At 35.8% G+C, this 139549-nt stretch overlaps 15 protein-coding genes, 2 long non-coding RNA genes and 1 pseudogene across 31 annotated transcripts in view; 13 read left to right on the forward strand and 5 right to left on the reverse strand.

Annotated features, from left to right (window-relative positions):
• The first annotated feature begins 6952 nt into the window (after positions 1-6952).
• LOC133879282 (UPF0496 protein 4-like) lies at positions 6953-7888 on the forward strand. Its single transcript, XM_062317810.1, has one exon. The coding sequence runs from the start codon at positions 6953-6955 to the stop codon at positions 7886-7888; it is 936 nt and encodes a 311-aa protein (XP_062173794.1).
• Positions 7889-8554: 666 nt separating this feature from the next.
• LOC133879527 (agamous-like MADS-box protein AGL15) lies at positions 8555-15696 on the reverse strand. Its single transcript, XM_062318101.1, has 8 exons — positions 15404-15696; positions 13189-13264; positions 11815-11879; positions 11609-11708; positions 11426-11467; positions 10048-10089; positions 9785-9960; positions 8555-8989 (listed from the first exon to the last, which is right to left on the reverse strand). The coding sequence occupies exons 1-8, from the start codon at positions 15583-15585 to the stop codon at positions 8902-8904; spliced, it is 771 nt and encodes a 256-aa protein (XP_062174085.1). The 5' UTR covers positions 15586-15696; the 3' UTR covers positions 8555-8901.
• Positions 15697-22969: 7273 nt separating this feature from the next.
• Positions 22970-33417, reverse strand: LOC133880195 (uncharacterized). Of its 4 annotated transcripts, XM_062319092.1 has the most exons (9): positions 33025-33416; positions 30291-30404; positions 30112-30180; positions 29964-29983; positions 29825-29877; positions 29628-29658; positions 29451-29532; positions 28288-28413; positions 22970-23501 (listed from the first exon to the last, which is right to left on the reverse strand). In XM_062319092.1, the coding sequence occupies exons 1-9, from the start codon at positions 33206-33208 to the stop codon at positions 23299-23301; spliced, it is 882 nt and encodes a 293-aa protein (XP_062175076.1). In that variant the 5' UTR covers positions 33209-33416; the 3' UTR covers positions 22970-23298. The 4 variants fall into 4 exon arrangements, with proteins under 4 accessions (XP_062175076.1, XP_062175077.1, XP_062175079.1 ...); XM_062319093.1 differs by lacking the exon at positions 29628-29658 and having other exon boundaries at positions 29833-29877; positions 33025-33417; XM_062319095.1 differs by lacking the exon at positions 28288-28413 and having other exon boundaries at positions 33025-33414.
• Positions 33418-34632: 1215 nt separating this feature from the next.
• Positions 34633-36045, forward strand: LOC133879893 (serine/threonine-protein kinase ZRK1-like). Its single transcript, XM_062318704.1, has one exon. It carries the CDS (start codon positions 34795-34797, stop codon positions 35851-35853), a length of 1059 nt encoding a protein of 352 aa, XP_062174688.1. The 5' UTR covers positions 34633-34794; the 3' UTR covers positions 35854-36045.
• Positions 36046-37332: 1287 nt separating this feature from the next.
• LOC133879283 (ubiquinone biosynthesis O-methyltransferase, mitochondrial-like) lies at positions 37333-38164 on the reverse strand. Its single transcript, XM_062317811.1, has 4 exons — positions 38054-38164; positions 37801-37950; positions 37567-37647; positions 37333-37440 (listed from the first exon to the last, which is right to left on the reverse strand). The coding sequence occupies exons 1-4, from the start codon at positions 38162-38164 to the stop codon at positions 37333-37335; spliced, it is 450 nt and encodes a 149-aa protein (XP_062173795.1).
• A 3419-nt stretch (positions 38165-41583) lies between these two features.
• On the forward strand, positions 41584-46287 carry LOC133879946 (serine/threonine-protein kinase ZRK3-like). The gene is made up of 3 exons (XM_062318772.1): positions 41584-42782; positions 45639-45701; positions 45980-46287. The coding sequence occupies exons 1-2, from the start codon at positions 41743-41745 to the stop codon at positions 45649-45651; spliced, it is 1053 nt and encodes a 350-aa protein (XP_062174756.1). The 5' UTR covers positions 41584-41742; the 3' UTR covers positions 45652-45701; positions 45980-46287.
• Positions 46288-47577: 1290 nt separating this feature from the next.
• LOC133879948 (ubiquinone biosynthesis O-methyltransferase, mitochondrial) lies at positions 47578-71248 on the reverse strand. 3 transcript variants are annotated; one of them, XR_009902164.1, is made up of 10 exons: positions 70487-71248; positions 70240-70329; positions 68989-69067; positions 67443-67520; positions 51016-51064; positions 50715-50764; positions 48848-48997; positions 48051-48131; positions 47728-47924; positions 47578-47644 (listed from the first exon to the last, which is right to left on the reverse strand). XR_009902164.1 is itself a non-coding variant. In XM_062318776.1 (9 exons), the coding sequence occupies exons 1-9, from the start codon at positions 70756-70758 to the stop codon at positions 47817-47819; spliced, it is 957 nt and encodes a 318-aa protein (XP_062174760.1). In that variant the 5' UTR covers positions 70759-71248; the 3' UTR covers positions 47578-47816. The 3 variants fall into 3 exon arrangements, 2 of the variants coding, with proteins under 2 accessions (XP_062174760.1, XP_062174759.1); XM_062318776.1 differs by having other exon boundaries at positions 47578-47924; XM_062318775.1 differs by lacking the exons at positions 47578-47644; positions 47728-47924; positions 48051-48131; ... (1 more) ...; positions 50715-50764; positions 51016-51064 and adding exons at positions 62457-62719; positions 62846-62926; positions 63625-63774; positions 65480-65529; positions 65780-65828 and having other exon boundaries at positions 70487-71239.
• Positions 51566-61481, forward strand: LOC133879947 (non-functional pseudokinase ZED1-like). 2 transcript variants are annotated; one of them, XM_062318773.1, is made up of 3 exons: positions 51566-52691; positions 60831-60893; positions 61170-61481. In XM_062318773.1, the coding sequence occupies exons 1-2, from the start codon at positions 51667-51669 to the stop codon at positions 60841-60843; spliced, it is 1038 nt and encodes a 345-aa protein (XP_062174757.1). In that variant the 5' UTR covers positions 51566-51666; the 3' UTR covers positions 60844-60893; positions 61170-61481. The 2 variants fall into 2 exon arrangements, with proteins under 2 accessions (XP_062174757.1, XP_062174758.1); XM_062318774.1 differs by lacking the exons at positions 60831-60893; positions 61170-61481 and adding exons at positions 55478-55540; positions 56150-56350.
• On the forward strand, positions 58510-60572 carry LOC133879945 (non-functional pseudokinase ZED1-like; annotated as a pseudogene).
• A 3424-nt stretch (positions 71249-74672) lies between the features above and the next one.
• On the forward strand, positions 74673-80985 carry LOC133879564 (phenylacetaldehyde reductase-like). Of its 3 annotated transcripts, none has more exons than XM_062318178.1 (7): positions 74673-74834; positions 74987-75154; positions 77046-77215; positions 77683-77874; positions 78137-78299; positions 79770-79956; positions 80588-80985. In XM_062318178.1, the coding sequence occupies exons 2-7, from the start codon at positions 75037-75039 to the stop codon at positions 80730-80732; spliced, it is 975 nt and encodes a 324-aa protein (XP_062174162.1). In that variant the 5' UTR covers positions 74673-74834; positions 74987-75036; the 3' UTR covers positions 80733-80985. The 3 variants fall into 3 exon arrangements, with proteins under 3 accessions (XP_062174162.1, XP_062174161.1, XP_062174163.1); XM_062318177.1 differs by having other exon boundaries at positions 74990-75154; XM_062318179.1 differs by lacking the exons at positions 74673-74834; positions 74987-75154 and adding an exon at positions 75953-76121.
• Positions 80986-88851: 7866 nt separating this feature from the next.
• On the forward strand, positions 88852-93241 carry LOC133879563 (probable RNA-dependent RNA polymerase 1). The gene is made up of 4 exons (XM_062318176.1): positions 88852-89140; positions 89574-91417; positions 91634-91784; positions 92208-93241. Exons 1-4 carry the CDS (start codon positions 88913-88915, stop codon positions 93027-93029), a joined length of 3045 nt encoding a protein of 1014 aa, XP_062174160.1. The 5' UTR covers positions 88852-88912; the 3' UTR covers positions 93030-93241.
• Positions 93242-94403: 1162 nt separating this feature from the next.
• On the forward strand, positions 94404-96366 carry LOC133879565 (uncharacterized). Its single transcript, XR_009902114.1, has 3 exons — positions 94404-94613; positions 95439-95530; positions 96185-96366. It is a non-coding gene; the product is annotated as an uncharacterized LOC133879565 (long non-coding RNA).
• Positions 96367-97768: 1402 nt separating this feature from the next.
• LOC133879623 (phenylacetaldehyde reductase-like) lies at positions 97769-101796 on the forward strand. 4 transcript variants are annotated; one of them, XM_062318258.1, is made up of 6 exons: positions 97769-97979; positions 98228-98397; positions 98927-99118; positions 99577-99739; positions 100217-100406; positions 101491-101796. In XM_062318258.1, exons 1-6 carry the CDS (start codon positions 97886-97888, stop codon positions 101633-101635), a joined length of 954 nt encoding a protein of 317 aa, XP_062174242.1. In that variant the 5' UTR covers positions 97769-97885; the 3' UTR covers positions 101636-101796. The 4 variants fall into 4 exon arrangements, with proteins under 4 accessions (XP_062174242.1, XP_062174241.1, XP_062174243.1 ...); XM_062318257.1 differs by having other exon boundaries at positions 97769-97947; XM_062318259.1 differs by having other exon boundaries at positions 97769-97947; positions 99577-99709.
• A 94-nt stretch (positions 101797-101890) lies between these two features.
• Positions 101891-132345, reverse strand: LOC133879626 (DNA polymerase zeta processivity subunit). 4 transcript variants are annotated; one of them, XM_062318265.1, is made up of 6 exons: positions 132226-132345; positions 132067-132147; positions 131834-131946; positions 131422-131611; positions 130917-131165; positions 101891-102499 (listed from the first exon to the last, which is right to left on the reverse strand). In XM_062318265.1, exons 1-5 carry the CDS (start codon positions 132254-132256, stop codon positions 130966-130968), a joined length of 615 nt encoding a protein of 204 aa, XP_062174249.1. In that variant the 5' UTR covers positions 132257-132345; the 3' UTR covers positions 101891-102499; positions 130917-130965. The 4 variants fall into 4 exon arrangements, with proteins under 4 accessions (XP_062174249.1, XP_062174247.1, XP_062174250.1 ...); XM_062318263.1 differs by lacking the exon at positions 101891-102499 and adding an exon at positions 128857-129698; XM_062318266.1 differs by lacking the exon at positions 101891-102499 and adding an exon at positions 128859-129437 and having other exon boundaries at positions 132067-132138; positions 132226-132287.
• Positions 107453-112655, forward strand: LOC133879621 (probable RNA-dependent RNA polymerase 1). Its single transcript, XM_062318255.1, has 4 exons — positions 107453-107749; positions 109016-110859; positions 111076-111226; positions 111647-112655. Exons 1-4 carry the CDS (start codon positions 107522-107524, stop codon positions 112466-112468), a joined length of 3045 nt encoding a protein of 1014 aa, XP_062174239.1. The 5' UTR covers positions 107453-107521; the 3' UTR covers positions 112469-112655.
• On the forward strand, positions 112812-115806 carry LOC133879627 (uncharacterized). Its single transcript, XR_009902127.1, has 4 exons — positions 112812-112879; positions 113861-114052; positions 114878-114969; positions 115626-115806. It is a non-coding gene; the product is annotated as an uncharacterized LOC133879627 (long non-coding RNA).
• On the forward strand, positions 118425-128645 carry LOC133879622 (phenylacetaldehyde reductase-like). Its single transcript, XM_062318256.1, has 6 exons — positions 118425-118634; positions 125177-125346; positions 125877-126068; positions 126524-126686; positions 127167-127371; positions 128445-128645. Exons 1-6 carry the CDS (start codon positions 118517-118519, stop codon positions 128587-128589), a joined length of 993 nt encoding a protein of 330 aa, XP_062174240.1. The 5' UTR covers positions 118425-118516; the 3' UTR covers positions 128590-128645.
• A 702-nt stretch (positions 132346-133047) lies between the features above and the next one.
• LOC133879625 (phenylacetaldehyde reductase-like) overlaps positions 133048-139549 on the forward strand; it is an 8494-nt gene continuing 1992 nt past the window's right edge. The window contains exons 1-5 of the mRNA XM_062318261.1: positions 133048-133298; positions 133759-133928; positions 136275-136466; positions 136786-136948; positions 137698-137884. Of these exons, the coding sequence (XP_062174245.1) occupies positions 133181-133298; positions 133759-133928; positions 136275-136466; positions 136786-136948; positions 137698-137884 (830 nt within the window). The 5' untranslated portion in view covers positions 133048-133180. The remainder of the gene's footprint in view (positions 133299-133758; positions 133929-136274; positions 136467-136785; positions 136949-137697; positions 137885-139549) is intronic.

Here is a 139549-nt window from a genome sequence, read left to right on the forward strand (position 1 = left end):
CCGGTCAGAGATAGGCTGGCAAATGTCAGCTAAGGAGCCCTGCAACTCAGAAGCCTCCCTACGAGCCGGAGAAGAAGGAGGGTTGAGAGTTGAAACTTGAATTGGGCCCGCCAGTTAGTTATCAAATTAGGTAACCCGAGATCCGAAAATGCTCCAGATTGGGTAACCCGTTTTCTTCGCCGTCTGATGAAAATGCTTTTTAGAATCGCTGAATAAGATATATAAAAGCAGCATGGGCATCATTTGAATATCATGACAAAATTAATTTGAGATGACTTCAAATTTTTGCTCCAAAACTTTCTAAAGAATATCAGTGAACAAGTCCGTTCGACAATCGGTTCGTATAAACTCGACTTGAATTCGTTTGTTTAATAAATTAGTTAATCGTGAATATAAAATTAGGCTCGATTATTAAATGGGCTATAATCGTATAACTAACCTCTTATAAACTCGTATATTATTATTATTATTATTATTATTTTGTAGTATTATTTTAATTTTGTAATTAGAACATCTTAAGTAAATGAACTCGATCTCTTCCTAATATAATAGATATAGCTTGAATTATTATTATTTTGAATCTTGATATAAATATATGTGTGCTTGTGTATAATAGTTGTGTGTGTATGTATGAATATGTGTATGTGTGCGTAATGAATTTATATAAAACATACATATAAACTCTAGATTGAATTATTTAAGATTCAAGTTAATTTGTTTAATTAACTCAAATGATAAATCTTTAACAATAATTAATTAGTATGGATTTACAAAAAAAACAATTATAATATTTACTTTATATAAGAAATGAGTAAGTTATCTGATCAGCTCGAATTCATTTGAAAAATAAATGAGTCAAGTTTGAACAAATTATATAACTCGATGATAAGTTCAAGCTTGACTTATATTTCAAATAAACTTAAAATGAACAGAATTTGAATATTTAATATTCGGCTTAATTACAACCATAGTTACAAAGTACGAAAACAGAGAAATGAGAGAGTTTTGACTTTGATTTTTGGACTTTGATGCAAATGATTGAGATGTGGGGGCATGCATGATGCATGATGCATGATGCATGAGGGGATGGTTTGTGACTTTGTTTTAACAGAATCTGGAAGACTCGAAGACGCCAGGCCAAATTTGAGTTGTTTTGGTGTTTGATTTATGCGGGATGGGCTTGAATAAATTAAGGAACAAAAAGGAGAATGGAGAAAATGAGGGTGAGACAAAGGAAGAACTACAAGGAGAGTAACGTCAGAGATTATATTTTTATTCTGAAATTATCATATAATATTAACATCGTAGTCCGGGCTCCCGATTAACAATTGTAGGATAAAATATTACACCATCATCCTACCCCCATCGCATTGGGGCAGAAATTTCGTACAAACCGGTTTGTAGAAAATTTTATACAACTCACATATAAGAGAAACATGTGCTTCTTACATGTCAAAGAATATATGTCAATCTTATATATGGATGGTATGAAATTTCTTACAAGTCGGTTTGTAGAAAATTTTTGTCCATCACATTAGGCTAATGTGGCGGCCGGTATTGCCAATCAGCCATTGGATTTTTTATTTTTTATTTGTTTTATTTTTATTTTTTTAACAATGGTTGTTAGGCACATCAACCCAATATGATAAGGATGCAGTATATATCATTTCTCTTATGTATTATATTGGTAGTTATGGATAATTGAATGCAAGTGTTCAAGGGTATACAAAAATACCCCTGATTAAAAAAAAAAAAAAAAAAAAAAAAAAAACTGATTTCTTTGTCTTTTTTTAAAAAAAAAATAAAAAAAATAAAATTATAAGAGGTATTTTTGTTACATTTTGTGCAAAAGTGAGGACATTGTAATCCCAATAGTAAATTAAGAAGGGCATTGAACAAATTAAAAATTTAGAAGGACATTACAAATAACTTAGTGGTTAGAGGGGCCTAGAGGTAAAGTGGAAAAAGGAGTTGCAAAGGTAGGTCTTTTCCATAGTTGATCCTAACCAAAGAAATAAAAATACAAGACATGAGAATACTTTTAAAAAACAAGGTTGAAAACGACCCATTTAATAAGCTAATGTACTCTAAAGTTAACAAGGGAAGGTCTTTCTTGTTGTAAACATATGGATTTTCCATAGTTGATTCTAATCAAAGACATAAAAAGACAAGTTATGAGAATACTTTAAAGAATTCGGTTGAAAGCGACCCCTTTAATAAGATGTGCTCTAAAGTTAATACTAGGGAAGGTCTTTCTTGTTGTAAACCGATATATGATCTTTTGCCACCTCAAGACACAACTCTTAACCACCTTACCAATGTGATAAGGTGATCTCCTAGCTAGCTTTAAGGTTTTTTTTTTTTTTTTTTACTAAAAACAAAATAATAAGAAAAAAAGAATAGAAAAAGAAAGTAAAAATTGCAATGTGAATAAAGGTGATAAAAAATTGTCTCTTAAAATGACAATATATCATATTTCTTGTAAACCTATGGAGTTGCAAGTGGATATCTAATTATCTATGAAGATTGGTGCAAAGGATCCTTCGAGAGTTCGAGTTGAAGAGAAGTTAGAAATGATTGGGGTGGGAATGGGTTGTCCAGGGACTGGATTCAAGCCTATACCCAATTACTAGGACAAGGTATTAAGAAGTATAGTATATAAGACCTTTGCAAGCCCATTTCTATGAGGGTCCAAGAAGCTTAATCAACATTGGGTCATTCTGTCCAATTAGATTATGATAAGCAATTTTTAGCCCGGCCCATCTAATTACAGTGTTCTAATATTATTTAGTTTGCAATAGCAGTCAATGCATGACTTATGGTTGCAAATAGAAGATTGGGATTGGGTGGAAAAAGATGCTCGTATTACATGCAATACGGGCAGTTCATTGTAGCCGATCCAAATCCAAATCGACACGTCGTTTTGTGCCTCCTTATTTTAAACTCTAAGAACCTTTGAAGGAAGCCATACTAAACGCAATCCAAGAATTTGTTTGTTTGTTTTTTTAGACAGCAGACACATAAACACAGGCGCGTGTTGGATTGGAATTCCTTACAATTGACAACTCGAATTGTAGCTAATTTAGGTAGCCAATTAAGAGGCAATTCTAATGGGGTCTGCCTATCTAAATAGGCCTCAAGTTGTCTCGACAGGTAGATTCTATTGGAACCCTCCCTCGTTAGGGGATCAAACAAACAAATTGCAATTCATTAAACAAATTGCTGCCCATTCTAATCCTGTTTGTGCTTACGCTTTCAAATATGGAAAGAGAATAACATCTATAAATAGGTTGACAAAAAAGTCAATTTAAACGTGGCTCCAATACTGCGGTTTTATTGTCAACTAATTGATTAATTCTATTCAAAGTTCTTTTTTTTCTCCCTTTCCTCCTAATTAAATAAAAAAGTAGGAAAAAAGAAACTGTCAAAAGTATGCTATTTCTTTCAACCCTTTGTCAAGCTAATTTGGTTCACCAAAAGCACAAACTTTTATTCATAATTATATTAAAAAATTACGTGTTTCTCATATGTTAATATAAGCCTTTGAAGCAATTGAAAATGGGAGATACCGGCCCAAAGTGGTCATCCATCAAAAATTGATTTAACAATACCCAAACACAGGCAATTTATTTATTTATAATTATAAAAAAAAAGGCAGCAAACACACAAACACATACGTGTGTTGGATTGAAATTCTTTACAATTGACTGCTCGAATTGTAGCTAATTTAGGTAGCCAATTAAGAGGCAATTCCAATAGGGTTTACCTATTTGAATAGGCCTCAAGTTGTCCAGACAGGCAGGTTTCATTGGAACCCTCCCTCATTAGGGAATCAAATAAACAAACTGAAATTAATTAAACAAATTACTGCCAATTCCAATCACGTTTGTGCTTGCACTTTCAAATATGGAAAGAGAAAAACTTCTACAAATAGGTTGACAGAAAAGTCAATTTAAACGTGGCTCAAACACTGTGGTTTTGTTGTCAATTAATTGATTAATCCTATACAAATTTATTTTTTTCCCCTTTCCCCCTAATTAAATAAAAAAATAGGAAAAAAGAAACTGTCAAAAGTATGCTATTTCTTTCACCCCTTTGCAGTGGCGGACCTAGGCTTTTAAAAATGGAGGGGCCAAATTGAAAAGAAAAAAAAATAAAAGGGGCAAAATTAAAAAAATTAAAAAATTAAGGGGTAAAATTTTAAATTTTTTTTTTTTTTTTTTTGGAAAAAAAAAATTTTTTAGGGGAAAATTTTGGGACTTGGGGGGCCAGGGCCCCCCCTAGCCTCCATGTAGGACCGCCCTTGCCCCTTTGTCAAGCTAATTTGGTTCACCAAAAACACAAACTTTTATTCATAATTATATTAAAAAATTATGTGTTTCTCATATGTTAATATAAGCCTTTGAAGCAATTGAAAATGGGAGATACCGGCCCAAAGTGGTCATCTATCAAAAATTGATTTAACAATGAGAAATGATCCGTACACTCATTTCTCACAACACTACCAAAACAAGCTGACGTGGCGGGTAATATTTTATTATTTTTTTTGTTTTGTTTTGTTTTCTTTTTGTAAAAATATAATAAAATATTACCAGCCACGTCAGCTTGTTGTGGGGCTGTTGTGAGAAATGAGTGTAGGAATCATTTCTCTTTAACAATATCCAAATTTGTAAACGACGGTGCCCAAACACAAGCAAATTTTTTTTTTTTTTTTTTTTTTTTAATTTTAATTTTCTATTGTATTCTTTATTATTATTATGGATAATTGCACCATTGGTCTCTGTGATATGCCATAATTATTTTTCACTTTCTATAGTTTAAAAAGTTCATGGGAGGTCCTTGGGGTAAGCAATAATTACAAATCGATCCCTGGCGTCAAATTTTGTTAAAATTTTTGACAGATTCTGTTAAATGCCACGTTAGCACCACTTCAGACCAATAAAAATGCGACACATATCAATCTTAATAAAAAAATTATTAAAAAATAAATAAATATACTTATTTTTTTAAAATGCTAACGTGACATTTAACAGAACCTGTCAAAAATTTTTACGAACTTTTTGACGCTAGGGATCGATTTGTAATTATTGCTTACCCCAAGAACTCCTCCCATGAACTTTTTAAACTATAAGAAGTGAAAAATAATTATGACATACTACATGGACTAATGATGTGATTATTTATTATTATTATTATTATTATTCCTATTAGACCAAACACACGCAACTATGCAGAAAAACAGGCATTGGAAGGACCAAAAAGTTTGATAATGGCGTGGGCCAGCACAAGGCCATCAATGTAGCCATCAACAAGTTGCAACCGGGTGTTCCTTGGAGAACACGGTCCCTCACAGGCTCCAAACCCTTGATGTACTTGCTGTTAATTACGTGTCCAATTTGATCATAATCATTGTTAGATAAAATTTTCTTCCAAATTGAATTGAGAAAAGAAAAATCTTTCGGTCAGGTCTTTTAAACAGCCATATATTTTGATATATATATATATAAAAGAAAAAAAAAAACTGTCTCCCATAGTAATTAAAAGAATTATATTGAAAATTGACTTGGACAGTTGGACTAGAATTTGGTTTCTATTTAAAGTGTATATTTATAGGAAAAATTAATTCATATATATATATATATACTACTGCAATTCCATTATCAATGTCAAGGTTGAAACTAATTGCTGTTTTGGTCAAAAACATATCTTAACTAACAAGTTTTTGTACCTAGCTTTAGAGATAGTGACCTTAAAACATTCATATATATATATATATATATATATATATATATGGGTTTAGACAAAAGTATATCTTATCTAACAAGTTATTGTACCTAGCTCTAGAGGTATTGTCCTTAAAACATTCATATACATATATATATATATATATATATATATATATATATATATATATATATATATATATATATATATGGCTTTAGTCAATAGTATATCTTATCTAACAAGTTATTTTACCTAGCTTATAGGTATTGTTCTTAAATATTCAAATTTGAGATATAGTTATATCGTGATTATAAAGTAATGAGAAATGCTACTTAATTTTCTTTCATCATTTTTTAAACATTCTCAGTTGAGTTGGCATGCTCCGTCCACTATTGATATCTTCTTCTTTCTTTTTTATTTATTTATTTTAATTAAGGGTGGATGGAGCATGTCAACTTGGCTCAAAATGCTAGGAGAATGCTAAATAACATTTCTTTAAAAGAATTTACCAATTGATATATGAATTGATAATAATTAAATAAATGTCATGGTAATAGTGGGTTCGGCTTGGGTCCAGCCTTCAACTAGAATTGGGTTCGATGGAATTGAGACACATGTCCTAATCCCGTCGAATCCATTTTCAATTGAAACTGGACCAAACCCAAATCGAGTAACTTAGTGATTATTTTAGAGCACACATCCTAGACCTTAAAAATCCTTTATAATGATGCAGGCCATTGACCAAATCTGTGGGTTGTAGTCTACCAGAAACTTGTGTTTTGTCTAAAGCAAATGGCAAGCTGCAGCATTCAGTAACACGCTGTTCACTGCTCTTGGGCCAAAGTTACGCAAAAGCACCTTTTATGAAGCATTATCCAAAAGCATACTGTAACGGCGGTTAATTTTTGACACAACTCGCATATTTGATATGAATTGCCACCCCGAATATGCTATGGATCCTTCCTTTGTCAATTCAATTCAGCCAACACGGCCCAAGTGGCCGAGTTGATAAGCACGTTTGACCAGCCACCAATGTCCACAGATTTTGAATTTTCAAAGGGCTACAGTGTGTCAAACAAGCAACTGGTTTTGCCAGTCTTTACTGCTGTGCGTTACGTGAAAGCAATACAGGCTTACAAAGCCGAACTTCTATATAAAACTACCGTTCAACAAAGCTGCCCACAAACCAAACTTTCAACGATAATTTCTGCAGCACTCTTGTCTGTCAATGGTTCTCTTGTTAGAAAGAATTAGCAAGCTCTACTCCAAGCTGGAGAATCATCACCACCACCACGCCGCCGACCCCCGCCAATCCAAAGCCTTGTCGGCTTCTCTGCAGGCCTTCCAATCCGATGTCTCCTGCTGCTTAAATCGGTTGCGGTTGAATTCGAAACCCGGATCAGAATTACTGTCCCTGACATGGGTTCGACAGTGTTTCGGCCTCATTCCGGTCATCAACAGAGCTTTTGCAAAGCTGGTTGTGGATATAGACTACCCCATTAGTAAATGGGAAGTTGCTTCTGTGGAAGAATATCTAAACTACAGCTTGATTTTGCTGGAGCTTTTCAACTCTATTAGCTCCTCTCTTGCATACCACGGACAAGCCAGGCTCTCTCTGGCTCATGCTTTGAGCCTTGTGGAGGATTCCCCTTCTTCAGCAATAGAGCGTCTGAAAGCAGTGGAGCCAAGAAGTGTCAGCAAGGATTTAAGGGAAGGTACTGAAGAAGCTACAGAAAGGATTTGCTCTGACGAGGAAGGGGTTATGCGTGAAGCTTTAACAGTCATGAGGAGTATCGGATTCTGGGTATGTGGGATTGTGTTGTCTTGTTTATGCAGTGATGGTAAACCATATTTGGAGATGAGAAAATGGGTTGGTGGGCTGGAAAATTCTTCTTTTGTTGAATTGGATTCCAGTATACGTGAGATTGTTATGGAGAAAGGAAGTGTTCTAAAGGAGGTAAAAGAGCTGAATGATGCAGTTTCTTGCTTAGTTGCTGCCTTAGTCAGCGGGAAATACAGCGAAGCAGCCAAAGAAATGGAAGGAAAATTGGAGGTCTATGAGAAACTAGTGGACGGTTTGAAGGATGAGGTTGATCATCTCTTCTCTGAGGTTTTGGCTGCCAGAAATAAATTGGTTGATTGCCTTCGACACCCAAAGGAATAGCAACATATGTATTCTTTTCTTTTTATTTGTTTTCTTTTTTCTTTTTCTTTTTTTTTTTTGTTGTGGAACCCCTTCAAGGCAGGATCAATTTGTTATCCATCCCTGTCGGGTAAATACCAGATACATGACTCCGCCCGTAAGAATTGTGTATTGATTAACCAAACGGGTCAACCTGACCCGTGCGGGCAACATATGTATTATTTTCTTTGTATAGAGTTTGTTTGTTTGTTTGTGAATTCTGTAATTCTCATTGAAACTATGTATATAGTCATGATTTGTATTTTGAACAAACGCTTTGTATCTACCAAAATAAACGAACAAGTTACCATAAGATAAAAGGAATTATCACAATGGAAATTGATCAACATAGATCACCTACTGTTATACTTTCTTTAAGCAGAAAAAATGGATTTTGTTATACTTCATGCATCTTACTTGGGATGTTAATATGTCTTTGGAACAGAGGAAAAACATTTTGGAACTTCATGAAATTAGACTTTTAACTCCTAAGAACTATGGCACAACATTGGTTTATAAAGAAAAATAAAAATTGTTGGAAATGAAGGGAAAAAAAAAAAGAAAAGAAAAAGAAAAAAAAGTTGGAATCTAAAGCAATCATTCAACCCTAGCTTCCAAGTGCACATGGGAGGAAATGGAGACAGAATATTGACCAGAAGAGAGTAGATAAATTTGCAACAGAAAATACAAGACTACAAACCCCTTCTAAGGTACACTAAAAATAGAAAGCTACTACTATAATGTGTATCTCCATTGCTTCAAATGCGGGTAAAACTAACTATACTTTTTGCATCTCCATTACCCAAACCTCCTAAAAGGAAAATCTATATATCCACTTTGATGACTTTGGGTCACCTAAGGATCCTACCATTCTTTTTTTCTTTTATATTGCTTAAATGAGGCATCCACAACTAAACTAGACTCAACTGTATCAAGTTCATTTCAGTGCTGTCATTTCTAATGCAAGCAAAAGAAGATGGCCAGGAATAAAGAGATCAGAAGAGGCCCATTTGACTCCCTGAATCATTGGAAAGGGTTTCTCTCTCAGGTTTCTTTGTCTTGCGATAAACATCAATTGGCAACCTGGTAGCATGAAGAGTAAATGTGAGACTTTGAAGTATAGCAGAAGTTGCATAATGAGAATTTAATAGAAGAAACACATTTCAAATCATGTCTTCCAAGAATATCCTAGCATAAGTCGACCAAAAATGAGAAAAGGACTGATCAGGAAAATAATATGAGAAATGAATGTAAATATCATCTAATCCCTTGCCTTCCTTCTTCCTTGTTTTTTTTCCCTTCTTCTTCCATGTCATACTTAGAACCCTACCTTTTACATGAATACATAATTGCAGGCCTAGGAGGGAAGGAGGTTGCATTAGGTAGACAACAAGGGAAAAACCATTAACCAATCCTTTGCAAACAGCCTATTCTGTGATCTTAAGCTAGCACGTTCCTTTCCCAGTGGTATTACATTTAAGATAGAACTAGATAGGGGCTGGCCTGGCAAAAAGGAATTATGTAGCCAAATAAGGCTTTATGAATTTAAGGATGATAGGAAACAAAGCTAACAAAATATGCCAACCAAGACACTGTATGGAATCATCATATCATTGTATGATTTCCAAGATCCATCTATGTCAATATTCAAGTTTTATACGTGAGGAAATGCAACTGGAGGTGTGGAACTTAAACTTGATTATTACGCCGGGTAAGTAGTTCCAATAACCAAAATTAGATAACACCATTCCAAAATCATTATCTGGATGGACTCTTAAACAACGTACATGCATTAGTCTAGAGGTCTAGAGAGGCAGCAGCATATTGCAATTTAGTTAAGGCCGAAGGGTTAAGTTTAAAGTAAAAAAAGACCAGTACCCCAACTGCAAGATAGTGTCTGAATCCTCTTTCGCAATTTGATAATTGCTTGGCACATCAGGACTTGCAACACTATGATTGGCAAGGGTATTATTCTTCCTTTCTACAGGGTAATATTCGCGATAAGATGGGACTGGGTGGTCAGCTGGTGGAAAAAAACCTCGAAGCTCCTCAACCTACAATACATAGCAGACAAAAATAATCGCTGAAAGACAAGTTAAAATCAGAAACTCAGATGTGCATCAACAAGAATATTGTATTGCCTGTCTGCGCAAAGTTTCATTCTCCAGCATAGCACGTTGCTCCTGAAAACAGAATTGAACAAAGTAATCATTCAAAAAAGAGCTCTAGATTTCTTTTCTTCATGAGCAGAAATAAAAGATTATTTTATTATTATTATTATTATTATTACTCTTTTTTTTTGCACCATTTTTTTTCATCGTAAAATATTTTCTAAGCCAAAAACATTTTCAAAGAAAATGAGCTATTGTTTTGCTGTTTGCTAGCATGCCTGAAAATGAGTCTGGAAAATGTTTGGAGGAAATAAGCATTTCCTCAAACACTTGGTAGGCAACAACTTGATTTGTCAGCAGAGGCCGAAGAAATAAGTAATTTGGCCAACAAGCTCAAATACAAAATGAGAAACAATCAAATTATCAACTGGCTTGTCTGGCCAAAACTAATTCGTAGAGAGAGATCAGAAAACCACACAAAGTTGACATGAATCAGACTTCACCTAAGGCTGCACCCATCCCATCCGACAAATCGCAGCCGTCCGCCTCACCATCATTGGACAAGGCTTCGTTGGTATCGATAGTGGCGGCGGTGGGGGACCCAGAGGTGGGGCTGGGGCGGGGCCCAAGAGATCGTGACAGTGGAGCGGCGCAGCTAGTTCTCCTTCGCGTGCAAGTGGATGGTCCATAATTTTTAGAAAGTCAAGGCTACGGCTTTCTGAAGCAAGTGCTTTGAGGTAGGTGGCTACGATTGCCGCCTCCTCGTGTACCCCAAAGGCCAATCGTAGCCGCTGCCCAACTACATCTCCGTCTACCTCCAAATCATGGACCCTCACGGCACATCGCCATCCAAATGGGACTACTCCGCCAGCTACTGCCTCGCCATTACCAACCATTTCGACGATTCCAAGACCATCCACCGAGAGTCCTAGACCTAGCACATCATCGTCCGAACTTGAGAGAGAGAGAGAGAGAGAGCAGGTGTATATTTGTACGGTGAGGGAGAGATCGTGCGAGAATTAGAGATGCGCGGCAAGGGAGAAGGGGGCGGAAAATGGTTTACGAAAATGAAAAGCGAAGACCATTTTATGCTCCATTTAGCTTATTTTCCGTGGCCAACCGAAAATGTTTTTGGTTTGACTTAATTTTCAGCTGCCCCAAACACCTGAAAACGTAGAAAATACTTTCTGGAAACGATTTTACACCTAATATGACACCTCTCCTCTCATATGCTAGCAGAATCTAGAACAGGCTCAAGTCTGCTGTTCAACAAAGGTATGGTTGTTTCTTTTATTTCACAAAAAATTGTTACTTGAGAATAAGCATAAATGGTTGTTTCTCAGCCGCTAAAGAGTATGGCTTTCAGATCAAATGAAGACTTGCAATTTGTGTAAGGGCTCCAATATACCTGCATTCTTGATTCCTCCAGCTGCTCCATCAGTAATTGCTCCTGAAATGAAAGAAAAATATTAAAGGCCTTACACCTCAAATAATTTAATATTAGTTACAACCACAGAATCCGAGATTTGGGAAAAATTAAGAAAATAAAATCTTTGAGAAAAAACCAAAGACAAATATAAATTCACAGAACCTTTCTCTCCTTCACAGACAATAACCCTTCGCTTAACTGCTGTTCAAGGTGCTGCAATTCTTTTAAGCACAAGCCAGTCAGGTCCTTACCCATCAGCCGTCTACATAATCAAAATAACAAAAAAATCATACACAATAGGACTTTCATTATTCAAGAAATCTAAATAATTAGAAGCCCAAATAATTTAAAGATTACTGATTACATACAACTGTTTCCTCTGTAGCTTTGCAATTTCATCTTTTAGGAAATCCAACTCCTTTGAATCTTGCTTCTGAAGAGAAAAGTATAGTCCAATGCATCAATCCACACATGACTTCAGAGGATATTTATCCAAGAGAGTGGACAAAAGGGTACACGAAATGGATATTTTCATATATATATAAACCAGATAAAAGTACAATTAAACTGATAAATATCAAAAGCAGATATCCAGGGACCCTATACGAAGACATAACCATGTGTGGGTTCAATGTAAAGAGCATAAAATCTTTTCAGCAGCTCACTTTTTCAATAAGTAGATATGTAACTATTATCTAGCTTAAAATTTTAGTACATTGTTAGAAATAAATGTCACTTCAGAATATAGTGAATTATCGCACTATATTATATTGTCAACTAAACTAGCTTGCTTGAGTAGAAGCTCCAGCCAGGATTCTCAAGAAGTTTCTTGTCACTATTGTTGTCCAACAAAACTGAAAGCAAATATGTAATGCCATGAAACAGTCTTCAAATGGCTCGTCCATCAGCTTAGGATCCTTCCATCTGAGTTATAGTGATCATATGGATTATGATTTGGAAACAAACCACTCTCATTTCCTCTTCAATCATGAATATAATAGAGTTTAATTGAAAGAATAAAAGAGAGAACATGCATAATCCCATAAATAAATTGGTTTATTACTACCACCATGGCCATCACCATCACCATCGCCATCGCCATCATCATCATCACCCATGAAGCATGGGACTGGAAAAAAAGACTAGACAGAGAAGAAGAATGAAGCTGAAAATGAAAGATCTAAGCCATGTCCTTTTCTTTTAGTTTGAAGTGTTGATAAGAATATTGAGTTAAATGCATATGATATTTTCCCTCTTTTTAATGATAATTAGTTTTGAAATCCTTTTATTGGGTGCAAGAATTGGAAAAAATTTACAAGAAACTGAAAATTAAAATTTAGATTTTACATGAACACACTTTACCTTTCATCCGTGCTTAATAAACAAATTAGTATACATTCAATAAAAGAAGACATACCTAGCTATCAAACACAAGATATCCCCTAGAATGTGACATACCTATATATGATAACACTTTTTTCCACTTAATATATCTACTTGTTTTTGTCAAAAGCACACTTTTAGAGTTTCTCAGGAAAGGAAATGATTTGGACCAATGAAATAGATGTTTTAAATTTTATTCTCTTTGTTGAAGTCTATAGTAAACAAGAGCCTCACTAACATGGGGAAGGTTATCAAGACAAGAGCTAAAAGACAACAAATTAACAAACTTGTCCATCTACAATTAAATTCCACAAGAAAAAAAACAGATGTCAAAACTCTAAATACGTACGACGGAGTACCTCTGCCCTGTATTCTACTATAGCAGCCTCAGGAGACTCTAGACACTTGTTGTATCTTGAAAGTGTTCCCTTCATACTGCAAAAAATAAGAGTAAATGAACATAACTAATAATTAGACTATATTATAAGAAACAAGGCATCTCTTCTTCCTACTCCATGTGCCTAATTCATTCGTGTAATGTACATAGTCATCATGGCAAAGAAAAATGGCTAAAATGCTTTCTTTAAATCCATATCAATATTTACTCAAACCTTCCTAAATTTCTCATACCAATGATTTTAGCACTTCCTCATTAATGTAAAGTTCTTCGATACTCTGTCATCAACAACTTCATTGTTAACTAACACTAGGATCTCTAAATCTTTTGCATTCTTATTCAGCGTTTTCCCTCTCTCCCCTCCGAGGGCGACCACAAGGCAACTTTAATTTCTTCCAAAGAATAGACAGGTTTGCTCTCTCTCTCTCTCTCTCTCTCTCTCTCTCTCTCTCTCTTAAGAGGGACTACTGCAACTTGTAAGGAAGGAAAAGGGCATACAGAAGGAGGGATCTTAAATAATGGGAAAGGCGGGTCAACAACTTATGAAGGAGGCCCATTAGGCCTTCTGTAGGCAATTGATTGGCAGGAAGCTTGAAACTGGAATACTAGACTGCAGGCCTAAAGCAACCATATGCAGCAAGCACTGTCAAATACAGATTGGATGCTTGCCTCTGCAAGGTCAATAAGTCAATGCGGATCATAGCATAATTCGTAATGAGCTGCACCTATTTAGTATTTAAGTCATCTAGTCTCTTGCACAGGCTAGTTTCTGGTACTTAGTCAGGGCTCTCAGGCCATTTCATAGCAAACTATATGGCACTGTTTCCTGCTACTAGCAAGAGAAAAGCTCATCTGAAGCTTTCAACATCTACTACTGGCCAACATCCAACTATTTGAGAGGCTTAGAGGCACAACCACCCCACATCAAGCCAAGTAGAATCTCTTATAGGGAAAAAGGCATATCAAATAAATTATGGTAAAAATCCATGTCAAATCAAATATGGGGAACACAGCAAATAAAGAGGCATGGTTTAAACTGAATGTAGAGTTTCTACAAAGTGGATAAGTTAAGTAGGCAATGAGGAGGAAAAGGAGCAGAGGACGGTAAGAGTCCAGTTCTGGACTTCTGATTACAACTCAATATCTCTGTTGAGCATGTTGGAACAAGCCTATTTCAACTTGAATGTTTGTGCCTTAATCAATAAATAACATTACACATGGAGGCACGCAAGTATATCTGCATTCCTTAAAGTCGGGTAGAGAAGAACAATTCAAGCAACTGACATTTCTGAAAAATAATATCCAAACAACAACTTATTTTCTAGTAAATTCCAAAAAATTTCTTGAGAGATAAAACTTAGCATTATTTGAAAAGCAGAATAGTCCAAAATTCCAACTCCCCTTTATTTATTTAATTTCTTTTTTCTTTTTTTTTTTGAGATCAGTAATAGAACAATTCGATATCTCGACATCGATAAAAAGCAGTCAGAATATCCCAAAAATAAAATTCCAATATTTGGTTTTCACAACAATAGAATAAGAAAGGTACAGATCAACAAATATAACTACAAATACCTACAAGTAAATCGAAATATAACTAACCCCCCAAAAAAATAAAAAAGATTATAAAAAATAGATAAAACATTCCCTTCACAAGTCAAGTAGAGTTCACTAGAATCTGACTGGACATTAAGGGTGGGGGGGGGGGGGGGGGGGGGGGGGGGGAGGGGTGGTGAGATATAGATCACTTCAAACACCATAAGAACAGAGACAGCAGATATAATAAACAAACACATGCAAGCAAGTGCAAAATTCAAAATTTCTACATAAGTCTAATAAACTTCAGCAAAATCTACTGAAAGACCAAATAAAAAATTAGAAAACAAAAATGCAACAGTGTGGGGGGACATATTCATGAAACCTATATTATTATATTAAAGCTCATAAAAACGTGACCTTGAAGACCATTTAAGATATCAAAATTTTTGTTCAAAATTTAGGAAAAAAGAAATACAAAAAGAATCAAACTGAATACACCAATCCAAACATAAAAAATCTTCAAAAAAACAGAGCACATACAAACAAACATAACAAGAAAGAAAAAAACACATGCAAACATCTAAAAAGAAATTTTTTTAAGTAGATCAGAAATATTAAGAACAAAATCCGATACTTACCCAGAACTGGAAAACTCAAAGAGCTTGCCAGTATTGGAGAAGATAATAACGGCAACCTCAGCATCACAGAGAATAGCGAGCTCCTGAGCCTTCTTGAGCAGGCCAGCACGTCTCTTTGAGAATGTGACTTGCCTGCTATTGGCATTCTCGATTCTCTTTATCTCAATCTTCCCTCGACCCATTTCTCAGAGCTTCAAACCCCACAAACCCAATTGATCAAAACCTCTACAAACCCAGAGAACCCAAACTAATTTCTATCAATTATAGAATCTCTGCTTATTTCTCTGAAAAAGGAGCTTCCTTTGGCTTTTTGGGTTCCCTGCTAAACTTGGGAAAGGTGGAGAGGGTTGCCAAATTTAGAGGGAGGAGAAGATAGAGAGGCGTGAGCGAAAGAAAGAGAAATAAAGAGAGAGAAAGAGAGCGTTTTTATCCCAAATGGCGAGAGCCTGGAAACGGCAACCTTGCATGGCTCTGTATTCTATTTAGAGTGTATTGCATGACTCTGTTTGCCACATTTGGAGCAGTCTTCTGGTGTCATTGGGTCTCTTTTGGGCCCCACTCAATACTTTATTTGTTTTTTATGGAATACAATATCTCTTTGGGTCCCACTATTTCTTTTTTGTTTTCAAATTTTTTTTTTTTTTTTTTTTTTCAATTTTTTTTTTTATTTGATACATTTATGGTAGTTTATTACTGCTTCCACATATAGCAAATCCCCTGCCAAATTTAGAGACTTGGGTAGTGGGTTTTCTGTGCACTTTGCTGTTTTAGGAGGAGTCCTTGGTTCCCTTGCCACTTTTAGAGTGTTTTGGTGTAATGGTGGTCTTTGGGGCCCACTCTGGTTTGAACTTTTGGTTCTCTATTTGCCTCATTTATTGGTATTTCTATTTTTTCTTCCCTATTTTTGCTACATTTGGTAAAGTCACTGCCAAATTTAGAGGCCAGTGGCATTTGGCTTTCAGATTTGTTTTTCCATATCTAGGGTTTTGGCTACATATAGCATCACTCCACCAAAATTAGAGAAGAAAAAGTTACTAGCTGTAAATTTATGCAGATTTATGCAGATAGTATTGCAGAAGGTAATTCTTTCAAACTGTTTATTAAATTAGCGTATATCTTTAGAGCGCGTGATTTAAAAACACTGATTTTCAAGCATTTTGGATAGGATTAACATATTATGAACATTCTCAGGTGCATTCTTATTAAAAATTATATATGAGAATCACACGCTTTAAAAATATGTGTAAATTTAATAAATCGGGTCGAAAGAAATTGCTCAATACAAAGTGTAGATTTAGAAGAAAATTGTGCATAAACCTTTATTGAAGTAGAACTGTCCCATTTAGGATGGAAAGAAGTAATGACTCTTTTGGTGTTTTATTTGGGTTTTAATGATTTTCGCCAGATTAGGTTGAGCTCTGGCATAATTTTACAGTCGGGTGGCCATATTTACTTTATTTAGATGGCTAGTTGTAATGGCCAATTTGTATTTTCTCAAGAGCATTATTCTTGGATAACCTCTTTTGTGTGCATATAAATTCCCTTCAGTGCTATACTACTTTTAGCATTCATTTATTGCTCTACCAACCTCTATTCAATGTATAAGGAACCCGAATTTGAGAGAATTTTGACAGGTAATTATGAAAGATCATTTATAGGATATGACTCACCTAACCGGATATGTAGTTGGACAACCTAATTTTTATTTGGTCAGTGAGTCTTATAAGTGGTCTTTCACAGTTACTAGTCCAAATTCTCTCAAATTCAGGCAGATAATTTGAGAGGATCATAATCCCTAATTAATTGATTTTTTTTTTCTTCTTTATAAAAAGTAATGATAATATATACCACCTAAGCATCTTACAAATATCCTATAAAGTTGATGGGGCAAGGTCAAGTAATTCTTAGATAAACTATTGTTTAATGTGTATATATATATATATATACTAAACATTATCATATCATATTTTATGAGATATTTGTGTGGTATGTAGCATTACTCTTTTTTAAAAACAAGTTTACAAAAATATTAATTGGAATATGCTATAAGTTGAGCTCAAATTTTTGTGATCAATCTAATAATGCTCCATCCACCTAACCCAAAAATCTCCTAATATTAGTATTGATATACCGGATATTTACTCGGCCAACCTAGGTTGAGAATGCAAACTTGGGGACACATGATTTGGGCCAATATGATAAAGCCCAAGCTACAGGCCAACCCACAAAAGTGAGCATGCTAACACGGTCGCTACTTAAACGATGGTAAAAGTGTGACAAAGAGAATGACTACCATTGATTTCATCATAACTATTAGTGAGTGTGAAATTCAACGCATTGTCATATCACAAACATAACTTACTACTAAGTCGTAATGCAACGTCACACTTAACGTCGTAATTCGGCGTTACACCTAGTCAAGACCATGCGATCAACTGCATCATCAAGTATCGTCATTTTACTTTATAAATGATAATTAATTTTTACTTCTTAAATAATTGTCTTAAATATTAATGACATTCCAATTCAATTTCACTCAATCTCTTGATTGGACCACTAAATCTTTAATCTTTTTACCTTTTTAATTCTCCGGACTTTCTAGCCTTCTAGGTTTTAAAGACCATGCTTTTTTTCTTAGTAATTCCTACTACTAGACTACTATTTTGGGATTTCTTTGTTGGTAAGATAATTTCCTTTCCTTCTATCTATGGACCTTTTGTTCTTCTTTTGAGGAACCACCTTGGACTCATTCAAGCCCGTGTTGACCTTTGTTTCCGTTTTCCCTAAGGAAGTGGTATATATTATCATTACTTTTTATAAAGAAGAAAAAAAAAAAAAAAAAAACCAATTAATTAGGGATTATGATCCTCTCAAATTATCTGTCTGAATTTGAGAAAATTTTGACAGGTGATTATAAAAGACCATTTATAGGATAGAACTCACCTAACCGGATATGTAGTTGGACAACCTAATTTTTATTTGGTTAGTTGGTCTTATAAGTGGTATTTCACAATTACCAGTCCAAATTCTTTCAAATTCAGGCAGATAATTTGAGAGGATCATAATCCATAATTAATTGGTTTTTTTTTTCTTTATAAAAAGTAATGATAATATATACCACCTAAGCATCTTACAAATATCCTATAAAGTTGATGGGGCAAGGTCAAGTAATACTTAGATAAACTATTGTTTAATATATATATACTAAACATTACCATATCATATTTTATGAGATATTTGTGTGGTATGTAGCATTACTTTTTTTTAAAAACAAGTTTATACAAATATTAATTGGAATATGCTATATAAGTTGAGCTCAAATTTTTGTGATCAATCTAATAATGCTCCATCCACCTAACCCAAAAATCTCCTAATATTAGTATTGATATACCGGATATTTACTCGGCCAAACTAGGTTGAGAATGCAAACTTGGGGACACATGATTTGGGCCAATATGATAAAGCCCAAGCTACAGGCCAACCCACAAAAGCGAGCATGCTAACACGGTCGCTACTTAAACGATGGTAAAAGTGTGACAAAGAGAATGACTACCATTGATTTCATCATAACTATTAGTGAGTGTGAAATTCAACGCATTGTCATATCACAAACATAACTTACTACTAAGTTGTAATGCAACGTCACACTTAACGTTGTAATTCGGCGTTACACCTAGTCAAGACCATGCGATCAACTGCATCATCAAGTATCGTCATTTTACTTTATAAATGATAATTAATTTTTACTTCTTAAATAATTGTCTTAAATATTAATGACATTCCAATTCAATTTCACTCAATCTCTTGATTGGACCACTAAATCTTTAATCCTTTTACTTTTTTTATTCTCCGGACTTTCTAGCCTTCTAGGTTTTAAAGACCATGCTTTTTTCTTAGTAATTCCTACTACTAGACTACTATTTTGGGATTTCTTTGTTGGTAAGATAATTTCCTTTCCTTCTATCTATGGACCTTTTGTTCTTCCTTTTGAGGAACCACCTTGGACTCACTCAAGCCCGTGTTGACCTTTGTTTCCGTTTTCCCTAAGGAAGTGGATTCTCCTCCGTTTGGCAACGCTTTTTAAAAGTAATTTTCAATGGGTAAATAAACAAAATCGTTTGAAAGTGTCTTTCATGAAAATATTTTTAACCATAAAAAATATATCAAAGAGTGGCCGACCACCCTTAAGTTTGACAAAGGTAGTCCAACCTCCTAAATAATTTTTAGACAGTTTTTTTTTTTTAGTGAAAAAAAGTACATATACTCCTCTTAAACTACCACTCAATTGTCAATGCCCCTCTCAAATTATTAATTATGTCAATGCCTCCCTTCAAACTATCAAAACATGTCAATGTCCCTCCCAAGATCAACAAAAAGACAAAAATGACCCTAATTTTTTTCAGTAAGACAAAAATGTCCTTATAAATTTTTTTTTTTAAAAAAACTAAAAATTAAAAGAACGAATTTTTTTTAAAAAAAATTAACGAAAAAGTAACTGAAAATTATAAAAATAAATAAAAAAAAACAAATGAAGAAAAAAAGATAATCCCTTTTTTTTTGTATAACTTTTTGTTATTTTAGATTTTTTTAATAATTTTTTTTTTAATTTTAATTATTTTATGAAGGGTATTTTTGTCATTAGGGAAACATTGACATTTTTTTGTAGTTTTAGGTGTGAAGATTGACACAATTGGTAATTTGGAAGGACATTGACAATAAAGATAGTTTGAAGGGGTTATGTGTTTTTTTTTATTTTTTTTTTGAATAAAAATTTGTGGGACAATTTTTCCTAAAATAGTTTTTCATCAAAACATCCAAAGGCATTTTCAGTTTTTCAAAAAAAAAAAAAAAAGTTTTCAACGGAAAATAAGAAAAACTATTTTTCTAAGTCAGAAAACACTTTTTGAAGACAAATCACACATGTTACTTTTTGAAAGCTTATCCAAAGGAGATTTATTAACTATTAAATTTCCCCACTTCAGTGCCTAAATGACTATCTATAATGGGTTTTTGCTGGATTTATCAAATTCATTCTGAATCACATGATAACTGTGTGTGAATTGACATTTCCTAGGCTCACATTGCTATGTAGATCACAACTAGCCTTACTATGCCTAATTGAATAAGAGCAACATGTAACTTTGCCGTATTTTATAACTTACACCGACACAATGATAAATTAGGTGGCCTTGTTTTATGGTTTAAAGTTTGATAGTCCAAAAATCATGATACGGTGTAATCACGTGAAAGCATTCAAACTTCACTTTGTTCAGACAAGTGTTCGGACAGGTGTTCTGACAGTCCGAACAGGTGTTCGAGCTTCTGTTTAAACAGAATGAAACTCGAATGCCCTTTCTCATATGAACTGTTCATTGCACATACAATAAATTGCTCTCGTTTCACCCCATTTGAATTCAATAGCGTAAAGGAAAGTGCAAGACTATCCCAATTATATTAATATAGTTCGAATATTAAATTAACTTTCAACCGAGCAAAGAACTTTTTTGCAACCGAGAAAGGAAATAACATGTAAGCTTGGGATTGAAAAATGGGGACTTTTTAGCAAATTAATTAAGAAAGGCTGCATTAATGCAAAGTCTCCTCTGTTCAAGGTATATTTCCAAACATCAAAGTTCAAACCATAAAAACCAAAAACATGTCCTTAGGTCGCATGAAGTTAACAAATTTAAAGATTTAATTTATTATTATTATTATTATTAGTTGTATTTTTGTGGAGGGGGTTGGAGGGGGCTATAGCTTTCTCTAGCCTCCCTTTCGGCTGTCTCTGTATGTGAAAATTACATACTTTAAGAACACGTGAGAACATTCATTACACGTTGTTAGTAGCTGGGTATATTTTACTTTTCTGTAATGGTCACGGTGCCTAGATCATCAACAAGCTTAAAAGATGTTTGTGAAAAGCAGGAGAAATTATATAAGCATGTAAGATAATCTTTTTAATCTTTAGTATAGAGTACACTGACTTGCCTTTCTTGTCTCTTTTCTTGTTTTTTCCTAAGCAATAAAGGAAATGGGGGATTACAAATGGATCTTTTCTATTGTTGATTCCGATCTAAGATAAGGAGAGGAACTGAGAATGTTTTTTCTTAAAAAAAATAAACCATTAGAATCAGTTCACTTTGCAACCTGATGTGTTCAGTGATTAGCATTCTAAAAAACTTTTGAGGCAGTCCATCTCTGGAGAAGGTGGAGCTGCTAATGGATGTCTTCTGTGATAGGAGCAAACGTCCGATCAGAAAGAAGTCTAGCTTTGTTGATGGCTAGAGAGATGGTGAGATTGTCCCCTTAAAGAATGAAGAAACTGTATATTTTACTACTAAAAGAGAAACATGTGCTTCTCCAGCATTGGCATCCAGAGGAGGAAGTCTACTTGTAACAGCCGAAATAATATGACCATTAGAACACTAAGGACAGCTCCTGCTACCCCAAAACTGTGCCTCACAACAATGTCAAGGCTTGCTTTAAGGAAACATTGGTCCATATGTTCTTCCAAGCCAAAGAGTGAGTTGTAACCATTTGGGAAGAAATTTGCGTTTCTTGTCTTTGTAAATCACTAAAAAGGGTTATATGATTACCAACTCATAGTTATGAATAAAGTGCCCTAGCTTTTATTTGATGCTTTTGGATTTGGCAAAGGTGCTTAAAAAAAACCTATAAATGATCTCTTACAATTTTTTTGACGGTTCGAATTTAATTATACTCTCTTTTTCATGAAAATGTTGAAATAGATCTTCTATAACTTCTTTTATACATCACTTGAGCAAAATTATGAGTCTTTTACCTAAACGACAGGGTGACACATGAGATTCACAAACAAAAGTTTTCTTCGAAACTGAATTATAAAAAATCCCTCAACCTAAGTTATTAAATTGATATTTGTGTCCTTAAAACAGTGATTCTTACAACCATTTTTAAAATGCATGTAAAAATTACAAGCTCTAAACACTAAAAGTTTAATAGACCGAGTTGGAAGAATTTCCTTCAACCTATATTGAAGGAAGCCCAATTTGAAGGAAAAATTGTCCTTTTGAGATAACATTCTACATGACTTTCTTCCGTTTGAGATAAATGAAAATGACATTTTTTCTTTTGGTAGAAGTCATCAAGGCATACAGGATACAACCTACAAGAAGCCAAGCCACAACAACAGATGAGCCATTTTGGGTTAATAACTTCCGCCTTGTCAGCTTTTATTTCTAATAAACAAGAGAAAACGCTCAATTTTATTTTTTTAGGACGTGAAACCTTACAAAGGCAGGGCCCTTCGGACCCACCCTCAGGGAGTAGACCCCTGATACATGATTCCACCCGTCAAAACCGAATGGAACTCCTAGTGCGGAATCGAACCCAAAATGTCCATCCGAGTCTACGGCTCATCCCAAGCCCACCCTTTGACCACTAGGATGTCCGGGTCTATTACCCTTCATTTTTGTTCTAATTCAGGTTGAAACTAAACATTTACCCACTTTAAGTTCTGCTAGATTTACCAGATATTGCATGACAACTTGAACAACACCAAGTAATTTCTGTCACAAAAACACGAAAGAAACCAATGTACAGAAAGAATACTAGAAAACAAGCTTCGTGTCTAGAAAAAAGTACAGTAAAAGGACAAGAAAGTGATGCTGATCTCTCACTAGGGTTTCTCCAATGGGTTTCATTTTTTCGATTCATTTTTATTCCCCATGCCTCAAGCTAGCCTACAATTTCAAGTTCCTTTGAAAAACAAAAAAGGGGGATCTTGTATCTTTTACAAGCAATTCGAAGTTGTGCAGTTGGCGACAATAATCATGTAAATGGCTGTGATGCATGTCAAAGCTCAGAGACAAGCACACAAATTACCTTATCGGCGCTTCGCTCTAAGGTATGAATTATCAAACATCATTTGTGAAGGGGTAGGTGGGCATATTACTCAACTCTGTCTCATCCATCTTTCTACACACGTATATAAAGTGAGAATCTGGATCTTCCAAAACAAAACCTGGCGGAAGTAAGCCATTCTCAGTGGTCGGAATGGGTTCCAAGCACGACTTTGTTGATGAACTGCAACTTTCAGGCTTCTCGAATCCTGGTCTGGCTGTGAAAGGATGGAGAAAAAGAAATGAAATTTTCAATAATTAGTTAAAAAAGTTCTTTAAAAAAAAAACTACTGCATGGGCTTCGACAAGAATATGGCATACAAAGCAGATTCCAAGTTGAAAAGAATTCAATGAACACAGACACATACACACACACAAGAATATCCAAGTTGAAAACACTCTTATTTAAGTCCAAAACTCCTTATGCTCAATGTTGTATATATATGATATACGGTGGCAACAACTATACGATGCTGGGATAGCAGCAGGATGTATTACCTAAAGAATAAAGACATAAATATGCTGGGATGCGATCTATGCATTACCCGAAATTAGAAGCAAAAATATTTTGATAAAGACGTTCCTCACTTAAATCGTCATGACTTTCTAAGTCATGTTGCAGTAGCAATACCAAACCAAATATAATGAGTAGTGGATTCCTAAGCTAAGCCTTGGCTAAACCTTGGAAATCTTACTGCCATAGTGCCTTTCAAATCCTTCCATATAAATAATTTATTATTCAGAAATGGACAACCAATTTCCAAAGTCTTTATTGAGAGAGAAGAAAATCATTCTCTCTCATTTTGGAAGATAATAGATGCCGTGAACACGAAGATGTAAACCCTTTTGTAGGATTTCATAACAAATTTCTTACCCTAAAATGACACCGTCCTATAGAGTTCACCTAACCCTCCAAAATTCGACTTTTCTAAAAGATCAGAAGGGAAACCCATGAACTGCATTTAGGAACTTGGGGCATCAATGGAGAACCACTTCATACCAACCGATAGAACTTGACAGTGGCATCCTGTTCTCTACGATAGCAATCAAATCTCTAAAGGCACCTTGCAAATGCTCCTACCCCCAATTGAACATCCTGCCAAAAGCCTTGAAGTGAACCCCTCTACCATCCCAGAAAATAAAAAAGATATCTCCAGCAAAGATCCCACATAATCACACTCTTCTACACAAACTGACCCCCGTCCTTGCCAACAACAAACCTCACAGCCACTACCGTTCTACAAAAAGAGATCCTTACCAAAGCAAATGCCCAAAACCACTTACCTAGAAAAGCCTAACCAAACATTATAACTGCCAAGCAAACCTCTGAATCCATCTAAGAAAGCCTTATCAAACACTGGTAGCTGCCTCTCTTTTTTTATAAGTGAACGAATTATCATTAAAAGCGCATAAAGCGCAACCCAAATATACAAGGAGTAAACAAGAAAAACACCTAACTAGAAAGATAGCAAGTTAAGAAAATCATGAAAACTAGGCATATAAAAATCTAACGCAGCTGTCCAAAGGTAAAGAGTTTTGAAGAAGACTTTAAATCTGCAACTGTCCACTCCTGATCTTCAAAACATCTATAATTTATTTTCCTCCAAAGATACAACAAAAGGCAGGCCAGAACCAACTTCCACATAGCTACACACTGAGGACTACCTCCTAGCCCTCTCCAACAAGCAAAAATGTCAAACAACTCTTCTAAGCATAACCCAAGCTAACCCAAAACTGAAGATAGCAAAGCACTTGCAGTCTCGCAATGGAAAAGAAAATTATCCACAGTCTACCCACTTTTTTTGCACATACAATACCAATCAACCACAATGACACTTAATTTCCTTAGGATCTCCAAAATGAGGATTTTCCCTAGGGCGGCTGTCCAAGCAAAAAGCGCCACTCTCAAAGCAACCTTATGCCACCAAATACTCTTCCAAGAAAAATAGGCGCTCTCATGAGGTACAAGGACGTGATAAAAAGATCTTACAGTGAACATCTCTCTCTTGAAAGGAACCCACGTAATTTGTCTCTAGATAACTCAAAGCAATATGCTACTGAAGCATCTTTTGTGTGGGCAATACTATACAAACCCAGAAAAGATTCCTTAAGTGCCTAATTCCTACACCACAAGTCATCATGCTAGAACCATCACCCACCTCAAACTTGGTATGACCAGAAAACTCTCTCTCCAGCCCACCGGATTTTTTTTTTCCGTAACCCCACCCATACAACCCATGAACCTCATTAGAACACCACCCCCCACGAACTACCATGCACTATGATTCTCCATAAGGACTCTCTCATGCACAAAGCGCCAAAGCGACTCCTCTATAAAAGTACGGTTGAACAAAAGCAAGCTTTGGACGCTCAACCTTCCCACGAAAATTGGAGAACAAACCTTGGACCACCTAACTAGGTGAAATTTGAACTCCTAATCTAGTCCCCCATAAGAATCTTGTTGTAGCTTTTCTATGTGATTGGCAACACTGGCAAGAAGGGGAAAGAGAGACATAAACTATGATGGCAAATTGGACAGGGTACTTTTGATTAAAGTAATCCTTTCACCCTTAGACAAGTACATCCCTTTCCACCGAACGAGATAATACTCAATCTTCTCAATAACACCATCCCATATCGAGTTGGCCTTAAAAGAAGCTCTCAAAGGAAGGCCAAGATACTTCAAAGGTAAAGAAGACCCCACAAGCTAGAATACTGGCTAACCCATCAACATTATGGACATTACACACAAGAACCAACTCTGATTTGGCTATATTAATTTCAAACCGTATACAGCTTCAAAGCATAAGAATAAGGCATGCAAACAACAGACGTGATCTAGGTTAGCCCCGCAAAAAATCAGAGTATCATATGCAAACAGAAGATGGGAGATATGAAGCACGTCAGAGTTCCTAGACCCCACAGAAAAGCATGAAAGAAAGCCTCCACCAACACTAGCAAAAATCATTTTACTAACAACCTCCATAACAATGACATAGTAGAGGAGATAACAAGATCTCCTTGTTTGAAACCACAGGAGTTACTGAAGAAATCGGAAGGGGTACCATTCACCAAAGCAAAAAAGCGCTCCAAATAAATACAATGCGTTATCCAATTACGCCATTTCTTCCCAAAACCACATCTCCTCAACAATTACAAAAGAAACTCCCAGTGATCAAAAGACACTAATCCATTAACCAACAACAATTCGATGGAATTGTTTCACCTATTCGAGTTAGCCACTCGATGGAAAAACTTCGTGCACTCATCCCCCTCCCTTAGCCAAAGAGCCCTCGACTTTTGCCTCCAACTCATCTCCTCTAACAAGGTTGCCCTCTCCAACTCACCACTCACTATTTCTTTGCTTCGTTTCTCTTCATCACAAAACCCTCTCTCTTCCTCCCAACCATCAAGAACAATTAACTCCTCCAACAGAGATCCTTTTTATCATTCTCCACATTGCCAAACACCTACTCGTTCCAAACTTTTAGGTCGGCTTTCAAGGCCTTAGTTTGTGAGCCAAAACAAAGCTTGGGGAGTCTTGAAAATGATAGGAAGACCACCATTGTTCCACTCTGTCCATAATTCCTTCAGCCTTCAACCACATGTTCTCGAACTTGAAATATCTTCTATCGCTCTGAATTCCTCCACAATCAAGGAGGATGGGAAAATGGTCTGAGCAAAGTCTAGGGATCTACTTCGAAGACATATCAGGAAGATGGGCTTCCCAATCCAAAGAAACTAAGAATTTATCGATTCTTGACCAAGAGGGAAGATCCCTATTATTGGACCACGTAAAGTTTCCTCCTACAAGGGGGATGGCCATAAGACCCAGATCAAAGATAAAGTCTGAGAACTCCACCATAGCAGGACATAAATGAGCTTCACCCAATCTTTCACTAAGAAAACGAGAGACATCAAAATCGCCCCCAATGCACCATGGCAGATTCCACCAACTAACCAAGCCAGCCAGTTCCTCCCATAAGCCCCTCCTATCACATCTGGAATTAGGCCCATAGACAACCGCAAAAGCCCAAGAGAAGCCATCTTCAACGTTCCTAAAAGAGCAAGCTACAATGAACTCCCCTATACGCTCTTCAACTTTCTCCACCACCCTACTATCCCACATAAGCAAGATACCACCCGAGGCCCCTCTAGACACTGAATAAAACCAATCCACATGTTTGCAAACCCACAAGCTACGCACAACACTGCTGGAAATGAGCTCCATTTTAGATTCCTGCAAACAAATAATATTTGTCTTCCATTGCCTAAGCAAGTTCCTCACTCTAAAGCGTTTTTAAGTTCATTCAACCCTCAAACATTCCAAGGCAATACCTTAGGCTTCATAAAAACCAATAAAAGCCCTCCCCTTGGCTCTACCTCAACTTGTACTACCTCCTTTCAAATCATAATTGATAGAGAAGATAACCTTTTTAACTCTCTATTTTCTTTAACACCCAATTTAGAGCTAGAGCCCAGCTCGCTCAAAGAATGACCCGCTTCGATGGCAGTTAGCAAGGCCATAAATTCCTCTTCAAAACCCTCACATGAAACCCCCACACACGGCCTAATTTCCTTCACTTTCTATAAAACCCAAGCTGAAGTTGCCCCTTCAGGAGTCTTCAATGAGGATGGGATCCACCCCAGAAAAAAATTGCACATCCAAGCAAGGCAGTGTTGCTTCAACAACAGGGACACCTATATCCACAACACCCCAGCATTCCCCTCCATCTCATAGGAAGCACCAGTCTTTCCCTTGTCAAAACGATGCTGCCCACCCGCCCTCAAACCTCTTCAAGAGAGGAAAAAGAAGAAGCAGGAGAAAAATTAGGCAAAGGAATTTTTACCCACTAACAACAACCAGCGCCCACTCAGAACAAGGAGGAGCTGAGTTGACTCCTACAGGGCCCATATCAGCTTCCTTAAACTTTTCTAACACTGCAAACGAAGATTCAGCCCTCATCAAGTCCTATCTCAGACAAACAGGATAAAAAACAAAACCTTTACTAGGCCTGAATTGCCGAAACAAGCTTTCCAACTCTTCTGGCCTGCACACTTTGCCCCCACCGTCGAACTCCAAGATCCCAGTGCTAAGAGGGACCAAAGCTACCTCATTGCTGGCTGTGTCTGATGAAGCGCACACAAAAATGTCAAGATAAAGTACACAATCCACTCATATTGAATACTACGCCCAAATAATAGCAAGCGAAAGAGAAACAAAGAGAACTATACAATTAACAATTTGGATCCTAAAGTTAATGTGTGTGTTGATCCAAAATAGGGCATTTGGCTTATTACAATGATGTAATCTTGAATATTTGAGAAGACCGAGTATTTAAAGGTTGAAATATCATAAGTATGAACAACAAATACCACTTGACTCCTTGGAGTATCCACCATCCTAGTAAAGCAAAATATTAACATCTAGAACATGATAGAAACAAGAGCGAAAGGGCACACCCCAATTTTTATTTTTATTTTTTAAGGAATCAAAATTTTTAAGAGCAAAAGGTTGAAACCTTAGTAGACAGGAAGTATACAAGAGAAACACCCCAAAAAGTTAAGTCCCACATTGAGTGGATGGATTGTAATGGTGCTGCATGAGTGTTAAGTCCTACATCAATTCCTTACTGAGTGAAACTATGATTTATAAGTGATTTTAAAGAGCTCTAATTGTAACATTGACTACTCGTTTTTTGAAGTAACAGCGCAAATGTGACTAGCGTTTTCCCTGAATCGTGACAAATTCTACCAAAGAAATCAAATAACACCATGTGTAGCTTGGGCAATGTAGTGTGATGTGAGTTATGCCAAGGATGTCAAGTATTTGAGCAAGGGAGATTGTGACTTCTTGAAAAGTTGAGTCTCATTTTGAGTAAATGGATTGTGATGCTGTGAAATTGGTGTTAAGTCTCGTATTGATTCCTCATTATATGAGACTACGCGTGATTTCAGGGAGCTTCAATTGTAACTTTTACTAATCCTTTTGGAGTATAGCACAAACTCTTTCCCTAAGTCAAGACATATGATGTATCCCAAAATTCAATACAAATTACTTAAAAAATAAATAATGAAACAACGATATGGAAGCATGATTGGCCTCTAGACAACTAAAGGAGCAAAGAGAAACATTGAATAGCATCAAGGGCAGAAAGAAAACTTACGTATAATGTACAACATGGTTTTCCAATTGTATACTGGCCGTCTCAAATGAGGCATCCTCGCTGTAGGATCACCATAGGTTATCTGTAAATGGCAAATTAGGAAAAGATCATGCACTATGAATGAAAGAAATGAAAAGAAATAAGTAAATAAAGCCTTATCTATGGGTATATGGATACCAAAATATAGATCCCTCCAGGTTTAAGAAGCCTACAAGCAAAAATGAACCATGCTTAGTTGGGAGATTTACAAGTAAATTAGTGAAAAAAAACATGTTGTAGATTCATATCTTTAATTTTATAACAACTTATAGTAAGTAATTAGAGCTACAAATTATAGTAAGTAATTAGGCTCTAAACATGATGAAGCCTACAACCTACTCACTTCCCCTAGCATTTGAGCAGCACTAATCGGAGCATCAGTGCCACACTGAAAATCACAATCACAAATGAAAGAATTAGAGCCTGCTACAGTAAATTTGAGGGAAAATGAAAACATTTCAATACCCATCATACCATCAAAGAGTCAAGAGTTCCTAGATCGAGGATCAGTGGAGTACAAATACAGTGACGACAGCAAAACAGTATCAAGACATAAAACACAAAGTTAGTTCAACATATTGCAAATATTGAGAACGCAATTTATGAAGGGACAAATCTAAACCTTTATCAATGACACTGTCAAATGATTCATCTGGGAAGAGACTCATATCCCTAACATCCATTTGCATGTCTATTGAGATTCATAAGGGAAACTTGCACACATACTTATGCACTTACTTCAGAAAAAGTAATGTAAGACTTTACATAGAAATTAAAGAATTTGATCATTCAATAGGATACATTTCAGCTGAGGGATGTATTCGTATTTTCTTCTCATCATGTCAATGGCCACTGATGAAATGTCAATGTTCATTATGTTTTCATACCCATCCTTGACCATGTCTTCTGACATAACTACAAAGTAGAAATGATTTTACTATCAGCGGTATAGAAAAAAAAAAAAATTGAAGATATGCAAAAAAGATGACAAAATTAGGAGCTGCTTAGCAAGAAAATGACTAATATTAGAAGCCTTTATCATTAGAGTATGTATAACTGTTACAAAAACCAAGGATTGCGCGTCTCTCCGCTTTCTAATGAGATTGTTTTACTCATTAAAAAAAAAAAAAAAACTTGTTTTTTATTATGGCAATAGCAATGCAGGTTGGAAAAGTACAAAGTTCACTACTCATTGTTCTAGGTCATAATATTATTTGCAAAAACAATTGTACATTCAATGGGCCGTCTAAACATGCTTTCATTTCCAAAATAACAAATAATAGCACAATAACTTCCAAGTTCAAGAAAAATCCATATCAATAATGGTACTCATAGTGAAAAATACACTAAAGGAAATAGGACGTTTATGATGACAAAAAGCTTCATGACAATATTTTCCTCAAAGAAGTTATATATACACATAAAACTAGACAGAATCTTGAAAGTGACAAATAGGAATAGCAGACAAAATAAATAAATAAATAAGGGTTAAATATTATTTAGCCTCCTAAACTAACAACCATTTTTTATGAAGCACCACGAATTGACAAGTGTTATGATTTAACCATTAAACTGTTAATCTGCTATTATTTAATCCCCTCCATGAGTCTTGACCATTATGTTGGATGGAAAATCAAATTTGACCTAAATATTCTGAAAATACCCTTATTTTGACTATTGAAAAACCAAAATGACCCTTTTATTTATTAATTAGTAGAAAAAGACAAAGGGTAATGTTGGTTTTTCAATGATCAAAATAAGGGTATTTTAGGAATTATTTAGGTCAAATTTGATTTTCCATCCAGCATAAAGATCAATACTGACAGAAAGGGCTAAGTTGCAACAAATTGACAGTTTGAAGGGCCAAAGCATAACACTTGTCAGTTCATGGTGCTTTGTAAAAAATGGTTGTTAGTTGAGGGGGCCAGATTATATTTAACCCAAAAAATAACCGTTTTTTCAAGGACCCTCCTTACCATCTTAGGGCAGGTTTGTCAATGAGTATGGGGAGTGGCGAAAGCTAGTTGGGGTTGAGACCACATAAGGATGAAGGTCTAAAGTTCCAGAACCTGCCCTAATTTCATATGTTTATTTTATTAAACTAATCTTAACTTTAATTTCATTTACCAATATGCCCAGGTATTAAATTTTATTAAACTGAAATTCAATTTATCCCATGCATTCACTTATTCCCACAAATAGTCCAGCAACCCCGGCCACAAATATGCCATATTACTGATTTGCTACATGTCTTGAACTATTGCCTTCCTTTTTATAAGATCGTCATAAACTATACGGTTAGCCAGTCATTAACTGTCTTTGCCTCAAGTCATCAAAGCTCATTGAACTTTTCTGGTCCTTGTTATGCTCATTTCAATATAATTACTGATCAATGAAATGATTTTATGGAATCATTTACTTTTTCCACTTTAAAGCCCCCCCAAGAAAGACTAAAACTCCAGAGAGGTAAGTAAGAAACCTACAATTAAATAAGAAAATTCAGAACATACTGATCTGGCCCCACAACCCCAAAGTGCCTGAGAACTTCAGATCAAAGTATCCAACTAACTCTACTACTTACCAATTTGAATATAGATTTATACACCCACTGCATAATCTAACCAACAAAGACCCACACCTCTTGATTGCCAATAAAGAAACTTTGAACCCCAAGTTGTTTTGATTTCCCAAACGCTGAAACTCACACATCAACAAGCCAAATAGTTAAATAATGCCAAATTCAGCATTAACATTATTTTCCCAAGTCCCATTTAAAGAACAAGCAATGACATTGCTATATATATATATAATTAGAATTTGAATAGTATGCCCAAAAAGGGGGCAAGGCTTAAATCTGGTCAAATTGCGTGCAAATTTTCTTTTTCATTTTTCTCAAGTCCGTTTACAAAGCAATCTGTTCCTACACCTTAAGAAAAATATACTTTCTTTCCTTACTCCACTTGCTTTTCCCATCAACCAAACATAGAAGAGAGAAAGTGAACCGTAAAAGCTCTAAAACCCCCGTTTCCTTCCTCCTCTCACATTCCCCAGCAAGCAACCAGGAAAAAAAAAAGGGTGACCCAAATAATGAACAACCCAAAATTCGTTTCTTCTCTTATCTTTTCTGACAATTTCCTGGAACCAAACAGAGAAAAATTCGTTACCCAACAGTTCCAAACCCCAATTTCATTTCTCTTCTCACATTATGCCCAGCAAGCAACAGAGCAGAAAAATGAGAGACTCGAACAACCCCAAATTCAAGAACCCAAAATTTTCTATTTTCATTTCTTATCGTCTCCCACAATTTCCCAGCAACCAAGCAGAGAAAAATCGCTAACTAAATACTACAAAACTGAAAGAAAACCCCAATTCCCTCTCCTCACATTCCCCAGCAAGCAAAACAGAGGAGAAATTCGGTGACCCAAATCCCAAAAACCAAAAATTTGTTTCTTTTCATTTCTCATATTTTTCTCACAAACCCAGCAACCAAACAGCTAAAAACCTATAACGGCCAGGAAAAAGAAGGGAAAGTTACCGGCATTGCCACAGCCGACCATGAGGACCCGAGAGGAGGTGGGGATGTACTTGCGAACGAAAGGGCGTAGAGCAGTGTAGCGCTGGTACCAGTCGAAAGAGCCTCCCTCCTGGATGTACCGCGCGTTCCAGTACTGAGCGTCGCCATAGTTGTACGAGTTGCAGCTCGACGTGTCCCTGTACATAGTTGTTGCTTTTGGCTTTGGAAAGCTTAAGCTGTACGTGTGGGTTTTGGCGTCTCTCTACTGTGCGGTTGGTTTGGCTTGGGCTCCTTTTTGCGGTGGGTGTGCACTGTGGAGTGTGGGGTTTGGCTTTGGCTTTGGCTTTGGAAGATTCTGGTGTTGGCTTGGAATGTCCGAACGTGAGAGAGGAAGGGAACAGGCCAACAGGGTTAGGAGAAGTGGCTACTTTTTGTAACTACGGGTGGATCAGGGGCTGTTGCCTGTTGGTGCTTGGTCTACGTGGAATAGCTGTTACAAATTTAGAATTCAATATATATTTTATTTTTTATATTAATTAAGATAACATATTTTTTTAGTGGTTTAAACACTTAAAAAAAATAATAAATGTCTAATAAATTTCTGAGTCGGAACGCTATTTGAATTCGATCCCTTATTTTTTGAAAGTCAATATTCAGTGTTTAACTTTTTCTCGAATTTGAAACAGGTCCATTTTTGCAACCACCGTTAGTGTCATGTTAGCATTTTCGTTACATCACCTTTAAATGTTATTTTTTTATTTAATTATTAATTGAAAAAAATTAATTTTTTTTTTTAAAAAAAAAAGTAAGGAATTTGCGCGGCCACCCAGCCACTGGAGGGTGACCGCATGACTACCCCCAGTCCCTGTGGTCCAGGTAAGAGAGAGAGCGCTCCATTTTCACTGCATTGTCTGGAATTCGAAAAAAAAAATGCTTTAATTTTCATATCAAGAATGAAAGATTTTGGAAAAAAGGTATATATTTTTCTTATAAGGTTGTCTTTTTTTAGAAATTTAGACTTTAATAATTTCCTTTTATATCTTCTCATGCAATTTGCTACAAAGTTTATATATGTTAAAATTTCGAAAAATCCATGCTTAGCTGACATGACGTTTAAAAATGTTTAAAATCTTCCCCCAAGTAACAAATCAAACAGCTGTGCTACAAAATCCAATGGGATACATTTTCAGAACTGATATCAAGATTTTAATCTGAAATTCATAAATATTACAATTGGGTAATTACTTTGCAAGTGCTTGGAAATGTTGTATTGGGTTTCTCTGTCTTGATCGGCCTTGTCAATTGTCATTGGGCCGGGTCTGATCCTCATTTCTAATGCCCCAATTTGTGATCCTTCTTTGGATTTTTTTTTTATTATTTTTTTATGAATAAAGCATGCTATGTAAAGCCCTTCATATATATACGGGGCAATTTTTGTAATTTTGATCCCAACAAATCAGTCAAATCACCTTTAATTTAAAGTGATATTGCTGGGCCCAAGACCGTGGTGCTAAACTCCAAATTCCCTTTCCCACGAAATTTCCTTCTACTTTGGTGGACAAGACTCAAGAGAGAGAGCATTTGTTAATTAATTGTTAGTGAGACTGAATTTCCTCGTTTTAACGGACGGGTTAACGAGTTGATGAGGCCAGGAAGGCTCCGCTTACTTTCCACGAAATCAGCCTTAATTTACTTTTGCGGACGCAAAGGGGAAATGGGATTAAAGTAAGGCTACTTAATTTCAAGCCCTGCAGAGAGGGGAGACAGAGAGAGAGAGATCGAAAGGGAAGCATGCTACTGAAGAAGCTGAATATTGCTGCTACTCTTGTAGATCATCGCCGGAGAAAAAGAGAAGAAGAGAGAGAGAGAAAGAGAGCATTTCTAGAAAATGGAGGGCTTGTATTGGAGAAGCTGGTTGCCTCTTGTAATGGCAGGCCTATTCCCATCCGTACCTTCTCTTATCAACAGCTCATCTTGGCAACCAATAACTTTGATCATCGTTTTATTCTATATGAGTCATGCGCCGAAAGGATTTATAAAATGTACAAGGGTTCTTTTGAAGGCCGAATACTTTCCATTAAGGTGTATGATGAACGTGATTCATTTGCCAAGGACTTGGCCCTAATGGATATAGGTATTTCTGCAAAGGCGAGCGCTCACAAAAATATTCTAAAATTGGTAGGATGCTGTCTCGAGACTTCAATTCCGAGTTTAGTGTTTGAATATGCTCAAAATGGAGTCCTTGCCGATCAAATTTATATCTCTAAACGACAAGGTACGCCCATGTTGTGGCAAAGCAGGTTAAAGATTGCAAGACAGATTGCTCATGCAATTGCGTATCTCCACACTGGCTTCTCCAGACCCATCATCCATAGAGATATAAGACAGAAAAATATCTTATTAGACCAGCATGATGTTCCCAAACTCTCAGATTTTTCACTTTCTATTTCAATTCCCGAGGGTGAAACTCACGTGGTAACTGATATCCTGATCGGGACTATGGGTTTCATGTGCCCTAGCTATATTGATACACTCATGGTAACAGAGAAAACTGATGTCTTTAGCTTCGGTATGGTTCTATTAAGGCTTTTAATTGGACAACATCCATTTGATTATCTTCACAGATCAGAAGATGAATATCAACCTTTGAAAGTTCACTTGAGTAACCATGCTATGAATGAGATTGTGGATCCTGCAATCCTAGCAGAGGAAGGAGGAGCTGGTTTGGAGCAGCAATTGCAAGCTGTGCGGCAGCTTGGTCTCACATGCATAGAGGACGATCCAGAGATAAGGCCGACAATGGTGGATGTTACGAAAGAACTCAGGCGGATTGAGAGGTCCATCGCATGATTCTTTTCTCACTTGATTAGTTGATTTTATGATTGATTTTAAGCCTGTTTCACTTGAAATTTAAGTCTGTGTACCATTGACATCTTCATTCTGTCTGAGTTTAACTTGAATCTAGTTGATTCCGTTTTTGTAATTTTCAATTCTCTCTATCTTTTTAAAAGAAGAAAAACAAAAGTTAATTATGCTGTTGAATTTGATATCATTTTAGTGTTTAGAGCTTCATTTTTGTTTGATGTGTATGTTTTGAAGCCTATTTGTTGTCTTTGTTATAAACTTTCATATTGCGTACATTGGGTAGAATATGATAATGTTTAATGGCATCTATGTTTTCTTTTTTGGGTGCTTAATAAAGGTTTCGGTAATTATTATATAGCATACAATAGGATATAAAGATAACTGAAAAAGTTCATTTATGGAAAACCAAGTCCTGATGGTCTTTCTATGAAGGTGAGCGTGAATGGTGCTCTCTATCTGAGAACAGAGTCTACACTTCAAAAACTATCAACTGCTCTTGGAAGATGTCCAGATGTTTTGCCAAAGTGTGATATTATTTTAGCTTTATTTTAATGGTAGTATGCCTTTAAAAAACAGCAGAAAATAGTATGGAGTTCGGTAATTGCAATCTTAAGGTTGATAATCTTAAAATACATGGGTTAATGGAGTTTTGGTAACAACAATCCTAATGCGAGCTTCTTGTTATACTTATATCTTACTCAATGGATTTGAGGTGACACAGACTATGAAATGAACAACTTAGCGTTCTTCTTAATTTTGCCATATTATAAGACTTATACAGAGAAAGAAAGAATGTTTTGAAATGAAAAAAAAAAAAAAAAAACACAAGAAGGAAAGTTTGACAAGAACTGTGAAAATTTGGTTATTGGATACTTTCAAAATTTGGTTATCAAAATGAACAAGACAACAACATTAGACAAAGTCTTGTATGCTAAATGAAGTCAATATATGCTGCTCATATTTTGACCAGAATAGGTTTTTCTGAAAAAAAACAAAATGTGTTTTAAATTTTTATGAAAAGTGATTAGCATTTAATAACCGGCCTTTACTAACCTCATAACCACTGGTTGTAGTTAACCACTAAACAATCTAATAGTTGTGGTTATTTAAAAACGATAATCACTTAAAGCGATTGTAGTTAGGGGGAAATAATCACAACCACTTGTACAACCCTAAAAGCTAATGAGCGACTTTGGAATGAGAAACTAACTTGTGCAAACTATGAAGATGAATAATGATTCTTTATTTTCACATGTTAATAAACAAAATTGCTTTAAAAAGTTAAACAAGCTTGACTCGAGCTCGAACCTTGTTTGTTTTGCAATTTTCTACCGAGTTTGAGCCTAGCTTAAACCCAAAAAATAAAAATAAAAAAAAGGGCCAGGAACGTTTTGCTACTACCTACCCATCATTATTTTGTATACACAAGTTCAAGATTTTCATTCAGCCAGGAAATTTGTTTGCTTATTGACTGTTTTTCGTAGCGAAAGCAATGAAATTTACATTAATATCATCGGATAGAGACCTCCTTCGTGTGAAGGGGTTGTACACAAATCCGGCCATCTCTCGGACCTGTACAAAGCCAACCAAACAGCAAACAAGCTTCACTAAAACGTGCAGAGGTTAATTAGTAATATTAATCCACGTAGCAGAAATTCATGAAAAATCATAATGTATTAAATAAATTATTTTACATACACTAATATTGGCACGTTGAAGGATCAGGACTAGCTCCTCGGGAGTGAGAAAACTTGACCACTCGTGTGTACCTCTGGGAAGCTGTAAAATAACAAGTTTATATATCTCTAAGAAGCGTCAATTAATTGAAGGGAAACATATATGAAGACGTCGAGCATTCTAATATAAATAACTCCATCACTTATTTTTTAAGGTATTAATTAAACACAAGTATATGGAAACAGAGAATTATACCCAACGGAGGAGGTACTCTGCTGCAACAATGGCAGTTGCATATGATGTCATAGAACGGTTAATTGTTGATATCACAGCTGCTCCATCAGGAACAGCTAATGCTGCCAGAGACTTGCAGAATTCAGCAGGATCAGCTACGTGCTCAATTACCTTAAGTAAAATTCCAATTGCAAACATATTGGATATGGGTTCAAAATAGGCAAACGCAATTTAGAAACATATTGGATGCAAGTCCAAAACAGTCTAAATACACTGTAGAGAAGCAAGCATGAAGAAAAGCATACTGACAAACAACCCCAAATTTCAGGAATACTAGCAAACCTTCCATAAAGTTCCCATCAACCATCACAAAATACTCCTTCATATTCAATTTCACAGTTGGTTACTTATATTATCTTTTCAAGGAAAATCCAAATTTAAATGATGTGATTTATGCTATTTATCTGGTATCTACAGAGGACTTCCACACTGAAGGATGCAATTTCATGCTGAAGAAGCCTTGAATCTTTATGCTTGCTTTCTGCTTTGTAATATTGTCTTTTAGCCACATATCAAAAAAAAAAAAAAAAAAAAGTCTTTTAGTTTTTGGGCTACAAGCGTGCTTCTACTTCTTTTTCAAAAATAAATAATCATGCTACTAGCTTGTGACTTTTATTAAGCTTCAAAGTCGAATTAAAACGCTGTGTATCAGGGGTTAGTCTCATGGGGTATCTTAAAGTATATATAGTCTTTGCAAGGGACTCCAAATACAATAAAAATTACAGATTTCTATTCTGATTTTACTTAACCCCAGAAACTCAAAAATTTTGAGTCCAATTTCAATCCTCTTGTATGGCCAAATAATAACTCAATCCTCTCGCTATTTGTCTACAGTTTTCTATTGCTTTAATGTTTGATCTACCTCTAATATCATCAAGCCCAATATAAACTTTTAAAGCTCTTGTAAGGGGGACTCTTACCATCAAATTAAATTCTCAGATTTGTATGTTTAAATCTCTTGAACCACAGAAACTCATAAATTTTGAGTTCCAACATCAATCGTCTTGTATCCTCCCCCCCCCCCCCCCCCCCCCCCAAAAAAAAAATAAAAATAAAAAGAAACCCATGCCCGGGGCTCCCCCAAATGAAAAAAAGAAAAAAGAAAAAAAAGAGGGAAAACAGTTTCAACCTCTTAATAGTATTCACATTTTTGTATTGCTTTATTGTTCTTCTGACTTGGAACATCTATTATTGTCTGTCTCCTTTGGACAAAAAAAGAGTTACTGCATCAACTGGCTAGCCAGCTAAGGCCTTTTTGCTGTCTTTTGTGCAGGGGTCAATGTTCATTATGTCTTCATTCCCATCCTTGACCATGTCCTCTGACATAACTACAAAGTAGAAATGATTTTACTATCAGCGGTTTAGAAAAAAATAAACAAATAAATAAATTTGAAGATATGCAAAAAAAAATGACAAAATTAGGAGCTGCTTAGCAAGAAAATGACTAATATTAGAAGCCTTTATCATTAGAGTATGTATAACTATTACAAAAACCAAGGATTGCGCGTCTCTCCGCTTTCTAATGATATTGTTTTACTCATAAAAAAAATAAAAAAATAAAAAAACTTGTTTTTTTATCATGGCAATAGCAATGCAGGTTGGAAAAGTACAAAGTTCACTACTCATTGTTCTAGGTCATAATATTATTTGCAAAAACAATTGTACATTCAATGGGCTGTCTAAACATGCTTTCATTTCCAAAATAACAAATAATAGCACAATAAGTTCCAAGTTCAAGAAAAATCCATATCAACAATGGTACACATATTGAAAAATACACTAAAGGAAATAGGACGTTTATGATAACAAAAAGCATCATGACAATATTTTCCTCAAAGAAATTATATATATACATAAAACTAGACAGAATCTTGAAAGTGACAAATAGGAATAGCAGCAAAAAAGAAAATAAGGGCTAAATATTATTTAGCCCCCTAAACGAACAACCATTTTTTATGAAGCACCACAAACTGACAAGTGTTATGATTTAGCCATTTAAACTGCCAATCTATTATTCTTTAACCCCCTCCATGAGTCTTGACCATTATGTTAGATGGAAAATCAAATTTGACCTAAATATTTCGAAAATACCCTTATTTTGACAATTGAAAAACCAATACGACCCTTTTATTTATTAATTAGTAGAAAAAGACAAATGCTAATGTTGGTTTTTTAATGATCAAAATAAGGGTATTTAAGGAATATTCAGGTCAAATTTGATTTTCCATCCAGCATAAAGATCATGACCGACGGAATGGGCTAAATTTTACTTTTTCCACTTTAAAGCCCGCCCAATAAAAGTAAGAAACCTACAATTAAATAAGGAAATTCAGAACAAACTGCTCTGGCCCCACAACCCCAAAGTGCCTGGGAACTTCAGATCAAAGTATCCAACTATCTCTCCCACTTAACAATTTGAATATAGATTTATACACCCACTGCATAATCTAATCAACAAAGACCCACACCTCTTGATTGCCAATAAAGAAACTTTGAACCCCAAGTTGTTTTGATTTCCCAAACGCTGAAAACTCACACACCAACAAGCCAAATAGTTAAATAATGCCAAATTCAGCATTAACATTATTTTCCCAAGTCCCATTTAAAGAACAAGCAATGACTTTGCTAAAATCCACTTACTTTACCTTCCCAAACTTTTCACGCCAATCAAACAGAAAATTAGAATATATAGAATTTGAATAATATGCCCAAAAAGGGACAAGGCTTAAATCTGGTCAAATTGCGTGCAAATTTTCTTTTTCATTTTTCTCAAGTCCATTTACAAAGCAATCTGTTCCTACACCTTAAGAAAAATAAACTTTCTTTCCTTACTCCACTTGCTTTTCCCATCAACCAAACATAGAAGAGAGAAAGTGAACCGTAAAAGCTCTAAACCCCCATTCCTTCCTCCACTCACATTCCCCAGCAAGCAACCAGGAAAAAAAAAAGGTAACTCAAATAATGAACAACCCAAAATTCGTTTCTATTCTGACAATTTCCAGGAACCAAACGGAGAAAAATTCGTTACCCAACAGTTCCAAACCCCAATTTCATTTCTCTTCTCACATTATGCCCAGCTAGCAACAGAGCAGAAAAATGAGAGACTCGAACAACCCCAAATTCAAGCACCCAAAATTTTCTATTTTCATTTCTTATCGTCTCCCACAATTTCCCAGCAACCAAGCAGAGAAAAATCGGTACCTAAATACTACAAAACTGAAAGAAAACCCCAATTCCCTCTCTTCACACATTCCCCGGCAAGCAAACAGAGGAGAAAGTTCGGTGACCCAAATCCCAAAAACCAAAAATTTGTTTCTTTTCATTTCTCATATTTCATTCCTATCCTTCATAATCCGGGGATTGATAGGAATGTTGCAAATCTGCTCAACTATTTCTGCTGGGAAAATTTGCTCCAAGAGAGGTATGTTCCACCAATGCCCCCAATTTGTGATCCTACTTTGAATATTATTTATTTATTTTTTTATGAATATTGTAACTAAAATATAAGTAAAGCATGCTATGTAAAGCCCTTCATATATATACATACCGGGCAATTTTTGTAATTTTGATCCCAACAAATCGGTCAAATCACCATTAATTTAAAGTGATATTACTGGGACCAACACGGTGGTGCTAAACTCCAAATTCCCTTTCCCACGAAATTTCCTTCTAATAACTTTGGTGGACAAGAGAGAGAGCATTTGTTAATTATTAGTTAAACTGAATTTCCACGTTTTAACGGGTCAACGGGTTGATGAGGCCAGGAAGGCTCCGCTTACTTTCCACGAAATCAACCCTAATTTACTTTTGCGGACGCAAAGGGGAAATGGGATTAAAGTAAGGCCACTTAATTTCAAGCCCTGCAGAGCAAGGAGACAGAGAGAGAGAGATCGAAAGGGAAGCATGCTACTGAAGAAGCTGAAGATTGCTGCTGCTCTTGTAGATCCTGGCCGGAAAAAGAGAGAGAGAAAGAGAGCATTTCTAGAGAATGGAGGGCTTGTATTGGAGAAGCTGGTTGCCTGTTGTAATGGCAGGCCTATTCCCATCCGTACCTTCTCCTACCAACAGCTTGTCTTGGCAACCAATAACTTTGATCAACGCCTCATTCTACGTAAAGATGGTTTTTATACACTGTACAATGGTTCTTTTGAAGGCCGAATACTTTCCATTAAGATGTATGATGACTATAAGGACTTGGCCCTAATGGATATAGGTATTTCTGCAAAGGCGAGCGCTCACAAAAATATTCTAAAATTGGTAGGATGCTGTCTCGAGACTTCAATTCCGAGTTTAGTGTTTGAATATGCTCAAAATGGAGTCCTTATCGATCAAATTTATGTCTCTCAACGACAAGGTACGCCCATGCTGTGGCAGAGAAGGTTAAAGATTGCAAGACAGATTGCTCATGCAATTGCGTATCTCCACATTGGCTTCTCCAGACCCATCATCCATAGAGATATAAAACCGCATAATATCTTATTAGACCAGCATGATGTTCCCAAACACTCAAATTTTTCACTTTCTATTTCAATTCCCGAGGGTGAAACTCACGTGGAAGATGAAGTGATGGGGACTTATGGTTTCTTATGCCCTAGCTATATTTCGACAAATAAGATAACAGAGAAAAATGATGTCTATAGCTTCGGTATGGTTCTATTAGGGCTTTTAACTGGACGGCGTCCATATCTTTTTGCTGATGAATATCTTGGAGAAGAATCAGAACTTGAACCTGGAGAAAATAAATTTCAACCTTTGAAAGTTTACTTGAGTAACCGTGCTATGAATGAGATTGTGGATCCTGCAATCCTAGCAGAGGAAGGAGGAGCTAGTTTGGAGCAGCAATTGCAAGCTGTGCGGCAACTTGGTCTCACATGCGTAGAGGACGATCCAGAGATAAGGCCGACGATGGTGGATGTTACGAAAGAACTCAGGCGGATTGAGAGGTCCATCGCATGATTCTTTTCTCACTTGATTAGTTGATTTTATGATTGATTTTAAGCCTGTTTTACTTGAAATTTAAGTCTGTGTTCCATTGACAGCTTCATTCTGTCTGAGTTTAACTTGAATCTAGTTGATTCCGTTTTTGTAATTTTCAATTATCTCTATCTTTTTAAAAGAAGAAAAACAAAAGTTAATTATGCGGTTGAATTTGATATCATTTTAGTGTTTAGAGCTTCATTTTTGTTTGATGTGTATGTTTTGAAGCCTATTTGTTGTCTTTGTTATAAACTTTCATATTGGGTACATTGGGTAGAATATGATAATGTTTAATGGCATCTATGTTTTCTTTTTTGGGTGCTTAATAAAGGTTTCGGTAATTATTATATAGCATACAATAGGATATAAAGATAACTGAAAAAGTTCATTTATGGAAAACCAAGTCCTGATGGTCTTTCTGTGAAGGTGAGCGTGAATGGTGCTCTCTATCTAAGAATAGAGTCTACACTTCAAAAACTATCAACTGCTCTTGGAAGATGTCCAGCTGTTTTGCCAAAGTGCGATATTATTTTAGCTTTATTTTAATGGCAGTATGCCTTTGAAAAACAGCAGAAAATAGTATGGAGTTCAGTAATTGCAATCTTAAGGTTGATAATCTTAAAATAAATGGGTTAATGGAGTTTTGGTAACAACAATCCTAATGCGAGCTTCTTGTTATACTTATATCTTGCTCAATGGATTTGAGGTGACACAGACTATGAAATGAACAACTTAGCGTTCTTCCTAATTTTGCCATATTATAAGACTTATAGAAAGAATGTTGAAATGAAAAAAAAAAAAAAAAAAACACAAGAAGGAAAGCTTGACAAGAACTGTCAAAATTTGGTTATTGGACGCTTTCTAAATTTACTTTCAATAGAGCTGCTAGTAGAGGAGGATTTGCATGTCCAACAATAAATATATTTTTCCTTTTAAGGATTTGAAGCTTGATAAGCATAGTGGTAACCTTAGGATTGGTGCCATTATATCACAATGGAAATGGTTATGAATTTAAACCAAAGCATCTTTTGGGTCAGGTGGTCCATCTTCTTAAGTTCATGTCCCCTACATCATAGTCTTCTTTGTTTGGCTCATGGATTGGTAGGTTCTGCACCATGGACAGGCCAGTATGTGTGCAAAGTTACATTGAGTTAGAAATGAAGTTTGGGATGAGTAATTGCTGCATTTTCACATGCAAATTAGGTAGGACTGCTTCAACTTTGTAGTCTTATTTTATATGATTGGTCCAGAGTTCACTATGATGTCTATAGTAATGTGTATTCTTTAAGTTAATGTCTTATCAGTAATTACATTAAATGCAATAGCTCCCAGGGCCATGGTGAAATCCACGAATTGGAACTAGCTAGTCTTTGAAACTCTTTATTGCTTTGCGGTTGCCAAGTTCAATGTGTGAAATTCAAGTAAAAGTAGATGATGGGTTTCTATGTCCCAACTATGCTATTAAGGGCATGGAGACTGACATCTATAGCTTTGGTAAACTTGTATTAGATCTTTTAACTAGACAGTGTTTTGAGTATATGTTCCGAACGACTCCAAATCATTGGAGCTTAGTACATGGCATAAGAAACAATGCTATAAATAAAATTGTGGATCCTCTAATCTTGGCAGAGGAAGGAGGAATTGGTGTAGAGCAACAGTTAAAAACTGTGTTGCAGCTTGTTCCCATGTGTATAGATGAGAATTTGGAGTTAAGGCCAAATATGATTGATTTTAGAAAAGAACTCAGTTGGATTGAGAAATCCATCGCAAGAAAATTTTCTCACTTGGTCCATCTAAGTTCCTCTGTCCATCATGGGTCAATTTATATATTTTAAAAGTTGCTTATATTCTTGATTTTGAGCCTCATTTAGCTTGAAATCTGATTCTTTATATTCTTGACATCTTCATTCTGTTTGAGTTTAACTTGAATCCTCTCCCCCCACCCCCTCTTTTGCTTGTTTTTCTTTTTTGCTAATTGTTTGGCGGCTGAGAAAACTAAAGAAACAAAAGTTAATTATGCAGTTGAATTTGATATTATTGCAGTTTTTAGAACTTAATTTATCTTATTATCTTGTGATCTCATCAGTTATGTGTGATATGTTTTGAAGCTTATTTGTTGTTTTTGTTCTAAACTTACATACTGTGGGAGAATCCACTAGTGCTTATTATCTCTTGTGATCACATCCTTTATGTGTGATCTAGGGTGTCGAAAAGATTTGGATTCTATGTTCAGAAGTCACTGATCCAGTGCTTGGTGTTTAAGTTTCATCCAAGATAGTGGTCGTATTTCAGTGTGTGCTCAACATGGAGCTAAACAGCTTGCACAATCCTTCAAACACTGGGGTACTATACACATTATCTTTGATTGGCTTCCCAAAAAATAAAGACAAGTTATTTTGATGATTGTATATCCTAGTCACAATATTAACCAACCTTCTCACTCTCTCTATTCTCCTCCGATCAATAAATAGAAAATAAGACATTTGTCCACTTTTTACATGGTGGAAACTTTTGAACAACCTCCGTTTGTTTCAGCGTAAAATGTTTTCTACTGGAAATATTTTAATGGCAACATTTATCTTTTATTTGAGCAACAATATATAGGACCTATTGAAACTTGTTAGCTTGAAAGTCTCGAGTCAAATAATTCACGTGTAGGGTAAATTAGAATCCACAAATATTTAAGGTGCATAATCTTGTGGAAATGATTAGATATTAATATTTATGTTGAATAAACTGTTTCTATTGTTGATGAACTGAAGAATATTCTGTCATGCTGCAGAGTATGTTCCTAACTCTCACAGTAACTTGGTTTGTTACAGGATTGTTTATTGACTCATGCAAAAGGCTGAAGATCATGCCGGGCTCTGATGCCAATGGCTTAGGTATGTTTATTTTTATGAATGCACACATGTATACATACATCGATTATCACCCACAATATTATCATGCGAATTGTTGGTTTGGACGATGGCAAGTCACATGTATACATATATCAGTTAAACAGGGTGCCTTTTGTGCAAAGTTAGATTGAGTTAGAAAAATGAAGCTTTAGGATTGGAGGTGTAGTTGCAAGAGTCATATTCAGTGATTACGTTTTGAAATTGCAAATGGTGGCTATGTTTTCTACTTCTGAACTTTGTATTTTCTGTTTTTTCCACAGCTCATTATAGGAACTTTGTACTTTCTCTGAAACTCTTGATTGCTTTGTGGTCGTAAAGTTCAATGCTTGAAATTGGTGCCAGAAGAGGAAGAAGATTTTAAAGGTGATTGAACAAAATGACAGGATGGTTCTAGGCTGGACGATACGCTTTGTTCTGATGCACATCCTGTTGTAGGAGTTCATAGTCCTAGTAAAATCCTTGTTGTTTAAGGTGTTTTGTGTTTGATTAAAGACCACTTGGATACTATTCTTCCGCTGTGTTTATTAACTTTTGGATAGCCTATGTTCTTAAGTAATTTTTACAACCAGCTGATCTTTGTTTGAATGTCCTACCTAGCAAGATTCCGCATTAATCTGGAATTTACAAATATAACAATTGGGGTTTTTTTTTTTTTTTTTTTTTTTTTTTTTTTTTGTGGATGAATGGAAGCTTTATAAAACCAAACACAAACTACAATCACACCAGAGAAATCTAGTTCAAACTATTCCATGGGCAAAGAGAAAGCCCAAAACAGCTCACTCAAAAGCCCTTACGACTAAGACTAAATGCAGAAGACAATCTGCAGCATCAACATACATCCTGACTAGTAAACTAGAACAAAATCTACAAACAAAGTGAAAGTCAACAAGACTTCAAACTCAACAAAACAAAAGAACCAACTATCCACAGAACTTAAACCACAATCTGCAGATTCCACAACTGGACTAACATCATATTCTCAGCATTCTTCTTGTAAGTGCCCTTCTCCAAAATTCTGGCTCTCACCTCCCATTTTATCTTAGCGTGACAGTGATTTCTGTTTTCTTTTTTAAGAATTTAAAACAAAAAAAAAAAAAAAAAAAAAAAAAATTTATCTTAGCGTGACAGTGATTTCTGTTTTCTTTTTTAAGAATCTAAACCAAAAAAAAAAAAAAAAAAAAAAAAAGGAAAATTGATAAATCAGTCCCAAGAAAGTGACAACCCACTCCTTGTGGTACTCCTACTCCGTGCAAATTGCAGCAATTTTTTTTTTTTTTTTATAAGATCGTTATGGAATTACAAATTTACCCAAAAAAAATAAAAAAAAAGTAAAATTAAAAAAGGATTAAAATAATCAAAATAAAAATAAGAGAAAAAGAAAAAAGAAAAGAAAAAAAGGGTTGCTCACACTTTCTCTTCTCACTCTCGTATCTCAAGCTCGCTTTCTTTCTCTTTCCATTTTGTAGGCATGAATAAAGTGGGCATACTTTTTTGCGCTCCTAGTAGCTGGATTGACTATTGGTAGAATTGCACCGATTCATCAAAATGATCAAGACAACAACATTTGACAAAGTCTTGTATGCTAAATGAAGTCAATATATGTGACCAGATTAGGCTTTTCTAAATAAAACAAAATGTGTTTTGAATTTTTACAAAAAGTGATTAGCAGTTAATAACTGGCTTTTACTAACCGCATAACCACCGGTTGTAGTTAACCGCTAAACAATCTAACAGTTGTGGTTATTTAAAAACGATAATCACCTAAAGCGATTGCGGTTAGGAGGAAATAATCACAACCGCTTGTACAACTCTAAAAGCTAATGAGTGACTTTGGAATGAGAAACTAGTGCAAACCATGAAGATGAATAATGATTCTTTATTGTCACATGTTAATAAACAAAATTGCTTTAAAAAGTTAAACAAGCTTGACTCGAGCTCAACCTTGTTTGTTTTGCAATTTTCTACCGAGTTTGAGCTTAGCTTAAACCCAAAAAATAAAAAAATAAAATTGAGCCAGGAACGTTTTGCTACTACCTACCCATCATTATTTTGTATACACAAGTTCAAGATTTTCATTCAGCCAGGAAATTTATTTGCTTATTGACTGTTTTTCGTAGCGAAAGCAATGAAATTTACACTAATATCATCGGATAGAGACCGTCTTCGTGTGACGGGGTTGTACACAAATCCAGCCATCTCTCGGACCTGTACAAAGCCAACCAAACAGCAAATTAACTTCACTAAAACGTGCGGAGGTTAATTAGTAATATTAATCCATGTAGCAGAAATTCATGAAAAATCATAATGTATTAATTAAATTATTTTACATACACTAATATTGGCACGTTGAAGGATCAGGACTAGTTCCTCGGGAGTGAGAAAACTTGACCACTCATGTGTACCTCTGGGAAGCTGTAAAATAACAAGTTTAATTATCTCTAAGAAGCGTGAATTAATTGAAGGGAAACATATATGAAGACGTCGAGCATTCTAATATATAAATAACTCCATCACTTATTTTTTAAGGTATTAATTAAACACAAGTATATGGAAACAGTTCCACATTAATTACCACATTACTACTAACAATTAATATCATGTAGCAGCCACAGTTGGAAGCAAAGCTTCAGTACGTACTTTCCTGCTATCACATATTCCCTAGAGAGAGGTTGCCTTCTAATTGCTGGTGCAGGTCTCCCTTCTACTCATTCTTATCAAGTTAGCAACAAAAGCTATGTGGGGAATCTAAGCCTATCATGATGCCATCTTGACCCGGCCTGATTTCGCATACATATACTGAATGCTATACATTAGGTAGATTTTTTTCCGGTTAGACCATTTTAAATATGAAACAATTTACGATCTTCCTAGTGCATCCATTATTTCCACACAGAAACGACTGTTATTATTGAATGACTAAGATTTGAAAGAACCATGGTGTAAATTCTTCAATTCTTTTGTTTTTGGTCAGACACTTCAATAGATGTGAATTTCTTTGAAGTAGCAAATTATTTGCTACAATCTTGACTAATCCAACAGTGTAAGAGTTGCTAAAAGGCTAATTAACAAGCTCTATTTGAGGCCATCAAAAAATAAAAATAAAAAAGCTATATTTGAGAGAATTATACCCAACGGAGGAGGTACTCTGCTGCAACAATGGCAGTTGCATATGATCTCATAGAACGGTTAATTGTTGATATCACAGCTGCTCCATCAGGAACGGCTAATGCTGCCAGAGACTTGCAGAATTCAGCAGGATCTGCTACGTGCTCAATTACCTAGAGTAAAATTCCAATTGCAAACATATTGGATATGGGTTCAAAATAGGCAAACACAATTTAGAAACATAATGGATGCAAGTCCAAAACAGTCTAAATACACAGTAGAGAAGCAAGCATGAAGAAAAGCATACTGACAAACAACCCAAAATTTCAGGAATACTAGTAAACCTTCGATAAAGTTCCCATCAACCATCACAAAACACTCCATATTCAATTTCACAGTCGGTTACTTATATTATCTTTTCAAGGAAAATCCAAATTTAAATGATGTGATTTATGCTATTTATCCATTATCTACAGAGGACTTCCACACTGAAGGATGCAATTTCATGCTGAAGAAGCCTTGAATCTTTATGCTTGCTTTCTGCATTGTAATATTGTCTTTTAGCCACTTATCAAAAAAAAAATAGTCTTGTAGTTTTTGGGCTATAAGTGTGCTTCTACTTCTTTTTCAAAAATAAATAATCATGCTACTAGCTTGTGACTTTTATTAAGCTTCAAAGTCAAATTAAAACGCTGTGTATCAGGGGTTAGTCTCATGGGGTATCTTAAAGTGTAGTATATATAGTCTTTCAATAGTCTTTGCAAGGGACTCCAAATACAATTAAAATTACAGATTTCTATTCTGATTTTACTTAACCCCAGAAACTCAAAAATTTGGAGTCCAATTTCAATCCTCTTGTATGGCCAAATAATAACTCAATCCTCTCGCTATTTGTCTACAGTTTTCTATTGCTTTAATGTTTGATCTACCTCTAATATCAGCAAGCCCAATTTAAATAGTCTTTTAAAGTTCTTGTAAGGGGGATTCTTGCCATCAAATTAAAATCTCATATTTGTATGTTTAAATCTCTTGAACCACAGAAACTCATAAATTTTGAGTTCCAACCACAATCGTCTTGTATCCTCCCCCCCCCCCCCCCCCAAAAAAAGAAACCCATGCCTGGGGCTCCCCCAAATGAAAAAAAAAAGAAAAGGGAAAACAGTTTCAACCTCTTAATAGTACTCACATTTTTGTATTGCTTTATTGTTCTTCTGACTTGGAACATCTATTATTGTCTCCTTTGGACAAAAAAAGAGTTACTGCATCAACTGGCTAGCCAGCTAAGGCCTTTTTGCTGTCTTTTGTGCCGGGGTCAGCTGTAGCCAACACAAGCCAAACCATAGAAACTAATAGGTCAACCCCTAAACAAAGTTGATTCAACCATCAACCTAAGTTGATTTCATCACGTTTATGAGGTAGAGGTAAAACTGCGTACATTGTCATCTTGCTACAGTTTCCAATGTTATTAGTCCATAATTTGATGCATTGAAGCTTAGTAGAGCATGATTTTATGCTTCCATTACATAAACTATTTATGACCTTGACTTCACCATTTGAGGCAATCTCCTATGTTTGTTATAAATACATTTGAAAAAACTAAAAATACAAAGTTTTACAACTTCCGTTTCAAAGATTCACAATGTGATAATGATATCAATCAATAGACTTGAGGAGGTGTCTGTGTCCAAGAGAACACCTATCTCCTTAACATGCAAAAATGTACTTCTACTCAACCTTTCATTATTTGAGTCGGTTAGGCACCAACCAATCATTTGGCCTTACCATAACTATAGCAGGGCAGATAAATGATAAAAGTACACCTAATCGCTTACATTCATCCCAATATGCTGCAATATCACCCAAAAAAGGAGAGAGAGAGAGAGAACATACTTCTAGAGCAATCACAGCATCAAATTTTCTTTCTTCCTCTACCAACGTTTCTGCCAATAAAATCAGATTCAGAAAAGCTTGCTACCAGATTTTAGTAACAAGACACGACAAAAAAATGTCAATTATGCTACCTAGTCCTCACATATGGGCCAATTAGTCCCCTTGCAAAGGGATGTGACCATCCACTGTAAAAGATGCAAGAGCGTACATGCAGAGAAGCAATGCCTTTTGAAAGCAAAATAGGAATGAAATGCCAGAAAATATGAACGACAGAGAGGAAATAAACAAGGTTGGCATGTACCGGCTGTTGTGCAACAGTATTCGATAGTTGATGTCACTGGATCCAAATCCTGTACAGAAGGTAATGTTAAAAACTTTCCACATACTCAAGTTTACAAGAACAAACAAATCTAATCTTTTAAACACCAATACTTGTAATTTATTACAATTAAGCTCGGTTACCCACAATTCATTGAAATCAAGTTGGTAAGAACTCCAATGAACCTAATAATTAAACAGGAAATTCGGGAATTATTTCTGCTTGGAAAATTTGCTCCAAGAGAGGTATGTTCCACTAATGCCCCCAATTTGTGATCCTACCTTGAATTTTTTTTTTTTTTTTTTTTTACGAATATTGTAACTAAAATATAAGTAAAGCATGCTATGTAAAGCCCTTCATATATACGGGGCAATTTTTGTAATTTTGATCCCAACAAATCGGTCAAATCACCATTAATTTAAAGTGATATTAGTGGGACCAACACGGTGGTGCTAAACTCCAAATTCCCTTTCCCACGAAATTTCCTTCTACGCGTTTGATTTGGTATGGGCTTGAAATTAGTTCAAATTTACTTTTGCGGACGCAAAGGGGAAATGGGATTAAAGAAAGGCCACTTAATTTCAAGCCCTGCAGAGCGGGGAGACAGAGAGAGAGAGAGATCGCAAGGGAAGCATGCTACTGAAGAAGCTGAATATTGCTGCTGCTCTTGTAGATCATCGTCGGAAAAAGAGAGAAGAAGAGAGAGAGAGAAAGAGAGCATTTCTAGAGAATGGAGGGCTTGTATTGGAGAAGCTGGTTGCCTGTTGTAATGGCAGGCCTATTCCTATCCGTACCTTCTCCTACCAACAGCTTGTCTTGGCAACCAATAACTTTGATCAACGCCTCATTCTACTTCAAGATTCGTGGTATACACTGTACAAGGGTTCTTTTGAAGGCCGAATACTTTCCATTAAGACGTATGATGCTCGCAAGAAGGACTTGGCCCTAATGGATATAGGTAATTCTGCAAAGGCGAGCGCTCACAAAAATATTCTAAAATTGGTAGGATGCTGTCTCGAGACTTCAATTTCGAGTTTAGTGTTTGAATATGCTCAAAATGGAGTCCTTGCCGATCAAATTTATGTCTCTCAACTACAAGGTACGCCCATGTTGTGGCAGAGAAGGTTAAAGATTGCAAGACAGATTGCTCATGCAATTGCGTATCTCCACACTGGCTTCTCCAGACCCATCATCCATAGAAATATAAAACCGTATAATATCTTATTAGACCAGCATGATGTTCCCAAACTCTCAGATTTTTCACTTTCTATTTCAATTCCTGAGGGTGAAACTCACGTGGAAGATGAGGTGTGTGGGACTGGGGGTTTCATATGCCCTAGCTATATTTCGACAAAAAAGATAACAGAGAAAAATGATGTCTATAGCTTCGGTATGGTTCTATTAGGGCTTTTAACTGGACGGTATCCAGTTGAATATCTTCAAGGAGATGAAGATGAATATCAACCTTTGAAAGTATACTTGAGTAAACGTGCCATGAATGAGATTGTGGATCCGGCAATCCTAGCAGAGGAAGGAGGAGCTGGTTTGGAGCAGCAATTGCAAGCTGTGTGGCAACTTGGTCTCACATGCATAGAGGACGATCCAGAGATAAGGCCGACGATGGTGGATGTTACGAAAGAACTCAGGCGGATTGAGAGGTCCATCGCATGAGTCTTTTCTCACTTGATTAGTTGATTTTATGATTGATTTTAAGCCTGTTTCACTTGAAATTTAAGTCTGTGTACCATTGACATCTTCTTTCTGTTTGAGTTTAACTTGAATCTAGTTGATTCCGTTTTTGTAATTTTCGATTATCTCTTATCTTTTTATAAGAAGAAAAACAAAAGTTAATTATGCAGTTGAATTTGATATCATTTTAGTGTTTAGAGCTTCATTTTTGTTTGATGTGTATGTTTTGAAGCCTATTTGTTGTCTTTGTTATAAACTTTCATATTGGGTACATTGGGTAGAATATGATAATGTTTAATGGCATCTATGTTTTCTTTTTTGGGTGCTTAATAAAGGTTTCGGTAATTATTATATAGCATACAATAGGATAGATAAAGATAACTGAAAAAGTTCATTTATGGAAAACCAAGTCCTGATGGTCTTTCTGTGAAGGTGAGCGTGGATGGTGCTCTCTATCTTAGAACAGAGTCTACGCTTCAAAAACTATCAACTGCTCTTGGAAGATGTCCAGCTGTTTTGCCAAAGTGTGATATTATTTTAGCTTTATTTTAATGGTAGTATGCCTTTGAAAAACAACAGAAAATAGTATGGAGTTCAGTAATTGCAATCTTAAGGTTTATAATCTTAAAATACATGGGTTAATGGAGTTTTGGTAACAACAATCCTAATGCGAGCTTCTTATTATACTTATATCTTGCTCAATGGATTTGAGGTGACACAGACTATGAAATGAACAACTTAGCGTTCTTCCTAATTTTGCCATATTATAAGACTTATAGAAAGAATGTAGAAATGAAAAAAAAAAAAAAAAAACACAAGAAGGAAAGTTTGACAAGAACTGTCAAAATTTGGTTATTGGATGCTTTCTGAATTTACTTTCAATAGAGCTGCTAGTAGAGGAGGATTTGCACGTCCAACAATAAACATATTTTCCCTTTTAAGGATTTGAAGCTTTATAAGCATAGTGGTAACCTAGGATTGGTAGGTTCTGCACCATGGACAGGCCAGAATGTGTGCAAAGTTACATTGAGTTAGAAATGAAGTTTGGGTTTGGAGATGTAGTTGAAAGAATTATTATTACCTTTGAATTTAGTATGGTTGGGACGAGTAATTGCTGCATTTTCACATGCAAATTAGGTAGGACTGCTTCAACTTTGTAGTCTTATTTTATATGATTGGTCCGGAGTTCACTATGATGTCTATAGTACTGTGTATTCTATAAGTTAATGCCTTATCAGTAATTACATCAAATGCAATAGCTCCCAAGGCCATGGAGAAATCCACGAATTGGAACTAGCTAGTCTTTGAAACTCTTGATTGCTTTGCGGTTGCCAAGTTCAATGTGTGAAATTCAAGTAAAAGTAGATGATGGGTTTCTATGTCCCAACTATGCTATTAAGGGCATGGAGACTGACGTCTATAGCTTTGGAAAACTTGTATTAGATCTTTTAACTAGACAATGTTCTCAGTATATGTTCCGAACGACTCCAAATCATTGGAACTTAGTACATGGCATAAGAAACAAAGCTATAAATAAAATTGTGGATCCTCTAATCTTGGCAGAGGAAGGAGGAATTGGTGTAGAGCAACAGTTAAATGTTGTGTTGCAGCTTGTTCCCATGTGTATAGATGAGAATTTGGAGTTAAGGCCAAATATGATTGATGTTAGAAAAGAACTCAGGTGGATTGAGAAATCCATCGCAAGAAAATTTTCTCACTTGGTCCATCTAAGTTCCTCTGTCCATCATGGGTCAATTTATATATTTTAATAGTTGATTATATTCTTGATTTTGAGGCTCGTTTAGCTTGAAATCTGATTCTGTATACTCTTGACATCTTCATTCAGTTTGAGTTTAAGTTGAATCCTCTCCCCCCACCCCCTCTTCTGCTTGTTTTTCTTTTTTGCTAATTGTTTGGTGGCCGAGAAAACTAAGGAAACAAAAGTTAATTATGCAGTTGAATTTGATATTATTGCAGTTTTTAGAACTTAATTGATCTTATTATCTTGTGATCTCATCAATTATGTGTGATATGTTTTGAAGCGTATTTGTTGTTTTTGTTCTAAACTTATTACATACTGTGGGAGAATCCACTAGTGCTTATTATCTCTTGTGATCACATCATTTATGTGTAATCGAGGGTGTCGAAAAGATTTGGATTCTATGTTCAGAAGTCACTGATCCAGTGCTTGGTGTTTAAGTTTCATCCAAGATAGTGGTCGTATTTCAGTGTGCGCTCAACATGGAGCTAAACAGCATGCACAATCCTTCAAACACTAGAGTACTATACACATTATCTTTGATTGGCTTCCCAAAAATCAAGACAAGTTATTTTGATGATCATATATCCTAGTCACAATATTAACCTTCTCACTCTCTCCATTCTCCTCCGGTCAATAAAAGAGAAAATAAGACATTTGTCCTCTTTTTACATTGTGGAAACTTTTGAACAACCTCCGTTTGTTTCGGCGTAAAATGTTTTCTGCTGGAAATATTTTAATGGCAGTATTTATCTTTTATTTGAGCAACCATATATAGGACCTATTGAAACTTCTTAGCTTGAAAGTCTCAAGTCAAATAATTCACGTGTAGGGTAAATTAGAATCCACAAATATTTAAGGTGCATAATCTTGTGAAAATGATTACATATTAATATTTATATTGAATAAACTGTTTCTATTGTTGATGAACTGAAGATTATTCTGTCATGCTGCAGAGTATGTTCCTAACTCTCACAGTAACTTGGTTTGTTACAGGATTGTTTATTGACTCATGCAAAAGGCTGAAGATCATGCCGGGCTCTGATGCCAATGGCTTAGGTATGTTTATTTTTATAAATGCACACATGTATACATACATCAGTTATCACCCACAATATTATCATTCAATAGAAATTGAGAGGAACATATATATATATATATACTGGTTCATGATTCTAAAAAATTTATTTACTTCGTGGCAACAAAATAAAATTATTTATTTACCCATAAATAAACATTACCTCCGATCAAATGAATATTTAATCAATTAGACTTGAAAGAATTAGCAATATGAATTTGGAGGATCATAAGCCTTTTTGTCAAATACTAATTAAGTTTGGGATAACTTTATCATTATGCATGCCTTTTATTCGAAGATCAACCTTAAAATAGGAAACTTACACTACTCAGACTTGGAAATAGAAGATAAATTACTATCGGTTCAGACTGTTAGTGGAGATTAAAAGCTCTTTTAAAATTACTATCTACTTGAAATTCTCTTATCTTGATGTGGAATTAAGAGAATTTACTATTGCTTCATATTGCCAGAAACTCTTTAATTACTATTGCTTATTGCCAACTACTTGCCAACTACCAAAAATTCTCTTAAAATTGCCAACTGTTTCTAGTTCTGATATCTTTGCGTGTGTGTGTGTTTTTTTTTTGCAGTGATAAATGATCAAATGGCAATGTAAACAAATAGCTAGCTCTGTATGAGTCAATAATTATGCGTAATGGGCCAGTGTGCTATCATATCAAATGAGCTATTGTATCACGTGTTGTCATAATTTTGTGGGACAAGTGAGAAAATTGGGAGGAGAAAAAAGTGACCTAAAAATGTTGAGTTTGCGTATATTTTTGTTGTGGGAAATGAAAATTTAAGTCAACTAAAGCAAAGTTTTTTACTAAATTTTTGGTTCCGTAGGGCCCTAATAAGAATATTGTTTGGTTACCAAAAAATGGGAATGAAGATTTTTATTTTTATTTTTTTATAAGTGATAAATCATCAACTCTTAATGTAAACAACTACTGTCAAGGTCAATAATATAATTATGCATAATGGGTTAATGTATTATCATATTAAAGGTTAGTAGAGTTCATATTTTTTTTTTAAAAAAAAAAATTTACTATGCCACTTTTCAATGTATTTAAAATGACGAGTAAATCGTCTCTGTTTTGCCAAACTGTTCTCGTCGCGTTTGCGCTCGCCCCATTTCCACAAATAATTGTTTATCTTCATTATCTATGATTTGTGATTTCTACCCTTCAACCAGTGCTTCAAAAGAAAGAGCACTCTATTTTGAGAAAAGTTCTGATCTGTCATTCTCTAATTGCCTTTATTATATTCTTCATCTCAACTCCTTTTAGTAGTTGGACAGCCACCGAAATTCATAAGAGCGTGACTCAACATTATTGACACTGCCAACTCGATTGAATGAAGCTTTCTCAATAATTTGTATCCATTATTGTACTGCTGTCTGCTGTACGTGTCTTTTTACCCTCAATGTAAAATTCAATGCACCTGTTTCTATTTCTGATATATGTTGTAAACAAACAAACAGTTGAGTCAGTATAACAGGAGTGATGAACTTTGTTAAAAGAAATTCATTATTTTTAGGGGAAAATGTAAATTTGCTCATGGAGTTTCACTTAAGTTGTAAATAACTCATTGGGGTAAAAAAAGTGACTCCAATCACTATGGTCCCAAAATCCCCTTTCTCCTCCCTTTCGCTTTGGGAATTTTTTTTAATGATTAGAAAATATAATTGATGTGATATAAAGTTAAAATAATTTATATGAAAAAGTGAAAAAAAAAAAAATTTGTATTGTAGTGAGTTTTTTATTTAAAAAGTAATAAAAAAAAGTGTTGATGTGATATAAAAAGTAAAAAAAAAAAAATTAAGAATATTTTGAAATAAATGTTTTTTTTAGAAGAAGTGAAAAGAAGAGGAAATGAGATTTCAAACAGGCCTATGTGATAAGCAAAATTTACAAATATGTCCCTATACCCTTTTGTCGAAAATTTTGATGAAGATCATAGATTGCCCCATCAATACCAATCATATTAATGTGAAAAATATATATATTAAAACATGATATATCAAGCAGTCTATGTCATTTTAGTCCATTGTAATAGCTATGCTACTCCATTTTGATCATTGTTAAAGGTTAGTTACGAGAGCATCTTCAGCAATAACAGTCAAAGTAATTGTTGAAAAAGTACTCCTCTTTATTTTAGCTACTACTATTTTTATATTCTCTCTAACAGATTCTCTATTCTGGTATTTATTTGCATTTAAATATTATTTTTTGCGAGAAAAAATGTGAAAGAAATAGGGAGAGAGAGAAAGAGAAAGAAGGAAAGGGAGATAAAATAATAAAAAACTCTTTGTAATGTGAATGGTAAATAGGCAGAAGAGCTTATTTACTATTCACACTAGAATGAAAAAAATATATTTTGCTTATTCTATTGTAGACGAAAAATGGCTCATAATAGTCAAATTTAACTATTATGAACCATTTACCTCTTCTGTTGGAAATGTTCGGACTTGTATTAGTACTGTCTCATATTCCATCACTGTCAATAGACAACAAATAGGGAGTATTGTTCCATTCAGAGGAATAAGGCAATAGGACCCCTTATCTCTTTATCTTTTTTATCATTTTTGTTGAGACTTTGAATTTGCTCATTCACAATGTGGATTGCACATGAGTTTTATTAGGTGTTCTAATTTCCAAAAAAAAATCTAACGTGGAATCAATTCTTTTTTTTTTGCTAATGATAGCTTACTATTTTGCAAGGCAAACTCTTTGGAATGATGCAGGTTGACTAGCTTGCTGGATATTTATGAAAAGGCTTAAGAAAAAAAATGCCGATCTTTTTCAGTAGGAGTACCGATCAGGAGGTTAGGAAGCAAATTCTTGAGATTTCTGGTATTCAAGCTACGCACACATATGACAAGTACTTGGGGTTATCGGCACTGATTGGCAAGTCCACAATCGAGTTTGGAATTAGTTGAATGATTTGGAGAAAATTCGGTAACCCAAATCCCAAAAACCAAAAATTTGTTTCTTTTCATTTCTCATATTTTTCTCACAAACCCAGCAACCAAACAGCTAAAAACCTATAACGGCCAGGAAAAAGAAGGGAAAGTTACCGGCATTGCCACAGCCGACCATGAGGACCCGAGAGGAGGTGGGGATGTACTTGCGAACGAAAGGGCGTAGAGCAGTGTAGCGCTGGTACCAGTCGAAAGAGCCTTCCTCCTGGATGTACCGCGCGTTCCAGTACTGAGCGTCGCCATAGTTGTACGAGTTGCAGCTCGACGTGTCCCTGTACATAGTTGTTGCTTTTGGCTTTGGAAAGCTAATGCTGTACGTGATATATACGGGGCAATTTTTGTAATTTTGATCCCAACAAATCATTCAAATCACCTTTAATTTAAAGTGATATTACTGGGACCAACACGGTGGTGCTAAACTCCAAATTCCCTTTTCTACGAAATTTCCTTCTACTTTGGTGGACAAGACTCAAGAGAGAGAGCATTTGTTTTTAATTGTTAGTGAGACTGAATTTCCTCGTTTTTAACAGGTTAACGCGTTGATGAGGCCAGGAAGGCTCCGCTTACTTTCCACGAAATCAACCCTAATTTACTTTTGCGGACGCAAAGGGGAAATGGGATTAAAGTAAGGCCACTTAATTTCAAGCCCTGCAGAGCGAGGAGACAGAGAGAGATCGAAAGGGAAGCATGCTTCTACTGAAGAAGCTGAATATTGCTGCTGCTCTTGTAGATCGTCGCCGGGGAAAAAGAGAGAAGAAGAGAGAGAGAGAGAGAGAGAGAGAGAGAGAGAGAGAGAGAGAGAACATTTCAAGCCTTGCAGAGCGGGGAGACAGAGAGAGAGAGAGAGATCGAATGGGAAGCATGCTACTGAAGAAGCTGAAGATTGCTGCTGCTCTTGTAGATCCTGGCCGGAAAATGAGAGAAGAAGAGAGAGAGAGAAAGAGAGCATTTCTAGAAAATGGAGGGCTTGTATTGGAGAAGCTGGTTGCCTGTTGTAATGGCAGGCCTATTCCCATCCGTACCTTCTCCTACCAACAGCTTGTCTTGGCAACCAATAACTTTGATGAACGCCTCATTCTATTTAAAGATGGGTGGCATACACTGTGTAAGGGTTCTTTTGAAGGCCGAATACTTTCCATTAAGACGTATAGATATGATGCTCGTTATAAGCGCAAGCTGGACGAGGCCCTAATGGATATAGGTATTTCTGCAAAGGCGAGCGCTCACAAAAATATTCTAAAATTGGTAGGATGCTGTCTCGATACTTCAATTCCGAGTTTAGTGTTTGAATATGCTCAAAATGGAGTCCTTGCCGATCAAATTTATATCTCTAAACGACAAGGTACGCCCATGTTGTGGCAAAGCAGGTTAAAGATTGCAAGACAGATTGCTCATGCAATTGCGTATCTCCACACTGGCTTCTCCAGACCCATCATCCATAGAGATATAAAACCGCGAAATATCTTATTAGACCAGCATGATGTTCCCAAACTCTCAAGTTTTTCACTTTGTATTTCAATTCCCGAGGGTGAAACTCACGTGGAAGGGGACTATGGGTTTCTTATGCCCTAGCTATTTTAGTACAAATAAGATAACAGAGAAAACTGATGTCTATAGCTTCGGTATAGTTCTATTAGAGATTTTAACTGGACAGCAGTCGGTTGATACTAATCGAGGAAATGACGATCATATGTTAGTAGATCACGTAAGAAACCATGCTCTAAATGAGATTGTGGATCCTGCAATCCTAGAAGAGGAAGGAGGAGTTGGTTTGGAGCAGCAATTGCAAGCTATGTGGCAGCTTGCTCTCACATGCATAGAGTACGATCCAGAGATAAGGCCGACGATGGTGGATGTTACGAAAGAACTCAGGCGGATTGAGAGGTCCATCGCATGATTCTTTTCTCACTTGATTAGTTGATTTTATAATTGATTTTAAGCCTGTTTCACTTGAAATTTAAGTCTGTGTACCATTGACATCTTCATTCTGTCTGAGTTTAACTTGAATCTAGTTGATTCCGTTTTTGTAATTTCAATTTACTCTTATCTTTTTAAAAGAAGAAAAACAAAAGACCTATTGAAACTTGTTAGCTTGAAAGTCTCAAGTCAAATAATTCACGTGTAGGGTAAATTAGAATCCACAAATATTTAAGGTGCATAATCTTGTGAAAATGATTACATATTAATATTTATATTGAATAAACTGTTTCTATAGTTGATGAACTGAAGTTATTCTGTCATGCTGCAGAGTATGTTCCTAACTCTCACAGTAACTTGGTTTGTTACAGGATTGTTCATTGACTCATGCAAAAGGCTGAAGATCATGCCGGGCTCTGATGCCAATGGCTTAGGTATGTTTATTTTTATGAATGCACACATGTATACATACATCAGTTATCACCCACAATATTATCATGCGAATTGTTGGTTTGGACGATGGCGAGTCACATGTATACATATATCAGTTAAACAGGGTGCCTTCTGTGCAAAGTTAAATTGAGTTAGAAATAAAGCTTTAGGATTGGAGGTGTAGTTGCAAGAGTCATATTCAGTGATTACATTTTGAAATTGCAATTGGTGGCTATGTTTTCTACTTCTGAACTTTGTACTTTCTGTTTTTTCCACAGCTCATCATAGGAACTTTGTACTTTCTTTGAAACTCTTGATTGCTTTGTGGTCGTAAAGTTCAATAATTGAAATTCAAGCGGGTGCCAGAAGAGGAAGAAGCTTTTAAAGGTGATTGAACAAAATGACAAGATGGTTCAGGGCTGGACGATACGTCTTGTTCTGATGCACATTCTGTTGTAGGAGTTCATAGTCCTAGTAAAATCCTTGTTGTTTAAGGTGTTTTGCGTTTGATTAAAGACCACTTGGATACTATTCTTCTGCTGTTTTTATTGACTTTTGGATAGCCTATGTTCTTAAGTAATTTTTACAACGAGCTGATCTTTGTTTGAATGTCCTACCTAGCAAGATTCCTCATTAATCTGAAATTTACAAATATAACAATTGGGTTTTTTTTTTATTTATTTATTTTTGTGTGTGGATGAATGGAAGCTTTATAAAACCAAACACAAACTACAATCACACCAGAGAAATCTAGTTCAAACTATTCCATGGGCAAAGAGAAAGCCCAAAACAGCTCACTCAAAAGCCCTTACAACTAAGACTAAATGCAGAAGACAATCTGCAGCATCAACATACAGCCTGACTAGTAAACTAGAACAGAATCTACAAACAAGTGAAAGTCAACAAGACTTCAAACTCAACAAAACACGAGAACCAACTATCCACAGAACTTATAATCAAAATAAAAATAAGAGAAAAAGAAAAAGAAAAGAAGACAAAAAAAGGGTTGCTCACACTTTCTCTTCTCACTATCGTATCTCAAGCTCGCTTTCTTTCTCTTTCCATTTTGTAGGCATGCATAAAGTGGGCATACTTTTTTGCGCTCCTAGTAGCTGGATTGACTATCAGTAGAATTGCACCGATTCATCAAAATGATCAAGACAACAACATTTGACAAAGTCTTGTATGCTAAATGAAGTCAATATATGCTGCTCATATTTTGACCAGATAGGTTTTTCTAAAAAAAACACAAAATGTGTTTTGAATTTTTATGAAAAGTGATTAGCAGTTAATAACCGGCCTTTACTAACCGCATAACCACCAGTTGTAGTTAACCGCTAAACAATCTAACAGTTGTGGTTATTTAAAAACGATAATCACCTAAAGCGATTGCGGTTAGGGGAGAATAATCACAACCGTTTGTACAACCCTAAAAGCTAATGAGTGACTTTGGAATGAGAAACTAACTCGTGCAAACTATAAAGATGAATAATGATTCTTTATTTTCACATGTCAATAAACAAAATTGCTTTAAAAAGTTAAACAAGCTTGACTCGAGCTCGAACTTGTTTGTTTTGCAATTTTCTACCAAGTTCGAGCCTAGCTTAAACCCAAAAAATAAAAAAATAAAATTGGGCCAGGAACGTTTTGCTACTACCTACCCATCATTATTTTGTACACACAAGTTCAAGATTTTCATTCAGCCAGGAAATTTGTTTGCTTATTGACTGTTTTTCGTAGCGAAAGCAATGAAATTTACACTAATATCATAGGATAGAGACCATCTTCGTGTGACGGGGTTGTACACAAATCCGGCCATCTCTCGGACCTGTACAAAGCCAACCAAACAGCAAACAAGCTTCACTAAAACGTGCGGAGGTTAATTAGTAATATTAATCCATGTAGCAGAAATTCATGAAAAATCATAATGTATTAATTAAATTATTTTACATACACTAATATTGGCACGTTGAAGGATCAGGACTAGTTCCTCGGGAGTGAGAAAACTTGACCACTCATGTGTACCTCTGGGAAGCTGTAAAATAACAAGTTTATTATCTCTAAGAAGTGTGAATTAATTGGAGGGAAACATGAGGATGTCGAGCATTCTAATATAAATAACTCCATCACTTATTTTTTAAGGTATTAATTAAACACAAGTATATGGAAACAGTTCCCCATTACCACATTACTACTAACAATTAATATGATGTAGTAGCCACAGTTGGAAGCAAAGCTTCAGTACCTACTTTCCTGCTATCACGTATTCCCTAGAGAGAGGTTGCCTTCTAATTTCTGGTGCAGGTCTCCCTTCTACTCATTTTCTTATCAAGTTAGCAACAAAAGCTATGTGGGGAATCTAAGCCTATCATGATGCCATCTTGACATATTCTGAATGCTACATTAGGTAGATTTTTTTTTTTTTTTTTTCCTGTTAGACCATTTTAAATATGAAACAATTTACGATCTTCCTAGTGCATCCATTATTTCCACACAGAAACGACTGTTATTATTGAATGACTAAGACTTGAAAGAACCATGGTGTACATTCTTCAATTCTTTTGTTTTTGGTCAGACACTTCAATAGATGTGAATTTCTTTGAAGTAGCAAATTATTTGCTACAATCTTGACTAATCCAACAGTGTAAGAGTTGCTAAAAGGCTAATTAACAAGCTCTATTTGAGGCCATCAAAAAAATAAAAATAAAAAAGCTATATTTGAGAGAATTATACCCAACGGAGGAGGTACTCTGCTGCAACAATGGCAGTTGCATATGATCTCATAGAACGGTTAATTGTTGATATCACAGCTGCTCCATCAGGAACAGCTAATGCTGCCAGAGACTTGCAGAATTCAGCAGGATCTGCTACGTGCTCAATTACCTTGAGTAAAATTCCAATTGCAAACATATTGGATATGGGTTCAAAATAGGCAAACTCAATTTAGAAACATATTGGATGCAAGTCCAAAACAGTCTAGATACACAGTAGAGAAGCAAGCATGAAGAAAAGCATACTGACAAACAACCCAAAATTTCAGGAATACTAGTAAACCTTCGATAAAGTTCCCATCAACCATCACAAAATACTTCTTCATATTCAATTTCACAGTCGGTTACTTATATTATCTTTTCAAGGAAAATCCAAATTTAAATGATGTGATTTATGCTATTTATCCGGTATCTACAGAGGACTTCCACACTGAAGGATGCAATTTCATGCTGAATCTTTATGCTTGCTTTCTGCTTTGTAATATTGTCTTTTAGCCACTTATCAGAAAAAAAAAAAAAAAAAAAAAATCTTTTAGTTTTTGGGCTATAAGTGTGCTTCTACTTCTTTTTCAAAAATAAATAATCATGCTACTAGCTTTTGACTTTTATTAAGCTTCAAAGTCAAATTAAAACGCTGTGTGTATCAGGGGTTAGTCTCATGGGGTACCTTAAAGTGTAGTATATATAGTCTTTGCAAGGGACTCCAAATACAATTAAAATTACAGATTTCTATTCTGATTTTACCTAACCCCAGAAACTCAAAAATTTCTAGTCCAATTTCAATCCTCTTGTATGGCCAAATAATAACTCAATTCTCTCGCTATTTGTCTACAGTTTTCTATTGCTTTAATGTTTGATCTACCTCTAATATCATCAAGCCCAATATAGATAGTCTTTTAAAGTTCTTGTAAGGGGGATTCTTGCCATCAAATTAAAATCTCATATTTGTATGTTTAAATCTCTTGAACCACAGAAACTCATAAATTTTGAGTTCCAACCTCAAACGTCTTGTATCCTCCCCACCCCCCCTAAAAAAAAGAAACCCATGCCCGGGGCTCCCCCAAATGAAAAAGAAAGGGAAACAGTTTCAACCTCTTAATAGGATTCACATTTTTGTATTGCTTTATTGTTCTTCTGACTTGGAACATCTATTATTGTCTCCTTTGGACAAAAAAAGAGTTACTGCATCAACTGGCTAGCCAGCTAAGGCCTTTTTGCTGTCTTTTGTGCAGGGGTCAGCTGCAGCCAACACAAGCCAAACCATAGAAACTAATAGGTCAACCCCTAAACAAAGTTGATTCAACCATCAACCTAAGTTGATTTCATCACGTTTATGAGGTAGAGGTAAAACTGCGTACACTGTCATCTTGCTACAGTTTCCAATGTTATTAGTCCATTATTTGATGCATTGAAGCTTAGTAGAGCATGATTTTATGCTTCCATTACATAAACTATTTATGACCTTGACTTCATCATTTGAGGCAATCTACTATGTTTGTTATAAATACATTTGAAAAAACTAAAAATACAAAGTTTTACACCTTCCGTTTCAAAGATTCACAATGTGATAATGATATCAATCAATAGATTTGAGGAGGTGTCTGTGTCCAAGAGAACACCTATCTCCTTAACATGCAAAAATGTACTTCTACTCAACCTTTCATTATTTGAGTCGGTTAGGCACCAACCAATCATTTGGCCTTACCATAACAATAACAGGGCAGATAAATGATAAAAGTACACCTAATCGCTTACATTCATCCCAGTATGCTGCAATATCACCCAAAAAAGGAGAGAGAGAGAGAGAGAGAACATACTTCTAGAGCAATCACAGCATCAAATTTTCTTTCTTCCTCTACCAACGTTTCTGCCAATAAAATCAGATTCAGAAAAGCTTGCTACCAGATTTTAGTAACAAGACACAACAAAAAAATGTCAATTATGCTACCTAGTCCTCACATATGGGCCAATTAGTCCCCTTGCAAAGGGATGTGACCATCCACTGAAAAGATGCAAGAGCTTACATGCAGAGAAGCAATGCATTTTGAAAGCAAAATAGGAATGGAATACCAGAAAATATGAACGACAGAGAGGAAATAAACAAGGTTGGCATGTACCGGCTGTTGTGCAACGGTATTCGATAGTTGATGTCACTGGATCCAAATCCTGTACTGAAGGTAATGTTAAAAACTTTCCACATACTCAAGTTTACAAGAACAAACAAATATAATCTTTTAAACACCAAAACTAGTAATTTATTACAATTATGCTTGGAGACGCACAATTCATTTAAATCAAGTTGGTAAGAACTCCAATGAACCTAATAATTAAACAGGAAATTCGGGAATTATTGCCAATAGCCATTTGCAGCGAGAAATGATTGTTGTACAACTTTTTTAAAAAAAATAAATAAATAAACCATTGAATATGTAGAACTCACATGCATGAAAATATATCCAATGGTTGGTTTGAAAAAAATTTGTACAACAATTATTTCTCATTTGCAGCCCAAGAATTAATCAGAAAATTATTAGAAATAGTACAAGAAAACTTAATCTTAACTTCTTCTACTCCGATAAATTCAAGAATATACCCGGAGAAAAAAGAAATGGAGAGAGAGAGAGAGAGAGAGAGAGAGAAGCAACCATCAGATAGTTCAGAATGTTATTGAATAATCATTCAAGATATTTATGATATTCGAAAATAATTCATACACCTTTTATAATACAAAACAAATTTGACAATATGCTTCAAGAAAATATAGGTTCAGCTTCTAAGATGATATGCTGACCCCAAATAGTTGGGATTATGGTTAAATTGAGTTGTAATTGCTAAGATTATATGCAGGACGCCTTCGGCCCACTTAAGTACAAAACCATACGGTGAATCGTGAAGGGCAGCTGCAAAAATTTGAAAACCATGTTTACATATTATCAAGTGATTGCATTATCGTGCATATTATGAGTATGAGACAAAGCAGTGCAGCAACAATCTCAGAGGAGAAAAATGTTAGAATAAACCCAATGATAACTAGATCCAGTAACCAAGATGTACTATAACCAGAGCTGGCTACTCTGGAGGCTCTTCAAAAGTGTTACAATTGGGCTAATTACATAAAATCTAACTCCATTACACATTTACTAAAGAACTAACTGCTCCAATGGAAAGTTTATACTGTGAAGATGCACAATTTCTCTCTGATCCCTCTCTACCTGAGCAAATATGGAATAGTGTGAAGGCATCAGTAATTTGTTACTTTTCAAATCCGAGTCCACTTACGGACACAAAAATCAGCCAATCTTTGGCCATGTTGATGGAAGAGTGCAAAAAAAAAAAAAAAAACAAAACAAAACAAAAAATAAATAAATAAGAAGAAGAAAGAAAGAAAGTCCAAAACAAATCTGAACCAATTCTTAACAACAAAAAATGCTAAAGAGCTCTCTCCCAGAAAGAAAATATTGGCATCTGGTGACCCTTTACTTTTCAAATTCATCTCTACATATGGATACTATTATGGGATGTTTGGGTGTGCGACTTTTTTGAAAAATTGCGAATATTGATAGAATTTGTTTTCGAAATTATGTTTGGATGGTTTGACTTCCTGAAACAAAATTAGAAAAAGTTGGATAAAATCTTATTTGTTTTTGAAAAATTGCGAATACCAATAGAATGACTGTGTTTAGATAGACTGTGTTTTTAAAATATTGCGAGTACCAATGGTTTGACCGCCCAGAAAGACTATGTTTAGATATCATAGTACAAATCATAGAATGATCATACCGCATGTAGACGTGCAATCTTGATATTTTTGTCCACAGCGTCAACTCCTGTTACAGTAGCTCCCATTCGAGCTAATGGCTGAACAAGCAAAAGAAAAGAGTAAATACGAGGAAAATATCACGTAACTTAAAAAAAAAAAAAAAACAAACAAACAGCTGAATTCTATGACCAGTATACACAAACTTATGTGATGTAAGGAAGCATAATATTGCATTAACTACTACAGTTATATCATTTTCTTTTCTTTTTGGTAAGTAAGAAATTTCATTAAAAAAGCGTAAGGCGCCCCTAAGTACACAGGTAGCATACAGGAACACCCTAGCTAGCCCATAAAGAGAAACCAAAAAATACTCACAAAAAATACCCAAAAGCCGACGGAGAAGCATTGATCTAGCATCACAGAGGACGGCCTGAGAAAGAAGAGAAGAGGAAGGGAGGAAGGAAGAGGGGAAGAGAAAAATTGAGAAAGAAGAGAAGAGAAAGGGAGGAGGGAAGAGGGGAAGAAACAAAGCTCTTCCCTCCTCCCCTGGAACAGCCGCAGAAGGCGGAGAGAGAGAGAGATAGAGGCGGGAGATTTTGAAAGAAGGGTTAGAGAGCTTCTCTCTCTAAAATGTACAAGGTGCGAATAGTTTGTTTGGGCTTTTACTACAGTTATATCCTTATAATGTTAGCACACAATTCTATTTGCATTCTAATTGTTGGCATACACTTTAATAAGCATTTGATTCCTTTTCACGTGACTTCCCTAGTGCACATGTATAGTGCATCACAGTCTTGTAATTAAATGCTAGTTTTTTGTGCCATTGTAAACATCACATTATTATTCTGTGCATGAAGGTGCCAGACATTGGGCTGTCAAGTAACATTAAGAACCATATAAATGCAACCAAAATGACGATGCTAAAGTGAATGAGTGCTAAAAAATAAATAAATAAATTAAGAAAAGAAAGAAAGATAGATAGGGAACAACTGCATTGGCCAGAGACTAAAGTGATGCCAATTAAGGACAAGAGGGGAAGTGGTAAAAAATGGTTCATCATCTACAGTTGGAGATTGGTGAATGCACCAATATGGTAATTTGACAAGGAATACATGCAAACAGGACAAGAGAATGTTGAAAAGAACACACAATGAGAGGTGATGAAAGCCATGATGGCATATGATTTGAAGGGCAACATGACCCTGGGTATCGAGTGCATAGAAGGGAAACATTCTTCTAACCGATTTTCAGTACTAGGTATTTTGGAGCTTTCTTATATCAAGTTGAGTAAAAAATGCAACACGGGACCTAAACTTTGACTACTAATACACACACACACACAAGAAAATGTAGGATTATTATTATTTGAGGGGGGGGGGGTGTAAGTATGAATTGTAGGAATAGAAAGCAATATACAACAAATTTTAAGTCCTCGATAAAAGGTCATGTAACTAAATAGTCCCTACCAATAACAAATTTTGAGATGGTACTTGCAGCTAAAAATGATCTCCAACCAAAATAGACTTAAGAAATTGAAATATTTGTAGTATATAACAAACAATATACCTCCGAGAGAATTCCACCTCCACAACCAACATCAACTATTTTTAGTCCTTCAAAAGGCCTAGCGCTGTTAGGATCCTTTCTGAAATGAGGAAAACTAATCAGAATCTATAGATTGCAAGAGAGGATATTTTTGTGTTTCTTTTTTTTTTTTTGGTGTGTGTGTTGGGGGGGGGGGGGGGGGGGTGGGGGGTGGGTTTGGTTGTTTGGTCAAGTAAAAAATAACTGTCATTCCATAACATATATGCAAAACAAAAAATGGAAGATGTAAAGGACAAAATATGTCACAAAACCCCTGACACACATATAAGTACTACTAATTCCAGAATATAAAACACCAAAGAACAAAACCTTTTACCATATACTACAGTCAAAGTTGAATATAAATTCTCTAACTAGTTGTCAACCCATTTCTTAGGGTACAATCAAACTCAGGACGTTGTTTACAATTTGAGTACTTCATGCTATACGACACTATAGTGTGATAGTAATGGAGAAGATCTTAGTTAACAGGCTTAGGATGGTAATGGAGAAGATCATCTCCAAGTCGCAGAGTGCCTTCATAAGAGGTAGGCATATCCTTGATTTGGTTCTTATTGCCAATAAATGTCTTGATAGTAGGCTGTTATATATTGTCCGAACAAGGATCACATAATATATTTATCCAAATATAGGAATATAGTAAAAGATTTAGACATGAAAAAAAAAAAAAAGTATTGAAAATCCTCCCCCTAGCAACCCATGAATAATTACAAGAAGGTAGCCCATGGGAAAAGAAGAGGCAAAAAAGAATAAAAGAACAGAAAGACACTATGAAGAGAGAAACAGGAAGAGCTGATTGAATCAATGCAGCCTCTTGAAATTTTCACTAAGTAGATCATAAATTACCTAAAGAGCCTACAACACATGTTCTCTACAAATTTAACAGCCTTTACTCTTTCTACCAGATAAAATTGACTCCTACGTCAGCTACTAATTGACAGCGTAATCAAATTGCATGTCCAAAGTGAAAATGCTACTTCATAGGCATTGACAAGACAAGTAGGTGATGAATCTAAGGCAGCAGATAATAAGCCAAAGAGGAGATCCTACTGAACTAAACCAATACACAGATGCATACATATATTTATATATAAGAACTAAGACACTTCAATGATCCACGACACAATATCTCAACATTTGACGCTTCCAAGTATATATAACAATAATAATAATGAAAAGAAGAAAGAGTGAAGAAAGCAGGCAAAAATTTACCTGAAATGTCGACAAAGAGTGGAGCGAATGAAAGCAAGTCTTGTAGGATTCATAACATGCAATGGTTTAAATGGACCTTCAGAATCCCACCTAATCATAACAATGCATCAAATGCTTCTCTATATACATACTAGTCAAGCTCCAAAGTTCTAAATTTCTTTCAATTTCCCACCATATCTCTCACCAGCCAAACAGACAATAACACGAAAATGAAATTGAAAATAAATTAATAAGTTTAAAAGCTGACCAGGTTTCGGCAATGGAGGCGAATTTAGCGAGTTCGAGCTCTTTCAAAGACGACGTAGACGGAGACGGAGTTCCCATTCCGGTGTCGTTTATGGTGTCATTGCGGGACTGAGGCGTCTCTGGCAGTGAGGCAGAAGAAGCATCCGAGAAGGGCCTAAGGTTGAGGAGCGCTCGCGTGGCTCGTGTAGGGTTTGGGAACGGAGGAGAGCGAATGCGGTTGTTAGAGGAATATATGGCTCGGAGATGGCTATGGCTCAGGAGCTTGGAAGCCATGGCTGAGACGAGCGAAGACGGAGAGAATGGGATAGGAGAGTCGAGTGCTGCTGCCCAAGGCCTGATCTGTGGCCCCGCTGCCTGTTAAAAAAAATCTGCTTTCTTTGTGTTTAAGTGTTAGTTAGCAAAATAAAACAGAATCTAAGAAAGTTTTTAATATTCATAATGTTTTTGTTAAGTTATTTGCTTCAGGGCCTTTCAACATTTCTCCAATTAGAAGATTGTTGTAGTTTGCATAAACGGTTTACAAAAGAAAGATGATCCAAAAATACCCACAAACCACATCCCTCTCAGCCATTTCGTCAAACACTTTGCGCCCACAACCCAAAAGCCCGCATTTCACACGCATATCAATCATGGTATTGCCATCATACAAATCAGAAGCAAACCCACCAATCAAAATCGTCTGCGCATGAATCTTCAATGCCTTGTTACAAGAAAAGAACCTAGAAGGCTAGAAGAGACTTGCGCCAAAGCAAGGGTTTACGTGGCAGTGGAAGACGGGGGTTAACAAAAAAACTCCACTGGGCTGTCCAAGTGGCTTGGGCCGTGATTACAGAGTGAAGGGACTTGGGCCTGGGTGCAACGTGCAGCAACTCTCTTTTAGCAGTTTATATTTTAGGTAAAAATAAACCGCACCTTGCTTAAAAGGGTGGGCAGGTCGTATGTTTATTAGTAATATGGGCTGGATTTTAATATAGGTTATTAGTAGTGATGGGCTTTGGTCATTCCAATTGATAGAGTTTTTAGATTAGAGCTATGTCTATATAAGGCCTATAGTCTAATAGTAAAGATTATCGAATCTCAAATGTGCTTTGGAGATTGTCTTTCACGAATGTGGCTGAATTAATATAATTTTTCATTCCGATTTACAATGTTCTTCATTGTTCTTTCCATCTTATTCATTAGTTCTCCATTTTCATTTCTATTTCATTTACAATTTTAAAGATCAAACCCTATAAATCTTAAACAGTGAATAAACCTGTTATACAAACCCACTAAGAGCATCAACATAACGTACCAAATCAGACTATCTCTGGTGAGCAAGGGCGTCAAACACTGCGAGTACGTAGCCATTTTCGACGCTAATTTCCAGCTTGAACCTAATTATCTCCGGCGAACCATCACCTTCTTGGTCCACAACCTCCAATTTGCCCTGGTTCAAGGACCAATTTTTGACCTTCGCTGAGACCTCCTCGACCTTCTTCTTTGTCAGACTCAAAATTTAGCGGACCGAACCTGTTTTCCGACTTCTCCTTTGTCAAACCCAAGTCAAGATCTATCAAACCTCGACGACCGACTTCTCCTTTACTTCTAGATTCAACCCGTTCCCCGGGTTTTCTTGGATGATTCCCGACGCAAAACACAAAAGACAATTAGGAAAGAGGGACAGGATGACCCATTGCATTGCTATTGACATTGATTTGATGGCAATAGCAATGCAGGTTGTGGAAAGTACAAAGTTCGATCACTACTCATTGTTCTAGGTCATAATATTGTCTGCAAAAACAATTGTACATTCAATGGGCCGTCTAAACGTGCTTTCATAGTTTCATTTCCCAAATAACAAATAATAGCACAATAACTTCCAAGTTCAAGAAAAATCCATATCAATAATATATGGTACTCATATTGAAAAATATACTTAAGGAAATAGGACGTTAATGATAACAAAAAGCATCATGACAATATTTTCCTCGAAGAAGAGATATATATACATAAAACTAGACAGAATCTTGAAAGTGACAAATAGAAATAGCAGTAAAAAAATAAATAAGGGTTAATTATTATTTAGACTTTTGAACTGCCATTCTGTTATTGTTTAATCCCTTCTACGAGTCTTAACCGTTACGTTGGATGGAAAATCAAATTTGAAAATATTTCGAAAACATCCTTATTTTAACCATTAAAAAAATCAAAATTAATCATTTATTTATTAATTAGTAGAAAAAGACAGGGTAATGTTAGTTTTGCAAAATAAGGGTATTTTCAAAATATTTTGGTCAAATTTAATTTTCCATCCGACAAAAAGATTAAGACGGAAGGGGCTAAATTCAAACAAATTAGTCTTTTGAAGGGCTAAATTGGTACTTTATAAAAAATAATTGTTAGTTGAAAAAGACTAAATTATATTTAACCCAAAAAAATAACCATTTTTTCAAGGACCCTCCTTACCGTGTTACGGCAGGTTTGACAATGGGAATGGAAAGTGGCGACGAAAGCTAGTTGGGGTTGAGATCGTATAAGGATGAAGGTCTAAAGTTCCAGAACCTGTCCTAATTCCGTATGTTTATTTTATTAAACTTTAATTTCATTTACCAATATGCCCAGGCATTAAACTTTATTAAACTGAAATTCAATATCTCCCATGCATTCACTTATTCATACAAATTATTATTATTATTATTATTATTTTTTTACACGTCTACAGTAGAAGGGAAATTCGAATTAGTGACTTTAACTTCATGAAGTATAGTTTCCGGCCGATTAAACTACCCATTGGAGACACTTATTCCCACGAATAGTCCAGCAACCCTAGCCACCAATATGCCGTATAAACTTTACTTCGTTAAAAAAACTCTAAATGGCCATGTTACGGTGAATAAAAAAACTTCATAAACAGACTCCATAAACATATGAGCGAAGTCAAAAATTGACCTGGAAGCAGCTAATCCATCATCAATTAAGCTATTTAGAAAGCCAAAGATCATGCACGACTTCCATTCGAATAAATTTTGAACTGTTATGTCATTTAGTCAGTTAATCTAGTTTTATATAAGCTTAACTTTGTTCACGAGACAAATCTCACAAAAATTAATTACTTTTTGGGTTATAATTCTTACGTAACAAGATTTACACAACTTTTACAAAATACATTCACATGAAGTGTCAGTTCTACTCACATTGATCCCGCTTCATGTGAATGTCTTACGTGAAAATTATATAAATTTATCATGTAAAAGTCATTTCTCTTACTTTTTTAGTAGCAGTGATAAAGCTCTTCATCAAAGTTTCAGAAAGTACCAGTATTGACCTTAAAATGTCAAGATGGAAATTTTTGTCTAGGGGTGGGCAAATTATCCGTTTACCGCCTACCGAACCGAACCGAACCGCCATCGACTTTAACCGACTAATTTCGGTTCGGTAGTCAATATAAAATTTTATTCCGAAAGCCAAATCGGCAGCCGAACTGAACCGTCTTTTAAGCGGCAACCGAACCGAACCGAATTCTATTCCGACGGATTAATCGAACCGATATAAAACGAAACGAAGTCGTTTTAGTAAGAACGAAACGTATGATCATTTTTTTTCCTTTAAAAAAATCAAAACGACGTCGTTTCATTACCCATTTTAACCGAATGTTAACCGATTTAACCGACTTAACCAACCGCCTTACCGACTTAACCGACCGCATATTAACCGCTTTACTAACTAAACCGACCGCCTATTAACCGCTTAACCGACTCAACCGACCACCTATTAACTGCTTAACCGATTTAACCGAAATAAATTCACTGACTACATTCTGACAAAAATCGGTTAACCGACCGAATTAACCGCCTACCGAACCGACGGCCACCCCTACTTTTGTCCATTTTTTTTTCACGAAAAGACACGCTAAAATATAATTTAGGAAAAAAAAAGAAAGAAGTAAAACTAGAAAAAGAAAAAAGAGCTGCAATCCTTATGTTTTTGTTTGTTAATAAATATCGGAAGTTTATGAGACTAAATAACTTGAATAGAATAGTTAGCAAGGACAAGCTAACATAATCCTGACTCTTTGCATATAACGTAACCAAGGCCATTGTGATCAGGATCATAATCGTTTAGATTTTAAAATTTTATCAAATATATATATATATATATATGAGGCGGCTCCTCTCTCTTTTCTTAGTTTTCTACACGAAGGGAAAAAAAGGAAGAAAATGACTCCCTGCTAGTTGTAGTAACTCTGGGCTTCACTTCCACTGAAAAGAGATCAATCGTATGGTTATCAGTAGCTGTTCGATACTGATTAAGACGCTGTTCCTTCATAAATCTCAATCATAGCTGGAATATAACTTCGACCCGCCACTGTAATACATCCATTTTATCATTTCTTATCAATTATTTTTATTATCATTTTAAAATTCATTATTGAATTTGTGAACAAAATTGGAAAGCAACATTTCTCAATCGTCTATTCACTGCTCTCTCCCGCTTTACAAACGAACCAAACGTCAATCAGCAGAAAAGAAAACCAGGAAGATTTTCAGAGAGAGAGAGAGAGAGAGAGAGATGAGTGGAGCAGAGAAGGTGGTGTGTGTAACGGGAGCGTCAGGTTACATAGCGTCATGGTTGGTGAAGCTGTTGCTCCTGCGCGGCTACACCGTGAAAGCCTCGGTTCGTGATCCAAGTCAGTACTAAACACTGTCTTTTGTTAACTTTGGGATTTTCTCAACAAATTACACTTGGGTTTCGTTTGTAGCCGATGTCTCTCTTTAATTCATCGTTAGCCCGCTTTCGTTTTTTCACTAATATGATGACTCTGGCTATAATTTTTGTTTAAGTGGTTCAATCTTTAGCTATTCTCTTTAATGGGTTGTGATAATCATGTTTGAAATATATATTTGTAAAATATAATTGTTGATTTAAAATGATTTTTTTTAGCATAAATGATGAGTTCGAGCCTTGTCTCTCTGTAATTCACTTTCAATTTTACTTGAATATTCAATGCGTAGGGCTTTTATTGATCAATTATTAAATTCACAATTTTCTATTCACTTAACCTTTTGGGATAATTTGTAATTTAATATCATATCATAGCAAAGGTCCTAACTTCAAATATTATTTCTATAATTCACGTCATATTTCAAACTTTTGGGATAACAGGTAATTTAACACTATTAAGAAGAAAACTTATACTCTGTGGGTGGCCTGGGTAAAGGCTAATTGGCTTAAGGGGCGTAGTTTTTGGCAGGTTTCTAACCCCCCCAAAATGCCTCTTGGAGTTGGAAAAAGCTGCTAAAGCTTAGGAGTATTGCAAAACCTTTATTAAACATTTGGTTGGAGATGGGAGAAGCATCTTTCTTTGGTTTGATAACTGGCATCCTGATGGTTGCCTTTGTGATGTTTATGGATTTCGTGTGATGTATGATGCGGGTTATTCTATTGGTCCTATGCTTTCTTCCATTATTAAAGATGTATATTGGCACTGGCTGAATGCCAGATTGGATGCCCTTGTAGATATTCAGTGTAGGCTTCCTGAGGTAGTGTTGGGAGATGCTGATAAGGTGATATGGGATTCTAAGAGTGGTGCTTTCTCTAGTTCGGAAACCTGGGAGAAGCTTAGAGAGGTTCAACCGTCTGTTGATTGGCATAAGGTGGTTTGGTTCCCTGCTGCCATTCCTAAAAATTCGTTTATGTCTTGGCTTGCTTTTCATGGTGCTTTGATTACAAAAGAGAAAATGTGTGGTTGGGGCTTCAGTGGGGATTGTTTGTGCTTGTTCTGTCATGCTTGCCTTGAGAGTCAAGATCATCTTTTCTTCTCTCGTGGTTTTATTAGCAGCATTTGGAAAACGATCATGGCGGATTTTTCTATTCCTTGTCCTCCTCTAGAGTGGGATATGGTTAAGTCCTGGAGTGTTCAAGTGATGAAGGGAAATAATTTCTCTGCTTGTTTCAGAAAACTTCTCTTGTGGCTGTTGTTTATCATCTTTGGATGCAGAGAAATCGTCTGATCCATGGTCATATTCCTCTTTCCGAAGAGAGAATTATTTCAAGGATTAGATGGGAAGTGAAGACTAGATTGTTTGCTAAGTTTCCTCTGAAGTTCTCTCGTAGAAATTGCTGACTTCTGTTCTTTGTGGTTGCTGCGGGTTTATTTTTGTTTTTTCTGCTCTGTTGTTATATGGTTTTGCTTGTAGCAGTGTTGTTGTTATAAGGTTGAGGCTCTCTGTTGTGCAGTAGCCTTTGTTTGTTCTTGTTCTCTGTTGTTCTGTTTTGATGATGTTGTGCTGTATTTGTTGTTTTCCTAGCTAGGGGATTTTGTCCCTATGCAGGAGTTGTTTCCAGTCTTCACTGGAGGGTTTGGATTGTTGAGGTTATGCTTGAATTACTTTGCTGACAACTTCCTAGCAATCACTAAAAGGAGACTATATATCATACTTCTATTGAATTTATTATTTTGATATTTGAGAAGGACAAGATAGAGTACTGGTGGTGTTAAGATGGATAAAGGTATATATAATTATTGAAAAGATACAACACAAACAGTTAATGGGTTCTGCTTAAAATCTGTGCCACAGATGATCCAAAGAAGATGGAGCACTTACTTGTGTTGGATGGAGCTAAGGAGAGACTTCAATTGTTCAAAGCGGACCTAGTGGAAGAAGGAGCCTTTGATTCTGTGGTCCATGGATGTGAGGGCGTTTTTCATACAGCGTCACCTTTTTATCACAATGTCACTGATCCACAGGTACGAATCAATGCGAATGTCACGGAGTATGCCAATATGTTGTTTCATAGAATGACCAATTTTGTATAATGCTTGGTGGTTTACCAAAAGTAGATGAAACTGTCATGTCCTCTAATAGCAGAAAGCAGTCCATATGCTATCGATTTCAAATTTTGATGCTTTTTCTTGTGTAAGTTTATTCTTTCATAGGTTGATACAGATGAAGTTACCCTCTTTGCATTTCGCATGTTTCAAAACACTCATTGATGTTCATTGGGTGCTTCTTCTATATCATTGGTACTACCTTTACATTTGCTCGAAAGTTTGCATGCAAATCTTGTTAGTAGATGGTTGAACTGATTCAAAATTGAAAAGGAACCAAAATGAAATAGTCTGTCTAGATACTGTGCAAGAGTTACGTGTCAATTCACTTGGTGCATATGTCAACATACCCTATTCATAAAGAATTTGCTTATAATTCTTTGCAGGCAGAATTAATTGACCCAGCATTGAAGGGAACACTTAATGTTCTAAGATCATGTGCTAAAGTTCCAACCGTTAAAAGAGTGGTTATAACATCCTCAATGGCAGCGGTTGCATTCAATGGAAAATCTCTTGCTCCTGATGTAATAATCGATGAGACTTGGTTTTCAGATCCTGCTGTTTGTGAGAAATCAAAGGTGCATATATATATATATGTGTGTGTGTGTGTTTGAAAATTTCTTATTACAGACTATCTCCTTTTCAAGTTCTTTAGTGAATACTACATATGAGGATTTAACTGGTTTGTAATGGATTATCGCTCATGCCACGATAGTACATATACTCTCTATCATCGGTATCATATACTCTCTATCATCAGTATCAGAAAGGGTTTAATTAATTTAATTGCGGGCAGAAAGCTTTTTCATTATGTCTTCTAAAAATATTTATTTTCATCAGAGTTGGTATAGGCTTTCAAAAACCTTAGCAGAGGAGGCTGCATGGAAATTTGCAAAAGAGTATGGAATTGACATGGTAGTGATAAACCCGGGGTTGGTGATTGGTCCTCTCTTACAGCCAACTCTTAATTCAAGTGCGGAGTCAGTTTTGAAGCTTGTAAATGGTACCTCTTTAGCTAGTGTCACATTTTTTACCTTTCTATTTGAATACTAACATACAGTACTTAAGATTATCAATAAAATAACTCTATTGAAGAACTTGTCATGGTCCTTGGACCAAATGGCACGTCCTCCCCATGTAACTAAGGGGTGGAGAGTGTGGAGTTATTTACCTGTTAAAGACAACTAAGTAGAATATTCAATTATTCTAGGAATCATGAGGGTAAATATTTAGTTTTTATTTATGTATTTTTTTTTCTTCTCAAAAGTTCATTGAATAGTACATCTCACTGACAAACCTCCAAAAGAAAAACGATTGAGCCCTTGCATATTCTTTTGCTTTTGCTAACTATACTGTTCTTATGTAAAGAATATAGCATGTGACAAAAATCAAAGGCAAATGAGTAGCAGCAGATAAAGTAATCTGGTAAATAGTAGGATTAATAACAATGTTATTAACAAAATATTTTGTGCCTGCATGGCTGCATTAGATGTATTCACCCAATCATATTTCTTTCTCCTGTCACTTCAACTTTCAGTAACTATTTACTAAATGAAATCCAGCTTTAAATTGTCGTAACTTCTACAATTTTGAAGAAAGGAATGGGTTTGTGGTCCAATCCATGCGGCTTACTTTTCTTTTCTTTTTTTAAAGAAAAAAAAAAGTGAACGGTTGTTATTTTCCTGAATCATGAGTGGTCTGATATGGTGTCCCCTGTCATTTTTATCGTCCCTTTGTCCATCTATTTTGTTCAAATGATTTACATTTGTCTTTAGAATAAGTGAATTAGATCTTGGGACTTGCAGCTCCTTGCACTATTTAAAACTCTATGCTAGAGGCTAGATTATATGGAAATAATATCACTCGTCAAATCTTATGGTGCTTGGGATGGAACTTCAAGTTAATTAGAGGTGGCAAAACCCAACTTACGCTGACCCACTACATAACCAGAAATATGCGAGCCAGCTTTTTTTACAGGTCAATTATATTACATGTACAAGCAAATTCAATTTTCTAATGCAAAATGGTTAGCTTCATGCCATACTATCCAGTTGGATTTATTCTTATATTAGTTATATATGTTCATCTTGAATGACTTGGAGTGGTTTTCTTCACATCACATGGAATTGCTTGTATTTTCTTCTGTCATTTCGATCATTATCATGAAACTCTTGCCATGACTAATGTTGCTTTTGACTTTGCTCTGCACTATTATTACAAGATAGAAAAGATTTATTTATTTTTTAAAGATTAATTTTAGTTCTAGGATGGTTTTCCTATTTAGAGAGTTTATTTTAAATTGAAAGGAATCAAGGTGAAATGCAGTTCCTTTCAAGGTAACTTTGGAAAATACTTCTTTCACAATATTTGAAATGTCTTAATATCTCCTACAATGTGGTTCTGCCCAATTCCCTCTCCTAACAGGCACAATATTTTTTTTGTGCAAGGAGATGACCTTTTATCTTATATGCAGGGGCCGAAAGATTCCCAAATGTAACTCACAGATTGGTTGATGTTAGAGATGTGGCTAATGCACATATACTAGCCTTTGAGAAGCCATCAGCTAGTGGAAGATATTGTTTAGTTGGAAGAGTTATTCACTGTTCTGAGGTTATAAAGATGTTGTGTGAACTCTTCCCTGATCTCAATCTTCCTGAAAAGTAAGCTATATATCCATATAACCAACACAAGCATCAATTTCTTTCTTTTCTTATCAACAACATGAGGTCATCAGCTTCCAAATACAAAAAGAACTCCTGATCCTCTAATCAAGTTTAGCATTGTTAGATTTACAGTACAAACTGTTAGAAGAGTGTTAGGGTTTAGAGTACAAGGGCATTTTTTGTCATTTTCATATTTCTCAAAACCCATATAATAAGATGTGTGAGGTAGGCTACGTAACGGCAATGAGCGTCCAACTACTATATAAATTTTTCATGCAAACTAAAACATGGTATCGGAGCGTGTTTAGGATCCTTGTCTAAACCCCTCGTTTGTAGTCTTGGTTTTTCTTCGTTTTGGTTGACGCTTGATATCTTGGTGTTGATTTTTATAGTCCCAGTGGCAGCACCGCCCGTGTGGGCTAAACTACAAAACAAACAAATTATAATTTCTGAATAGCTTGGTTACCTCAAACTGAATGTTTTGAATTTTTTTTTTCTTAGAAGCCAAGCATCAAAGATAGTCAATTTGAATCCAGGACCTATTGATTGGATAGTCTGTTTTGTAACATATATCAGCTACTACTGTAATAAAATCCAACACAATTGACTCATGTTTTGTACATTGCAGATGTGCAGATGACAAGCCTGTTGTGTCAAACTACAAGGTGTCCAAGGAGAGAGCGGAAAGTTTAGGCCTTAACTTTACTCCTGTGGAGGTCAGTTTGAAGGACACTGTTGAAAGCTTGAAGGAGAAGAACTTCTTGTGTGCCTGATTCATCATATTTAACAATTAACACCAAGTCAGGCAAATAGTATTAAATAAACTTTGCCTAAATTTTATTGTTTCGAACATCATTTGTAGTAGCACTGGCTGTTCTTCAATATTTTGGCTTTGAACTTTGTATAATGATGGTATAAAGCATGTGTGACTTCCACATTTTTGTTTTCAAGCATATATTTTTTGAAGTTTCATGCAGATGGTAAATAAAGCATTGAAGTTGCTGGTAGTTCACTACCCTAGTAGAATCTTTATGACTCCTTTTTCTCTTTTAAATATTCATGCTATTCTGTTGATTCAATTTAAGTTGTGCTTCACAAACTTGTCACTCTTCTCTACTTTCTTTGAATATTATTTATCATTCTTTTTTATAATATTCTTGCCAACACTCATATTTTTAAACATTCATCTTTTCTAATGGTCATAATTTTGTCGTAACGGCCATATTTTCCCAACGGTCATATTGAAATAATGTGTTGTTGAGAAGAAAAACAATTAAATAGCCCGAAAGTGTTGTTGAGAATGAATAAAATAAAGGAACATATTGCTAGAACGATTGCCCAAAGGTCATTGTAGCAAAAAAATGTGTTTTACAGAAGCTGAAAATAATCTGACTTTTGCCTCAAATTAGCTAAATGTACACAATATGGAAGATTTAGAGCCATCAACTGGAAATGCTCTTACAAAGGGATACATTCAACGTCCTTGTAAATTAGCCTTATCACTAGAAGATGAACTAGGAAGGGATTATTATTATCTTCATCGTCTTCTTTATGATAGGATTTGCTATTATTTCAGTTATTTCATGTTGTAAGAAGTCTATTCAAGATCAAGTTTAGACTAATAAAGTATGCTTCAAAATATAAACCAACTTTCTTGTGGTGAGACTCAGGTTCCTCTTAAGAACTTTGAAGTTCGACCAACCAAGGTAATCCATGGGAGTTCTTTCTCCATTAAATGACCAAGTGACCAGTTGCTGACATGTAGTCAATAAATTAATAAAATTGGGATGCATATCAAATGTTTGAGGAAATTACTCAGAAGACTCCATTTTCTGCTTTAAGATGTGAGCATTTTTATTTTTTTTCTCCTATGATGAAAAGATTATATTCCCTATTTGGGAAGAATTCATTGAGCATATTTGAGTCAACAAGTTTGTAGAAATACAAGTATTAGCTAATATCTGGAAGAAGATTATATGTAACCATCTCCTCAATTGACAACACACTAACATGAACTTGAAAGCAAAGCACAGAGAAAGAACTGCTGCTGCTGTGAAAGAATTAAGCTAATCTCTCACACCATTGGCTGTAATAAATAATCTCTCTCTCTCTCTTGGTTTCTACTTTTTAACTAAAAGTTTCGTAAAACTTGGGAAATAAGTCGAGGGAAAGACAACAACGTTGTTTCTTGTCATTCATGTTTTCTAAGTCCGAATTTTTGTACTAGATTCCTCCCTCATAGTCTTGTCTTTCCAAATGTTACCTTGCTTTTTTTAAAATCAGCATTGAAATTGAGACAATTATTATAAAATTTTGACTCAAACGGTGATTTTAAAAGTCACGTGACATTTGAGAGGAGATAAAAAAAATACAATAATCGTTCTTACAGCATTACTCGTACTAAAATCCTCTCCATTATCCATTTTGTGGTCAAAATTCAAAATAAATATATTTCACAATGTACATAATATATCACAATAATAAATTTTTTTTTAATGACATATTAGTATACACATCAATTACATCATTAGCTGTACTAATTTTAAAATCTTAATCAAAATCATGTACTTCTAACTTTCTTTAAATTCTGATCACAAAGGATAATGATGCAGGCCAATCTTGATATGAGTCTCACTGAAACTAATAAGAAACTACAAAAGAGATGGAGTACTTTTGCTCCCCATGATGGGAAATTCCTCTTGACCAAAGCAAGATGGAGAATATTGTAAATTGAAAACTTGCACACCAAGGAGATCAAGATTGATCTATTTGTTTATTAAGTTTTTGATTTTTCGTTTTTTTTTTTTAAAAAAAGAAAAAGAAAAAAGGAAAGGAGATGAACACTTAGTTGCGTCCATCCATGTAAAGTGATTGGCCAAGACTACACTACATTACCAATCACATGGATTTTCAATTGGAGTGGGAAAAAAATTATCACTACAAAAAACGTGGTTTTTAGCCACGTGGCGATTTCGCGACGTGGTGATTACCCACATGGCGATTTTGCTATGTGGGTAATCCACCATGTAGCGAAATGTTTTGTATTGGTAATTAGCCACATGTATTTTTGCTATGTAGCCAATTAGCCATGTGGCAAATAAGCCGCGTGGCTAAAATATTTATATTTTTTTTCAATTTTTTTTTTTTTTTTCAAAAATTGAAATTTTTTTCTGAATTTTTTTAGGTTTGAAATTTTAGCCATGTCGCCAATTGGCCATATGGCACATAAACCACGTGGCTAATTTATTAAAATTATTATTATTTTTTTATTTAAAATTTTAGTCATGTGGTTTATCAGCCACGTCGCCAATTGGCCACGTGACACATAAACCACGTGAGTAATTACTTTCCTCCAATCCATTTCTAATTTCCCCCTCCCCTTTAACTTTTCATTTCTCCCTTTTTTTTTTTTTTCTTTTTTATTCCCCCCCCCCCCCCCCCCCCCCCTTTAACATTTCTTTTCATTTTCCTCTTCTTTTTTCTTCCTTCTTCCCCTGTTTCCCATGGACGCCTTTCCTTCTTCTCCTTTTGTTTTTCCCCCCCTTTTATCCACACAAACATGGAGATGGAAGAGGGAGACTAAGAGAGCTTGAGAGAGAGAACTGGAGTGATTCTGAGAGAGAGTCGTGGTCGACAACGGCGCTGGAGTCCGGAGGGCCACGACCCGACGCCGGTGAAGCCAAGGGGTGTTTTTTGGGTTTCTTTCTTCTTCTTCTTCCTTTTTTTTTTTTTTTTTTTTTTTTGTAGTTTCATTTCGCTACATCTCTGGTAAACATGCATCTTCACCGGTAAAACAGGAACGACGACGTGGTGATTTTTGGTTTTTGTTGTTGATTTTTGGTGATTGTTGGTATTTTTTGGTGTTTTGTTGGTGATTTTTTGGTGTAGCGGGTCAATGGAGGATTTTTGGTGATTTTTGGGGGATTTTCTGGATTGGATTTCATGGGGGAAGGAAGGTGATTTTTGGTGATTGTTGGTGATTTTTTAGTGTTTTGTTGGTGATTTTTTGGTGTAGCGGGTCAATGGAGGATTTTTGGTGATTTTTGGGGGATTTTCTGGATTGGATTTCATGGGGGAAGGAAGGTGATTTTTGGTGATTGTTGGTGATTTTTTAGTGTTTTGTTGGTGATTTTTTGGTAATGCGGTCGACGGAGGATTTTTGGTATTTTTTTGGGGATTTTCTGGATTGGATTTCATGGGGGAAGGAAGGTGAAGATTTCGCCGGCCTTGCAGAAGTTTCCGCCGAGGGAAAAAGAAAAAAGAAGTTTCCAGCGATGGCTAAAAAGAAAATACTGGCGAAAAAAAAAAAAAAAAAACGTTGGTGGTTAGCAACGTGGGTTAGTTCCACGTGGCTAAAAGTGTCTATTTTTTTTTTTTTCAAAAATAAAATGCATTTAGCCACATGTGACACGTGGCTAAAAGCTATGTTGCGAAGTAACTACATGTATAAAAATACACATTACTAAGTGACATTTAACAACAACCAGATTAACTATGCGGAACCCGCGTGGCTAATTTTTTTTTTTGAAGAAATAGGATATTATTAATGCTCACTATGAAGAAATACACTCTGCTTCTACAATACTTTCAATAGCAGGACATACCCCCACCCAAGTATTGTTCCACAAAAAAGAAATCGCACATTTAGCCAATTCATGAGCTGTCGTGTTTGCTTCTCGACGAACATGCCTCACCTCCACTGCCGAGAAATGGGAGAAAGACGATTTAATATCATCAATTAACTGTCCGAATATCCGATTACATGGATCCACTGTCCGCAAAGCTGAGACGACCACCAAAGAATCCCCCTCCAATACTACTCGATCGACCCCCAGTTCCCTGCCAAACTCCACAGCAACCCATGCTGCCATAGTTTCAGCAGCAGTAGGGTCCACTATGAAAGGGACTGTCTTTGTCTTTGCTGCAACTAGACGACCTTCAGCATCTCGGATAACTATTCCCACTCCCATCTTCATTTTTTTCTTAGAAATTGCCGCATCCCAGTTGATCTTCCAGCTACCTTCCGGTGGTTTTTTCCATCCCATTCGTTGCATGGGCTCAACACTGATTGAAGCTTCATCCCTGTCAGTTGCATTTATAAAGCCTTCCATAGAAATCTTTGCTGCTTCCATAGTCTGGATCGGGGGAGTGATGAATCCGTTAAAGACAAAATCATTCCTCCTCATCCAAATCATGCGAGCCACATTCCAAGCCTCTACGAATTCCTCCGGATCTAACCTTTCCATTAGGTACAGGAATAATCCCATCCCATCCGTTAGAGTACAAGACATTTTCTGAATCCTTTTTACCCCCTCCTGCCAAACAGCAACAGCAGCTGGGCACCCCCAAATGCTGTGAAAAACAGTTTCGGGTTCACCTGTACAGAAAGGGCACAAAGGATCATCAACTATCTTCCTTTTATGCAAATTCGCCTTGGTAGGAAGGAGATTATTACAAACTTTCCAGCAAAAGTTTTTAAGCACAGGTGGGGCATGCATACCCCAGATTGTCTTCCAAACCTCAACCTGGGCATTGGCACCCGATCCCTCTCCTCTATCTTGAGCCAGCCTATTCAGTTCCATATAATAGGCGCTTCTCACCGTGAAAGTGCCTGCTGTGGTACCTCTCCAAATCATTTTATCCTCCTGACGCAGAGGACTAATCAACACACTACCTATTTTAGCCACATCACCTGGGTCAAACAGTCTTCGCACCAGATTGAAATCCCACCACCCGGTAACTGGATCAATCAGCATATTAACTCTAGCTTCAGGGTGCAAACCAGCTTGTGATGGAGGGAGAAGTCTAGCATGAGGAGGGGATAGCCATGCGTCCCCCCAGATTTTGATGTTTGCTCCATTTCCTACTCTCCACCCCATTCCATTCTGCAGTAGATGCTTGGCATTGATGATACTTCTCCACACGAAGGATGGTCTCCTGCCCACAGTAACCTCCAAAAATTTTGCCCGAGGATGGTACTTCTCTTTCATTACTCGAGCTACAAGGGAAGACGGATTTGTGAGAATCCGCCACCCTTGTTTTGCAAGCAATGCCAAATTAAAAACCTCCAAGTCTCTGAATCCCATCCCTCCTCTATTTTTCGGTGCTCCCATTCACGTGGCTAATTGAATATGGTTAAATACCAAATTTTTTGTAGTGTATATATATTTTGAACTTTAAGCCATGCCCATATGAATTGTACAGCATCAACAACCATTATCTCATATAATATTTCTTTATGTGCATAAAAGATACTAGAAAAACAAATCTACTTTCTTCTCTCTCTCTCTCTCTCTATCTCTTTTTCTTTTTTCTTTTTTTTTTTTTTTCAAAAAAGATAATAATGTTGTCTAGGGGAGAAGAGGAATATGCTTTCTTCTCTTTGTGTGAAAATAATATAGGACTATAAAGGACCTTAGAAGCTTGGTGACGGGCAGAACTAAAATTGTTATGGCAGAATATTATACCAACAGAAAGCTAAGAATTGAAGATTGAAAGAGAACTCAGAAAGAAAGAAAATAAGAAAATAAGAAATATGAAAGAAAAAGACTCTAGTTGTCCCAAATAAGCAATCAGAGAAATAATTCTGAAAAAAACTGAACTTTAATTGATATTTCAAAACTAAATTCCAAATAATGGAGACATGTCTTTGCATTGTCTAACTTTGAGTACTTTTCAAGCAAAATACTTAGAGAACAAAAAATACAAAAATATTCATAATCTTGGAGATAAAGCAAAATACTTATAGAGAAAGTAAAAAATATTATTTTAAAGATAATCTCCAAATATATATTACGCACGATTCTTTACATTTTTTGTAGTTCCTCTTTATTAAGATATTCCGATACCATTAATTCAAACAACTCAACTACTAATTCAAAATCAAGCTTACACCTCGAGTTTAAAGGGAGGTATTAGATAGAGAAATGATTCTTCACCACCTAAATATACAACTTTTTACCATATTGTCTATGTGGCAAGGTGGTCCCGCATTTTATTTTATTTTTTAAAAATAAAAAAACTCTAAAGTTAGTAAGGGACCACCTTGCCACATAGATAAGATGGTAAAAAGTTGTATATTTAAGTGGTGGAGAATCATATCTCTATTAGATATACTCTGAATATTTGCTGGATATATTTTAATATTATATTTTCTAGTTCGGGTCAATTTGTGTTTCTTTGTATAAGTCGATTTAGGTTTACTTATATAGGTCGATTTATTCAATTATAAATAGGGACATATATATTGTAAAACAATCGAGTTAATAAAACACAATGTTCTTTTCTTTCTTTCTTGCTTTCATTTTTATTCTAGTATTTTAAGTTCCTAAAAATATTTTCAAAACAATGCTTCCAGGTAGCCTCCATTTCCTTGGTGCGCAAGTTTAAGTTTACACATTTTCTCTATCGTCGCTTTGCTCATCTCCATTTCATCATTGTTTTAGTTTAAAACTTTAAACCGTGCCAAGCAAGTACTTACAAAAAAAAAAAAAAAAAAAAAAAAAAACCGTGCCAAGCAAGTAGGAATTTCCGCATCATGGGGACCAAAAGGTATGATATGCCCTCACTTTAGTTAGTTTCTTGTCAGTGTGGGAAGTTCTGTCATTATCATTATATATATATATATATATATAAAGTTCTTATAACTAACAATTGATTTTAAAATAGTTTAATAAATTTTTAAGTGTGCTAAAGTGATCATTCAAATTACAAAGATATGTCAAAATGTTACCTTTTTTTTTTTTTTTTTTTTTTTTTTTTTTTGTTTCTATAATAACCTAATCCTGGAAAAAACAAAAATAAAAAATTAATAAAAAAAATTTTTTAAACAAAAAAAGAAAAGAAAAGAAAAAAAAACCTAGGAGTGGATTAATAAAAAAAATGTAAAATTAGTTTCTGTAATTGGCATAAATTACAAATCGCTTCCTCTGATACCAAAATTAATTCAAATATCCATGTGGTTGGCTTAATTTATAGACGTTCTCTAAAGTTAAATTCTGTAAAAAAAATTTGACAGATTTTGTTAAGCGTAACGTCAACACCAATAAGATGACACGTGTCTATCAAAATAAAAAAAATATAAATCTATTAAAAATATAAATAAGTAAAACTTAAAAAATTATTTTTTAAAACAAAAAATTGAAAAAAAAAAAAAAAAGAGGTGGCTCCGGTTGGGGCTGATTCTTTTAAAATTTGACAGATTTCATTAGGTGCTACGTCAACGTCAATAAGATGGCAACACCTGCCACTCTTACTAAATAAATACAAATATATTAAACTAAAAATATTATTATTATTATTATTATTTAAAAAAAAAAAAAAAAAAAAAGATCGCAAAATAAAATGGGCTGTGACTTTGCTGCTTCGACATGAGAGCTCGAGACTTTGACCGGACCTTTGCTCGTCAACGACATGAGAGACCGAGACTTTGAGGGAGGAATATAATTAATAAAGGAACACGAATGTCGACAAGAAACAACAAAGACAAGTTTCCCTCAACTTATTTCCTCAGTTACTTAAAAAAAAAAAAAAAAAAAAAAACGAAAAAAACAAAAAAACTTGTTTCCTCAGTTTTACGAAGCTGTTGAGTCCAAAAAGTGGAAACCCAGAGACCAAGTTTTGGAATTGTTTAATGATCGACAATCATCTCTCTCTCTCTCTCTCTCTCTCTCTCTCTGTCTCCCTGCTCTTGTCTATAAATAGGTTGCTTCTCTCACAGTTCTCTCTGTGCTCTGCTTTCAGGTGACCGATACTTCTTCTTAATTCTCATTTCATTTCTTTTACTTACACTAGCTTGTACTTGCTTTCCCTTTTGTAAATTGTATATACAACTGTTATGGGTTGGAATAACAGTTAGCTTTCATTCATTTCTTGAAGGTGTTAAGGATTTGCAACTACTAGTCTACTACTGGAGGTGAAACAAAGTTCTGAAATTCTCGTATCATTTATTATCATGGACATCACAGCGTTACACTTTGGGTATCAGATTTCGAAAGAAACTTTTTCTGTGCTCTGGACACATGAACATGTTCATGTCAGTTTTGATCTGAATAGGAGAAAGATGTTCTTCTTTCTTTCTTATCTCTCTGAAGAACACAAGCTCGAACTCTGCTTTGACAGCATTTGGCAGATTAAGCTGCATCGACCACGTGGCCAAGCTACAATGTTTCTTCTCATCCAGGTTTGTTTGTTGCTTAATTAATTACTAATACCATTTCTATGATTTGCTGCATGCCTCCACGCTTTCTCTACTTCAAACCATGCATTTTCTTGTTTGGACAAAATTAGATTTTAATTAGCAGATACATTAGTTTACATTATTCGATGTTAATGAATTGCAGAATATACCAGGAATGAATTTTGTAAATCTGAGTGTGTTTGTAGGCTATGGGAAAAAGATGGAGATTATATATCTCTGTTTAAATTTCCGTAAAAAAATTAACGGTAATCCACATATTTACTTTCAGGTGTTTGACATGTGTCATTGCATTAAAAAAACTGAAAATAAAAAGTTTTAAAAATTAATAAAAAAATTTTAAAAAAATTGAAAATAATAAAACTTTAATAAAATTTTTTATCAGTTTTTCTTAACAAAATCGTCTTTCTATTGCCAGTTACTTGGTGCTCCTAAGATTTATAAGGAAGATGTCTCTTATGCTAATGGTTATCAGTGGCACCGACAAGTTGATTTCACTCCATCTTGTCGCATTGGCCAATCTTCTACTCTATGTTTGGAGCTTCCACATGAGGGTCAGCTCCCAAACTTTCTGCCCTATGAAGAAAATGAAGGCCAATTTGTTCTTCTGGAAGGATCTAATTTCTCCTGCAATTCAGGTCTTGTCCCCATTGTGAATCCACCCCCAGGGTTCAACTTGCCATATAAAATCTTGTTCAAGATCAACTCTTTAGTTCAGAGTGGGTGTCTTCCTGGGCCAGCAATTGATATCAATTTTTGTCGGTTGGTCGATCCTGAGAGAATAAAACTCGAGTATATAGAGAGTGCCTTGGAAAAACTGCATCATTTAAAAGACTGCTGCTTTGAGCCTGTAAGGTGGCTTAGTGAGCAGTATAAAAGATACGCCACGGGTAGGCAACTTCCAACACCTCCTGCTATATCTTTAGATGATGGATTGGTATATGTACACAGGGTTCAAATAACTCCATCAAAAGTATATTTCCGTGGTCCAGAGGTGAGCCTCTCCAATCGCATCTTACGCAATTATCCTCAAGATATTGATAATTTTCTTCGCGTATCTTTTGTTGATGAGGACTTGGACAAACTGCACTCAACAGTCTTATCTCCTCGAGCATCTTCTAAAAATGAGGACGACAAGCGAACTAGCATTTATGAGAGGATACTGTCCACTCTAAGAAACGGCATAGTTATTGGTGATAAGAAGTTTGAGTTTCTTGCCTTTTCAAACAGTCAATTGCGGGAAAATTCTCTTTGGATGTTTGCTTCAAGAACTGGTCTTACTGCAGCAGACATCAGGGAGTGGATGGGCGATTTTCGTGCAATAAGGAATGTGGCAAAATATGGTGCCAGACTGGGCCAATCTTTTAGCTCCTCCAGGGAAACTATGCACGTTGACGGCCATGAAATTGAGATGATTCCTGATGTAGAAGCTAAAAGGCATCCAACCACATATTGTTTCTCTGATGGTATAGGGAAGATATCTGAAGAACTGGCTTGCGAAGTGGCTTCAAAATGTGGCTGCAGAGGTTCGGTTCCATCTGCATTTCAGATTCGATATGGTGGGTATAAAGGTGTTGTTGCTGTGGATCCAACATCATCGATTAAGCTGTCATTGAGAAAGAGCATGTGTAAGTACAATTCGCAGAACACAACCCTGGATGTTTTGGCATGGAGCAAGTATCAACCTTGTTTTCTCAATCACCAAATTATCACTCTTTTGTCTTACCTCGGGGTTAGTGATCAAGTTTTCGAAAAGAAGCAAAAGGAGACAGTAGATCAACTAAATGCTATATTAACAGATCCGTTGAGCGCACGGGAGGCACTGGAGTTTATGTTCCCAGGAGAGATACCAAACATTCTGAAGGAAATGCTAACTGTTGGTCACAAGCCAGATGAAGAACCATTTCTTTCGATGATGCTACAAGTATTACGTGCATCTACATTGATGGACTTGCGGCAGAGAGCAAGGATATATATTCCAAATGGAAGATCTATGATGGGATGTCTTGACGAAACCAGGACATTGAAATATGGCCAAGTATTTGTGCAGATTTCTCGTTTTAGTAAGCAGCTCGCTAGCGATCCCTCGCTCAAGTTTAGTGCCAACAATTCAGACGCAAAGAATTTTATTTTTGAGGGCAAGGTTGTTGTCGCTAAAAACCCTTGTCTATATCCAGGAGATGTGCGTGTTCTAAGGGCAGTTAATGTGCCAGCTTTGCAGCACATGGTGGATTGTGTTGTTTTTCCGCAAAAGGGAAAGAGGTAAGATTGTGATATCCCATAATAGATACTTCTAAAGCATGAAATCCTTTTAATATGTGCACACACACCCACAAAGACACAAACATACACAGACAAATTGAGTTTACACATAATCCTAATTCACCATAAAATTCAGCATATCCTACAAATCTGTATATCATGTGATCTATTGCTATGATATTTTGTGTAATCTATATATGTTTGTTATTTAAACAGACCTCACCCAAATGAATGTTCGGGGAGTGATTTGGATGGAGATACATACTTTGTCTGTTGGGACCCTGATCTTATTCCTCGTCAGCAAATTAAACCAATGCATTACATCCCAGCACAAACTGTGCTAGTCGATCATGATGTTACAATAGAGGTACTACTCAGTCGCAATTTGATTTGTTCCTCCATATGTTCTTTTTGCCACCATAATTGATGTACCCATAAAAATGCAATGTAAAAGTAAGGTATGATAGCTCCTCAAAACACAAAAACAGTTTTCACTTTTATGTCACGTCAAAACATTTTTTTCAAACCAAAAACAAAAAACATCCTCGGATATCTACAAAGGGATAATGCACTGCATAAATACATAATATGTAAGGCATTCATAAGAAACTTTTTAATCTGTTGGACTCTTGAACTAGGCTTTTGCCCCCATTAAATTTTTAATAGCCTTTTTTTTTTTTTTTTTTTTTGTCTTCTAAGATTATCATTTATCTTTCATATGTATCCATCCCGTTTGCAACAAATTCCTTCTATACCTTGCATACTAAATAATGTTACTTCTTTGCTACAGGAAGTTCAGGAGTATTTTCCAAAGTACATGGTCAATGACAATTTAGGAATCATTGCTAATGCCCACAAAGTCTTTGCCGATTGTGAGCCTTGTGGGGCAATGAGTGATAAATGCATTAAGCTTGCAAAGAAACACTCAATTGCTGTTGACTTCCCCAAAAGTGGCGTGGTAGTCGAAATACCATATTGGCTGCGTCCCAAAAAGTATCCAGATTTCATGGAAAAGCCTGATTATATAAACACCTATGAATCACAATCTGTGATCGGAAAGCTTTTTCGAAAAGTGAAAGACATTGTATCGTGCACTAGCCCTATAAATCCCTTCACTCGGGAAGTAGCAAAGCAGTATTATGATCTCGATATGAAAGTAGATGGCTTTGAGGAATACATCAGTGATGCTTTCGATTACAAAAGTAAATATGATTCCAAGTTGGGAAATTTAATGGACTATTATGGGATCGAAACAGAAGCCGAAATACTCAATGGCAACATCTTAAAAAGCTCAAGTTGTTTCAATAAGAGGAGGGATACAGAAGCAATTAATTATGCGGTGAAGTCTTTGAGAAAGGAAGCTAGGACTTGGTTCAACAAGGGTTTGATTGACTCAGATTCTGACTCGGATGTTGTAGATGCAAAAGCATCAGCCTGGTATCATGTTACTTATCATTATAGTTATTGGGGTCGCTACAATAAGGGAATGGATGGAGCTCATTTCCTTAGTTTTCCATGGTGCATCGGGGACAAGCTTCTCCAGATCAAGAGGAAGGCTTCACTTATGTCATCTCTGGAGCATCATTTCAGTCATGGACTGCATTTGGATTGAGATGTTTAGCATCTCATGTAAAAAACGTTAATTATAGTCTTTGTAACCTAAGTATGTGATCATAGAAACAGTTAGATGTTTGCTACTATTTTACATTTGCTTACTGTCATTGGTATATGTTTGTGATCAAACCTATGCTCCAGGCAGATGTTTGGGGCCAGGATAAGTTGTAATTTCTGTTGTAAAATAGATGTGTGGTTTGTATCTTGTTATCTTATTCTTCAACATAAGAGCTCTATCTATTATCTTCTGCTCACTAAAATCTGGTTTCTAAACATTTGTCAGCATCAATGGTATGCCATTTAGATGCTTTTATGACAGTTAATCTCTGCTACTTCTTTCTGCCACTGATCCACAAGTTTAATCCAATATACTTCTCTTTAATCCAATATCCAATATACTTGCTTACTGGTATTCCTTTTTCTTTATTTTTGTGCATTTTTCTTTAAACTCTGCACTGTTTGAATCAATTTACACAAGCAAAAAATAAAGTCATGCATGATTTGATGATACAATTGCTCCAAAAATCAAGTCTAAAACCTTTACTTCGGAGGGAAAGGTCAAGCCCTAGCTCACAAGATAGAGGAACTTGTAGATAACACTATTTCATTTGTGGTTTCTTTTTCAAGAATGGAATAATAATTCTTCCAATAAAGTTCTCGAAATTCTATGAAATCAATTATAAACCTAGTCTCACCTAATAAGGAACCAATATGGGACTTAAGACCCATGCAACACCTTTACAATCCACCCACCTAATATGGACTAACTTTCTGGGGTATTACATGTTACAACCGTCTACATCCATGTTCTAGTACTTTTGCCATTTACAGATTGGTCAGTAGGTGACATCAATGCCCCACCTTTAGATTTGAAATGTTAGAAAATTTATTAAATGATTAAATTCACCATCTCTTATGAGCTTAAGCTTTTGGAAGAAGTGGTGATTTAACATGGTATCATAGCAGAGGTTTTGAGTTCAAATCCCGACTCTGCTGTTTACCTATTTTAATTAATTATTCCACGTGTTGGGACTTACTTATTGAGGAAGTGTTTGAACCCGCACATGAAAATGAGTGTTGGAATACTAATTAAATACTTATCAACTGAAGCTTTTGGGACAAGTGACAAATTAACAAAAAGAAACAAGAAAAAATAAGTTCATCATCATTTTCTACAACTGCAGCTTTTCAAACTGTTGCTCTAATTCCAACTTATCCAACTTCTAGTTGGTTTGCCTGAAAACATGTAAAGTACAGGTCTGAAGTTCTACTGTACACATCACTGATATGATTCAGACAAATTTTGTGCAACATGATTAGCTTTTTGATGGATTAACTTCATGAAACTGTTCATGTAAGAGCTACTTCCCTTTCTGCTTTCATATTTCAGGCAGAATTAATTGATTCAGCCGTGAAGGGAACAATCAACGTTCTTAGATCACGTGCAAAAGTTCCTTCTGTCAAGAGAGTGATTGTAACATCCTCAATGGTTGCAGTCGCATATAATGGAAAACCTCTGACCTTTGATGTGGTAGTTGATGAGACCTGGTTTTCAGATGCACTTTTTTGTGAGAAATTGAAGGTGTGTGCTTTATGTTAAGTTCTTGTTACTTCTCATCTCTTTGCAAGTTATTCTCCTTACTTTATCACTATAAAGTATCTTACATACTATGCTTTTGAAGATTCTGATACCGGTTATGTCTAAATAATGACCCTACAAACATAAGAGAGTATCAGTAATGCCATTTTTGTTTGACGTTTCTGCTGGTGTGCTGGATCCAACAGTACAAAACAAGAGTACTCCTTTAATTCTGTATCCATCTATTGTTCTCAACATTCTTTTCTTTTTCTTGGCTAGGATGTTCTTAACCTCTGTTATGGAACAGAAGTAGCTCTGAACTTGTTATGCCTCTTGTTTAAGATATTTTTATTGTTATCTTGCTTTTTCATCTTTACTTCTGTTTTAGCTTTCAACTACAGAATCAGTAAGCATATTACCATATTCAGCTCCTATGCCTCTTTTTGGTTCTTCTAGTTAGAATCCTGTCATACATAGGATAAATCCATTCATAATGAAAAACTACCTGACCCTTCATTAATAGTCAACATCGTGCTATGTTAAATATAAGATAGATCAATCTTTAATTGGTTAATTTGATCGAAACTATTACTAAGTTTGAAATAAATACATCAGATATTTGATTCATGTTGATGGAGATGGATAATGACAATGGAACAGTTTGTCATAATAAAGTTGTACTAATCTCTACCAAGTGTTACAGAGTTTCTTTCAAACCAAATAGTTTTGGCTTGGATTGACTGGAAACTTGAAGAGCTTAATCTGCATCCACAATGTTCATTTGATGTAAACATTAAATTTGATTCTTTTTATCTTTTTCTATTTCAGAGTTGGTATATAGTTTCAAAAACTTTAGCTGAGGAAGCTGCTTGGAGATTTGCAAAAGAGAACGAAATTGACTTGGTTACAATAAATCCAAGGTTTGTGATTGGTCCTCTTTTACAACCAACTCTTAATTTTACCACGGAGGAGATTCTGAAACTTATAGATGGTACTCTTTACTCTTGAGCAACTAGTTCCTATTTTATTTACTTATTAGAAAAGCATATCCCAGAAATTTAGAACCACCTTAACATGAGTATCTTAAGAAATCTAGGTATTAATGTATCCAAGTAAATTTTTTCTACTGGGCATTAATCTATCAGGCTTCTACACTTCCAGCTGATAGAGTGAGTAGGATTTGTTTCCCTTTCTGCTTGATCTTTATGAACACAAGTTACTATCTTCATTACCTAAAAGAAAGAAAGAAAAAAGAAACAAAAATTGTTTTTCTCTTTTGTTTCTGGAAAAGGCTTCTGATTGAGGGAAACCTATTTTCAGGGGAAAGAAAAAGTTAATCTCATTATACAGCTTAGGGATGTACCTAATGATGACTACTAATCAACTAATCTCTCACATATCCCATAGCTTCTGCCAAAAAATGGATTTAATTACCTGCTTTTGGTGAATCAGTAAATTGCCAAATGAAAAACTAGCAAGACTGCATATTTGACTTTAGTGGGAGTAAAATTCTAATTTTCTTCTGCAACAACATTATATCTAATTCTTGACAGTTGAGGCTTTTATGCATGCAGGAGCTCAAACATTTCCCAATCCATTCTATAGATTTGTTGATATTAGAGATGTTGCAAATGCACATATTCAAGCACTTGAAGTTCCTTCAGCCACAAGCAGATATTGTTTAGTTGAAACCGTTATACACTGTTCTGAGGTTATGAAGATTTTGCATAAACTGTACCCCACTTTTTGCCTTCCTGAAAAGTAAGTCATTATTATTTGCAAGCACTGAGTGTCACTTGTTGCTGTGGTTGAATGAAAAATAGCCGATTTTCATCTCTTACTATATTTTTAGGGCCATATTACTTCTTATTGTTTTCTTGGGTACTGGTTTTGCCTGATGAGTATTGTTTTAATATGTTCAATTGTATGGAATTCTTAAAAAAATTTACCAAATACTTCATACTAACTTAACCTGTTTAAGTCAATATTGTAACACTTCAAATCTAATCATTTAATTAATAACCTAACAATTCACATCTAAAGGCAGGGCATTGATGTCACCTATTTACCAATCTATTATTTGTCCCTTTTGAAACCCTAGGGAGTTATTTGTCATAACCTCAAACCCTGTTGATCAATTTAGCAATTTTCCCAAACTAAAACAAAGAAAACATAGAAACTAGAGACAATTGTTTCTTGATTGGCTGAAATTAATCAAGTATGGAATCATCAACCTTAGGAGCTCTAATACCTTTGTTAGGGTTTGTTTGGTGCCAAAAATCAAGAACCCAAGGATTTGATTCCTAGAACTACATCTCACTTGAAAGGAAAATACCAAGATACTAGTAAAAGATGAGAGATAAATTTTTGTATCCATAATTTAGGTTACACAAAACCGTGTGTGCTTCAATTAATAAGGACTTTGCAGATGATTAAATGCGCATGATGTGGTCAACTTGATCAGCTTGTCTTAAACTACTGTAATTAATACAATTCAAAGTCCTTTGGGCGGACTTACCTATTTGAAGCACCTGACCTCAATCTCCTTTTTCATTCTCTATCCAAATTTTATGGTATTCAAATTCTTTGAAATTCGGACGTCACAGAATTCAGGCAGGGAATGAAAGAGGGGATAAGTCCTTCCTTGCCCAAATGAGAATTCTAGGAGATCCCAATCTCTTTTTTAGCTTAGTTGACCAGTTGATTTTTAGTAATAGTTTTTCATCAAATTTAGCATATTCGTTGTATATCATCACTTCAAGAAAACTAAAAGCAGCTTCCCATTGTCGTAACATATGGCAGCTCAAACCAAGGAAGAAAACAATACAGCCGAACTCAGGGAACAAAGGAATCTGCAGGCCAGGCCAATTCTACCAAAAAGAGGACACACAGAACAACTTGAATTGGAACTTGTAACCATCACTGATCCCAAAAAGTCTCTTATCTTTCTTATGGCATTAACTATGTAGGTATTTTTAAGAGAAAAGGCTAATGATTCTTGTATATTATTTTAGTATACATCAAGTGTATACCAAGACACATCAAGTGTGAACAATGCATATGGGTCCCATATATACCAAGGTGACGTGCAAATAACACATCTTTTATATATATTGAAAGATATGAATGCTCTAATACAAAGTACGAGATACCCTGGTTGTTGTCTGACTCTGATCCAATCAAACCTAACTGCCACAAAGTTAAGCAGAGAGACAGAGGATGAGTGGAGCAGAGAAGGTGGTGTGCGTGACGGGAGCTTCAGGTTACATAGCTTCATGGCTGGTGAAGCTCCTTCTCCAACGTGGGTATACTGTCAAAGCTACAGTTCGAGACCCAAGTCAGTGCTCTCTCTCCCTCTGCTTTTTAATGGTATTAGACAATGTTTTGGCGCAATCTCAATTCTGGGTCAGCTTATTCTTTGCCTTAACGTGCCGTTTTGTAATGCTTTTGCTGTTTTGCAAAACTTTCTTAAAAAAAGCATTGTCAAACGAAAATTTTGGATCTCTAATGTGTTGTAATTACTTTCTTTTTTCTTTTCTCACGTTTGTTTGTCATGCAGTGCTTCATATTAATAAATTTAGCATTCCAATTGGTATTTCTGTGCATATATTCCACAGATGATCCAAAGAAAACAGAGCATTTACTTTCACTTGATGGAGCTAAAGAAAGACTTCAATTATTCAAAGCAAATTTAGTGGAAGAAGGATCTTTTGATTCTGTAGTTGATGGATGCCAAGGTGTTTTTCATACTGCATCCCCTGCTATTTTAGCAGCCAGTGACCCACAGGTTCATCCTGTGATATTATTTTTATTGCCTTATGCAATGTATAATCAATATATTATTCCAGTTTTTGCTGCCAATATGGTGGGTGAGTAGTTTGCTTTTTAATGATTTAAAACAACTTAATGGATCTCATGCAGCTCTCTTGATTTAGCAACCAGTGATTCTTCCAGTTCCAGAGCAAATATCTGCTTGTAGGAAGGATACACATGTCAATGATTTTACAAGATCTAATCAATTTTTATTTCTCACTTCAGCTTAAAGAACCAGAATGTTACATTTCCACAACATTGTCATCTGAAATTGCAGTTTTTCTTCATTACTGCAACCAATAAGTGCTGAAAGTAGTGCTCTTAGGTTCAATGTTAGACTGTTTCTAGAATCATGCACACGAGACATCAGAGAAGTTCTACTTTGTAATTCAAAAACATGATTAGCACATGATAAAATTGTCAAATAATTGTGCTTATGGATAGTTTAGTTCCACAAATGAATTCTTATGTGAGCTACTTTCATATTTGTTCTTATAATTCAGTCAGAACTAATTGATCCAGCAGTGAAGGGAACACTTAACGTTTTTAGATCATGTGCAAAAGCTGCTTCTATCAAGAGAGTGATTGTAACGTCTTCTCTGGCTTCAGTTATACGCAGCAGAAGACTTCTGTCCCCAGATGTAGTTGTCGACGAGACTTGGTTTTCCGATCCAGTTATGTGTAAGGAGTTGAAGGTGTGTATATGTGTCATTCCATAGATAAAATCTGTATTTCAAGTTTATCTTTACTAGGACTCTTACTGTCTTACAGTTTATCTCAAGATACTTGCAGTGAAAGATCTTGAGATATATAATCTCTTTAATTTATAGGACTAGCTTTGGTTGTGTATGTATGTGTATATATATATATATACCGGTGTATTTGCTGAGGAAACATTTGATCAGAATAGCAGCACAATTTATGTCAAACTCTGTGAAATTAGAATGTAATCATTGTATCTAGTTATGACTTTTATTTTCTTGAGTCAGATATAAATTTAATTATGAAATTTTTCTTGAATATAAATCGCATAGATTCCTGCATACTCTTAATCAGATCATACACATATTGCAGATATTGTTTTTTAGTCATACAATTAATTCCTTATGGACCAAGAGAGCATCTCTTATTTAAAGGTTTTGGATTTTTTCAGCTCTGGTATCAACTCTCAAAAACCTTAGCTGAGGAGGCTGCTTGGAAGTTTGCTGAAGAGTGTGGCATTGACTTGGTAGCAATAAATCCAGGCTTTTCCATTGGTCCCCTCATACAGCCAACTCCTACTTCTAGTATGAAGGTTTTTCTGGAGCTCATGAATGGTACTCTTTTGCAGCTAATGAGGATTGTGTATTCTGTTTCTTCCTAAAGAAATTATAAAGTGCATGCTTCATCACAATTTTAGAAAGAAAAATAGTGTGCAACTGATATAAAGAAGTGTTAAAAAAAGGTACTTTTTTTAGTTTTACTGCTTCAAATGTCTTATCTGATTAAAAGGTAGCATCTGGAAGCTGAATAAATTTAGAATTGCTCCAGTAAATTGTAGGCATTAGAACTTTTTGAATAAACTGTATCTTTGACTTTTGAATGATAAGTAACTGTTCTATAAAACTTTCTTTTTCCTGGGTATGTAAGTTTTATCAGACTTGCCAGTAAATGTAGCAAGGATTATGTATTTCCAATTGAAAGTGTATGTTGGCATGAAGGAATTTGCTCTCCTTCCATACAATTCTTTGCAGTTTTTTCTTCTTTTTTTTTCTTTTTTTTTTTTTTAAATTTTTTTTCTTTCTTGTGCGCAGGAAGTCTAGTGTTTCCAGATGGAATTTACAATTTTGTTGATGTTAGAGATGTTGCACATGCACATATTCAGGCATTTGAAACTCCTGCTGCCAATGGCAGATATTGTTTAGTGGGAAGTGTAATACACCATTCAGAGACTTGCAAGATATTGCACAAACTTTACCACCCGAGTTTCCACCTTTCTGAAAAGTGAGTGTTTTTTTACCTGCATGATACTGAATGTCCCTTACCGGTTCCATAGACAGAAGCAAACTAAATTCAATTTACATGCTTTATTGTGTATGCCATGTTATGTTTTGTGTGATTGTTTTCAACTTGTTCTTGTCCTTTGGGATGGTCAGTTGACTCACTTTACATCCAACATATTCTTAAACAGCATGATTCCTCAGCAACATTGTATTTCTTTTGAATTATACAATAATAACGCTAAGTCGCTATCTAAGTCATTACTTTGACTGTACTCTAGGGCAAGGGAGGGAGGGAGAGGAGATGTAGCAAACTTTAGGTAGAACTTATTCTTGAAAATCGGCTTGTAAAAGGAGGAGGAGGGTGCTAAGAGTTTATATACATACGATTAATATTGCATTTTACTACTGTGGGACACTTGGGATCACAACATTCCACCACGATTTCAAATCCAACGTCAACGGTAGTTCACTCTATTGACACCGACTTAATGATAACTATTTCTCTTTTAGCGGCTTTACTCACCTATAAGTATTCAATGGCTTAATACTATACACATACATAATACAAGATATGTTAATATAGCCTATAGGTCCATCCCCTCACCTCCTTTGGGGGACTCGGCTAAAAAGTTGCAACCCATTCAATTCCATACTTAACAAATTGCGTCCGATCACATACTCAACGTGGTGGCGGCTCTAATACCAAATATACAAACTTTAGGTAAAAATCACCATTAAAAACCAGCTTGCAAGGAAATGGTGCTCAAGAGCTTATATATACATGGTTAATTGATGTGGAATACTAAAGATTGTAACAGGAGGGTTGTTGAAAGATGGAGACAAATTATCATAAAACTGGCAGTGTTCTTTTTTCCTCTTTTTTTTATTTATTTATGGAATATACAAGGAAATGTTAATAGTATTAGATTTCTCTGGGTTATTTTGTTACAAGTATGACCCGGTGCCATAGATGCTGCATAACAACATGATCAGTTTAGTTAAGATTTTTTTTCTCATGCCAACTGTTCTGATACATCAAAAAATTGTAAGAAGAGTGACATTTTTTGTTTTTGCACTTTTGGCAGAGATGAAGATGACAAACCTTTACGTCCATTGCACAAGGTTTCCCAAGACAAAGCCAAAAGTTTGGGTATTAGCTTCATTCCTTTGGAAGTGAGTTTTAGGGACACTATTGAAAGCTTGAAGGAGAAGGGCTTCCTCACTGCCTGAATTATGTAGTTATAAGGGAACTGATGCAAATAAGTGCTAACAATTTGTGTATGCAGTATGCTCTTCTTTTTCATCATTTTGAACTTCATTTTGGTTGGATTTTGCTGGCCTTTGAATTGCTTGAATAATGAAAACTGTCAATCCAACTTGTGCTTCCCAAATTGCTCACCTCTAATGTCCTGACTTCAATTATTCAACTATTGCACAAGGGATTAATTCCAACATTCCAAGTATCTAGATTTTTTTTTTGATAAGTAATATAATTTCATTGAAAAAGTACATAGGGGTGTAACCCTACTAATACACATGAAGTATACAAGAAAATCTCATAATTAGAAAAAAATGACGAACAATGGTTCAAAAAGTTCAAAAAACTAGAAAAAATCAAACTATTATGAGCTGCTATCCATGCATAAAGGGCGTTGAATATAATCTTTTTCAACTCCGCCACCGATGTTCCTCTATCTTCAAAGTTCCGTGCATTCCACTCTCCAAATACACCACATTAAACATAAAAGAGTCGACATCCAAACTCCCAAAATGTCAACACCTCACCTGACCTCCCCAAATCATCAACAAGTCTCTTACCGTTCAAAGCATAATCCAAACCACACCAAACAAATTACACACTGAGTATCTAGATTTTAGACATAAGTCCTTGAAAACCCGTTTCAACGTTCTAATTCTTCTTCCAATATTTCAGTTTCCTTTGTATTAGGCAATTCTTAATTGTGCATTGTGTTGTAGCACATTGCTGCAGGTATACAAATAGCTGTCATTGCTGTTGAATCTTGCGGCAAAACTTTTTCCCATCGAGAAACTCAAGACAGGTTGGATATACACACCAAAGAAAAAAGCCAGAACCTGCTCCAACAAAATTTAGCAAGCACTCATTATGAACGTATTCCCCGAGATGAAAGTTTTTAGCAAAGTCACATTCTTATCTATTTTTCTTTCACTAAAGTTTCCCCGAGATGAACGTATTCCCACTAGAAACTAAATTATCTGAAGACCAACTCATCCGACACGTGTTGATCTGTGGATCATGCAAAACCCAGGCAAGTCTCGTGTGTGATAATCTGACCCGGGTCAGGATGCCCTGACGGAGGGTGAGACTCTAAAGACCTGCAACCAAAAGCATTCCAATGGACCTCTTAAGGATATTCTAATACATTTTACCCAAGGATAAGTTGTTGTTTTGTTCCTTTTAATAGGCAATAAATTCATTAAAAAAAATAAACAAATACGGTACAATAGGACCTCCAAAACTTATGATCTAAAATCAAGGAGATTAATGAATTTTTCTAAGTACTGCAGATGTTAAGGAATGGAAGTCATTACTAAGATTAGTTATGATAAGAACATACATTTTTTAAGAAATGACAATTATTTTCTAGATTATTTAACAAATCAATGATGACAGGTGCCTTTGGGACATATATCGGGATCTCCAAGGCCCCATATGGTAGAGAAAGGAACATTCCAACAACTTGAGATTTTAGTCGCAGATAAGAATGAAAATGAAAAGCTTGATTACATTTGCTTGAAAAGCTTGAGATTTTAGTCCCCTTCTTTGGTTCGTAAAACCTAGGCTCCTAGGAAATTAAAGAAACTGCTGAGCACCACACCCACAAATGAGAGAGAGAGAGAGAGAGAGAGAGAGAGAGAAGCCCAGAATAGAGTATTTATCAAGAAAATGTTTTCATAGATGATGAAAGTGCCAAAATGTCTACAGGTGGGAATGGGGTTATGAAATAAGGGACCGAAGTGCTAAGGATAGAAGCCTACCCGAACAGCCCTCAGCCGCCACTACAACACACAAACCCTACTCTACAGCTTCAGCCACTCTTGGAGACAGCATACAAACCCTAGAGCCGTCAGCCATGATTCAAGGAAGACTTCCTAAACTAAACAGCAGAATATCCGCACCATATCAGACCTACAACGGCTAGCACACCTCCGGATCCTCTCTTTAATTCTATCTCTCTCAAACGGCTATATTGCCTTTAGGACAAGATACCACTAACCATACTTAGACTATGTATTTATAGAATAGAACCTTTGTAACTATAGACTGCCATACACGGCACCATGTAATACTTCTATATATACTATATCAATACCAAGACCTAGGCATTAAGTGCTTAAGGCTTTTTACCCTAATACTCTTTAAGTTTACACAAAGTAGGAAAGATGACCTTATCTCTCTCTCTCTCTCTCCCTCTCCCTCTCTGTCTCTCTGCCTCTCAAATCTCATAAAAAAATCTCTCTCTCTTGGTTTCTACTTTTTGACTAAAAGTTTCGTAAAACTTGGGAAATAAGTCGAGCGAAAGACAACAATGTTGTTTCTTGTCATTCATGTTTTTTGTCATTCATGATTCCCCCCTCAAAGTCTTGTCTTTCCGAACGTTACTTTGCTTTTTTTAAAATCAGCATTAAACTGATTTTAAAAGTATCGTGACATTTGAGAGCAGATAAAAAAAAGACAATAATCGTTCTTACAGCATTACTTGTATTAAAATCCTCTCCATTATCTATTTTGTGATCAAAATTTAAAATAAGTATATTTCACAAGAAAAATATTAGATTTACAACACCAATACAACAACTGTACAACAATCCCTCACATGAGAATGGGTCCCACATACTGGGGCCCACCCTCATGTGAGGGGTTGTTGTGCAGTTATTATATTGGTGTTGTACCAGAATCAAATCTCATTTCACAATGTACATAATATATCACATTAATAATTTTTTTTTAATGACATATTAGTATACACATCATGTACATCATTAGCTGTACTTATTTTAAAATCTTAATCAAAATCATGTGCTTCTAACTTTCTTCAAATTCTGATCACAAAGGATAATGATGCAGACCAATCTTGATATAAAGTCTTGCCGAAACTATTAAGAAACTACAAAAGAGAGGGAGTACTTTTGCTCCCCATTATGGGAAATTTCTCTTGACCAAAGCAAGATGGAGAATAGTGTAAATTGAAAACTTGCACACCAAGGGCAAGGAGATCAAGATTGATCTCTTTGTTTATTGATTTTTTTATTTTTTTATTTTTAAAAAGAAAAGGAGATGGACACTTAGATGCGTCCATCCATGTAAAGTGATTGGCCAAGACTACATCACATTACCAATCACATGGATTTTCAATTGGAGTGGGAAAAAAAATATTCAGAACTTTAAGCAATGCCCATATGAATTGTACAGCATCAACAACCATTATCTCATATAATATTTCTTTATGTGCATAAAAGATACTAGAAAAACAAATCTGCTTTCTTCTCTTTGTGTGAAAATAATATAGGACTATAAAGGACCTTAGAAGCTTGGTGACGGGCAAAACTAAGATTATTCTAGCAGAATATTATACCAACAGAAGCTAAGAATTGAAGATTGAAAATGAACTCAGAAAGAAAGAAAATAAGAAATATGAAAGAGAAAAACTTTAGTTGTCCCAAATAAGCAACCAGATAAATAATTCTGAAAAACTGAACTTTAATTGATATTTCAAAACTAAATTCAAAATAATGGAGACATGCCTTTACATTGGCTAACTTTGAGTACTTTCCAAGCAAAATACTTAGAGAAAAAAAAAATAATATTCATAATCTTTGAGATAAAGCAAAATACTTATAGAGAAAGTAAAAAGATATTATTTTAAAGATAATTTTCCAAATATATATTACGCACGATTCTTTACATTTTTTGTAGTTCCTCTTTATTAAGATATTCCAATACTATTAATTCAAACAACACAACTACTAATTCAAATTCAAGCTTACACCTTGAGTCTAAAGGGAGATATTAGATATATTCTGAATATTTGCTTGATATAATCTAATATTATATTTTTTAGTTCGGGTCAATTTGTGTTTCTTTATATAAGTTGATTTAGGTTTATTTGTATATGTCGATTTATTCAACTATAAATAGGGACTTATGTATGATAAACAATTAAGTTAATAAGACACAATGTAGTTCTAAAGGGCTATTAAGAGTGATAAACCCATACCGAACCACCCGTAATTTTCTTATGTCTTTTCTTTCTTGTTTTCATTTTTATTCTCGTATTTTAAATTCCTAAAAATATGATAAAAACAGGTAGCCGCCATTTCCTTGGTGCGCAAGTTCTAAGTTTACTCATTTTCTCCACCGTTGCTTTGCTCATCTCGATTTCATAATTGTTTTAGTTAAACTTTAAACCTTTCTTATCTGTATGAAGGTTTAAACTTTAAACTTTAAACCTTGCCAAGCAAGTACTTAAAAAAAAAGACGTGCCAAGCAAGGAGGAATTTCCCCAGGAAAATGATAAAATCACAACCCCTTTGCACAACTCTCTCACAACCCCACTCACAATGGTGTAGAGCCCACACACATGGGCCCCACACTATTGTGAGTGGGGGTTGTAAGGGAGTTGTGATGGGGTTGTAACCCAATCATGTACCATTTCCCCATCATGGGACCAAAAGGTACGATATGCCCTCTCTTTTGTTAGTTTCTTGTCAGTGTGGAAAATTCTTTCACTTTATATATATATATGTGGATTAAATATAAAAAAGTTCTTATAACTAACAATTGGTTTTAAAATAGTTCAATAAATTTTTAAGTGTGTTAAAGTGATCATTCAAATTGTAAAGATATATCAAAATGTCACTTATTATTATTTGTTTTTCCTATAATAACCTAATCCTCTAAAAAAAAAAAAAAAAAAAAAAACATTTTTAAACAAAAAAAGAAAAGAAAAAAAAAACTAAGAGTGGACTAATAAAAAAATGTAAACTAGTCTATGTAATTGGCATAAATTACAAATCGTTTTCTCTGATATCAAAATTAATTTAAAGATTCTTGTAGTTGGCTTAATTTAAAGATTGTTTCTTAGAGTCAAATTCTGTAAAAAAAAATTTGACAGATTATGTTAAGCGTAATGTCAACACCAATAAGATGGCGATACGTGTCAATTATAATAAAAAAATTTAAATCTATTAAAAATATAAATAAATAAAACTTAAAAATTATTTTTTAAAACAAAAAATTGAAAAGAAAAAAAGAGGTGGCTGCCAGTTGGGGTTGATTCTTTTAAAATTTGACAGATTTTATTAGGTGTCACGTCAACGCCAATAAAATGGCAACACCTGCCATTCTTAATAAATAAATAAATAAAAAATTTATTAAACTAAAAATATTATTATTATTATTATTATTATTTTTTTTTAAAAAAAAAAATCGCAAAATAAAAAGGGCTGTGACTTTGCTGCCACGACATGAGAGATCGAGACTTTGACCTGACCTTTGCTCGTCAACGACATGAGAGACCGAGACTTTGAGGGAGGAATCTAATTAATAAAGAAACACGAATGTCGACAAGAAACAACGTTTGTCATTCCCTCAACTTATTTCCTCAGTTACTTACAAAAAAAAAAAAAAAAAAAAACGAAAAAAACAACTTATTTCCTCAGTTACTGACAAAAACAAAAAAACTTGTTTCCTTAGTTTTACGAAGCTGTTGGGTCCAAAAAGTGGAAACCCAGAGACCAAGTTTTGGAATTGTTTAATGATCGACAATCATCTCTCTGTCTCTCTCTCTTTGTCTCCCTGCTCTTGTCTATAAATAGGTTGCTTCTCTCACAGTTCTCTCTGTGCTCTGCTTTCAGGTGATCGATACTTCTTCTTAATTCTCAGTTCATTTCTTTTACTTACACTAGCTTGTACGTGCTTTCCCTTTTGTAAATTGTATATACATGCAACTGTTATGGGTTGGAATAACAGTTAGCTTTCATTCATTTCTTGAAGGTGTTAAGGATTTGCAACTACTAGTCTACTACTGGAGGTGAAACAAATTAAGTTCTGAAATTCTCGTATCATTTATTATCATGGACATCACAGCGTTACACTTTGGGTATCAGATTTCGAAAGAAACTTTTTCTGTGCTCTGGACACAGGAAGATGTTTATGTCAGTTTTGATCTGAATAGGAGAAAGATGTTCTTCTTTCTTTCTTATCTCTCTGAAGAACACAAGCTCGAACTCTGCTTTGACAGCATTTGGCAGATTAAGCTGCATCGACCACGTGGCCAAGCTACAATGTTTCTTCTCATCCAGGTTTGTTTGTTGCTTAATTAATTAATTACTAATACCATTTCTATGATTTGCTGCATGCCTCCACGCTTTCTCAACTTCAAACCATGCATTTTCTTGTTTGGACAAAATTAGATTTTAATTAGCAGATACATTAGTTTACATTATTCGATGTTAATGAATTGCAGAATATACCGGGAATGAATTTTGTAAATCTGAGTGTGTTTGTAGGCTATGGGAAAAAGATGGAGATTATATATCTCCGTTTAAATTTCCGTAAAAAAATTAAACGTAATCCACATATTTACTTTCGGGTGTTGACATGTGTCATTGGATTAAAAAAACTGAAAATAAAAAATGTTTTAAAAATTAATAAAAAATTAAAAATAATAAAACTTTAAATATATATATATATATATATTAAAAACTTATAAAAAAAAAAAAAAAAAGGTGGCTCGGTCTGGGGCGGCCCAACCACCCGTGGCCATGAGGGTGGTTCGCCACCCCAAAGAGAAAATATAGAAAATGTGAGATGGGATTTAGTAGATGAAGGAGATAGTAATTAAGACCTGTCACTTGTTTAGGAAAACACGCAGAGCAGCAAATAAGCTTTCTCTGTACGCATCGTTGTTTCAATGAGAATACATGCAAAGCAAACAAGTAGTACAGCAGGCAGTTCATCCATCAATGATGGGTTAGTGTGGGTTGATCCACTGATGAGCTGTCGTAGAGTCTATCTTGAATTTTCTTTTTCGTGGGTCAAAAAAAAAAAAACCCTGAGCACTGTTGGAAAAGGTAAGATTTTTTAGAGTATATTTGATTATCACATTTATGGTAATGTAATCTAATCTAATTAGACCATCATCAAATCCCACTTCTCTGCAGATTTTTTTTTTTGGTGTGTGTGATTGTTGGTGTTGGTAGACATGTTCATGTAGAGTGAAGCTTTTAGCGTTTAAGTAGCTGCATAATAGATCTTGAAGGGGAATGAATTTTTCATTCAAAGAATGTGGAGCAGCCACCGAGATTTTTAGGTTTCACTCCATATTGATGTTCATTTCTATAGCTTGTTGGTTTGCCAATTCAATTACGTACTTGAATAAAATTTCTGTTTTCACATGATCTCAACTTGTTCATGATCTCACGTCAACATTGTATAACTTCATTGCTTTGAAATGCTATTGGGAAAGCGTCCTATCTTCTTTTGAATATGTAGAAATTGCTCTGATTTATGTGACAGTGAATTTTTTTTATCAGTTTTTCTTAACAAAATCGTCTTTCTATTGCCAGTTACTTGGTGCTCCTAAGATTTATAAGGAAGATGTCTCTTATGCTAATGGTTATCAGTGGCACCGACAAGTTGATTTCACTCCATCTTGTCGCATTGGCCAATCTTCTACTCTATGTTTGGAGCTTCCACATGAGGGTCAGCTCCCAAACTTTCTGCCCTATGAAGAAAATGAAGGCCAATTTGTTCTTCTGGAAGGATCTAATTTCTCCTGCAATTCAGGTCTTGTCCCCATTGTGAATCCACCCCCAGGGTTCAACTTGCCATATAAAATCTTGTTCAAGATCAACTCTTTAGTTCAGAGTGGGTGTCTTCCTGGGCCAGCAATTGATATCAATTTTTGTCGGTTGGTCGATCCTGAGAGAATAAAACTCGAGTATATAGAGAGTGCCTTGGAAAAACTGCATCATTTAAAAGACTGCTGCTTTGAGCCTGTAAGGTGGCTTAGTGAGCAGTATAAAAGATACGCCACGGGTAGGCAACTTCCAACACCTCCTGCTATATCTTTAGATGATGGATTGGTATATGTACACAGGGTTCAAATAACTCCATCAAAAGTATATTTCCGTGGTCCAGAGGTGAGCCTCTCCAATCGCATCTTACGCAATTATCCTCAAGATATTGATAATTTTCTTCGCGTATCTTTTGTTGATGAGGACTTGGACAAACTGCACTCAACAGTCTTATCTCCTCGAGCATCTTCTAAAAATGAGGACGACAAGCGAACTAGCATTTATGAGAGGATACTGTCCACTCTAAGAAACGGCATAGTTATTGGTGATAAGAAGTTTGAGTTTCTTGCCTTTTCAAACAGTCAATTGCGCGAAAATTCTCTTTGGATGTTTGCTTCAAGAACTGGTCTTACTGCAGCAGACATCAGGGAGTGGATGGGCGATTTTCGTGCAATAAGGAATGTGGCAAAATATGGTGCCAGACTGGGCCAATCTTTTAGCTCCTCCAGGGAAACTATGCACGTTGACGGCCATGAAATTGAGATGATTCCTGATGTAGAAGCTAAAAGGCCTCTAACCACATATTGTTTCTCTGATGGTATAGGGAAGATATCTGAAGAATTGGCTTGCGAAGTGGCTTCAAAATGTGGCTGCAGAGGTTCGGTTCCATCTGCATTTCAGATTCGATATGGTGGGTATAAAGGTGTTGTTGCTGTGGATCCAACATCCTCGATTAAGCTGTCATTGAGAAAGAGCATGTGTAAGTACAATTCGCAGAACACAACCCTGGATGTTTTGGCATGGAGCAAGTATCAACCTTGTTTTCTCAATCACCAAATTATCACTCTTTTGTCTTACCTCGGGGTTAGTGATCAAGTTTTCGAAAAGAAGCAAAAGGAGACAGTAGATCAACTAAATGCTATATTAACAGATCCGTTGAGTGCACGGGAGGCACTGGAGTTTATGTTCCCAGGAGAGATACCAAACATTCTGAAGGAAATGCTAACTGTTGGTCACAAGCCAGATGAAGAACCATTTCTTTCGATGATGCTACAAGTATTACGTGCATCTACATTGATGGACTTGCGGCAGAGAGCAAGGATATATATTCCAAATGGAAGATCTATGATGGGATGTCTTGACGAAACCAGGACATTGAAATATGGCCAAGTATTTGTGCAGATTTCTCGTTTTAGTAAGCAGCTCGCTAGCGATCCCTCGCTCAAGTTTAGTGCCAACAATTCAGACGCAAATAATTTTATTTTTGAGGGCAAGGTTGTTGTCGCTAAAAACCCTTGTCTATATCCAGGAGATGTGCGTGTTCTAAGGGCAGTTAATGTGCCAGCTTTGCAGCACATGGTGGATTGTGTTGTTTTTCCGCAAAAGGGAAAGAGGTAAGATTGTGATATCCCATAATAGATACTTCTAAAGCATGAAATCCTTTTAATATGTGCACACACACCCACAAAGACACAAACATACACAGTCAAATTGAGTTTACACATAATCCTAATTCACCATAAAATTCAGCATATCCTACAAATCTGTATATCATGTGATCTATTGCTATGATATTTTGTGTAATCTATATATGTTTGTTATTTAAACAGACCTCACCCAAATGAATGTTCGGGGAGTGATTTGGATGGAGATACATACTTTGTCTGTTGGGACCCTGATCTTATTCCTCGTCAGCAAATTAAACCAATGCATTACATCCCAGCACAAACTGTGCTAGTCGATCATGATGTTACAATAGAGGTACTACTCAGTCGCAATTTGATTTGTTCCTCCATATGTTCTTTTTGCCACCATAATTGATGTACCCATAAAAATGCAATGTAAAAGTAAGGTATGATAGCTCCTCAAAACACAAAAACAGTTTTCACTTTTATGTCACGTCAAAACATTTTTTTCAAACCAAAAACAAAAAACATCCTCGGATATCTACAAAGGGATAATGCACTGCATAAATACATAATATGTAAGGCATTCATAAGAAACTTTTTAATCTGTTGAACTCTTGAACTAGGCTTTTGCCCCCATTAAATTTTTCATAGCCTTTTTTTTTTTTTTTTTTGTCTTCTAAGATTCTCATTTATCTTTCATATGTATCCATCCCGTTTGCAACAAATTCCTTCTATACCTTGCATATTAAATAATGTTACTTCTTTGCTACAGGAAGTTCAAGAGTATTTTCCAAAGTACATGGTCAATGACAATTTAGGAATCATTGCTAATGCCCACAAAGTCTTTGCCGATTGTGAGCCTTGTGGGGCAATGAGTGATAAATGCATTAAGCTTGCAAAGAAACACTCAATTGCTGTTGACTTCCCCAAAAGTGGCGTGGCAGTCGAAATACCATATTGGCTGCGTCCCAAAAAGTATCCAGATTTCATGGAAAAGCCTGATTATATAAACACCTATGAATCACAATCTGTGATCGGAAAGCTTTTTCGAAAAGTGAAAGACATTGTATCGTGCACTAGCCCTATAAATCCCTTCACTCGGGAAGTAGCAAAGCAGTATTATGATCTCGATATGAAAGTAGATGGCTTTGAGGAATACATCAGTGATGCTTTCGATTACAAAAGTAAATATGATTCCAAGTTGGGAAATTTAATGGACTATTATGGGATCGAAACAGAAGCCGAAATACTCAATGGCAACATCTTAAAAAGCTCAAGTTGTTTCAATAAGAGGAGGGATACGGAAGCAATTAATTACGCGGTGAAGTCTTTGAGAAAGGAAGCTAGGACTTGGTTCAACAAGGGTTTGATTGACTCAGATTCTGACTCGGATGTTGTAGATGCAAAAGCATCAGCCTGGTATCATGTTACTTATCATTATAGTTATTGGGGTCGCTACAATAAGGGAATGGATGGAGCTCATTTCCTTAGTTTTCCATGGTGCATCGGGGACAAGCTTCTCCAGATCAAGAGGAAGGCTTCACTTATGTCATCTCTGGAGCATCATTTCAGTCATGGACTGCATTTGGATTGAGATGTTTACCATCTCATGTAGAAAACGTTAATTATAGTCTTTGTAACCTAAGTATGTGATCATAGAAACAGTTAGATGTTTGCTACTATTTTACATTTGCTTACTGTCATTGGTATATGTTTGTGATCAAACCTATGCTCCAGGCAGATGTTTGGGGCCAGGATAAGTTGTAATTTCTGTTGTAAAATAGATATGTGGTTTGTATCTTGTTATCTTATTCTTCAACATAAGAGCTCTATCTATTATCTTCTGCTCACTAAAATCTGGTTTCTAAACATTTGTCAGCATCAATGGTATGCCATTTAGATGCTTTTATGACAGTTAATCTCTGCTACTTCTTTCTGCCACTGGTCCACAAGTTTAATCCAATATACTTCTCTTTAATCCAATATCCAATATACTTGCTTACTGGTATTCCTTTTTCTTTATTTTTGTGCATTTTTCTTTAAACTCTGTACTGTTTGAATCAATTTACACAAGCAAAAAATAAAGTCATGCATGATTTGATGATACAATTGCTCCAAAAATCAAGTCTAAAACCTTTACTTCGGTGGGAAAGGTCAAGCCCTAGCTCACAAGATAGAGGAACTTGTAGATAACACTATTTCATTTGTGGTTTCTTTTTCAAGAATGGAATTATAATTCTTCCAATAAAGTTCTCGAAATTCTATGAAATCAATTATAAACCTAGTCTCACCTAATAAGGAACCAATATGGGACTTAACACCCATGCAACACCTTTACAATCCACCCACCTAATATGGACTAACTTTCTGGGGTATTACATGTTACAACCATCTACATCCATGTTCTAGTACTTTTGCCATTTACGGATTGGTCAATAGGTGACATCAATGCCCCACCTTTAGATTTGAAATGTTAGAAAATTAATTAAATGATTAAATTCACCATCTCTTATGAGCTTAAGCTTTTGGAAGAAGTGGTGATTTAACATGGTATCATCGCAGAGGTTTTGAGTTCAAATCCCGACTCTGCAGTTTACCTATTTTAATTAATTATTCCACGTGTTGGGACTTACTTATTGAGGAAGTGTTTGAACCCGCACATGAAAATGAGTGTTGGAATACTAATTAAATACTTATCAACTGAAGCTTTTGGGACAAGTGACAAATTAACAAAAAGAAACAAGAAAAAATAAGTTCATCATCATTTTCTACAACTGCAGCTTTTCAAACTGTTGCTCTAATTCCAACTTATCCAACTTCTAGTTGGTTTGCCTGAAAACATGTAAAGTACAGGTCTGAAGTTCTACTGTACACATCACTGATATGATTCAGACAAATTTTGTGCAACATGATTATCTTTTTGATGGATTAACTTCATGAAACTGTTCATGTAAGGGCTACTTCCCTTTCTGCTTTCATATTTCAGGCAGAATTAATTGATTCAGCCGTGAAGGGAACAATCAACGTTCTTAGATCATGTGCAAAAGTTCCTTCTGTCAAGAGAGTGATTGTAACATCCTCAATGGTTGCAGTCGCATATAATGGAAAACCTCTGACCTTTGATGTGGTAGTTGATGAGACCTGGTTTTCAGATGCACTTTTTTGTGAGAAATTGAAGGTGTGTGCTTTATGTTAAGTTCTTATTACTTCTCATCTCTTTGCAAGTTATTCTCCTTACTTTATCACTATAAAGTATCTTACATACTATGCTTTTGAAGATTCTGATACCGGTTATGTCTAAATAATGACCCTACAAACATAAGAGAGTATCAGTAATGCCATTTTTGTTTGACATTTCTGCTGGTGTGCTGGATCCAACAGTACAAAACAAGAGTACTCCTTTAATTCTGTATCCATCTATTGTTCTCAACATTCTTTTCTTTTTCTTGGCTAGGATGTTCTTAACCTCTGTTATGGAACAGAAGTAGCTCTGAACTTGTTATGCCTCTTGTTTAAGATATTTGTATTGTTATCTTGCTTTTTCATCTTTACTTCTGTTTTAGCTTTCAACTACAGAATCAGTAAGCATATTACCATATTCAGCTCCTATGCCTCTTTTTGGTTCTTCTAGTTAGAATCCTGTCATACATAGGATAAATCCATTCATAATGAAAAACTACCTGACCCTTCATTAATAGTAAACATCGTGCTATGTTAAATATAAGATAGATCAATCTTTAATTGGTTAATTTGATCGAAACTATTACTAAGTTTGAAATAAATACATCAGATATTTGATTCATGTTGATGGAGATGGATAATGACAATGGTACAGTTTGTCATAATAAAGTTGTACTAATCTCTACCAAGTGTTACAGAGTTTCTTTCAAGCCAAATAGTTTTGGCTTGGATTGACTGGAAACTTGAAGAGCTTAATCTGCATCCACAATGTTCATTAGATGTAAACATTAAATTTGATTCTTTTTATCTTTTTCTATTTCAGAGTTGGTATATAGTTTCAAAAACTTTAGCTGAGGAAGCTGCTTGGAGATTTGCAAAAGAGAACGAAATTGACTTGGTTACAATAAATCCAAGGTTTGTTATTGGTCCTCTTTTACAACCAACTCTTAATTTTACCACGGAGGAGATTCTGAAACTTATAGATGGTACTCTTTACTCTTGAGCAACTAGTTCCTATTTTATTTAGTGATTAGAAAAGCATATCCCAGAAATTTAGAACCACCTTAACATGAGTATCTTAAGAAATCTAGGTATTAATGTATCCAAGTAAATTTTTTCTACTGAGCATTAATCTATCAGGCTTCTACACTTCCAGCTGATAGAGTGAGTAGGATTTGTTTCCCTTTCTGCTTGATCTTTATGAACACAAGTTACTATCTTCATTACCTAAAAGAAAGAAAGAAAAAAGAAACAAAAATTGTTTTTCTCTTTTGTTTCTGGAAAAGGCTTCTGATTGAGGGAAACCTATTTTCAGTGGAAAGAAAAAGTTAATCTCATTATACAGCTTAGGGATGTACCTAATGATGACTACTAATCAACTAATCTCTCACATATCCCACTTAGCTTCTGCCAAAAAATGGATTTAATTACCTGCTTTTGGTGAATCAGTAAATTGCCAAATGAAAAACTAGCAAGACTGCATATTTGACTTTAGTGGGAGTAAAATTCTAATTTTCTTCTGCAACAACATTATATCTAATTCTTGACAGTTGAGGCTTTTATGCATGCAGGAGCTCAAACATTTCCCAATCCATTCTATAGATTTGTTGATATTAGAGATGTTGCAAATGCACATATTCAAGCACCTGAAGTTCCTTCAGCCACAGGCAGATATTGTTTAGTTGAAATCGTTATACACTGTTCTGAGGTTATGAAGATTTTGCAGAAACTGTACCCCACTTTTTGCCTTCCTGAAAAGTAAGTCATTATTATTTGCAAGCACTGAGTGTCACTTGTTGCTGTGGTTGAATGAAAAATAGCCGATTTTTATCTCTTACGATATTTTTAGGGCCATATTACTTCTTATTGTTTTCTTGGGTACTGGTTTTGCCTGATGAGTATTTCTAAATTTCTGTCCATATAGCATTTTCTTTTCTTTCTTTCTTTTTTTTCTACTCAGCTTTTGTGATTTGTGTAGTATTAATTTGCGTTTACAATGCTAGGCTTGAAAGTTGGGGTCTATCACTGTGATATTTATTATCCATGAAATATGATCTACAATTTCTGACTCATAACTGTAATTGAGCAATTTGATTTTCTATCTTCGGGAAGACATCACATCTATCCCTTACCCTTAATTTAGCTTGCCAATACTCATTGATTTATTAAAAGATCCATTTGTTTTCATTATTTAATCACCAGAAATAGGGGGATGGTTCTAAAGTTTTTCTTGCATTTATGACTTAATATTCAACAATACTGCTTTTTGTCAAACTATTGATTTTCAAGTAGTCAGCTTGTTTCCTGATACAACACAAAATTCTGAGAAAGTTGGCGTGTCTTTTTCATTCATGGCAGATGTGATGACAAGCCTTCCATGCCAAGATATCAGGTATCCAAGGAGAAAGCAAAAAGTTTGGGTATCGACTTCATTCCTTTGGAGGTGACTCTTAGGGACACTATTGAAAGCTTGAAGCAGAAGGGGTTCCTCTGTTTCTGAACAATTTTAATGATCGGGTAGTGATGCAAATAATTGTGAACAAACTGTGTTTTCCCTTCAAATATGAATGTCGCGATGAGTGAAAACCATATTAATTCTAGAAGAAATATTGATTAATTAGTTATTACGGAAACGGATTTGAAATGGAGAGGAGTCGGTTAATTCATTTTAGAGGGGTAAACGGATCCTCTCCAAGGCTGTTTGAATACCTGTCAGACTAAATGGGATCGAGTGCCCTCTCATACATGCATTATGGGCAGCTCTGACACTTGCATACCCCGGGAGTAGGGATAACCCACATGTTTCAAGTGACAATGGTAAAAGAGTTTCTATGGCAAACCCCACCAAAAGTCACAGCTAGAATACTTAGCAGTTTAAGAGTAGTTCAACTCTAATGACAAACTTGTAGCTTCCCTTCTACCTTGGAGACTCAGTGCCCCCAAATTGCACAAATTGCACCTGAAATTTCAATCGAATTAGCTTTAGTTGCTAGAGCTCAAGTGTTTGGCATTAGTTTTTAGAAAAACCATATGTAGAGGGAGGTGCAGTGCAACACCTGCTATCTTCAGGTGAAACTCAACAGGTTCAAAATGCAACTAGGTAAGTTTATGAGAGATTAAAAACAAAAAAGTCATGGCTCACATATATTGTTTTAATATGTTCAATTGTATGGAATTCTTAAAAAAATTTACCAAATACTTCATACTAACTTAACCTGTTTAAGTTAATATTGTAACACTTCAAATCTAATCATTTAATTAATAACCTAACAATTCACATCTAAAGGCAGGGCATTGATGTCACCTATTTACCAATCTATTATTTGTCCCTTTTGAAACCCTAGGGAGTTATTTGTCATAACCTCAAACCCTGTTGATCAATTTAGCAATTTTCCCAATCTAAAACAAAGAAAACATAGAAACTAGAGACAATTGTTTCTTGATTGGCTGAAATTAATCAAGTATGGAATCATCAACCTTAGGAGCTCTAATACCTTTGTTAGGGTTTGTTTGGTGCCAAAAATCAAGAACCCAAGGATTTGATTCCTAGAACTACATCTCACTTGAAAGGAAAATACCAAGATACTAGTAAAAGATGAGAGATAAATTTTTGTATCCATAATTTAGGTTACACAAAACCGTGTGTGCTTCAATTAATAAGGACTTTGCTGATGATTAAATGCGCATGATGTGGTCAACTTGATCAGCTTGTCTTAAACTACTGTAATTAATACAATTCAAATTCCTCTGGGCGGACTTACCTATTTAAAGCACCTGACCTCAATCTCCTTTTTCATTCTCTATCCAAATTTTATGGTATTCAAATTCTTTGAAATTCGGACGTCACAGAATTCGGGTAGGGAATGAAAGAGGGGATAAGTCCTTCCTTGCCCAAATGAGAATTCTAGGAGATCCCATTCTCTTTTTTAGCTTAGTTGACCAGTTGATTTTTAGTAATAGTTTGTCATCAAATTTAGCATATTCGTTGTATATCATCACTTCAAGAAAACTAAAAGCAGCTTCCCATTGTCGTAACATATGGCAGCTCAAACCAAGGAAGAAAACAATACAGCCGAACTCAGGGAACAAAGGAATCTGCAGGCCAGGCCAATTCTACCAAAAAGAGGACACACAGAACAACTTGAATTGGAACTTGTAACCATCACTGATCCCAAAAAGTCTCTTATCTTTCTTATGGCATTAACTATGTAGGTATTTTTAAGAGAAAAGGCTAATGATTCTTGTATATTATTTTAGTATACATCAAGTGTATACCAAGACACATCAAGTGTGAACAATGCATATGGGTCCTATATATACCAAGGTGACGTGCAAATAACACATCTTTTATATATATTGAAAGATATGAATGCTCTAATACAAAGTACGAGATACCCTGGTTGTTGTCTGACTCTGATCCAATCAAACCTAACTGCCACAAAGTTAAGCAGAGAGACAGAGGATGAGTGGAGCAGAGAAGGTGGTGTGCGTGACTGGAGCTTCAGGTTACATAGCTTCATGGCTGGTGAAGCTCCTTCTCCAACGTGGGTATACTGTCAAAGCTACAGTTCGTGACCCAAGTCAGTGCTCTCTCTCCCTCTGCTTTTTAATGGTATCGGACAATGTTTTGGCGCAATCTCAATTCTGGGTCTGCTTATTCTTTGCCTTAACGTGCCGTTTTGTAATTCTTTTGCTGTTTTGCAAAACTTTCTTAAAAAAACCATTGTCAAACGAGAATTTTGGATCTCTTATGTGTTGTAATTACTTTCTTTTTTCTGTTCTCACGTTTGTTTGTCATGCAGTGCTTCATATTAATAAAGGGTTAACTTCACAGAAGGGTATCTAACTATCCGCGATTCCACAGAAGGGTACTAATCTATCATTTCTCTCGAACCCGGGGTTTTAAATATCAAAATGAGTCTCATAAGGGCATTCCGTCTGTTCTCGGCGTCAAAACGTGACGGAATTGGTACCACGTGACTTCCACGTGACTTTTTCAATGCGTTTGGTCTTCTTTGCCCCTGACTTCAACGGATACAATTTCGACTTAAACTTCGACTTAAACCTCCTTCTCATACATCCTTTCACTCTCACTCTCACTCTGACTCTCTCAGCTCCGGTCTAGTCTAGTCTACCTCCATCAACGCGTTTCTTCCCTTCTTCACGTGGAAGGGTTTATGGTCATAACCTATGTCCGACAGTGAATCGAGCTCGGCAACCTCTACCAGTCCACTGTGTAAATGTGGATTGAAAGCATGTTCGTGGACATCCTTTACCATGGAAAATTTTGGTAGAAGGTTTTATTCTTGTGTAAATTACAAGGTAAGTAATTTCTTCCCCCAATTCTTTTTCCCCTTAGTCTTCCATCTTTGTTTTCCCAAAAAAATTTCCCCTTAGGGTTCCATCTTTGTTTTCCCAAATTTTTTTTCCCCTTAGGGTTCCATCTATCTCTGTTTTCCCAATTTATTTTCCCCAAGGGTTCCGCAAGTTTTGAATGATGTGATTTTTCGATTATGCAGCAAGAACCTGTGAAATGTGATTATTTTTCATGGCGTGACCCTGAAATGTGTGTGTACGGTCTAAGAGTTGTGTCGAGGTTGAGGAAGTGGCACAAGAGTTTGAAGCTTGAACGGGAATTGAGTGGAACCCAGGTCTCGGATGAAGCAGATAAATATAAGTCTGAAGCTGAGAGGAGTAAGAATGAAGCTGATAAATGCAGGGAAGAAGCTGAGAAATACAAGTCTAAACTAGAGAGACAGAAGATGAAGCTTCGATCAGTAGAGAGGAAGTACAAATTTGCCTTAGTTTGTTCATGGGTGATATTCGTGTTGTTGCTTGTATATCCTCAATCTCACAGCCAGTGCAATGCATCTAGGATGATGTTGGCATGAAACTTTTTTTGGTATGGTGTAATGCCTAGGCCTAATTGTGAGTGTTGGTCGGATTGTGTTCAATGGTGGTAACTGGTTTGTAATTGTTAGCCAGATTATGAATTTCCCTTTATAAGTGTATTGTAGTTGTTATTTTTTGAAATATTGTTGTTGATGGGTGATATCAATTGCTATGTCTTTGAAAACTTGTTACTACAATTTGTTATCAATTGTCGTTTTGGGTCCAAATTTGGATGGATGTTATTGGCCATTCAATTGTTCTATTTGTTAAGAAGAAGTTCATAGATTGGTATGTCCCAATCACAGGTTGGTATGTCCAAAGAACTTGTAAATGACCAATTTGGTATGTCGCTGTAAACTTGTTGGTACCATTTGTTACCAATTGTTGTTTTTGGTCCAAAATTGGTACCAACAGATTAAGGTAGTAATAGACAATACCAAAATGGCATCATAAACCATTTGGTTTGAAAATGTTACAAAATGTGTTCCTGTAAACCTGTTGGTATAAAAAACCTGAATAGAAAAGCAATATCTCTATCCAATCACAAACCAAACAAATTCCTCCAACCATTACACAAAAGTCAAATGACATCAAAACACTTCAAAAAAACAAATCAATACATAACAGTTCCTAATTACTCAAATAACATCAAAATTGCAGTCAGTATCTGCAGCATGTTATCTGTAGAAATCCAAAAATAACATATCCAAAAATAACACAAAAATCAAATAACATCAATATGTACAACACATATTGCCAAATTTTCCGGTCAGACTTGCCAAATTTTCTTTTTCCCTTTATCCTTTTTGCCTACAGGTGGAGGAATGTCAGAACCTGTTGCTTTTGCCTTGTTTATGTCAAAGTCAGGGGGAATTGGTCTGAAAGTAATGCCACCTGCAACCCTTGGAGGACCCCATGAGCATGCAGGTCCACCTCCTGGAACCTTGGGTGGTCCAGAAGGGTTCCCAGTGAGGTCAACCATCACCTTTCCTCGAGTGTTTGGGTTAGTTTGTGTAGGATGTGCTCTCAATCTTCCACCAACTCTGCTTCTAGTTGCCAAACTGGTACTAGCATTCTTCCTAGTATATCTTGTGCTTGCACCCGCTCCTCTAGTGCTCTTCTCACCCCTACTTGGTGCAGTAGATGTAGTGCTTGTACTCTCTCCTCTTGCTCTTACCCTCTTTCGACCCCGACCCCTTGTTGGTACAGTAGGGTTGTCAGTAGATGGGGCAGTAGATGGGGCAGTAGATGTTGGGGCACTAGATGTTGGAGCACTAGATGTTGGTGCACTGGAATGGCCCACAGCAGGTGCACTGGATGACTCACCAATCTAAAAAGAACACATCCAATGTCAGAAACCATCACAAAACATAATGTGTATCAATTATGTTCACAAAACAACTCAAACATATAAAACTCACACTATGGTGAAACATATGCCTTTAGGTACTAAATGCATGCTAAATAATCACAAAAAAGAAACATTACCCTGTCAAAATTGCAGTCAGTATCTGCAGCATGTTCTCTGTAGAAAGTTCTCCTACGTTGTTGTCTTTCATCATGCCTCATCCTCACAGTGCATGTTCTTGTATTGTGACCATATTTCTTGCACATCCCACATTGGTTCTTCTTGCCACCCTTTCTAATTGAGTATGGATTTTATGTCTCATCAGCACCTCTATTTCTAACTTTCTTAGGTCTACCTATAGTTGCTCTTGACTTAGGTGGTTCAACCTTCGGTTGATTTGTCCTAACCCATTGCTCTTCACTTGGTACAGGGTAAATGATGGGTGCATATGCCTTTAAGTACATCTCCTTTCCAAAGTAATGACTCAAATAATCCTCTGGGTTGCCTCCACCATGCCATATTGCCGAGATGGCATGACAACATGGAATGCCAGAGACATCCCATTTTCTACACCCACATGTTCTCTGGCACAAATTGACCACATACTTCCTGCCCTTGCATTCAATCTCAAACAAACCATCACCAGCAAATATTGGTGTACAATGGCTGGCCTCATCTTCCTCTATTTCCAACTTCTCTTTAATTTTTGGCCCCAAATTCCCCTCCATGGCCCTTATAGCATCTCTCTTTCTTTGGTACCTTCTCATTAAGTTGCCCCTGATTCCTTCCAACATTGTTAGGATGGTCTTATCCCGAAACTTGAGGATCCAACTATTGAAGCACTCAGCCAAGTTGTTGTGCAGAAGGTCACACTTTGTACTTGTGTTGAACCATCCTCTACACCAGGTGCTAGGGTTAACCTTTTCTAGGTACTCGTGTGCTTTAGGGTTTAGGCCCTTGAGCTCCTCCATTGCAGCATAGAATCCAGTTTGTGTGTAAGATGAAGCAGCTCTCCACAGCATGTCCTTCAATAACACCCCCTATGACCATCGTCTTTGAAATTGGCATATAAGTGCCGCACACATGTTCGATGTTCAGCATGAGGACACACCCTATTTAGGCTTGGTACCAATCCCTGCACACATGAAAACAATATCTCTATCAAATCACATAGAAGACATGTAGATCATAAAAAAAAGATATATGAAAATATTTACCTTTTGTCTATCTGAAATGAAAGTCCACCCATGTGGACCCCTAGGGCCAAGATCTGATAATAAGGCCTCGAGAAACCATGTCCAGCTGTCCTTAGTCTCTGCCTCCACCACAGCTATAGCTATTGGGTACATGTTATCATTGGCATCCCTTCCAATAGCTGCCATTAACTGTCCCTTGTAAACTCCCTTTAAGAAACATGCATCAAGCCCTATGATGGGCCTACACCCATCTCTGAATCCATCTTTCATGGCTGCCAATGACATGTACATCCTCTGGAATCTACAAGGCACTTCGGGCATAGGTCTCTCAACCATCAGTATTACACAACTCCCAACATTTGTGCTTCTAATTGCTGCACAATAGTCCCATAATCGATAGTATTGCTCACCCAACTTTCCATAAATTGTCTGTTGTGCCAACTTCCTAGCCCTATACAAGGAACTGTCGTGGAGTTCAACATTCCACTTCTTTTTCACCTTTTTCTTCAGGACATCTATAGGCATGTTCGGCTGATCCCTAAAACAGTCCATGCACCCCTCGGCAACCCAGTTTGAAGTGATCAAGTGATTCTTATACCTCCTAGGGCATGTATGTCTAGGCCTAATTGAAATTAGCATGAACGTGGACTCATCTTTCAACTGCCTCCCATAAACTCTGTACTTACAATTCTTGTCTGCACACACTGCAATGCATTTACTCCTTGAATTCTTTTGGTAAGTCAAGTCCTTCCCTTTTAATACAGAGGCCTGCTTAATGGCTTTTCTAAACTCATAGACATCCCGAAAAGTGTTACCTGGCTGCAAATTCGGATCTTCCAAATCATCCTTACTAAATGGAACCCTCTTGGTGACACAGGGCCGTCTTGAAGACTCAGCCTCAGCCACACCCTCTTCATCACTAGCACTAGGTGAGTTCAGTTCATCACTACCGGAAATATCTGAATAACCCTCACCCTCACCCCCACCTTGACCCCCACCCGCACCCTCACCCTCACCCTCACCCTCACCCTCACCCTCACCCTCTTCTGCTTGACCAACTGCTGCTTCTATTCCAACCTCCTGATCCACAACATCTTCTGGTTGTAGTCCAAACCCTTCATCTACATGAACATCATCATGTTCTAAACCCACCTCTGCATCTCCATGTAAATCATAAGCATCAGAGTCATCACTTAGAACCTGATCCCATAATGGGTCACTGCTTTCTTCAGACACTCTCTCATATTCGTCTTCCTCTTCCTCATCATCAACACCCTCTTCTCCGTGTACTTCTACTTCTACATCTACTACACCAAAGGAAACCAAATATAACTCTACAATTCCATGCTCCCTATGGTGTTCCACCATTTGAATGACATCATGGTCAGAAGAAATAAGTCGTAGCCCTTCATCTAGACTCTTGGTAGGTAGATTATAGTAAATTAGGTCACCAGGACCATACCCATAAGTCCTAACTACCCTCTCTATCTCAATAAAAGACAACTCGTCTCTATCATATGGGTCAGGGTAATGTGATATGTCCCCACCAACATATGTGACCCTATGCTCCCTATTAAATCGGCCACCATGGTGCACCTCAAAGATTATGGAGTCTGGATACATTACGTGTCCTACAAATAGACAAATAGACAAAACAATGACACGTCTTAGTGAGCAGACAAAAACAAAAAAAAAGAGTAAAGGCATTGGGTCCACAAGCAGAGTAAAGCAATGCAATTCTGGATACAACATGCACAATAAAGGCATCAGCCAGCAAACCAAAACAAAAGTCACCCCATAATGGCAAACACATCAAGACCCATTAACCACAACAAATAGTGTTTAAAAAATCGATCTTGTCTGCAACCGTAAGCAACAAACCCGAAATGGGACCACAAACCAAAAAAGAAAAAGAAAAGTGAACAACAAACCTGAAACAAGATAATGACAAGAGCAAATGGGACCACAAACCAAACAAAATAGGATCCACAACCCAAAAAATATATCAAATACACCATCTCGGCAACTTCAATAAGACCCAGATATTGCCGATGACCAAACACATGGTCCCGTAACAACCTAAACCCTAAACAACGGGAAAAGTGTCCCTAAACCCCAAATAACGCCCAGCACTTCGGAAAAAAAAACAAGTAATCCGTAAATAAACGAATATGACTAAATAAATATTCATTTACACTGAAAAAGAAAGAGCAAAAAAGTTCATTACCTTTAGTCAAAATCAGCCTTTGATGCTTGATTCTTGTGTATACTGTCGAAACAAGCCACAGTGTAACAGCACAGTTAGGGAAAATTAGCGCACGAGTACGGATTGGGATCTCTAGGGTTTTCGGAGACTTGCAAAGCAATTTGGGGAAAAATCGGATAATATGATCGACTTGGCAAATAAGTTCGAAATTGTATCCGTTGAAGTCAGGGGCAAAGAAGACCAAACGCATTGAAAAAGTCACGTGGAAGTCACGTGGTACCAATTCCGTCACGTTTTGACGCCGAGAACAGACGGAATGCCCTTATGGGACTCATTTTGATATTTAAAACCCCGGGTTCGAGAGAAATGATAGATTAGTACCCTTCTGTGGAATCGCGGATAGTTCGATACCCTTCTGTGAAGTTAACCCATTAATAAATTTAGCATTCCAATTGGTATTTCTGTGCATATATTCCACAGATGATCCAAAGAAAACAGAGCATTTACTTTCACTTGATGGAGCTAAAGAAAGATTTCAATTATTCAAAGCACATTTAGTGGAAGAAGGATCTTTTGATTCTGTAGTTGATGGATGCCAAGGTGTTTTTCATACAGCATCCCCTGCTATTTTAGCAGCCAGTGACCCACAGGTTCATCCTGTGATATTATTTTTATTGCCTTATGCAATGTATAATCAATATATTATTCCAGTTTTTGCTGCCAATATGGTGGGTGAGTAGTTTGTTTTTTAATGATTTAAAACAACTTAATGGATCTCATGCAGCTCTCTTGTTTTAGCAACCAGTGATTCTTCCAGTTCCAGACCAAATATCTGCTTGTAGGAAGGATACACATGTCAATGATTTTACAAGATCTAATCAATTTTTATTTCTCACTTCAGCTTAAAGAACCAGAATGTTACATTTCCACAACATAATCATCTGGAATTGCAGTTTTTCTTCATTGCTGCAACCAATAAGTGCTGAAAGTAGTGCTCTTAGGTTCAATGTTAGACTGTTTCTAGAAATCATGCACACGGGACATCAGAGAAGTTCTACTTTGTAAGTCAAAAACATGATTAGAACATGATAAAATTGTCAAATAATTGTGCTTATGGATAGTTTAGTTCCACAAATGAATTCTTATGTGAGCTACTTTCATATTTGCTCTTATAATTCAGTCAGAACTAATTGATCCAGCAGTGAAGGGAACACTTAACGTTCTTAGATCATGTGTGAAAGTTGCTTCTATCAAGAGAGTGATTGTAACGTCTTCTCTGGCTTCAATTATACACAGCAGAAGACTTCTGGCCCCAGATGTAGTTGTCGACGAGACTTGGTTTTCCGATCCCGTTTTGTGTAAGGAGTTGAAGGTGTGTATATGTGCCATTCCATAGTTAAAATCTGTATTTCAAGTTTATCTTTATTAGGACTCTTACTGTCTTACAGTTTATCTCAAGATACTTGCAGTGAAAGATCTTGAGATATATAATCTCTTTAATTTATAGGACTAGCTTTGGTTGTGTATGTTTGTATATATATATATATACCTGTGTATTTGCTGAGGAAACATTTGATCAGAATAGCAGCACAATTTATGTCAAACTCTGTGAAATTAGAATGTAATCATTGTATCTAGTTATGACTTTTATTTTCTTGAGTCAGATATAAATTAATTTTGAAATTTTTCTTGAATATAAATCGCATAGATTCCTGCATACTCTTAATCAGATCATACACATATTGCAGATATTATTTTTTAGTCATACAATTAATTCCTTATGGACCAAGAGAGCATCTCTTATTTAAAGGTTTTGGATTTTTTCAGCTCTGGTATCAGCTCTCAAAAACCTTAGCTGAGGAGGCTGCTTGGAAGTTTGCTGAAGAGTGTGGCATTGACTTGGTAGCAATAAATCCAGGTTTTTCCATTGGTCCCCTCAAAGAGCCAACTCCTACTTCTAGTATGAAGGTTTTTCTGGAGCTCATGAATGGTACTCTTTTGCAGCTAATGAGGATTGTGTATTCTGTTTCTTCCTAAAGAAATTATAAAGTGCATGCTTCATCACAATTTTAGAAAGAAAAATAGTGTGCAACTGATATAAAGAAGTGTTAAAAAAAGGTACTTTTTTAGTTTTATTGCTTCAAATGTCTTATCTGATTAAAAGGTAGCATCTTGCAGCTGAATAAATTTAGAATTGCTCCAGTAAATTGCAAGCATTAGAACTTTTTGAATAAACTGTATCTATGACTTTTGAATGATAAGTAATTGTCCTATAAAACTTTCTTTTTCCTGGGTATGTAAGTTTGATCAGACTTACCAGTAAATGTAGCAAGGATCATGTATTTCAATTTGGAAGTGTGTGTTGGCATGAAAGAATTTACTCTCCTTCCATACAATTCTTGTGCAGTTTTTTCTTCTTCTTCTTCTTTGTTTTTTTTTTTTTTTTTTAATTTTTTTTTTTTGTGCGCAGGAAGTCTAGTGTTGCCAGATGGATTTTACAGTTTTGTTGATGTTAGAGATGTTGCACATGCACATATTCAGGCATTTGAAACTCATGCTGCCAATGGCAAATATTGTTTAGTGGGAAGTGTAACACACCATTCAGAAGCTTGCAAGATATTGTTTGTAGATATAATTCAGAAGCTTTACCACCCGAGTTTCCACCTTCCTGAAAAGTGAGTTTTTTTTTACCTGCATGATACTGAATGTCCCTTACTGGTTCCATAGACAGAAGCAAACTAAATTCAATTCACATGCTTTATTGTGTATGCCAGGTTATGTTTTGTGTGATTGTTTTCAACTTGTTCTTGTCATTTGTGATGGTCAGTTTACATCCAACATATTCTTAAATAGCCTGATTACTCAGCAACATTGTATTTCTTTTGAATTATACAATAATAACGCTAACTAAGTCATTACTTTGACTGTACCTTAGGGCAGGGGAGGGTGGGAGGGAGGTGAGATGTAAAAAACTTAGGTAAAACTTATTCTTGAAAATCAGCTTGTAAGAGGAGGGTGCCAATAGCTTATACACACATGATTAATATTGCATTTTACTACTGTGGGACACTTGGCATCACAACATTCCACCACGATTCCAAATCCAACGTCAATGGTGGCCAACTCTATGGACACCGACCTAGGGGTAGCCATTCCTCTTTTAGCGGCTTTACTCACCTATAAGTATTCAATGACTTAATACTATACACATACATAATACAAGATATGTTAATATAGGCTATAGGTCCATCCCCCCACCTCCTTTGGGGGACTCGGCCAAAAAGCTGCAACACATTTAACTCCATACTCGACAAACTGGGTCCGATCACATACTCAACGTGACGGCGGCTTTGATACCAAATGTACAAACTTTAGGTAAAACTCACAATTAAAAGCCGGCTTGCAAAGAAGTAGTGCTCAAGAGCTTATATATACATGGTTAAGAATGCACTTAATTGATGTGGAATACCAAAGATCATAACAGGAGGGTTGTTGAAAGATGGAGACAAATTATCATAAAACTGGCAGTGTTCTTTTTCTTTTTAATTTTATATGCAAGGAAATGCTAATAGTATTACATTTCTCTGGGTTGTTTTGTTACAAGTATGACTCCGGTGCCATAGATGCTGCATAACAAAATGATCAGTTTAGTTAAGATTTAAGAATTTGATTTTCTCATGCCAACTGTTCTGATACATCAGAAAATTGGAAGAAGAGTGACATTTTTTTGTTTTTGCACTTTTGGCAGAGATGAAGATGACAAACCTTTACGTCCATTGCACAAGGTTTCCCAAGACAAAGCCAAAAGTTTGGGTATTAGCTTCATTCCTTTGGAAGTGAGTTTCAGGGACACTATTGAAAGCTTGAAGGAGAAGGGCTTCCTCACTACCTGAATTATGTAGTTATAAGGGAACTTATGCAAATAAGTGCTAACAATTTGTGTATGCAGTATGCTCTTCTTTTTCATCATTTTGAACTTCATTTTGGTTGGATTTTGCTGGCCTTTGAATTGCTTGAATAATAAAAAGCGTCCCAAATTGCTCACCTCTAATATCCACTTCAATTATTCAACTATTGCACAAGGGATTGATTCCAACATTCCAAGTATCTAGATTTTTTTTTTTTTTTTTTTTTGATAAGTAACATAATTTCATTGAAAAAGTACATAGGGGTGTAACCCTACTAATAAACATGAAGTATACAAGAAAATCTCCTAATTAGAGAAAAATGACGAACAATGGTTCAAAAAGTTTGAAAAACTAGAAAAAATCAAACTATGATGAGTTGCTATCCATGCATAAAGGGCGTTGAATATAATCTTTTTCAACTCCGCCACCGATGTTCCTCTATCTTCAAAGTTCCGTGCATTCCACTCTCCAAATACACCACATTAAACATAAAAGAGCCAACATCCAAACTTCCAAAATGTCACAACACCTCACCTGACCTCCCCAACTCATCAACAAGTCTATTACCGTTCAAAGCATAATCCAAACCACACCAAACAAATTATCTAGATTTTAGACATAAGTCCTTGAAAACCGTTTCAACGTTCTAATTCTTCTTCCAATATTTCAGTTTCCTTTGTATTGGGCAATTCTTAATTGTGCATTGTGTTGTAGCACATTGCTGCAGGTATACAAATAGCTCTGTCATCGCCGTTGAATCTTGCGCCAAAACTTTATCCCATCAATAAACTCAAGACTGGTTGGATATAAACACCAAAGAAAAAAGCCAGAACCTGCTCCCACAAAATTTAGCAAACACTCATTATGAACAGTCCTCCGTCCTTGAAAGTTTTTAGCAAAAGTCACATTCTTATATATTTTTCTTTCACTAAAGTTTCCTGAGATGAACATATTCCCACTAGAAACTAAATTAACTGAAGACCAACTTGTCCGACACATGTTGATCTGTGGATCATGCAAAACCCAGGCAAGTCTCGTGTGTGATAATCTGACCTGGGTCAGGATGCCCTGACAGAGGGTGAGACTCTAAAGACCTGCAACCAAAAGCATTCCAATGGACCTCTTAAGGATATTCTAATACATTTTACCCAAGGATCAGTTGTTGTTTTGCTCCTTTTAATAGGAACTAAATTCATTAAAAAAAAAAAAATACAAACAGGGTACAATAGGACCTCCAAAACTTATGATCTAAAATTAAGGAGATTAATGATTTTTTTATGAGTACTGCAGAAGTTAAGGAATGAAGTCATTACTAAGATTAGTTATGATAAGAACATACATTTTTTAAGAAATGACAATTATTTACTAGATTATTTAACAAATCAATGCTGACAGGTGCCTTTGGGACATATATCAAGATCTCCAAGGCCCCATATGGTAGAGAAAGGAACATTCCAACAACTTGAGATTTAAGTCGCACATACGAATGAAAATGAAAAGCTTGATTACATGTGCCTGAAAAGCTTGAGATTTTAGCCCCCTTCTTTGGTTCGTAAAACCTAGGCTCCTAGGAAATTAAAGAAACTGCTGAGCACCACACCCACAAATGAGAGAGAGAGAGAGAGAGAGGCCCAGAATATAGTAATATTTTCTTTTCAAGAAAATGTTTTCATAGATGATAAGAGTGCAAACATGTCTACAGGTGGGAATGGGGTTATGAAATAAGGGACCAAAGTAGGCAAGATGACCTTAAATATGCAATGCCTCTGACCTCATCCATAGAAAGCTACCTTAAATGAGCAGCCTTGCTAAGCCCCGTTTCAGGCAGCGTGTGGCTGCATGGCTATCTAATTCGCCCATTAAATGGTCATTCCAAGCTATGATTAGCAATAACTCAGCAACTAACCAATTAAGAGTAGTAAATTTTATTGCATGCTACTATCCAGTATGTAGTATATTGGTACGGCATATTTTATTAGATTTTAGATGTCTAGGTTTATACCATCCTAATTGCTTCGGGCATCCCCAAGGTTAAGCGAGATCGAATTCTCCATCAGCTTCCAGTTCTATCTCAAGCATCTCAACTAGTGTCTCTTGACTATGTAAATCTAATCCTAACACGATTGCAATTCTTCAAGAATACAGACCGACTCATTGTGGTTTGCAAAAACTAATACATGCTCAGTGGGAAGTAGAATTTACTTTTTCGGCAGCAGATCGACAAGAACAGTCTTGAATAATTTGTCATGCAAAATCAGACTATACATATATTTTTGCAAATCACGAAAAAAATAAAAATAAAAAGGACCTACCTGCATAAGTGTGAATGTCAGTATGTACGCAATGGTAATATTTTGCCATTCAAGGCTTTGGTTCGGATGAATTAGGATGTTCTAAATATAACTGCACACACAGAGGTTCGCTACTCATTGACTTAATAGGGGTCAGTAGTGGAGGTTGCTGCCACTGCCTTGTATCCGTTGGGATCCATAGCTCTGCATCCTTGCTTGTACTAGCCTCAGGAAGGGATCGAAAGTAAGCAGTTATCTCCCACCTACAGTCTGTCAAAAGATTTTTTTTTTTTTTCAAAAAAAAAAAGGCTTAGAGGCCTAGCCCTAATTCTAACCATAAAAGAAAAACAAAATCCAGGACACAATTCAGAAATGCAGCAAGCACCTAAGAAATTTAATCAAGCATAGGCACCAAGTAAACAACAAGGCATATGATACATACTGGAAAGCTATAAGAATTTTTTAGGTGTTTTCTGTGACCCATGTATACAGGCTGAAATATGAAACTGGGAAATTTAGCTCTTACCATGGGGAAGAACCCTAGTGAGGGATTCTGAGACTGAGAGCTTGATCAAGAATGATCTAAGAGAGAACTCCAGGTCAGCTTCTTCCAACTTTAAGCCATAACACTGGTTCACTGTGAGCTTGAAAACAAATCGTTCCACCGGGATGCAGTCAATGTTGAAAAAAATAACTGCTACTCTCTCCACCAATCCCTATTTGTAAGGGGCATGATTGTTTCAAATCATATTTATGAAAATCCAAAACCTTACTATTCTTCGTTTGATTGATTTCTAGGAAATTCAAAATTCAAATAAATAATAGCAATATCAGTTATATTCATCCCTTAATGATGATTGAATCATTCAAATAAAAAAGGAATAAATAACAGATCAGATTGAGCTTCATCAATAGAAATGAATATAATTCCAAGCAACCTTTTGGATAAAAGGAAGAAGAGCAGAAACAGCGGAGTGGATGTAATCTTTGAGCTGAGGGTGGCGAGCCCTCTGAACCACCACATTCATATATCTCCTCCTCTCGAATGCGCCTTCACCCACAATTCACCATCACCCAATTTCACAAAAACGTACATCCATTTCAAGACATAGAATCTTCCTGTTAAGCAAACAGAGAGAGGGTCTGAGAGGGCAGTGCAAAGAGAACTGACCGGCAGGGTAGACACCTTTGAGGAAAACAATAGAAGAGATGGCCACTTCCAAGAATTCAACCAAAATCCGGGCTGTTTCACCTGCGATTTCTGTATACTCAGAAATATTTTCTTAAAAAGAGAAAAAAAAAAAAAAGTATAAAGCAAAAAATAGTAAACCTTGAGGTGATTGATTATCTCTGCGCTCCATTAATATATCTTTAGGATCTCTCTCTCTCTCTCCTTCTCTCTCTCACTGCCTCTCCAATTTAGCTCCCTGTTCCGGGTCTTGAATTTTGAAAACGCTCGGAACCTTTTTAATTATTTATTATTATTATTATATATATATTTTTTTAAAAAAAAAAAAACCAATTCAGTTGATGGACTAAAATATACCACAACTTTTACTATAAATTTATTTATAAATTGATGTAATTGTACTTAATTAGAAAAATAATTAAGAAAAAAAATTAACTTAATTATTATAAACGTCTTTGTAATTATTATTTTTAGAGCATTCCTAGTAGTCTCAACAAAATAATTTTTTAATTATTTTAGTGAGTCAATTTAATAAAAACACTAAAAAAACCACTCCAAATAACCTCACCATTTTAATTAAAAAGTTTTAATGAGTGAAATTATTAACTAATTATAATGAGTAATATTCACTTACCAACTTACTTACCAATTTTGTTTCACCTTTCTCTCTCACATGATCGACACACTTTTTTTTTTTTTTTGTCTCTCATTTTTTTCTCTTATCTCTCTCAAACGAAAATGTCTTTATTTTATGAATATGAAGGATTTTTTATAAAAAAATTAAATAAAAAAATAAAAAAATATATAGAAATATTATTTAAATAAAATAATAATGATAAATAATTAAAATGATAACACTACCGGAAGAATTTAAAAAAAATAATTCACTAGAATAGAGAAAAGTGATTTGTATATGCTTTCGGTGAAACAAATCGTTTGGATTGGGAAAGTGGAATGCTCTTATGTGATATATTGATTGGGCTTATGATTTTGTTAGAAACTTTCTAGAATCCTTATCTTTTGTACGTAATTAGTAAAAGCTCCAACTGCTTCAAAGCTAAGCACAGCCAGAGAGAGGCAGAGAGAGAGAGCGAGGATGAGTGGAGCAGAGAAGGTGGTGTGCGTGACTGGTGCTTCAGGTTACATAGCTTCATGGGTGGTGAAAATCCTTCTCCAACGTGGGTATACTGTCAAAGCTACAGTTCGTGACCCAAGTCAGTGCTCTCTCTCTATTTTGTGTCTCATCGCCATTTCTTTTATTTTTTTTTTATAGTGTCAGGCAATGTTTTAGCGTAATCTGATGTTAAGAACCTACAATTCTTTTCAAGCTAAAATCAGAAAATCAGAAAGAGGAAGGGATGAACAGTTCGAGGCGGATAATGGGTTTTGATATCAGCATGTGCGGATAATAGCGGATGGGGATAGTTATTATCCGCTTGCATTTTCACCACTAATCAACTAAACAAGAATGACAGCCTTCTGTCACTCTAGCGTAGCTAATCTTGTAGAGGATGTAACAGTAGATTTATCTGGTTTGTTCACAATAGTATTTCATATGTAGTGTGTAGTTATTCCTTACCCTTTATTTTTTCTTCTCATGTTTATTTTTCATTCAAAGCTTGATACTAACAAATTTAGCATTCCAATTGAAATTTCTGCAAATATATTCCACAGATGATCGAAAGAAAACAGAGTTTTTACTTGCACTTGATGGAGCTAAAGAAAGACTTCAGTTATTCAAAGCAAGTTTACTGGAAGAAGGATGTTTTGATTCTGTAGTTGATGGATGCCAAGGCGTTTTCCATATAGCATCCCCGGTTTTTTTCACGGCCAATGACCCACAGGTTCACCCCATGATATTGTTTTTATTGCCTATGCAATGTGTAAGCGATACAATGTTCTAATTTTTGCTGCAAATATGGTGAATGCTTGTTTGTGTTTAATGATTTAAAACAACTTAAAGGGTCTCATACCAGCTCCCTTGTTTTATCAACATGTAATTCTTTCTTTGAGCATGTATCCTGGCAAAAGGAATTCAATCTAGGACATATTGAATATATGTTGCACCTGACTTAGGAGAGAAGGGCTCTCAAAACACTAATCCAGTAAGTAGAGCAGAAATTAACCCCCCCCCCCCCCCCCCCCCCCCTTCAAAAAAAAAAAAAAAAAAAAACTTTGCAGGGAGGGGTTCTGCCTCATTTTTATGATCATAAACGATGGCAATGAACAGCCTCTTTTCCATAGGGAATCTCTACTCCTTGGAAGGATACATATGTCGAGGCTTTTAAAAAATCTGATCAATTTTTCTTTCTCACCGTAGCTTAAAGGAAGAGAATGTTTCATGTTTACAACATTGTCATCTGCGATTGCATTTTCTCGACATTGATGGAACCAACAACCATTGAATGTAGTACTCCTAGGTTTTAAGTTATATAAGTTAAGAGAATGCTAGAAACTACATTTTCACCCACAACGACCGGTCCATGATTGGGAGATGGAGATGGTGGTTTCTTTCTTTAAGCGGCTGTATTCTTTCCAATTACGACATGGAGAGGAGGATAGATCAGGCTGAAGCCCTTCTAAGAGGGGTAAGTTTGAAGTGAAGTTGTTCTATAAAGTGTTAACTAGCCAGGATGGTCCTTAATTTCCATGGAAAAGTATCTGGTTAGTAAAGGCTCCTTTGAGGGTGGCATTTTTTGTGTGGACAACAATTTTAGGGAAATTTTTTTTTTTTGATAAGTAAGAGTAATATCATTAAAAACACAAAGCGCAATCAAGTACATAGGGAGTATACAAGAAATGCATCTAAGAAGAAGAAGAAAACAAAACAAGGAAAACATTAAAAAGAATCACTAAAGGTGCGAGGAACGCAGTCGTCCAAGAGTATAAAGAATGAAAGAAAAAGGAAATGAGCTCCTCAATGATTCTTTCTTTGTCTTCGAATTGTCTATCGTTGCGTTCCCTCCACAAGCACCACAAAAGGCAACAAGGAACCATCTTCCACACGACCGCACTCCGAGAGCGACCACCCGTCCATTGGCAAGCAAATAAATCTACCACCTGAAGAGGCATAATCCAAGACAGACTGAAGCGACTAAAGATGGCATTCCATAGAGCGCGTGCGACCTCGCAATGGAGAAGAAGGTGAACCACAGACTCCCCATTCATTTTACACATGCAATATCTATCAATCACAATGACACGCCTCTTTTGAGATTGTCCAAGGTAAGGATCTTCCCTAGCGCTGCCGCCTAAGCGAAGAAAGCCACTTTCAAGGGAACCTTGGTCCGCCAAATGCTTTTCCAGGGAAAATGAATAGCCTCTTTGCAAGCAAGAGCCTTATAGAAAGATCTAACATCAAATTTCCTTTTGTGAGAAGGAGACCACCATAGCTGGTCTTCCCCTTAAAGATTCACTCTGAAGTGTGGGGAGTCCATTAATCACCTATTGCTTCACTGTGAAGTAGCCAGAGAACTCCATAGCTATATTCTTACTTTGTTTAGAGTAGAGTGGGTTATGCTGAGACGAGTCATCGATATGTTGTATAGGTGGGGTGGTTCGGTTGGGTGTGGTATTGTTAAGGAAGTTTGGAGGTTGGTTCCGTTGTGTGTACTGTGGTGTCGTTGGCATGAGAGAAATGCTCGGCACTTTCAAGACTTAGAGGAAGCTTATACTTAACATGTTACATCTCTGGATAGCGGCATATCATAGTTTGATTGTTTCTACTTTTGCAGATTTTTTGAATTTATGTTCTTCTCTTTCTTTTTCCTATTAAGGATTCTCTTGTATACTCCCTGTATAATAGGGTTGCGCTCATATGTGCTTTATTAATGACATGAAATTATTTATCAATATATATATCCCACAATGTTGACGTGACAGTCCTAACCAATCCTTAGATTTTTTTTTATTCACAAAGATTGATCCAAGGGTTGGTTGTCACGTTAGCATTGTGGGATAAAAATGTGATTTCTAACATTACTCATAAGTTAATGCTAGATTGTTTATGGAAATCATGCACACAAGACATCGGAGAAGTTACATCCCATAATGCATAACACAATTATTGCTTGATAAAACTATTGAATAGCATGTATTCAATTTTGTCCAATATTATTATGCTTTTGATGGCATAGTTTAATAAATCTATTCTTAGGGGAGCTACTTCCTCATTTTGTCTCATGGTTCAGTCAGAGATAGTTGATCCAGCAGTGAAGGGAACTCTTAACGTTCTTAGATCATGTGCAAAAGTTCCTTCTATCAAGAGAGTGATTATAACATCTTCTATGGCTTCAGTTATGTTCAACAGAAAACCCGTGACCCCTGATGTGGTTGTGGATGAGACTTGGTTTTCAGATCCAGTTTTGTGTAAAGAGGAGAAGGTATGTATATGTGCTATTCAATAGCTCTTAATATTGCTTTTTCAAGTTTATCTTTATTAGGACTCTTGTATACTGTTGATATTGAGATGCTGGTAACGAAAGAACTAGAGTGGTATTTTAGTGAAGAGGAAATATCAGAGAATAGCAGCACAATGTGAACCATGCTTCTTCTTCTATCCAAATTGTCTCTGTTGTTACCTTGCTTTCTCTGTGAGCATATCCATGCCAGCTTCTTGGTTCTTTTTACTTTTTCTTAGTCATACTCTGCCAAATATTTTCAGATGTAATCGTTGTAGCTAGCTATAAATTTTATTTTCAGCTCTGGTATCATCTCTCAAAAACCTTAGCTGAGGAGGCTGCTTGGAAGTTTGCTGAAGAGTGTGGCATTGACTTGGTAGCAATAAACCCAGGCTTCGTTATTGGTCCATTCATACAGCCAACTCCTACTTTTAGTGTTGAGGGATTTCTGAAGCTTGTGAATGGTACTCTTTTGTAACTAATGAGCATTATCTGTATTTTGTTTCTTTCTACAAAATTATTAATATTCAAGTGCATTTATTGTTCATTTTATTTGTAGGTTTTATGAGACTTTTTTGTTTTTGTAAGTAATCAAATTTTATGAGACTTAGCAACAACATATTAGGGTTTCTGCAGTTCCAATTAAAAATTTGGACTTCCATAACTTCCAGATCTTTTAGTATGACCAGGAGTTGCTTTCTTTGGTATTTCCTTGTTCCTTTTTCTTTTCACAAAAGGCTTTACTGAATTCTGGTGCTGAGAACATGGAATGTAAAAGTTCCTCTATAACTTAGAGTTCACTTGAAGGCGGTTGCAAAACCTGGCCTTGATCTGCATAGGTGCCAACCCCTCTAATTCCACCTGAAACGTATAGGTTGAGATTCAGCCTATATTCCATGGATAAGAAATGCCCAATCTCAACATACACTGCCTGGGAATATGCTTTATACAAAATGCTCACCGTGTACAATGCTACGGCAATAATTAGCTTCTGCTGAGAACAGGGTGTACCTGCCATCTAAGTCTAACCATTGCTACAATGATTTTAACGCATGCTCTATTTACAAAATGGTTGGAGTGATAAAAAAGAAAATTGTGTTTACCTGTATTTTCCTGTAGAAATTTACTGACCTTCCAGCCACATCATTCGGTATGATTCTTGTGATCTATTGGTTAACCTTTTCTCTTTCTTCTTTTTTCTTCCTGGCTGCAGGAACTCAAACATTTCCTGATGGCATTTATAGAATGGTTGATGTTAGAGATGTTGCACATGCACATATTCAGGCATTTGAGACTCCTGCTGCTAGTGGCAAATATTGTTTAGTTGGAAGAGTTGCACACTATTCTGAGGTTTTCAAGATATTGCACAAACTTTACCCAAGTTTGCATCGACCTGAAATGTGAGTTATTTACTTGCAATATACTGAATGTTCCTTATTGGTTCCATAGTAAGTAGCAACCAAATTCAATTTGCATGTCTGCATATGCAAGGTTAGTTTTTGTGTTATTGCTTCAATAGGCTCATTTGTTTAATTATGGTTATTTTACATCCAACTTTCTTAAACAGTTGAATTACTCAGCAACATTTTCTTTTGAATATACTGTAATAATGTTAAGTCATTACTTTAACCATAGTAAGTTGCTAGGCCAAGGGACAAGTAAGCTGGGAACTTGGATCTTGGTAACTGCATGGTCATATGCAAAAATTAAGAGTTGAACTACTTGATATTTTATAGTAAGATAATCATGCAGGGGGCTTTGGTTTAGGAGCTAGTGATATTGTTATTTTAGTGACTAAAGGATCTCTAAGATATTAATTTATTTAATTTATAGAAGAGGTTTGTTCGTTGTTAAATCCTACTACAATGTCTTGGTTCACAATGATAGCTCTCATTTCCCTTAGAAAATGTTTGGCGGACTAAGGTTACTGTGGGTTGCGCCCCTCTGCGCTTTTTGAAATATACATTACTTATAAAAAAAAAAAAAGGTTACTTTATGGGTGGCCTTTTTTGGGTTGGTCGGCGTTCATAACAAAGATCTTTACCATAGTCAATTTGAGGAAACGACATGTTATTGTGGTTTATAAGTGTTGTATGTGTAAAAGGAAGGGAGAGTCCATGGACCACCTCCTTCCCCATTATGAGATTATTGGGGCCTTATGGGATGTTTTCTTTAGTCGATTTAGGCTGTCTTGGGTTATGCCTTGATAAGTAGTTGATTTATATGTGTATTGGTGGACTACTGGTAGTGTTCGGAGTGTTGTTGTGTGGAAGATGATGCATTTGTTTCTGTTGTAGTGTTTATGGAGGAAAATGAATGATAGAAGTTTTGAGGACTGTAAGAGAACTTTGGAAGAGATTAAGGCTTTATTTTTCTATACTTCGTTTTTTTAGATAGCTGCATTTGTTTCTCCTTTGGTGATTAGTTATCATGATTTCATTGCTCTTTTTTCTCCTTCTAACTATGTACTTTCTCTTGTATACTACTTGTGTATCTGGGGGCGCCAAACGCTTTTAATGATATTTTGATTACTTATAAAAAGAATTATAAGTTTTTTGAACTGTATGGGAAAAACAAAGCTCGATCTTGGGTGTGGGGCAGTGGCATTAAGGTGTTTAGCCGTGGGTGTGGGTTGGTGGTGGTGCTGATTTGTAGTGTGGCAGATCTAGGGATTCGATGCTATTTCAGGGATTGCCAATGATGGTTTAAGGGCTTCAAGTTCTGGACCATCAGTTTTGAAGGGGTGTGTTTGGAGTGGTTTGTGTGGTCGGCATTGGATGGTAAAGTGTGGATATGGTGGTTGATTTTCAGTAGTCTTAGGCTGTATGGTGCTTTGAGTATTTGGGCAATGGGTCAGGTGGTGATGGTTGGTCAAGAATGGTGAAGAAAGAACAAATTGATCCTTTTTTTTTTTATAAGTAAAAGAACAAATCGATCTTTCTTAGTCCAAAGTAGAAAAGTTGGACTTAGGGTAGCAGTAGCTTTCCCTTGGTTGTCCAGGACGAACTTGGAAGGGCTCGGTTCGGAACCATCCACAAAACCCATCAAGTCGTTTGTCTTCAAAA

Source organism: Alnus glutinosa, chromosome 10 (genome assembly GCF_958979055.1).
Source record: "Alnus glutinosa chromosome 10, dhAlnGlut1.1, whole genome shotgun sequence".
NCBI classification, from domain to species: Eukaryota; Viridiplantae; Streptophyta; class Magnoliopsida; order Fagales; family Betulaceae; genus Alnus; species Alnus glutinosa.

What these genes read in the sequence shown, in the direction of transcription:
- LOC133879282 (XM_062317810.1), top strand. Translation starts at nt 6,953, where the DNA reads ATGGTTCTCTTGTTAGAAAGAATTAGCAAGCTCTACTCCAAGCTGGAG.
- LOC133879527 (XM_062318101.1), bottom strand. Translation starts at nt 15,585, where the DNA reads ATGGGTCGAGGGAAGATTGAGATAAAGAGAATCGAGAATGCCAATAGC. An exon ending in TTTGAGTTTTCCAGTTCTGG is followed by an intron (nt 13,265 to 15,403) that starts GTAAGTATCGGA and finishes TATTTTTTGCAG; the next exon opens with TATGAAGGGAACACTTTCAA. An exon ending in TGGAGGAATCAAGAATGCAG is followed by an intron (nt 10,090 to 11,425) that starts GTATATTGGAGC and finishes TTCTGTTTTCAG; the next exon opens with GAGCAACGTGCTATGCTGGA.
- LOC133880195 (XM_062319092.1), bottom strand. Translation starts at nt 33,208, where the DNA reads ATGTACAGGGACACGTCGAGCTGCAACTCGTACAACTATGGCGACGCT. An exon ending in GGTCGGCTGTGGCAATGCCG is followed by an intron (nt 30,405 to 33,024) that starts GTAACTTTCCCT and finishes TCTACTTTGTAG; the next exon opens with TTATGTCAGAAGACATGGTC. An exon ending in AACCATGTTGTACATTATAC is followed by an intron (nt 28,414 to 29,450) that starts GTAAGTTTTCTT and finishes GCGCTTCATCAG; the next exon opens with ACACAGCCAGCAATGAGGTA.
- LOC133879893 (XM_062318704.1), top strand. Translation starts at nt 34,795, where the DNA reads ATGCTACTGAAGAAGCTGAATATTGCTGCTACTCTTGTAGATCATCGC.
- LOC133879283 (XM_062317811.1), bottom strand. Translation starts at nt 38,164, where the DNA reads ATGAAGGAGTATTTTGTGATGGTTGATGGGAACTTTATGGAAGGTTTG. An exon ending in TTCATGCTTGCTTCTCTACA is followed by an intron (nt 37,951 to 38,053) that starts GTGTATTTAGAC and finishes ATTTTACTTAAG; the next exon opens with GTAATTGAGCACGTAGCTGA. An exon ending in TTCAACGTGCCAATATTAGT is followed by an intron (nt 37,441 to 37,566) that starts GTATGTAAAATA and finishes GGCTTTGTACAG; the next exon opens with GTCCGAGAGATGGCCGGATT.
- LOC133879946 (XM_062318772.1), top strand. Translation starts at nt 41,743, where the DNA reads ATGCTACTGAAGAAGCTGAAGATTGCTGCTGCTCTTGTAGATCCTGGC.
- LOC133879947 (XM_062318773.1), top strand. Translation starts at nt 51,667, where the DNA reads ATGCTACTGAAGAAGCTGAATATTGCTGCTGCTCTTGTAGATCATCGT.
- LOC133879948 (XM_062318776.1), bottom strand. Translation starts at nt 70,758, where the DNA reads ATGGCTTCCAAGCTCCTGAGCCATAGCCATCTCCGAGCCATATATTCC. An exon ending in CAGAGTACCTCCTCCGTTGG is followed by an intron (nt 48,132 to 48,847) that starts GTATAATTCTCT and finishes GTTATTTTACAG; the next exon opens with CTTCCCAGAGGTACACATGA. An exon ending in TTCAACGTGCCAATATTAGT is followed by an intron (nt 47,925 to 48,050) that starts GTATGTAAAATA and finishes GGCTTTGTACAG; the next exon opens with GTCCGAGAGATGGCTGGATT.
- LOC133879564 (XM_062318178.1), top strand. Translation starts at nt 75,037, where the DNA reads ATGAGTGGAGCAGAGAAGGTGGTGTGTGTAACGGGAGCGTCAGGTTAC. An exon ending in AGCCTCGGTTCGTGATCCAA is followed by an intron (nt 75,155 to 77,045) that starts GTCAGTACTAAA and finishes TCTGTGCCACAG; the next exon opens with ATGATCCAAAGAAGATGGAG. An exon ending in ACAATGTCACTGATCCACAG is followed by an intron (nt 77,216 to 77,682) that starts GTACGAATCAAT and finishes AATTCTTTGCAG; the next exon opens with GCAGAATTAATTGACCCAGC.
- LOC133879563 (XM_062318176.1), top strand. Translation starts at nt 88,913, where the DNA reads ATGGACATCACAGCGTTACACTTTGGGTATCAGATTTCGAAAGAAACT. An exon ending in TTTCCGCAAAAGGGAAAGAG is followed by an intron (nt 91,418 to 91,633) that starts GTAAGATTGTGA and finishes TTATTTAAACAG; the next exon opens with ACCTCACCCAAATGAATGTT. An exon ending in ATCATGATGTTACAATAGAG is followed by an intron (nt 91,785 to 92,207) that starts GTACTACTCAGT and finishes TCTTTGCTACAG; the next exon opens with GAAGTTCAGGAGTATTTTCC.
- LOC133879623 (XM_062318257.1), top strand. Translation starts at nt 97,830, where the DNA reads ATGAGTGGAGCAGAGAAGGTGGTGTGCGTGACGGGAGCTTCAGGTTAC. An exon ending in TTATGTGTAAGGAGTTGAAG is followed by an intron (nt 99,119 to 99,576) that starts GTGTGTATATGT and finishes GGATTTTTTCAG; the next exon opens with CTCTGGTATCAACTCTCAAA. An exon ending in TTTTCTGGAGCTCATGAATG is followed by an intron (nt 99,740 to 100,216) that starts GTACTCTTTTGC and finishes TCTTGTGCGCAG; the next exon opens with GAAGTCTAGTGTTTCCAGAT.
- LOC133879621 (XM_062318255.1), top strand. Translation starts at nt 107,522, where the DNA reads ATGGACATCACAGCGTTACACTTTGGGTATCAGATTTCGAAAGAAACT. An exon ending in CAATGTTTCTTCTCATCCAG is followed by an intron (nt 107,750 to 109,015) that starts GTTTGTTTGTTG and finishes TTCTATTGCCAG; the next exon opens with TTACTTGGTGCTCCTAAGAT. An exon ending in ATCATGATGTTACAATAGAG is followed by an intron (nt 111,227 to 111,646) that starts GTACTACTCAGT and finishes TCTTTGCTACAG; the next exon opens with GAAGTTCAAGAGTATTTTCC.
- LOC133879622 (XM_062318256.1), top strand. Translation starts at nt 118,517, where the DNA reads ATGAGTGGAGCAGAGAAGGTGGTGTGCGTGACTGGAGCTTCAGGTTAC. An exon ending in TAGCAGCCAGTGACCCACAG is followed by an intron (nt 125,347 to 125,876) that starts GTTCATCCTGTG and finishes CTTATAATTCAG; the next exon opens with TCAGAACTAATTGATCCAGC. An exon ending in TTTTGTGTAAGGAGTTGAAG is followed by an intron (nt 126,069 to 126,523) that starts GTGTGTATATGT and finishes GGATTTTTTCAG; the next exon opens with CTCTGGTATCAGCTCTCAAA.
- LOC133879626 (XM_062318265.1), bottom strand. Translation starts at nt 132,256, where the DNA reads ATGGAGCGCAGAGATAATCAATCACCTCAAG. An exon ending in CAAAGGTGTCTACCCTGCCG is followed by an intron (nt 131,947 to 132,066) that starts GTCAGTTCTCTT and finishes TTGTGGGTGAAG; the next exon opens with GCGCATTCGAGAGGAGGAGA. An exon ending in TTCTTCCTTTTATCCAAAAG is followed by an intron (nt 131,612 to 131,833) that starts GTTGCTTGGAAT and finishes CCTTACAAATAG; the next exon opens with GGATTGGTGGAGAGAGTAGC.